General features: G+C 46.5%; 4 protein-coding genes and 1 pseudogene across 8 annotated transcripts; 2 read left to right on the top strand and 3 right to left on the bottom strand.

Moving 5' to 3' along the window:
• The first annotated feature begins 2,254 nt into the window (after window positions 1-2,254).
• LOC121153935 lies at window positions 2,255-4,764 on the top strand (annotated as a pseudogene).
• A 45,954-nt stretch (window positions 4,765-50,718) lies between these two features.
• NRGN (neurogranin) lies at window positions 50,719-57,680 on the top strand. The gene is made up of 4 exons (XM_040977165.1): window positions 50,719-50,874; window positions 56,027-56,253; window positions 56,475-56,492; window positions 56,874-57,680. Exons 1-2 carry the CDS (start codon window positions 50,860-50,862, stop codon window positions 56,246-56,248), a joined length of 237 nt encoding a protein of 78 aa, XP_040833099.1. The 5' UTR covers window positions 50,719-50,859; the 3' UTR covers window positions 56,249-56,253; window positions 56,475-56,492; window positions 56,874-57,680.
• A 269-nt stretch (window positions 57,681-57,949) lies between these two features.
• On the bottom strand, window positions 57,950-62,072 carry VSIG2 (V-set and immunoglobulin domain containing 2). The gene is made up of 7 exons (XM_040977164.1): window positions 62,012-62,072; window positions 61,435-61,592; window positions 60,744-60,951; window positions 59,903-60,061; window positions 58,888-59,007; window positions 58,642-58,786; window positions 57,950-58,082 (listed from the first exon to the last, which is right to left on the bottom strand). Exons 1-7 carry the CDS (start codon window positions 62,070-62,072, stop codon window positions 57,950-57,952), a joined length of 984 nt encoding a protein of 327 aa, XP_040833098.1.
• Window positions 62,073-63,033: 961 nt separating this feature from the next.
• On the bottom strand, window positions 63,034-72,769 carry ESAM (endothelial cell adhesion molecule). Its single transcript, XM_040977162.1, has 7 exons — window positions 72,561-72,769; window positions 69,325-69,512; window positions 68,071-68,272; window positions 67,717-67,872; window positions 64,488-64,610; window positions 64,055-64,181; window positions 63,034-63,862 (listed from the first exon to the last, which is right to left on the bottom strand). The coding sequence occupies exons 1-7, from the start codon at window positions 72,646-72,648 to the stop codon at window positions 63,547-63,549; spliced, it is 1,200 nt and encodes a 399-aa protein (XP_040833096.1). The 5' UTR covers window positions 72,649-72,769; the 3' UTR covers window positions 63,034-63,546.
• A 3,615-nt stretch (window positions 72,770-76,384) lies between these two features.
• On the bottom strand, window positions 76,385-112,844 carry MSANTD2 (Myb/SANT DNA binding domain containing 2). 5 transcript variants are annotated; one of them, XM_040976771.1, is made up of 4 exons: window positions 112,312-112,844; window positions 82,780-83,035; window positions 80,658-80,718; window positions 76,385-77,943 (listed from the first exon to the last, which is right to left on the bottom strand). In XM_040976771.1, exons 1-4 carry the CDS (start codon window positions 112,816-112,818, stop codon window positions 77,091-77,093), a joined length of 1,677 nt encoding a protein of 558 aa, XP_040832705.1. In that variant the 5' UTR covers window positions 112,819-112,844; the 3' UTR covers window positions 76,385-77,090. The 5 variants fall into 5 exon arrangements, 3 of the variants coding, with proteins under 3 accessions (XP_040832705.1, XP_040832706.1, XP_040832707.1); XM_040976772.1 differs by having other exon boundaries at window positions 82,780-82,879; XR_005883451.1 differs by lacking the exons at window positions 76,385-77,943; window positions 80,658-80,718; window positions 82,780-83,035; window positions 112,312-112,844 and adding exons at window positions 86,848-87,072; window positions 94,695-94,875; window positions 96,688-97,566; window positions 98,103-99,167.
• Window positions 112,845-115,582: the final 2,738 nt, after the last annotated feature.

Here is a 115,582-nt window from a genome sequence, read left to right as displayed (position 1 = left end):
CTCCTATTACCTCTTACCTCACCTGACTTGCTCTCCGGGCCCAAGCTACTCTGTCCTCAAAGCTCCTCATCAGACACTCCAGCATCCTCCCTCCTCTCAAGGGAAGTGTGCATCCTGTTTTCTCTCTGGAATGCTTTTCTCCAGACATTGCTTCATTCCTTCAATAAACAAAAGTTAATGCACACTTCCCAGAAGCCCTCCTAGCCAAAACGCACCACCTCCAGGCACCACCTTTTCCCTTGCTTTCCTCCAGTTTTCTCCTAGCTTTCTGAACATCAGAATCTTGTTGACCCTTGCTTCCCTTGAGATTTTCTATGTTGTCCATTGTACAGTGTCTTTCTTGTGTGGAGGAAAGAGTGAATCACTCCTAAAATCTTATACAAAAGTGAGAGGCATCTGAGAACACACATCCTTTTGTCAAAGTTACTTCTATTAGTGAGTAAAAACCACAGTACACTCACCGCATGGCTCTTTGGTACACTGCGCTGATTAAACTCTGTCAAAATCAAAGCTGTCAAAAAGTAAAGGAAATAGCATATGAGGCATTAACAAGACAGATGAATGTAGATTTTGGGGGCAATCGGCTATATAAATTACACTGCCATTGATACTCCTTGGAGTGTGGCATGCAAATAGCCAAATGAAAGAGCTTCAGAGTCTAGGACAAAGCAGAAAATCATGTGAATGAGAGAATTTGAAATTTTTTATGTATATATATATATATATATGCATCATTTTGCTCTGTGGGAAGCTGAAATGTGAGAATTTGTCAAAATGAATTTCTCTCCTGAATACTGTACCTTTTGTCACGACTATCCATCAGTCGTTTTTAAAGAACACAGAATCGGAGCCCGGCGCGATAGTGTAGTGCTTAAAGTCCTAGGCTTGAATGTGCTGGGATCCCATATGGGCGCCGGTTCTAGTCCTGGTGGCCCTGCTTCCCATCCAGCTCCCTACTTGTAGCCTGGGAAAGCAGTTGAGGATGGCCCAATGCTTTGGGACCCTGCACCCGTGTGGGAGCTCCAGAAGAGCTCCTGGTTCCTGGCTCCAGATCAGCAAGTATTGGCAAGTACTTGAGGAGTGAATCATCAGACGGAAGATATTCCTTTCTATCTCTCCTCCTCTCTGTATATCTGACTTTCCAATAAAAATAAATAAATCTTTTTTAAAAAATAAAGAACATATTATCAGGAGAATCTGGAGGAAGCTGCTCTCCATTCCACTGCAGCGTGGAGCTCAACCAAGCCGTCTTTGTGAATCCAAGATGAACTCAGGATATAAGGTCTTTGATTCTCAGGAATTAAACCTAGCTTTTCTCCCCAAACTCATGGAGATGTTTAAACTCCAAAGTTGATGATTGATGGATGTAGGGTGGAGACTTGATTTGATTATGGCATCTGAGAGGTGGGAAGTCTTCAGATCACGGCGAACTCAACCTCAGAAGGCAGTTGTCATGAGTGTTGGTTATATAAGCTGCGTGTGCCTCCAGTCTCTCCCTCCCTATCACTGTGTGATGCTTTCTCTGCATCCTGCCACTCCCAGCTTCCAGCTGATGCCAGAAGAAAGGAGCCACTCGACCTTGAACTGTGAACTTTTGAGCTGTAAGTCAAAGTCAACTTTGTCTTCCCAAGACCTCTCTCTCAGGTGTTGCAGTTTCCAGTCATGAAAGCTAACACAAAGAATTGTCGTCATGCTTCCTCTAAACGTGCCATCCTCCTGCTACTGTCCTCCAGCAAATCACAGTCATTTCTCAAAATTAACACAACCTTTTCTCTCTGTACCTCCAAACAACTTGAGGTTTCTAACCTTTCAAGATGTCTTGGCAGATTCCACACTTTGACGTTTCCACTATGGAATTATTCCATCTTTTTAAAAAAAAAAAAAAACTGGGTCATGCCTGCCCCAGTCCTGGTTTTCATGTTCCCCAATCAGAGTGATAACTCAAGAGGCAGGTACCCACTATTTCCCTCCTGAGCCCACTCCCAGATCTTGCACTTTCCAGGTGGTTCTGCAGCTTAACTTGACAGAATTAGCCCCCAGTGCCAGCATCTGCCAGCTGATGCTGCGGCAAAGTCAAACCAACCCACACCCACTCTGATTTATGCTTGTACAAGTAGGAGCCGCCAACCCAGCCTAGACCAGACTGGGTAGAGCTACAACACCTGTGGGCCTCATGTGAGCTAGATCAGGGAAAAGCCAGGCTGGGTTGATGGCTCCTACTATTCCACCTTTTTTTGTTACATGAAATGGGGAGATGGTTATGGGGTATGAAATACAGAAATTAGGCACTACTTTCTCACATGTAGATCTCTTGGGTGGAGAATATTTTTTTAAAGGTGTGTTATAAAACTAGGACTTCTGGGGCCTGGCACAATGACTCAGTGGCTAAGTTCTTGCTTTGTATGTCTTGGGAACCCATATGAGCACTGGTTCAAGTTCTGGCTGCTCTATTTCCCATCCAACTCCCAGCTTGTGGCCAGGGAAAGCAATAAAGGACAACCCAAAGCCTTGGGTCCCTGCATCTGCATGGGGCCCAGTTTAGACAATTTTTGAAGACAATTTATGAACATGCCTAGTTCATGCACCAGGTCACTTTTTAAAGATTCAGTTTATTTATTTGAAGGAGGGAAGAAATGAGGGACTGGGAGAGAGAGAGAGAGAGATCTTCCAACTGTTAGTTCACTCTCCAAATGACTGCAAAGGTTAGAGCTGAGGCAGAATGAAATCAGGAGCCAGAGGTCCAGTGCAATAGCCTAGAGGCTAATGTTCTCACCTTACGTGCACTGGGATTTCATATGGGTGCCACTTTGTATCCTGGTTGCTCCACTTCCCTTCCAGCCCCTTGCTTGTGGCCTGGGAAAGCAGTGGAGGATTGCCCAAAGCCTTGAGACCCTGTACCCACTTAAGAGACCTGGAAGACGCTCCTGGCTCCTGGCTCTGGCCATTGCAGTCACTTGGGGAGTAAGCTATTAGATGGAAGATTGTTCTGTCTCCCCTTCTCTCTGTAAATCTGACTTTCCAAATAAAAATGAATAAGTCAGAGAAAGGAAGAAAAAGAAACCAGGAGCCAGGAGCTTATTCCAGATCTTCCACAAAGGTACAGGGGTCCAAGCATTTCGATCCTCTTCTGCTGCCTTCCCAGGCAAATTAACAGGGAGCTGGATCAGAAGTGGAGCAGTAGGAGATTCCAACTGATATCAGTAAGGGATGCCAGTGCTGCCGGCAGCAGCTTAACCCTCTACACCACAGTGCCAGCCCCTCCAAGTCATCTTTATAAGACCTATGGAAGAACTGAGCATGAATTCAGTGTATAACAATAAGAAAAGAAAGCAGGAAGAAAAGAATCTCCCACGTGCCCTTTCCCCCAGCTACAAGTAGCACAGCCTAGAAACAAACACTTCAATTCCCATTGGGGAAAAAAAGAATGAATTAGGCCAGTCCTTAGAAGTTAAACCCAGTAACAAGCCCACCAAGATAACCACCAGTGGCCAGCAGGGCCTCACCCTCTCTGGTCCAGGCCAGGGTTTCGGATTCTTCTCAGGAGGCTGAAGGACTACCACCACTCACCTCTAGCAGAGAGCTAAGCCAGTCTCCAGCTTCCAACATTATGTGCAGAGCAAGAAACCACTAGACTTTGTATTGGTGCTCAGTGCCAGGCTGGTATAACCAACCTTGGGCAGATCTTCATGAACCTATCCCCAGTCCGGGGCCAGCAGGCAGAACCTTTCTGTACATGCCCAGACCCATGTAAGGAGAGTACCCTGGCACCAGCTAATAGGATTTACGCTGCAGCCATCATCACCTAGGGTTGCTTGGAGCAGCCCCCCACCCCCCGGCTGTGAATTCGCATCTCAGCAGCAGGCAGCTCAAAGCTGCCATGGGGCAGCAGGCGAGGTGCCAGCAGGGCAAAGCTGAGGCTTGAGCTGATTGGGCAGCGGGGGGACAGTGAGCTGGACCTTCGTAGATACAACATCCCTGCCATTGAAAGCCTACATGCGACTTTAGACCAGCCTGATACTATTGAGTGTTCTAACAATGAGGCCAGAAAACGGGTTGGTTTTCCTTTCTTGAAAAGACTGGAAACATGATTAGTTAGTGAACGACAGACTCTGCAGGCTCTGCCCTGACTGAACCCATTCTCATCAACAATAGTCTTGTGGAACTGGTGACCTGGACCCTGTGGCCTCTCTCGGACCTCTGACCTACCTAAGCATCCTAAGAAATCCCCTAACAAATGAGAAACATTACAGAACCGAGGGTCATTTACAGTGTTCCACAGGTCATAGCATTGGATTTCCAGAAAGTGAAGCTAACAGAGCATCAGGGAGTTGAGGAAATGTTCAAGGGCAAATGGGGTACACAGCTAGCAAAGGACAGAGCCAGGAGAAGCCAAGCTTTTCAGAAACGAGCTAGCTTGCCAACTGCCAAAAAGCAAGGTGGGCTATCTCCAGGGGGTGTCAGAGCAGCGAAGAATGCTGCCTTGACCCTGGTTGAAGTGGAACGGCTCAGTGGCTGCTGGAGTCTGGCCAGACACCTGGCAGAGAACACAGACTGGGACCTGCTGATCATGGTGAGGAAGAGGTGCAAGAAGACACGGTCACAAACGGATCCAGGGCAGCGTGGCGAATGGACAACAATGAGCGTCTCTTCTGGACCAGGTCTTGCTCTGCTCTAAGTACCTGGAATAATAACTTTGTTGCGTCAGCTGAGCACAACCTGTCCACACCATTGAAGGGCTTACAACTCTTGCTTATGACTCTATAATGCAAATTTTGAAGTGCAAATGTCAGGTTTCTACAAATCACACAAATAAAGGCCACTCACTATGCTGAAAAAAAAAAAAAAAAAACACTGTGATTTTGGGGCCTAACCCTGTGCCATGCTGGTCTGGGCAGGCTGTGGGCTCTGGCTGTTAACTGGCCTTGTGACTTTGGGGATCCCAGCACCGGATGTTTGGGTTCCTCAGCCCCTGCAGGAAGCTCGGTAGGTTTTTGACCACCCCTATTTTGGACATTTCCCTGGTTCCTTCTGAGGAGCATGCCAACTGCAGATTGGGACGAACCTGGACTGAGCGTGTCACTCAGACAGTGCCTTGAAGCATGGTTGTGGTGAACTCTGACTTGCTGCCTGGTGAAGTGCCTACAGGCCAGGTAAAAATAAGCAGTTCTGGAAGGACAGAGACAAATGCAGCTGGATTGTGAAGACTCTGGACAACTAATCCTCCATTGCGCAGGTGCTGTCATGCGCCAACAAACATCAAGAACCATGGGGGTCAGGGCAGGGGTGGTGACAGCGAGCTGAAACATCAACTGGGGTATCCACACCTCTCTTCAGGGTCCCTGGGATTCTCACCTCCGCTTCCACCCCAGCTTCCTGCTAATGTACACCTTGAGGGATAAGAGGTGATGGCTCAGGCACCTGGGTCCCTGCAGCTCACATGAACTCCTGGTTCCAGCCTAGCCCAACCTCAGCTGCTGCAGGCATTTGGGGTACCGAATCAGCAAACAGAAGACATTTCTCTTTTCCATCTTAGTTTTAAACCCAGAAAAATCAAAAAAAAAAAGAAAAGAAATTTTAGTAAGGTATCATGTGTTGTTTTTAAAAAGCAACTCTATGCTGCTTCTAAGGAAACACACAGAATGACAGGGAAAGAACAGATTGATATGGAACCCAAAAGAAGGTAGGAAACTGCCAAACTAGTATCAAATAAATAAAATTTAAGCCAAAGCTACAAAAAAAAAAAAAACACAAAAACAAACAAAAAAACCCACCAGGGGACAAGCAAGGTGATTGTATATCGATAAAGGACTCAATCCAGCAAAACGAAGTTACACCCAATATCAGGGCACCCAAATACATTAAATCAATATTAACAGACACAAGGAAGAGACATTCCAATACAGTGACGGTAGGGAATTTCAACAGTCAGCTTTCAGAAAAGAACCTACCACCCGCACAGAACCCAGCAACAAAAGAACAGAGAGTCAACTGCACCTTCAAGCAACTGGATTGGAAACAGCTATTGCATATCCCATCCAATAGCTACAAATGCACATTCGTTTTTCTCAATAGAGTGTGGAACAATCTCCAGGGTAAACCACATGATAAGTCATAAAATAAGTCTCAATATATTGTTAAAAACAAAAAAAAAATAAGATTTACTTATATTTATTTTTATTGGAAAGTCAGATATACACAGGAGGAGAGACAGAGAGGAAGATTTTCCATCCACTGGTTCACTCCCCAAGTGGCTGCAATGACCCAAGATGGGCCAATCCGAAGCCAGGAGCTTCTTCCAGGTCTCCCATGCAGGTGCAGAGTCTCAAGGCTTTGGGCTGTCTTCAAATGCTTTCCCAGGTCACAAGCAAGGAAGTAGAACAGCCAGGACATGCACCAGTACCCATGGGATCCTGGCCCATGCAAGGTGAGGTACTTTAGCCACTAGGCTACCATGCCAGGCCCTTAAAAACAAAAATCTTACTGAGTACCTTCTCTGACCACAATGCAATAAAACTGGAAACCAATAATAAAAACCTGTGGAGAACTACATAACTAAGTGGACATTAAAAACTTCCTCCAGAATAGCCAATGCATCAAAGTGGACACTTTTTTAATTTCTTGAAACAAATGAAAATAGAAACACAACAATACCTATGAGATGCAGCAAAAATTGAACAAATAGGAAAGTTTATGTCAATCAATGCTTGACTTCAAAAAAGTAGAAGTATCTTAAATTAATAACCTATTGCTCTATCTTTTTTTTAAAGATTTATTTTTATTATTATTTTTTTTATTGGAAAGGCGAATATACAGAGAGGAGAGACAGAGAGGAAGATCTTCTGTCTGATGATTCACTCCCCAAGTGAGCACAACGACCGATGCTATGCCGATCCGAAGCCAGGAGCTCTTCCGGGTCTCCTACGCAGGTGCAGGGTCCCAAAGCTTTGGGCCGTCCTCGACTGCTTTCCCAGGCCACAGGCAGGGAGCTGGATGGGAAGCGGGGCTGCCGGGATAGAACCGGTGCCCATATGGGACCCCGGGCGTGCAAGTCAAGGACCTTAACCACTTGTGCCACCGCGCTGGGCCCTATTGCTCTATCTGAAGAACAAGAACAAATAAAGCCCAAACTTACTAGAAGGAATGAAATAAAACTCAGAGAAGAAATAAATCAAGCTGGAATCAAGAAAAATTCAAAAAGTTCATGTATCAAAGATATCAATGAAAGAAAGAGCTGGCTATTTGAAAAGATGAACAAATGAACACTTGGCTAGATTAAATAACAAAAAGAGGATCTAAAGAGATAAAATCAGAGACATCACAGAAATACAAAAATTATTAATTATGAAGATTAGGTGACAACACATTTGATAACCTGGAAGAAATGGACAAATTCCTGAACACATGCATCCCATGCAGACTGAACCGTGAAGATGTGGACTAACCAAGTAGACCAAGTGAGTGACAAGCTTGAATCAGTATTAGTCTCCCATCCAAGGGAAGTCCAGAATCAGCTGGCTTCAATACTGAGTCCTACTGAATTGTTAAAGAAGAAGTTATACTTGTTAGAATAGATAGGCAGAGAACAAAAAGGAAAGCCTGATGAGCATAAACTCATAAACACTTCACTAGGGAGGACACGAAGATTAAGTACTCCTCAGCAAGGTGTTGAGAATTCCGCTGCATACCCCTCCTAAACTGTCACACACCTCAATTGCTGAAACGTCATCTAAGTAGTCACAGAATGTGGTTAAGACCTTGCTTACTCGATACTACGTCAGTTCCACAAAATTGTGTATTGTTGCTGATGTTATGTTTGGGCTTGTAACTGACCGGGATTTTACTTTGTTTGCTCTAACTTTGGACCAGAGAGGGTCTCCCCAAGAAGCTGTTGAACCTATCCGGACGATGAGATGCTGGACTCTATGCTAGGTATAGGCTCACAGGGAAGGAATCTCAACTGAACTTGAACTGTGGATACGCAACAAGGTGGAGGAATCCACCATGGGGGGAGGATTGGGGAGGCGAGGGGGAATTCCAGTATCTAAAAAGCTGTATCACATAATGCAACGTAATAAATTGGAAAAAAAATGAAATAAAATAAAATGAAATAAAAGAAGTTGGGGCCCGGTGCAATGGCGCAATGGTTAAGGTCCTCGCCTTGCACGCCCGGGATCCCATATGGGCGCCAGTTCTAATCCCGGCAGCCCCACTTCCCTTCCAGCTCCCTGCCTGTGGCCTGGGAAAGCAGTCGAGGACGGCCCAAAGCCTTGGGACCCTGCACCCATGTGGGAAATCCAGAAGAGGTTCCTGGCTTCGGATTGGCATAGCATCGGCCATTGTGCTCACTTGGGGAGTGAATCATCAGACGGAAGATCTTCCTCTCTGTCTCTCCTCTCTGTATATTCGCCTTTCCAATAAAAATAAAATAAATCTTTTTAAAAAAAGAAGTTATACCAATTCTTCTTAAATTACTCCTTCTGTAAAGTCAATATCATCCTGCTACCAAAACAATTTTTAAAAAGTCTGAAGACCAATATTCTCAGTAAACGTAGATGTACAAACCTTGAACAAAATATTTGCACCCCAAATCCAGTGGCACAATCCAAGGCTTATTTATCTTGATCAAATGGGCTCTCTCCTATAAATGTAAGGATGGCTCAACAGAAGCAAAGTAATAAATATGATACATAATATCAACAGGCAGTAGGATAAAAATCACAATCAGCTCAATGGAAAAGATATTTAAGGGTAATGGGGTGGCTCAACAGACTAATCTTGCACCTGCAGACACCAGCATCCCAAATGGATGCCAGCTCGTGTCCCAGCTGCTTGTTTCCAATCCAGCTCCTGCTTGTGGTCTGGGAAATCAATGGAAGATGATCTAAAGTCTCGGGACCCTGCACCTATGCAGGAGACCCCGAAGAATTTCCTGGCTTATGGCTTCAGAACGGGTTAGCTCTGGGTGTTGCAGCTACTTGGGGAGTGAATCAGTAGATGGAAAATCTTTCTCTCTGTCTCTCCACTCTGTAAATCTGACTTTCCATTAAGAACAATAAAATATTTTTTAATTGATGTGCAAAAAATCAGTAGTATTACTATACATAAAAAGCAAATTGACCAAAAAAAAAGACAATAAAATTATCCCATTTCCAATATACACCCCCCAAAAAACATTAAGTACAATCTTTTAAACAGTTTGTGATTTTTTTTTATAAAAAGAAAAAAAAAAAGAATATTTTGGCCTCCGCCTTTTGTGCCAGAGCACCCAGGTGGCAGGCTTGAGGGGGCATGGAGAATGGCACCCACCAGGGTATGTGGGAACCTGGGGGCTCACATCCAGGCAAGCAGAGCAGGCCTGGGGATTTTCCATGTGCTTGATCCTGGGTGGGATGGGATGAGGGGAGGGGAGAGCCCTGAGTTAGCATGCCGGCCTGTTGTGCTCGTGGACCAGGCTTGGGAACTTTGAATGGGCCTGGACCTTGGTTGGGCAGAGGGGTAAGGTCCCAGGCCAGCACACGTGCCAGGGTCTTGGGAGCCTAGTGGGCAAGCAGAGCTCCAGGACAGCACACCACACCACTAGAAAACTGGGCTTCAGAAGGCTGGGCTGGGGAACCCATGCGCTCCCGGGTGCAAGGACTGTGGATAGGATGACCAGGAAAAGGGGCAGGGGGATGTGTGGGAGGGAGGGCAGCTGAAGGAGTATGTTGCTGGTGAGGAATGACTTCTCTTTTTTTGTTTGTTTTCATAATACACACTAAAATTTTTTTATTTAATTTTTATTTTTGGTGATTACATGGTTGATAGGGTGGGAAGGATCAAGGGTTAGGGAAAAGTGAGTGAAATCATTGTTTTCAAATATTCCATTTCTTCTTGTCTCTCAAGGAAGGTGAGAGACAAAGGAGGAAGCCATACCCAGCCTTGCAAATGTGCTGGTACCCAGGAATGGGGAACTACCACCCGATGTCAACCCAGGGTCCCAGTGTGTGCATGTTTTGAGGGTTCTGAGCAAGTGGTTTGAATAGTTCTGAAATGCTGGCAATTTCATCAAGCCAAGGGTAAGACAACCTTCCCAATGTCCATTGGCTGACATGGTTGACCTCAAGTCTCCATTCACCAAGATTTTTGCTGTCATCACTTGCTGGGATATTTGTCCAGTTTGCTCTGTTCTCCCTCCTCTGCCAAATGGTACCAAATGGACTGACATAGTCTCCATGTGCATCAGGGTGTGCATCCATTGCTCTGCCATTTTCATTTGTGGGCAGGCCAAGAAACCCAGAGCAGACAACCTGAGCCCCGCCAAATCCCCCATTCCCAGGGCTCATAAACTTAGCACCCACCATGCAGACGGGTTCAAGGACATGGGCCAGGTGACCTGAGCCCCATGAAGCACAAGAGCCAAGGCTGGGAACAGCCCAGATCAGGCTAGATTATGCTTCACACAATATACATGTAGGTCAGGTCTGGGGCCAAGCCAAGCTGGCCAGTTCATATCACTCACTGACAGGTCTGAGAACCAGGACAGGGCCCAGGACAGAGTGGTCAGCCTGTAATACCAACTAGTTCACCTTAAGGCTTAGACTAATGGCTGGCTGGCCTGGGCTAAGCTGCAGCACCCACCACCATGAGCTGGAACTGGGGGCAGGCTGCTGGGTCACTGCTCCCGTTCGTGAGCGTGAGAACTGGGACTGTTGCCCGCATGTGAACTGGGTTGGGGAAAACCCAGGCTGGTCTAAGTGACCATATCCACTAGTTCATGCCTGAGCGAGAGTAAGTGCAGGCTGGTTGGGCTTTGATCAGCTGGTAAGCACTAATGGGGGCAATACCTGTCAAGCTAGAATGAAGAATCTCCTGAAGAGTATGAGATTCAGGATTGGGAGTGAGCCCAGTAGGGAAACTGTGGGCATCTGTCTGATGGGCTGCAACTCCCACTGGTGAGCATGAGAACCAGGGCTGGGGGAGGGACTGGCTAGAAAGGCAGTGGCACCTGCTGGCACGAGTGTAGGAGCTGGATAGTGGGATTGGTTGAATTGAACTAAGCTTTAATGCCCACTGACGTGTACAAGAGCTGAACAAGATGTGGGACAGACTGGACCAGTATGCTACACATACTGGCAAGCACAGATAACAGGGCTGGGAGTGGACCTAGTGGGGGTTATTAGCTGTCACTCCAAAGAGGCTACAGTTTCCAGTGGCGTATGTGAGAGCTGAGTGCATAGTGGGCTGGATTGGGTTGGACTACAGCATCCATTGGTTTGTGTAAGAGATGGGGCTGGAGACAGCACTAACCCAGCAATTGTACCTATCAGCGTGTGTATAGGCTGGTGTGGATGAAAGACTGAGAGGGACCTCGTATTGATAAGCAAACACCAGAGTCAGGTCATCTCTGATGAGGTTTCTTTGGGAAAATGCCCAACTGAACTGCTGGACTCGAAACTCCAACCATGGGGAAAATCACAGGATCTGTGATTTGACCATGGAGTCCCTGTGTCAAAACTGAGTCACCTCAGCATCTTAGATGAAGCAGTGGACAGCAAGCCCAGATGTACATCGAGAATATGACAGTCCACTGGAACCTGAAGAGGACATCGGGTACCAGAGCAGATGGAGGGCAGAACAACTTAGCTTGGCCAACTAACCCAGCCAAGCATTGACAGCAAATATCTGGGCAAATGGAGACTCAACAGTGAACTGTGTCAGCCATTGGACCTTGGAAGGATTTCCTCATCCTTGGATTGGTGCAATCCATACCATTTCAGAACTATCAAAACCACTTCAGCAGAACCCTCGGAGCATGCTCCATATCAAGCACCCTGGGATGACAGCAGGTGGTAATTCCCCATCCCCGTGTACTGGGGCAGTTGGGAGGCTGGGTGCAGCTTCTCCCCTTATCTCCCTACTTCCCCAGACATAGGAAGAAGAAAAAGAAAATCTGGAAACAATGGTCCAACCTCCTTTACCTTTATCCTCAACCCTTCCAGCCCTAATCAACTATGTAAACATTATCAAAAATAAGTTAAATTTTAAACATAAAAATAAAAATATATTTTATGAAGAGAGAAGGCCTTCTATCTGCTGGTTTGCTCCCCAAATGGCCGTAATGGCCAGAGCTAGCCGATCTGAAGCAGGGAGCCAGGAGAGTCTTCCAGGTCTCCTATGAAGCGCACGATCCAAAGGACCTGCCCATTCTCTGACATTTTCCTATGTCACCAGGAGGAAGCTGAATCACAAGTGGAACAGCCAGGATATAAGCCAGTGCCCATATGGGATGCTGATGCTACTGGGCAGAGGATTAGACTACTGTGTCCTAACCCTGTTAAGAACAAATTTAACCAAAGAAATGAATTATCTGTACAATAAAAACTACAGAACACAGACGAAAGAAATTGAATATAAAGAAATGGAAAACCATTCCATATTTATGTATTCAGAGATCATTAAAACATCTATACTGCCCAGACCAATTTACAGAGTCACTATCATCCCTATCAAGATTCCAATGATATTTTCCACAACACTGCAAAAATGCTACTAAAATTAATGTGGGATCACAAAAGACTGCAAATAGCTGAAGCAATATTGAACAACAACAACAAAACTAGGAAGTGTTACACTATTTGACATTGACATATATTACAAACATACAGTAATCAAAACAGAATGGTATTAGCCTGAAAACAAATATGTAGATCAATGGAACAGAATAAAGATGCTAGAAGCTTTCATGATGGTGCAGTAGAGTAAGCCATCACTTGGGATGCCACATCTCAATTCAGAGTGCTTGGTTAGACTCTTGACTACCCTATGCTTCCAATATAGCTTCCGACTAAAACACTTGAAGACATGTGAAGTTATACATCCGAAAGAGGTTAACAACCAGAGTATATAAGGAACTAAAAAATCGGTTTAATTTAAAAATGAGCAGTAACTTTATGTAGACATTTCTCAAGCGAAGACATAAAAACAGCTAACAGGTACCTGACAAACACTCAACACCACTAATCCTCATGGAACTGCAATCAAACTCTCAATGATATATTCCCCTACTCCAGTAATATGTGCTATAATAAAAAAAAATTTTTTAAAGAGGGCCCAGCACGGTGGCCTAGCGGCCAAAGTCCTCACCTTGAATGCACCAGGATCCCACATGGATGCCAGTTCTAATCTCAGCAGGCCCTCTCCCCATCCAGCTCCCTGCTTGTGGCCAGGGAAAGTGGTCGAGGACAGCACAAGGCCTTGGGACTCTGCACCTGCATGGGAGTCCCGGAAGAGCTCCTGGCTCCTGGCTTTGGATCAACTCAGCTCCAGACATTGTGGTCACTTGGGGAATGAATCATTGGACAGAAGATTTTCCTCTCTGCCTCTCCTCTCTCTCTCTTTCTCTCTCTCTCTCTCTCTCTCTCTCTCTCTATATATATATATATATATATATGACTTTGCAATAAAAAATAAATAAATAAATCTTTAAAAAATTTTCAAAAGAACAACAAGTGTTTGGGGTCGGCACTGTGGCTCAACAAGCCAATCCTCTATCTTCAAGTGCTGGCAACCCATAGGGACACCAGTTCATGTCTTGGCTGCTCCTCTTGCCATCCAACTCCCTGCTTGCAGCCTAGAAAAACAATGGCCCAAAGCCTTGGGACCCAGCACTGGTGTGGGAGACTTGGAAGAAACTCCTGGCTCCTGGCTTCGGATCAGCACAGCTCCAGCCATTGCAGCCACTTGGAGAGTGAACCAGTACATGGACGATCTTTACCTCTCTGTCTCTCTTTCTCTCTGTAAATCTGCCTTTCCAATAAAACAAATAATTTTTTTTAAAAGTGCTGATGAGGCTATGAAGAAATGGGAACCACACACTGCTAATGAGAATGTAAATTAGCAAAATCATTGTAGGAATATGGAGGCTCCTCAAAAAAGGAGAAATACAACTACCATATGATGCAGCAATCCCCCTACTGGGTATATATCCAAAGGAAATGAAATCACTCTGTCAAAAAGACAGAGTGATTTATTGCAGCAATATTCAGAAAATCCAAGAAATGGAAACAACAGAAGTATCCACACACTGATAAGCAGATAAAAAAAATATGGTACAATTACATAATGGAGCACTATTTGGTTTCCAGCACATATGTTTACACTCCATTGCAGTCTATTAAATGTTCAGTAACATAGACCTAAAACATGCACATACCCTAATTGAAAATACTCCATTACTGTGGTGCAGTTGATTCAGTCCCTGTGGAACATCCACGTTCCATGCTGGAGTACTTCCATTTCAATCCGAATTTCTGATAATGTACATCCTGAATGGCAGCAAATGATGACTCAAATACTTGGATCCCTGCTACCCCTCTAGGGGAGCAGCACGGAGCTCCTGGCTCCTGTTTTCAACTTTGCTCACCCCCGCTGCTGTGGACATTGGAGAAGTAGAACAACAGATTCAAGATTCTCTCTCTCCCTCTCCTTCCTTATGTCTCTTTCCCTCTCTCTTTCTCTACCAGTAATTAGACAAACATTAAAATATTTATTGCCGTGGCCCAGTGCGGTGGCCTAGCAGCTAAAGTCTTCACCTTGAACACTCCAGGATCCCATATGGGTACCAGCTCTAATCCCAGCAGTTCCACTTCCCATCCAGCTCCCTGCCTGTGGCCTGGGAAAGCACTGGAGAAAGGCTCAAAGCCTTGGGACCCTGCACCCATGTGGGAGACCCGAAGAAGATCTGGGTTCCTGGCTTTGGATCGGCACAGCACCAGCTGTTGCAATCACTTTGGGAGTGAATCATCGGACAGAAGAGCTTCCTCTCTGTCTCTCCTCCCCTCTGTGTATCTGATTTTGTGATAAAAATAAATAAATCTTTAAAAAATATACTTATTGTTAAAAAACGTGAACTACCACCTGAGCTATGAGAAAAGTGGTGCTAATAGACTTACTCAACATAGATTCCCCAAAAACCTTCAATCTGTAAAAGGCACAATATCTACCAAACTCAACAAAACAGGTGCAATAGTGATATGCCTGTATAGACGTGATTTGCTGATAACAGGGACAAATCCCTCGGATTTCTACTTGCATGAGTTCATTCATCCCCTCCATTTTTAATAATTGTCAGCAATATATATCAAAGAGGTGTAACCCAAGGATTCAGGCAAAAGAATGAGAAACGTCGATATGAAGAGAAATGTAGATATGAAGAACAAGGACAAGTGAGGAAAGGACACGAGACAATGGCTAATACAGCATAGAGAAAAGCAGCTACTGCCCACCCTCAGGTCTCCCTAACCCGCCAGAAGTCACTAGAATTAACACCCTAGAAGAGGAAAGACACAGAAATCAGAGTCTCCTCCTCAATGGAACCTAGACATTCACCGCGGAGACAGGACACGTTCACCAAGACTGTGCAGAAAAAATCAGAAAGGGGTTTTAAAAATACACCACCAAATGCACAAACCATGAAAGAAACATCTGATAAATATGATCGCATTAAAATTTAAAAATTCATATATCAAAAAGCACCATAAGCAAAGTGAAAAGCACTCTGCAGAACGAGAGGAGATATTTGCAATTCAAACAGCATAAAAATTAACAAAGGATTATTATCTGGAGTATAAACTCCTACTCAGTATAAAAACTTTACATGGAATGGCAAACACGAAAATCATAACAATGATTATTATAAGAGAGGAACAAAGAACAGGGTTAGAGAAGAAAACATAATGGATTTTAAGCTTTGTGTATAATATTTCTTTAAGCAAAATTATTAAATATGACAATGTTGAGATTTAATGAAGATGGGGGTTTCAAACATGCTCCACCAAAAAAAAAAAAAAGCTTCTTAAAAATCAGAAAAAAAAAACCCGAGAACATTTAACAAAACACATGAGCAAAAAAAAAAACCTCAAATATGAACTAGATATTTGGCTTCCCTCATAAGGGAAACATAAACCACGGTGAGATACAATGTATAAGACCTGGACTGGCTGAAGTAAGCACTCTGGTTATAAGAAGCGAATGGTACAGGACAGCAGGCACATCCTTAATGCTGCTCCAGAGAAGGAAGAAACACGTTTACAAACTAGTAAACTTGGTGAGCACATGCAATGAGGTTTAAGAGGGTCATTCCATCATATTCCCATCTTCCCAATCCAAATTGTAAAGCAACTCAGGAGGCAAACAAGGACCCCAAGGTAGATTTGCTTAGGGGTAGGTGTATGGCTGGACTGTAAAGACGCTGATGAAGCTGCTCAAGTCCCTTACTGAGTCCCAATGCTGTTTCTCATTCTAGCTTCCTGCTAATGCACACCTGGGAGTCAGCAGTGATTCCTCAAGTAGTGGGGTGCCTGCCACACACGTCGGATTGAGTTCCCTACTCCGAGCTTTGGCCCCACCCCAACCATGGCTCCTGCCTGCATTTGAAAAGTAAATTCGATTAGAATACTTTTTCTTTCGATGATTGTTTTCTCTCTGTTTTTTTTTTTTTTTTTTTTTTTTGCTCTCTCTCTCTCCCAACTCCCTTTCAAATTACGGGGGGAAAAAATTAAAAATAAAAAAGTTTAGAAAAAAAATAATACCAGATAAGAGAATGGCTAAACTTGAGCAGTCATTAATAGAGCCCAGAAAGGACAGTTGAGTACCGCACGATGGCTAAATCCTCACCTTACAGGCACCAGGATCCCATTTGGGTGCTGCTTCGTGTCCCACCTGCTCCACTTCCCATCCAGCTACCTGCCTGTGGCCAGGGAAAACAGTAGAGGATGTCCCAAAGTCTTGGGACCCTGTAACCGCGTGGAAAATTCTGAAGAAGCTCCTCACTTCTTCTAATTAGCTCAGTTCTGGCCAATTGCAGCCATTTGGGGAATGAACAGACAAAAGATCTTGCTGTCTGTTCTTCCCTCTGTAAATCTTCCTTTCCAATAAAAATCATTTTTTAAATAAAGTTTAAGACAAAAGAAAAAGATTCCCTTCCCCATATGGATACAAATGCTACAATGTAATCTGTGTCTTCTCATTAGGAGAACATGAGAATGACTTTGGAAGAGGGTGTAAGCAGAGTCAGTTCTGTTGATGTATAGAAATTCAGATGTGCCTCATGGGCTACGGGACTCCCGGGCAGCCCAGATGAAAGACGCCCAGAGATGCTTACATTGCTTACTGGATCTTCATTTCAAGCCAGCTTTGCCCTGCTGCAGCTGAGCTCGGCAAATCACAGCTCTCCTTTCCCAGCCCCGCCTCTTCTAGGCTCCAGCAACAGGAGCCCTTGCGTGAGATGTCCAAGTCTGGAAGAGGAGGGTGCTCCGTGCTCTCTGCTTCCTACACCTGTTTGTGTCACGCAGCAGTGCTGTCTCTTCCTTACCCCAGAACATCCGAAGCCCAAGGCAGTGGAATCCAGCTTTCTCGCACACACAGTCAGCCTCATCACACTCCCTCGGGGCACCATCCCAGTGCCACTAGATTCCCTGCCTAGAAGATGAGGTTTAGGCTCCTGAAGTCCTTTCTCTAAATTCCTAATTCAGGCACCCAGCATGGTGGCGTAGCCATTTAAGCCTCCACCTAGAGATCGAGCTGCTCCACTTTCTACCTACCTCCCTGCTAATGAACCTAGGAAAGCACTAGAACATGGCCGGAATGCTTGGGCCCCTGCATCAGCATGGCAGACCTGGAAGAAGCACCTGGCTGCCAGCAGCAGACCAACCTGGCTGCTTCCTATAGTGTCTATCACCATAATAGCTGAGTTTTCTCTTTAATTCTTCCAGTCTCCATGTAAACAATTCTTTATACCCGATTAACAATTCCTAATATAAAAGTCTATCAATTAACATAAGTATGGTGGCTTCTGAGTTCTGATGAGACTGTGACTGCCTCCAGCGGGAATCAAAGTGCCCAGAGTTTTAATGAGAAAGGTGAATTGGAAACTTCTGGATTAGGATGCAAGCCGGTGGATCCAAGTAGGAGCCTGAACACGCATATCTAAGTCAACTGAAACAGCAGCTGATTCCCAGCCTTCCCCAGTGTGGAGCTACAATCTGGCTCTTTGCTTTAGTTCTTTTCAGCAAATATGGCTTCCCGTTTCCCAAACATGCTGCTATCTTACATCCTCGTGCTCTAATCATGTTAGCTAAAAGGAAAAAAAAAAAATTCACACAGGAACTAGGAGGAAAAAAGAAGAGGATGCATTTTAAATCTTTTTTAATTTTTATGCATTTTTAAGTGGGTAAAAGTTGTTTGAGAAACAGTGACAGATTTAAATTCCTCTGCTCTCCTTTGCACTCTGCCTGCAAGAATCCTGATGTGTAGCCAGAGGAAGGGAGCAGTGTCGGCGGATACAAAGTGCCAGGTCCCTGCTGAGGACGGAAACACTAGGCCTAAGGAGGAGGGCTAGGCAACCATGTGCTGCATCACCAGCACAGAAGAGTTGGGGAATTCTTTAAACAGCTAAACATGGAATACGGCAGTTCCACTTCTGGGTATGTCTTGCAAGAACTGGAAGCATATTTACACAAACTTGTTTATGATGATTTTAAAGATTTGTTTATGTATTTATTGCTTGGTTATTGATGTGAAAGGACAAGTGACACAGAGAGGGGAAAGAGAGAGACAGATCCTTCATCCGCTGCTTCACTCCCCAAATGACTGTTGCCATCAGGGCTGGGTCAGGCTGAAGTTAGGAGCCAGGAATTCCATCAGATCTCTCATATGGCTAGCAGGAACCCAAGCATGTGGAGCATCCCTGGCTGCTTTCCCAGGTACATTAGCAGAGAGCTGTTACCAGAAACAGAGAAGCCATGTCCATTCTTTTTGTTGTTGTTGTTGTTGTTGTTATTGTTAAATTTTTACTTTGAATTTTATGGTACAATTTCATATAGACTGGGATTCCCGCCCTCAAACTCCCACCCTCCAACAGATTTTCCCCGTGTTGCTACAATAATATAGACCTTCATAAGGAGTTAATTTATCAGTCTGTTATTTAAGTGTGCCCCAACATTGCTGGTACAATGTCAGACAGCCCAGCATCCCATTGTCTACATTTCCAGCAGTTTCACTGGGAGTCCATCTTTGATTTGGAAGCAGGGATGCATAGTGCATTGGATTCCCACATCTGGATATGGGGATCTCTATTACTCCATCACTGTATGTTCCCATAAATGAGAAGCCATGAAATAAGGTCAACAACTGGCACGAATTAGAACAACAGCCACAACAACAACAAAATTACAGTACCATGGAAAAAATGCACCACTGAGTAACCAACGCATGGGTGACAAAAAGAAAACACAAAAGTCTCTTGGGTAAAATGATGCCACTGTGTAACCATGAGCCAGCGATGGATTCAACAAGAGAAAAGAAAGTATTTGGAAGAAATGAAACTGAAATCAAAAAATCAAAACACATAGAAAGCATTCAAATCTGCTCTTTAATATGGGGTGCCAGCAGCGTTGACTCACTGCACCACAACACCAGCCCCCTATACATGGCTGTTTACAATACCCTTAATCATATTAGCCCAAAAGTGAAAACAGCCCAAATGCTCCTCCATGGATGACTAGATCAATAAAATATGGACCACCCATGTGCTGGAATATTAGCCAAATATAAAAAGCAATGAAAGGATCCGGTTTAATGGCTCAGTTAAATTTTTACCTGCATGTGCCAGGATCTCATATGGGTGCCAGTCCTAATCCCAGCAACCCCACTTCCCATCCAGCTCTCTGCTTGTGGCCTGGGAAGGCAGTAAGGACAGCCCAAAGCCTTGGGAACCCGCACCTGCCTGGGAGATCAGAGGAAGCTCCAGGCTCCTAGCTTTAAAATAGTCCAGCTCTGGCTATTGCGGTCACTTGGAGAGTGAGCCAGTGAATTGAAGATCTTTCTGTCTCTCCTTCTCTCTGTAAATCTGCCTTTCCAATAAAAATAAATAATTTTTTTTTAAAAAAGGAATGAAATGCTCCTACATGCTAGAACATGAATAAACCTTATAGACATTGAGGTAAGCTGATGATAAAGCATCACATATTGTATGATTCCCCTTTCATAAAGGGCCCAGAATCCATAAATCCATATAGGCAGAAGGGGGAGTTTGTGATTTACAGGGCAGTTGCAGGTGGGAAGAAGCTGGGCCTGCTGGTAGTTTCAGAGTGTGTTGGGGATGAAGCAACTGTTTCACCATGATGGAACTTCATAGTAACAGTTGTTGTACAACATAACAAACACACTAAAATTCATCAATGCATGCACTTCAAAATGGTAAATTTTATACTACGTGAAAAATATTTTTTATTTATTTTAGTATTTGAAATTTATCATACAATTCTGCATAGTCTTGGATTCCCCTCCCCCCATTTTCGGCCCCCCAATTGATTTTTTTCCCATAATGTCACACTCTTCATAAGGAGTTATAATTCCATCAGTCCAACGATACTGGCACAGACACTGTCAGACAGTCCATCATCCCATTGTCTAGTATGTCCAACTCTTCTATTGGGAGTCCATCTTTTGTTTGGAAGCAGAGTTGCATGTTGCATTGTGTCTTCTGAAACATATCTCAATTTAAACTGATGAAGGACTGAAGGGAAAAGTTGAGGAAGTACGTCAGAAATAAGAGAGGAGAAAAAATAGAAATTCAGAGAAGAGAAAATAAGGCAATAGAAGAGCATAAATTATCAAAGAGAAAATAAAGAAATAGAAGAGCATAAATTATCAATGGAAAAAATAGGATACATTTCCAGATTTGAAGGACATAGGTTTCCAGATTAAAAGAGTCCTCTGAGTGTCTAGAATAAACAGTTCGCTGCAAGATACACAGTAAGAAAAAAAAATGCCCGGATTTCACAACAAAGAGATTTGCCTTCAAGGGATAAAAGCAGTTCTCATACAAAGGGTCACAGCTCTGAAGAACTTCAAACCTCTCAATGGCTTTACGGAAATTCCTTCAGACTTCAGAGGGGAATTATTTCAAACCCAAACACCACATTTCACCAATGTATCATACAGGTATGAGAGTAAAACTAAGATTTTTTTTTTTCAGACACACAAAGTGTACTATGTTCTGGTTTCTCCTTGAGACCTACTCAGTAAAATATGCATATATATATATATATATTTCATATATTTGTTTGCAAGACAGAGTTATAGAGAGTATAAATACAGAAAGATAAAGGGAGAGAGCTCTTCGTCCGCTGGTTCACAGTGCAAATGGGCACCAACAGCTGGAGCTGGGCCACGAGCTTTTTCTAGGATTCATGGATGCAGGAGTCTGAATACTTGGGCCATCCTCCACTGCTTTCCTAAGCACGTTCACAGAGAGCTGGATCAGAAGCAGAGCAGCTCGAATTCAAAGCAGCACCCATATAGGATGCTAATACCACAAGCTACAGCCTTGCCCATTATGTCACAGCAGCCATTTGAGGAGGGAACCAGCAAATGTAAGCTCTTTCTCTCTCCCTCTCCTTTTCTGTAACTCTGCCTTTCAAAAAAGTCAAACAAATCTTTAAAAGAAAACATGCTCAAAACACTTGTATGTTCAAAATGATCTAACACAAACCTATTTTACAATATAATAACATCTTGACTATTTCATGTAATTTATTGAATACCTGTATACAAAGGTAACTGTGAAATGATTGTTTCCTCTCACAATTGCAAAGCCAACTGGGAGACACACTTTCCAGTATGCGAAGAAATATCACACTACCTACTGCCAGCCTTGGAAAAGATCAAAATTTAAATTACAAAATATAGGTTGTAATGAATGAGTATAACAGTTATATCACTGTAGTATTAAAACATTGCCAAGCCAAGACAGCCATTACAGATTTGAGGCTATCTGTATGCAGTGCCTCTTGAGCCCTAACCTTGAAAACTGGCAAGCTCTCACTTCCGCCCGTCATACAATTGGCCAACAAAGGTCATACAGCAAAGTCTGCTAACGTAAGGAAGGCAAGTACACTCAGTCATCATGAGGGCAGAAGTGGGTATGGATACATTCAAGGTGAAGAACTGAAGTCAGTTATTTCCTCTGCCACCCCTGCCTGCATCTTCATAAATACCAACTTTAGTCAATACGTCTCAATTACCACCCGACAGACTCCAGAGAGCTGCAGGTATGAGTACCAGGAAGTGCCCAAGAAAATAGACCCCCATAATGGGATTCTAATATTTTAATGTTTTTGTGTTTAGCACACACACAATTAACTTCTTTGCTGGGAAAAAAATGGGACACAGTAATTGTGACGTTCAGTGGCTTAACAGTGACTGAACTTATCATTGGTGTGGTAAGAAATGGATTTAGGAGATGAGCAATAGAAATAAAGTGACTGCAGTACTTAGTCACCATGGCGACAGTAGTGTGATTATAAAGATTGTGGAGTCAGCTGACTGCCTCTGCTGGCTCTAAAGTGAGTAAACAGGGGGGGAAACATATTAAAAGCCTTGAATAATGAACTCAGCATATGCTGGAAAATTAGAAAGTATCCATGGTTGCTTCTGTAGCCACCGGGCTGATATGGATGAGAACTGTGTCTGCAACATTATTGCAGTGGTTGCAGAGCCACAAACCCAAGCAAATCCTCAAACCCTCTGTCTCTTTCAAATGAGATACAGGCACTGATGGGAGACAAGTGGGAACCCAAGATACCAAATGCATGTGATTGTGATGCATGAGGCTGAGAAGACGAGCATCTAGCAGTCTCATTTGTTTTCTTTCTTTTTTCTTTTCTTTTTTTAAAGATATTTATTTCTTTAAAAGACAGAGAGGCAACAATTGTCCATCCACTGGCTTGTTCCATAATGCCTGAAATAGCTGGAACTGGGGAGACCAGACAGGAGCCTTGAGCCACTGTCACCTGATGTCTTGATTGTCTTGATATGCCACAGACTGTCATGTCACTGGTAACAGGATAGGAAATTTGATGGCTTGCTTCATCAGTGATGTTCCTAAGGAACCATGAACTTGCTTCTACTCAAGCTTTTCCAATCCCAGTATAATAAACTATTTGATTTTCCTAAACTAAGTCTTTGCCACCAACGCCATCACTGGCTAAGATGCTCTGGAGAGTAACATAAAAATGAGAAAACAGAAAGTGACAAGAATGTGTGCAAGCTTTCTGCACAATTGTAGTACCTACAGCCAATCTAATCTATGAAAGGATGTTTTAAAATTATTATTATTTGAAAGGCATATTTCAGAGAGAGAGATCCTCCATCCTTTGTTTCACTCCCAAAATGCCCTCTCTCCTAGGAACAGGCTGTTGTCCTAAAGGGGGCTCCTGTCTGGGATTCTGGAATTCTTTCATCACAGTCCGCCAGCAGCCCTCAGAGGCCAGAGGGAAGGAAAGAGCAGAAGAGGATGTTCTGTTAAGTTTTATCTTGTGCCTGGCTTTGGCAAGGCTGGAAATAAGCAGCAGCAGGCACCCATTTCATTGACAGCTGTGACAAGAGCTGATTGGACTAAGTGTATCCCTGCAAATTCCTTTGTTGAAACTTCAGTCCTCAATGTGATGGTGCTGGAGGGAGGATCTTAGGGAGATATCGAGAGCATGAGATGGGAGACCTCATGTGAGATTAGTATCCTTATAAGAAAAGATGGAATCTCTCTCTCTCTCTCTCTCTCTCTCTCTCTCTCTCTCTCTCTCTCTCTCTCTCTTGCTTTCTGCACTTACTCTCTCTTGGATATAATGAAAGGATTGTCTGCAAACCATGAAGAGGGATCTCTGCCACACACTGGCTCTGCCAGCACCTTGATCTTGGACTTGCCAGCCTCGAAAACCATGGGAAACCAATATTAGTTATTTAAGTCACCCTGTCTACGATATATTTGCAATAGCAGCCAGGACTAAGACAGAAGCCAGGGGAGTCTTAGCAAAACAGCCAGCAAAGCACGGATGTACTTTGTCAGACCCCTGGTAAAAACAATCTGGAGACTCAGGCACACGGCCCATCCGTTACAAGGCTTCTGCTATTGCCCCAAAGCTGAGAAAGGGGAGCTGCATGAGAAGTGAGCATCTGTGTGTCACTCAAGGTCCCGTGATGACTGAGGAGCCGTGTGACGAGCGCAGTAAACGTCTGGCAAAGTTAGCAGCCTTCAGAATGAGCGTGGAGAAAAGAGGTGGCACCAAGAGACAGCCTGAGCCTGGCTTCTGCCCCTAGTCCCCCAGCTCCGGGAGCTGGCCTGGGGAGAGGAGCCTGAGAGTGAGGACGAACGGGGGCAGCAGTGGCTGAAGCAGCTGTCAGCGTTCAGGCTGCAACGGGAAGAGGGTGGCAGGGGCGCCCACGCGTGTGTGCGGTGCCCTTTGTGTAGGGAGCTGTGCTGGAACGGAGATGATGCAAGGGGGAGTTGGAGGCAGCCTCAAGGCTTGTGGCTTCCTAACCACACAGTTGTCACTGGAGGTGGCGGCGGTGGTGTTGTTGTTGTTGTGGTTCAGCGCCCGCCTCTCCCCACCTCCCCACCCCACTCCCGCGGTGCTCACTTGGCTCTGGTAGGGCTGTGCTTCCCCCACAGCACTGCTGCCAGCCCCTTCCTCCTTCCATCCATCCTTCCCAGCACCCAGGCTGCCTGCTTCATCTCCCCTCCCTGCTCCGGGTCCCAGGGAGGGGGCAGGCGACATGCTAAGGTACTAATTGTATTAATGGAAATGGCAAACACACAGCCTTTCCATCTGGCAGCACAAAAGCAGAGGCTGTTGGGGATGCAATTACCCACTATAGGAGAGAGTAAAATATTTGTCAGATATAGCAATAAAATTAATATCCCCAATTACTAGAATCTCACTAATGAGATGAATACAAATTGCCTTTCCTAATCGCAAGAGGAAGAACCTGTCATATAAAATCCCAAGTGCCTTTTGACACTAAGCCCGGGAGCCTTATCACTTGCAGAAATCTCAGAGTAGCGAGGCTAGACATGCAATTCCTGTTGTCAATGACAGGCACTCTGACATTACAAACAGGAGTTGTGTGTGCGTGGGTACATCTCTCTGTAGCCTGTACCCCACCCTCCAGGACTCCAGAAAGCCCTGGATGACCCCAGGCCCACATGGAACTATGACCCAGGACCCCTGCACCCGGGCCCACTCTCACTTTGCCCAGTCTGTCTGCACAGCCTTCCAAGTGTCCCGCAGAACATGGTAATAGCCTGCTCACAGCCAGATATTTCTGCAGTTTCCAACATGATTTTTCCTGCGTGAGATTTGTATATAGAAAAAGCCGGAGTTGCTTTTGGCTGAGCATATGCTTCGTATTTATTGGAATAAGTTTTCCAGTTCCTTAGCATTCTGTTCACTGATATTCCGTATGCTAAAAATATCTCTGCCTCCCCCCACCCCGATACTCAGTAGTAGGCAACCACAGTTTTCCTGTAGAATTTTTTTGGGAGTAGAAACCAGAACATGCTCCAAACTGCTTGCGGGAGGGTTTTATACCTTCACAAGGATGACCTGATTTCCCACCCAGGGAACGAAATACAATTTCTTTACTCTCCATTAGTTTCATGAAAATTGATTTTCTTTAGAAAGGAAAAACCTAAGGTCAAACACTTTCGCAAGGGAAACCTGATTCCTCTTGCAGATCTATAAAGTGTTCAGTACAAGAAGCTAAAAGCAGAAGATCTGGGGGCAGGTATTTAGCATAGTGATGAAGACACCTGCATCCCATATCTGGATTGGTTCCAGTCCTGACTGCAGCTTCCTGTATTGTGGGTACCAGAGACCGTGGTAGTGGCCTACGTAATTAGAATTCTGCCCTCCGTGGGGGAGAACTGAATTGAGTTAACAGCTCCCAGCTTTGGCTGGGTCCTGAATCAGCAGGTGGGAGCTCTGTCTTGTCTGTACATCTCTGCCTCTTAAATAAATTAATGAATAATTAGGATCTACACACTTGTTGAGTCTAGGGCTCGAGGAGATTCATAAATGAGGTCTACACGTGCATTCTTTTCTTTGGGGGGTGGGGTGAGGAGCAGAAGAGGAACTGCAATCCCCTTGGAACTTCTATTGAATGCAAAGTTTTCATGCTTCTGTGATTCCGGTCTGATGCTAAGGCCTTTGTCCCCGCTGCATCCCCCCCCCAAAGATACAGGTGGCTGGTATCTCACAATGGGTTGCTGATTTTTATGCCAGAATGGTGACTAAGCCAACACCAGCCACATTTGGGAATCAGAATTTGGAGTTAAAATGACAAGATGAATCCTCAAACTCATAGCCGTGTGTGTGTGTGTGTGTGTGTGTGAGAGAGAGAGAGAGAGAGAGAGAAACTGACAGAGACAGAAAGATTTAGGGGAACAAACTTCTTGCAGACTTCAGTTGACTACACCCTTCAACCATGCTGCTGAAATGGTGGGGTAGAGGTTAAGTTGCCAAGGCCAAGGCTGACTGTTTACTCTGCTGGACCCAACAGCCTCTGGGAGATCTGGAAAGACAGCGCTCCAGTGCTCCCTCTCAACTCTGCTACTCCCTCCCCTAACTCCCCCCACCAAAAAAAAAAAAAAAGCCACACATTTCTAGGAATTCCTGCAAGCTGTGACTCAGCCCAGCTTGAAAGCTGTCCAGGGGCTAGGCTAAGGGCCACAGCACATTGTTGAACATCGGGAACCCATCTTGAGCTCCTTGAGCTCCTGACCTCAGAGAGATTGTACATACAAGCAAATTAAATTCAAAGCTCATTATGTTTCACATATTCTTCTGTAAGCTGCTTTAGCTGTCATTTTCAATGCCTGTTCTCATATAAACAACACTTAACAAGTGTTTATTATGTGCTTACTACAAAAGATGCTAGGGATGCAGCTGTGAAAAATAGACTCAAAGGTTCCATCCATAAATTAACCCATAACCGCCCCTTTAAAATAATAAATCAGACTAAATTGTGTATGCATGGAAGAACTGCCTTCTGGACTCCATTTTGGAATACCTGAAAAATAGCATTCCCTGCCTTGGCAATAGCAGTTGAAACTCCCACCTGGTCCCTGAGCAACTGCAACCACAAGTTAGAAATGTGGAAACCAATATTTGTTGAGTGCCTGCCGAATGTCTGGCTGTGCCTGAATCTTACATACTTCTGTGCAATAGACACACTTGCTCTTATTTTACAGATAAGGAATCCAATCATCAGAAACACATTTAGTTGCCCAAGATCACAGTTATCAAACTAGAATTTGAGCCCTGGCTGCAAATATAAAGCCTCTGTTTTTTCTTGTGTTCAACAACTAACTGAATTATCTAGCACCTTGGCATGAAAGATGGGGCTGCACAGGAAGGTGAGGACTGATGGTACTATCGTAGCACTCAGACCACAGCATGCCACAAGGCACTGGAAAGTGAAGTGTGCAAGCAGGTGGCTGGACCATCTGTAGCCTAATGGTTCGGAAACCAAGCTGCTCCCGCTGCTCCAATTTCCCTACATGGTTTGTTGCTGCCATCCACCCTGCTGGCCACACTGGGCTCCTTAGGAGTGACCACGACTCAAGTCACCAGCACTCAGCTGGAACTAAGAACCCTTTTCTCCCACGGTGCTTTCTAGGGGAGATGCTGTAGGAGTGTTGAAGGAGCAAGCCAAAATGTGAGCAATTCAGAGCTGCTTATGTAATAGGAAACCACACCATCTAGGGCACACGGACTTCTCAGAGTCCAGGATTCCAGGGCTTTCTTCCCCGTTCAGCCACACTTGGGTCTATCTTCTTGCACCAATCGCCACTTTCCCCAGTTCCTTGTATATAAACCTGACTCAATGATGTTTTTCCGTTTTCTGCAGCGAGACACCCCCTCAAGGACTAGTATCCGCCAGAGGCTGTATGGCCCCCTAAGTCATATCCTGCTCTTTTCTGCCCTGGTCAGGGCTTCTTCCCCTTTCAGATGCTCCCACTGGAGTTGGCCCACATTTATCTCAGATGTCTTCAGTCTTCTTTGGCACATAGATTTCGTTTCTTACAGTGATCCAGTGAGCTTGTGGTGCACGGCTCCTTATTGTCTCTTTACCAGCAGAGACAGGACATCTGTAGCTCTACTTAAATGCCTCATCTTGGAATCCTAGCTGCCAGTTCTACCTCTGCTAATAGTTAGGTCTGATTCCCAGGGAAGCCACTCACCTCTATAGACCTCAAATCCTTCCCTAGAAATCAAGAGAGATCAGACTGGATGTTGCCAAGAGTCTTTGCCATCACCTGATGTTGATGCCCTTACCTAGGACTCCAAAACACTTTACCTCTCCTTTCATTTCATGGCCATGGGAATGACAAGGTTCCAGGGGTTGATTGAAATGTACACATAGAAACATGCCCACATATCCAAGCCCTTCCCAGTCATGCCCCTGGTTAAACTGTGGCATCAATTCTCTGAGATACACCATCACAGCCACTGGGCACATCCCAACTTTGCCCTCTCCCACCTCCTCCATCTACCCCTGCATCTCTCCCCTGTATGCAGTCCTTAACCCCATTGCAGCACACTGTGCAGAGATACGTTCAGCACAAAAGGTAGCAGTCCTTCCTGGAAATTGAGAGGCAGACTGCAGGAAAAGACTTATTCTTCACCCCAACCACCTGCATCTCAGCCTCAGGACAGTTTTTGCTCTGCTCCACACGCCCTGTGTGGGTTGGTTCCTGTTGCTAGGAGAACCTGACCATTTGCAATTCCTGCTGTTTTTATTTTAGATTAGCAGCCACACTGCTGCAGAAACACAGGGTATTTTAAGAAAGACAGAAAAGGGAAAGGGGGAGGGGAAAACCTAGTGTGGGTCCTCCCTCCCAAAGGCCTCTAAAACCCTCAGTCGAGATGGCAGCCAGCCGCCCATTCCCACCCAGGTCTCCTACCTCCTCTTCCCCAAACTGCAGCAGCATCCCATCCTGACACCTGCACAAGCACCCTGAAGACAGACAGGAACAAAACTGTTTAGTTTTCTTCCAGGAAAAGGAGACAAAGGTCAAACCTTGAAATCAACCCAACACACATAGTACAGGTTAACGAAAAACATAACTAATAGACACACTTCTAGGTTCCCATGTAGCTTGAGCACTCTAAAACATCTGATCTCCAAAGCTGGCTTCCACTTTCTTCTTTTCCCTTCCCAGGTACTTCCTCAAAGCCCAAGGGGCATGACCTTTGCTTCCAAGGCCTGCCCAACACAGTTAGTGAAACTTCTCAAGATGCTCTGTAATTCTGCCATTTTTTCTCTCCCATGTTCTGAAAAATTTCTGCAGCTTATCACCATTGCTTTGTTTCAGGTCAAAAACCTAGTCTAAAGTCTCCCCCACTAGACTGTGTACAATAAGCCAGTGGCTAAGTCATTTTTAAAATATGTATTTTATTCATGTAAAAGACAGAATTAGAGAGGGATATTTTCCACCTATTGTTTACTTTCTTTTTTTTTTTTTTAAAGATGTATTTCTTTTTATTGGAAAGGCAGACTTATGGAGAGAAGGAAATACAAAGATCTTCTATCCGCTGGTTCACTCCCAAAGCAGACGCAATGGCTCAAGCTGAGCCAATATAAAGTCAAGAGCCAGAAGCTTCTTCCAGGTTTCCCATGCGGGTGCAGTTCCCAAGACTTTGGGCCGTCCTTGACTGCTTTCCTAGGTCACAAGCAGGGAGCTACATGGGAAGTGGAGCAGTTAGGACATGAATCCCTATGGGATCCTGGCACATGCAAAGCAAGGACTTGGGCCACTAGGCTACTGTGCCAGGTCACTGGTTTACTTTCTAAATGGCAACAATGGCCAGGGCTGGGCCAGGCAGGAACTAGGAGCCAGGAGCTTCTTGTTCTCCTACATGAGAACAGAGACCCAAGTACTTGGGCCATCTTCTACTGTTTTTCTAGGGAACTAGCCAGGAGCTAGATCAGAAGTGGAATAGCCAGGATACAAACTAGTACCCAAATGGAATGCCAGTCTTACAGGTGATAGTTTATGTGATAGGTGATGCTATGCCATGACACTGGCCCTATTAAGTAATTTTTAATGTTAATTTCCTTATTACTTCTAAGCCATTTTGCTCACAGTAAGTACTCATTAATATTTTTAAAATGTGTGCATGCCCATCACAAACTTTTTTTAAAAGATTTATTTATTTTTATTGAAAAGTCAGATATATAGAGCAAGGAGGAGAGATAGAGAGGAAAATCTTCTGTCCAATGATTCACTCCACAAGTGACCGCAATGGCCAGAGCTGAGCCTGTCTGAAGCCAGGAGCCAGGAGCTTTTTCCAGGTCTCCCACGAGTGCAGGGTCCCAGGGCTTTGGGCCTTCCTCGACTGCTTTCCCAGGCCACAAGCAGGGAGCTGGATGGGAAATGGGGTTGTCAGGATTAAAACTGGCACCCATATGGAATCCCAGCATGTTCAAGGAAAGGACTTTAGCCGCTATACTGCGCTGAGCCCCATAACAAGCTTTTTTAAGCTCTTCTGTGAGCTGTACACCTGGATCAGAGCTGTGGAACGGCAAGTTGAGTTGCTGATTATGATACTAGCATCCCATACCGGAGTCCTGGTTGTTCTACGTCCCACTCAGCTCCTTGCTAATGTACCTGACAAGGCAGCAAAAGATGGTCCAAGTGCTTAGGCCCCTGCCACCAACATGGGAGAGCCCTATGGAGTTCCAGCCTCTTGGCTTCAACCTGGCTCCTCTCCCAGCCCTTGTGGCCATTTGGGGACTGAATCAGCAGAAGGAAGATCTCCTTTTCTCTGTCTTTCCCTCTCTGTCATTCTGCCTTTCAAGTTCATAAAATAAACCTTTCTTCTTAAAAGAAAAATATCTGTGTGCCATCACAAAATCTTTCCTACCATTTAAAAGCTCTTAACCCAAAGCAGGAAGATAGACTATTCCACACAAGCTGATGGTGCTGTAAAGAAGACGCACACAGAGGCTCGCAGGACGGCAAGAAGGCTTGGGGTGGACTAGGCAGGCAAGGAGGCAGAGAGGTGGGACCAAAGAAACCAACAATGCTTTCCTGCACCTGACTCTTGAGAGAGTGAAGAATCCAGCACTATTGACCCTCCCTGTTGGATGAACCAGTCTGGACCAAGGTATTATTAAATTGAACAAATGTGGCTGTTGTGATGGTCCAATTGCCTAATCCTCTACCTATAACTGCCAGCATCCCATATGGGTGCCAGTTCCTGTCCCAGCTACTACACTTCCCATCCAGCTCCCTGCTTACGGTCTGGGAAAGCAATAGAGGATGGCCCGAAGCCTTGGGCTCTGCACCTGCTTAGGAGTCCCAGAAAAAGCTGCTGGCTCCTGGCTTCAGATTTGCTCAGCTCTGGCTGTTGCAGGTATTTGGGGAATGAACCAGTGGATGGAAGATCTTTCTCTCTGTCTCTCCTTCTCTCTGTAAACCTGTCTTTAAAATAAAATAAACACTCTCTGTATTTGTAATGAATGGAATGCCACACTGCTCAGTTAGTTCACAGCCACAACCCAGACCCTTGCTCATTGGCATCTTTTCTTAAGGAAAATGCTTTCTTCTCTTTGCCACCTGTTCCAGGTTAAGGGAAGCCACATGCTTCCAGAAAGATTGCAGTCTTCAGACACTGAGAAAGCTGTTCCAAGGTGCTCAAGGCAAGGACCCTGCAAAGCCGCACCCCTCCTCTGATATTTCTATTAAATGACCCATACAACCTCTCCTGCCCGCATTCCCATCAAAGACTAACCCTGCCATCATCTGTACTCAGGTGGCCTTCTGAAGACCAATGGTGAGTTCAGGAGCCAAACCGAAGCAGGCCTTTCCACACAAGGCTGTTCCTCCTTGTCAATTTCACCTGAACAGTGGCCATGGAAACCGTCTCAATGTCAGCCTTTCCTCCCGTATCAGAAGGTGTCAGTCTTTTGTGAGACAGAAACTGCATCAGACTTTCGTATCCAAGAATCTTGTCAACAGAAACACTGGTTTCACAGGTGGCTGCAACACAGCCAGGCAAAAGGCCACACTTCCCAGCCTCTCCTGCAGGTGCGTATGGACAGTCAGATGGAAGTATATTTCTGGGACACTTGTTAGTAGAGCAACAGAAAACGGGAATGGAACTTTCTTGCCATCCCATCTCTTCCTGTTTTCTGCCTGGAATATAAATGTTCTGCTAAGACTAGCAGCCATCTGGACCATGAGGTGACCTCAAAGATGGGCACCACTTGCTGAAGATGATGCTATAGATTGCATGGGCCCTAAAGGAAATCCACAAGATTCATTCTCTCCCTCTCTCTCTCTCTCTGAAACTGGTTATACACACACACACACACACACACACACACACACACAAATTTGCAAACCATTTCCAGGGTTCAGAGTCCTGAACCCAATGCTCTTAAGGACCTGGTCTTAGAGGAATGGGGAAACCCAGCTTCGTCCCAACTATCTACCTATTGTCAGTTCAGAAGAGCCTCATACTGTGCTGTGACCACATCCTCCATAAGCTCACAGACTCTGCTGTTCCTTCTAGAACGCCAGCACCAGTACTTCCCTGGCTTCATTCCTCTTAGCAGGCCTGAGGCGGAGCCACCTTCATCACCACCCACCTCTCTCTGCCTCTTCTCTCCTTCCTCCTCCCCAGCTTTTCTCCCAGGGTTGCCAATCCCCTCCCCCCTCCCCCAAAGTCACTTTCTATCGGGAAGGAAATTAGCATTTGTGTTGGGACAGAAAGTGACACTGCTCAGCTCTCACTGTCATTCTGCTCTTAATTAATATTTAACCTCAGAGAGATTGTGCAGCAGACGGAAGTGGCTGATGGGAGAACAAAGCCCTGGCTGGCTCTCCTTGTCAACACTACCTCCTCCACTTCCAGTGCTTTTCCCTACACCTAAGGGCCCTGAAGGAGCCAGAGGCCCCCAGAGGCAAGGAGGAGTGGCAAGAGAAACCATCCCCAGGGATTAAAGGGCCTTTGAGTCTGTGTTAGGGGGTGGTTCCCTCCAACCTCTGATCTAGACAGAGAGCCCTTCTGCAAGAAAAGGAAAGGAGCTAACCCCAAGAACTGGATCTGCAGTGCCCAGAGCGAGGCCCAGGCCAGGCCTGCTGCAAAGGATGAAGAGAGGTAGGCAAGGGGGAAAGAAAAGCAATGCAAATGTGCCCCTCAACAGATGATATTTAATGCACTATTTTTAGTTACCTTCAATCCCTCGGGGTTGTCAGGGCGGTTGCAGCCCCACTCCCCCGGGGGAGAGGAAATGACAGGCATTATTACCCAGCCCAGGAACACTGGTGCAGTGCGTGGTGGGTGGGGGAGATACCGCCTTGCCAGTTCCGAAATTTGGGAACTTTATTTCCAACAGGGAAATCGAGGACACCAAGCAAGAGGCAGCCCCGGGACCTCTTCCCCCTGTTCCCAGGCAATGAGCCTCCGCAGCCCTACATCCATGGCCACTGGGTCCAGACCAGGAGTGTGGGAGTCTCCTCCACCCCAAGTTGTCTCCAGAAGTAGGTTATACAACCTCCTTCCCTGCCAAGTTCTCACTGCTCTCTAATCTTAGCCCTGTCTTCGGTCTGAGCCGTCTCTCCACATGCAGAGGCAAAAACGGACAGCTGGCCCTTATCCTCCCCCCCAACCCCACACCCGCCAGAGCCCTTCTTTGTCTTGAAGAAAATGATTCCACTTCCTCTCAGCCTTCTCCTCTCCCACCTGAGTCATTCCAGTTCCTTTAACCTTTCCACACATGTCATGCTTTTTTTAGCTCCTCTGCTTGTCGTTCTTCTAACCCTGCTCCGAACATATCCCCCAGTTCCTCCTGGGAACCTGGACTTTCTTGAGGGAGCGGCTGAGCTTGTTAGGCACTAAGCAGGAAAGGATTTCATACGTCTGGGTTATTGGTCTCTGTGTAAGACCTCTGCACCCAGCTAAGCATGAGGCTTGGACAAAGTGACACTTTGGTTTTCCCTATAGCAACAAGCATCCTTTTTTTTTTTTTTTTTTTTAGGGGAAAGTACTTGTAATGTACGATGTGAACTATATACAATAGCATTGAAGTGGCAGTTATTATTATGGTGCACACCAGAGAAGGCGTGTTTTCTTAACTTAGCCACACAAACTATAGCACACTATTATATTCATTCATTCAATAAATATTTATTGAACTCCTACCACATGTCAGAAACTATACTAGATGCTAGGATATTTTAAAAAAAAAACCAAACCCTGCTTCTGCAGGCATTCACAGCCTAGTGAAGAAGAGGAAAACGGTGACTAGGCAATGTGACATCTGCTAGGAAGGCACACCCCAAGTGAGAGGGCTTGTGGGGAGGCAGGGGACTACTGCAGCTCTGCACGCTGACTATCCTGCCTTCCGGATTGGATGTGGATATCCCGGGGCTTGCCCACTCTTCCCCAAGTCTATCATGGGTTAAGTTCAGGGTAGCCCACAGGCTTATCCCATGTGGGCATGACAGCATGGTACGGAAGGAAACAGACAAGAAATCAAAAGGGAGAAGAATCCTAATAAGAGCTAGCATTCTTGAATCTGACTCTCATTAAAAAAAAAAAAAAAAAACTCTTCAAAAAAATGGGGGGGTGGGTGGAGCAGTACAGTGGCCTAACAGCCTAGCAGCCCAAGTCCTCGCCTTGAACACCCTGGGATCTCCTATGGGCGTCAGTTCTAATCCCGGCAGCCCCACTTCCCATCCAGCTCCCTGCTTGTGGCCTGGGAAAGCAGTGGAGGACGGCCTAAAGTCTTGGGACCCTGCACCCGCGTGGCAGACCTGAAAAAAGCTCCTGGCACCTGGCTTAGGATAGGTTCAGCTCTGGCTGTTGCAGTCACTTGTGGAGTGAATCACTGGAAGATCTTCCTCTTTGTCTCTATTGACTTTCCAATAAAAATAAATAAATCTCTTAAAAAAAAAAGATATACTATATGCTCATAATAAATATTTGACACAGGAAAATGCTTTGAAGCCTGCCATGTTTTTGGAGTTTTGGAATCTTTGCTTTAAATGAGGGTTAATTCAGAAGTCCATATGTATGTATCCACATAATTTTACAATAATAATAATAATATACAACAAAATTAAGGAAATTTGCAGTGTTTGTGTTTGTTGATAAGCTATTCTCCTGCGGTAGTTCAAAGTGATGCCCAGTGGTAAGTGTTTGGGACAGCAGTTAAGACCGATATCAGAGTACCCGAGTGTGGGTTTCAGTCGCTGTGTTCTGATCCAGCTCCCTGCTAATGCACACCTTGGAAGGCAGCAGATGATGACGCAAGCATTTAAGCTCCTACCACCCACAGTGACAACTTGCACTGAGTCCCAGGCTTCGACTGGCCTCAGCTTTCTCTGTTGATGACACTGGGGAATAACCTCTGATTACATCTCTCTCCCTCTCTCTGGCTCTGTCTCTAACTTTGTTCCTCAGTCTTTCAAATTAAATCGGGAGAAAGAAGAAAGGAAAGATGGATAGAAGAAAGGAAAGAAGGGAGGAGGGAAGGAGGGAAGGAGGGAGGGAGGGAGGGAAAAAGGAAGTTTTTAATAAGGTAATGCCCATTTTTTTTACATTAACCAAAGAACTGACAAACAAACAAACAAACAAAAAAACTGGTGGAGTGTCTTCCTTCTCAGAGTATCTGAATATCAGAATATCTGAATAACTGTATTGGTATCAAGTACTGTCTGAACAATGATGGAGAACAAAGTTTTTCTTGAAGGAACGCCACAGGTCGTGCAAACTAGGAACTCAGGGTTGAGATTGACAATACATGAAGGGTCTACCATGTAGTGCTTGTCAAAAATCCGTGGAGATTAGATTAGCCATTTGACTAGAGATAGAATGTCCGAACTCATCCATGCCTCCTCCACCTCTGGGCTCTCATCTCTGTCTCAAAGAAATTTTCTTAATTGACAATAATTCCAATTATAGCAACTCCATACTCCGAACATGGGACAAGTGGGAGAGACTAATATGATAGAAATGGAGAGAGACCGGGGAACAAAGGCTTTCAGTCTGACTGCAGGAACTATAATTGGTCACTTAGAATCCTACAATGATTCCCTCAATTAAGCAAAGCCAATCTAGGACAACCAATTAGGGAGTCAGGCTGAACAAGCCCATGTAAACTCATGTCTGAATTACTGGCTGTCCCAACTTAGGATTTTCAGAGTCTGTTATGAAAGAATCCCTGACACTACTTGCGCAGAAGTCCACACCCCATCAAAACTATTGCTACACTGATCTGATGCACCTAGACTTGTACATAAAGATATATTAGGGATTCATTGTGTGAGTCTAATGGAAATGCTGACTGCTGGTGGCTTATGCAGTTGGGATGCTTTTCCTCATTATTTGAGCATGTTGGTGTTTTGGCTCATGATCACAAATGGGGAGTCATGTATCCAAGGCAAAGAAGAGAAAATGGTGGTTCCAACTGCATCGTCCCCCTCTCACGTGGAAAGCAACAGCAGAAAGCTACATGTATCTCTTTGGCCATATCTTTTGTTTTATGATCTTCCCCAGCTGGGAAAAAAGATGCGAAAAGATGCAGAAACAGATACAAACTATAACCCATTGTTCTGGCTGGAGTGACAACTGTGCAAACAGAGTTACAGTGTGTTAACAAGCCAGAAGGGAGAATGCATGACTATTATGACTATTGACTAGGTGGGGCACATTGTGTCCACCATGTGCTTTTAGGAAGGTATAGAATATATATATATATATATATATTCCACAGATTGTCTCAACTTTGGAACACTCCTGTTTCCCTGACATGTATGTGACTTGTATTTCCCAAATCAGTGTAGCTCTACTATCTTGGTGCCAGTGGAACTGGGAGTGCTGTCTCTTCTTTCATGATCAAGCAATCAAGTTTTATACTGTTACATTAAAAAAAAACTGTATTTATCTGACAGTCAGAATCCAGAGAGAGATTTCATCGATGATTCATTCCTCAGAGAGCCATACCAGCCAGAGGTGAGCCAGGCTAAGGTCAGGAGCCAGGAATTTCATTCAGGACTCTCACACTGGACAAGAGCCCAAGCATTCACGCCATCTCTTGCTGCTTTTTCAAAGTCATTAGTAGGAGCTGAATTAAAAATGGAGCAGCTGGGACAACTACCGACACCCTCACTGGTTTTTGACGTTTCAGGTGTCAGCTTTACCCACAATGCCATAAAGCCATATATTCTTTCTCTTTTGGGGAATATCAACTACATACATTGGCTGCATTAGATATAGATGAATATTGAACCTTGTAAAATATTTTGTTGAAATATCTAAAGGCCACAGGGGCAACAGGAAGTATTGCTTTACCTGGTATGACTTCTCTCTAAGCAGCAGGAACATTTCCACTAACAGCCAAATCCAAAAACAGCTCATGTTCCAGCTCTCCCCACCCTCTCTCCACTCCAACACACAATCCATGAAAGCAAAGCAAAAATAACACAAATATATCAACCCAAATAACTGTTAGTACATACCTCATTAAACTTAAATGCTTTGCCCAAGTACAAACAAAAACCTGTAGTTAATAATCTTTTACTTTTCAGTGCTTCACTCTAGCCAAAAAAATAAATAACAACAATAAAGAAAAAAAAAGAACTCATTTACCAAGGTGAGACCCAGAATTTATCAGGATAAAATTAGTTTCATTTTTGCCAAGGGAAAGGCATTGCTTGCCCAAATGACCAAATTCCTGGGTCATGATCCAACCCCAGGGGTGTGTAAAGTGGTTTTCACATTGAATAATGCACTGAAGGAAACTGTCTCCTATTACTGGTCCACAGTGTAGACCCTACCGTGGTTGGGTTCTAGAATCTGTTCACCTACATCCTGGTCATATTGTATGATGGTTCGCTGGCATAATTCTGTCAACACGCCCTTCCTTCCAAAGTCTGAGGGTTGTTTCCCTTGAACCAATGCTTTCTATGAGGAGCTCACGTGAAAACTCAAAGACAGTTGTTGGTAACACCTTCTTCAACTTAATGGCTGATCTGAACAGTTTAAAGAAAATGATAGGAGCACCCAGCAGTAGGCAACTGCTTAGGTTGCCTTACACCTAGACAAGTGTTACACTGCTGGGAGAAAAGCAGTCAATAGTTGGTGGGAATTCTGGGCCTGGTTAGTGCCAAATTTGTGCTAACTATACCAGTGTGTCAGCATTGTTGCTTATTCTTATTATAAAAAAATAAAAATAAGTGAAGTAGGTGGGGAACTCCAGACTAGAACACTCCCATCACCCACTCCCGGCCTTCAGACTGGTGAGGGAGGGTGCAGATGGCCCAGGAAAGGGCTCTGGAGATGTATTGGTGTGGAAGCAGCTGAGGGCATGTTTGACAGGGAAGAAATGATTTCTGGGGTCTTGGCATGGACAAAGGCACTGCACTCGCAGGGAGCTGAGACAGAGTGGTTTAGAGGGGGTAATCGGGAGGGCATGTCTGGGTCAGGCCAAAGCACCTGCCGACATGGAAGACCTGAGCGGGCCTAAACAACATCACCCACTGCTCCCTGGCACTCACAAAAGCTGGAGCTGTGGGACATGCCCGGCTGGGCTAGGCCACAGTAACTATTTATGAGTGTCAGAGCAGGGGGAGGGCCACTTTAGGCTGGGCCACAGCACCCGTCAGACATGAGAGAACCAGATCTGGGGACAGATTCTGTAGGGGACTTGTTGGCTCACCTCTGTGGATCTGCAGCACCCATCAGTTTGCACAGAGTTGGGATGGGCCAGTGATGGGCCAAGCCAGGCTGGACCACAGAATTTACCAGACAGGAACACACCTGACACTCACCAGGGCTAGAGATAGGGCTGAGAGAAGGCTGGACTAGGCCAGGCTGCAGCACCTGCCACTGCATGCAAGGGCTTAGACTGAGAGCAGACCATACCAAACAGGGCCACTGCCCCTGCTGGCACATGTGAGATCTGAGACTGGGCGTGGGCTTGATGGGGGAACTTGGGGAACTCTCCTACTAGTCTGCAGCTCCCTTTGGGGAGCATAAGTGCCAAGGAGCTGAGGGTGGACACAGCCAAGGAAGGCTGCTGCACTCATCAGCATTTGTGTAGGCTGGGTCTGGGGGCCGGCCAAGCTGAGCCAGGCTGCAGCATCTGCTGGCACTCATGAGAACCAGAACAGGGTGTAGGCCATGCCCAGTTGGGCTGGGATGCAATACTTTCCAGCAAGAACTGAGATTTACAGATGGGCTATGCCAGGTTTAGTCAAAGCATTCGTCAGCATGTGCAAGACCCGGGGCTGGGAACGGGCCTGGCAGAGGAATTTGGAAGATTCCCCTGCTAGGCTGCAGCTCCCACTGGTGAGTGCAAGAGCCAGGGCTGTGGACAGACCAGGCTGGACAAGGCTACAACACCCATCAGCATATGTGTGGGTTCGGTCATGAGACAAATCAATTTGTGCTGGGCTCCAGCTTCTACTCTCATTTATAACAGCCAGAATGGGTATGGGACAAGCTGGGCTAGGCCATGTCACCTGCTGGGTCACACAACAGCCTGGTCTAGAAGTGAGCCAGGCTGAGATATTTTGTAACACCCATTGGTGAGAGCCAGAATGGATTCAAATCAGTCAAACTAGGTCACAGTATCCACCAGAGAGTGCCAGAACTGAGGTTTAGCCATGTCAGATTGGCAGCAGCATCCAATGGCACATGCAGGATCTAAGGCTGGGAGTAGGCCTGGTAGGGGAACTTGGGGAACTGCCCTATCAGGCACAGCTCCTGCTGGTGAGCATGAGATCTGGGGCTTAGAGAAGGCTAAATCAGGCTGGCCCACAGTACCTGTTGGCACATAGGTGAGCTGTGTCTGGGGGCAGGCTTGGCAGGGTCAGTCTACAGCACACACTAGCAAAAATGAGAGCCAGGACAGGGTACAGGCCAGGCTGGTTTGGCTGCAACACTTGTCAGTTCACATGAGAACTGGTGGTAGGCTGGGCTGGGCTGGGCTAGGCTACTGCACCACCAGAAAGAGCTAGGACTGAGGGCAGGCCAGGCTAAGCTAGGCTGTAGCGTCTGCTGGCAAATGATAAGACTAGATGCGAGCCATCTCTGACTGGGTCATAGCACCTCTGGCACTCACAGGATCCAGGACTTAGAGCAAACCTGTAGAAGAACTCTAGGGACTCCCTTGCTAGGCTGCTGCTTCCACTGGTGAGCAATAGAGCTAGGACCAGGGATGGAACCGTCTGGGGCTGAACTAGGCTGGACTAGGTTGCTGCACCTACCGGTGTATATGAAAGCCACAATGGATGTGGGCCAGCCAAACTAGGCAGCAGCATCAGCTAGTAAGTGCCAGGACAGGGTGAGTCATGTCAGGTTGGACCGCAGCACCCCCTGGCAGGTGCGAACATGGTTAACATAGTAACTGTGAGCACTCCCCTGCTTATCTGTACCTATAGCTGGAAGCACAAGACTAGGCCTATGGGACAGGCCAGACTGGACAAGGTGGTAGCACCTGTTGGCATACATGAGGGATGGATCTAGTGTGGGTTGGGCTGAGCTAAGCCACCGCACCCGTGTGTGTGTATGAGAGCCAAATGAGATGTGGGCTTGGGTTGGTTAGGTCACAACAGAGACAAAAACCAGGACAAAGGGAGTTATGGAGGTTATTGGGAGTCACCTTGATTAGGCTAAGGCACCTGCTGGTGTGCATGAGCACCAGCTCTGTCGCAAGGAGGCTGGGTTGGGCCACAGTACCTGTTAGTTCATGTGTGATGTGGAGCTGAAGCAGAACTGACCAAGTTGCATCCATTGGTATGTGCATTGGCTGCTGAAGGTAAAGACCAAACTTGACCCCACACTGCTTGACACACACAAGAGTCAAATCTGAGGTCACCATAGGCAGGGTTTCTTGGTGGAGTCCCCAACTAGACCACTGGACTCAGACTCTGACCACAGGGAAAATCTTAGGATATGTGAGGAGCCAACCTTGTAGTGCATATATATTGGGACTGGACCTCCTCAGTTGCTGATTCCTGTCTGTGCAGTGGACAGCATGTCCAGATGCACACAGCAGACATGATGGCCAACTCATCTAGGCCAGCAGGTGATGTCAACTGCCTTGTCAGAGAATGGAAAGCAGAACAGGTTGAACAATTCTCCTGGCCAAACTTTGCACCTGTTCTTGGGCCTGTGGGTGCACTAATGTAAACATTGTCAACCAACAGACCTTGGAAAGATTTTCTCAACACTGGATCCATGACCAACAACTTCTCAGACATATCAAAACCACTCAAGTAACCCCTCGGAATATTCTTCCCCACATTGAGATCTCTAGTGCATCATCAAATGACCATGCCTCATCCCTAGGTGCTGATATGGTTTGACAGTAAGGAGCAGCCCTCTCCTCTTCCTTCCCTGTGGACACAGGAGAAAAAACAAGACTAAAACATGTGTGCCACCCGCCTTTCTCCATAGCTGACCCTCCCCACTCTAATAAGAGGCCCACATAGGCATGAATCCCTTTCAGGTTAAAAATAAAATTAAAAACATAAAAATAAATAACACTTGGGGAAAAAAAGGAAATGATAGGGGCAAACACTTAACTGAACAAATGGGATGCTGGCTTCCTTGATTGGCATGAGTGGGTTCAGCATCTGACTCTTGCTCCTTACTCCAGCTTCCTGTCAATGTATTATTCCCAGGGAGGCAGCAGTGATGTTCAAGTGGTTAGGTTCCTGTCACCTGTAGGGAAGTCCTGGATTGAGTTCCTGTCATCAGCTTTGGCCCAATAGTTCACTAAGTAAAAGAAGACACAGAGACAAAACACACACATTTAGGAAGTGAGCCAGTGACTGGGAATGCCCGCTATCTCTCTGCCCCTCAAATGAAAAAACAAATAAATAGTAACATACAAAGAAAATGACAGGTGTTTGATCCTTGGTTCCTTACGACTGGGAATGACACCCTGGTCTTCCACCTAGCAGGCTGCTGGCTATGTATGGCAGGCAGAAGTGATTAGCATGTGGACTTTATTCAGAAGGGTTGCAATCAACGATGACAGTTCAACCAGCAAAAGAAATGCCCCTCATTTTAAAATAAAAATTAAAACCTGGTAAAAAAAAAAAAAGGATCTCGGTGTCCAAAATGGTAGTCTAGCCGTTAAAGTCCTCCTCACCTTCTACGTGCGAGGATGCCATGTGGGCACTGGTTCTAATCTCACCAGTCCCGCTTTCAATACAGCTCCCTGTTTGTGGCCTGGAAAAGCAGTCAAGATTGGCCCAAAGCCGTGGGATCCTGCACACACATGGGAGACCCAGAGGAAGAGGCTCCTGGCTCCTGGCTCTGAATCGGCTCGGCTTTGGCCATTGTGGCCTCATCGGGAGAGAATCAAGGGACAGGAGAATCTTCCTCTCTGTATATCTGCCTTTCCAATAAACATAAAATAAGTTTTTGACCCTTTGTGCCCTAAGCAACTATGTAAACATTATCAAAATAAAATAATAAATAATAAATTAAAAGTAAATAAATTTTAAAAAAGGACCTCCAAGTGGGGCAGGACACAAAAGAACACAAGATTTGAGAACTAGTTTTCTTCTGCAATACCATTCTAGGAATTGATGCCATAAAAATGTCCTACCTTGGGCTTTCTGGCCCCAAACAAAGTATGTAAGTGTCCCTAGAATGTCTCCTTGCACAACCAATACAAAATGGAAATACTTAAGCAAGCTGAACAAAGGGAATCATAAGGTGAAAATAGAGTCAACGAGGAAAGTTGGTCCAGCGTGGCTCTTCCCCAGCTTCACAGGCCTGCTCTGTCTGCCATCCTGTCTCCACAAAAGGGTCACCTCTGTGTGAAAGTCCAAGGAGTAAGTCTGTGATCAGCTCCTCAGAATGGAAGCCCTGGCACTGAATCTCAGAGACGTGAACAGGTGCTTCCCTAATGAGGATCACCTTCTAAGTTCTTGTGGAAGCCATACCGGGACCGCTAATAGAAGCTATACCTGAGCTGCTATCAGCATCACAACTCCTATAAATGGGTCATGCCTGGCCATACAGTGCATTCTCATCTTTCCTCTCTGCCTCCTCTCAACATGCATTCGTTCATTCTCTCCCTTCCTCATTCAATCATTCAGAATGTTTGTATTCAGTATCCAGTATGTCCCAGACATTCTGCATAGCTAAGGCTACAGCAGTAAAGAAAACAGTTCCAGGGGCTGACATTACGGTACACTGGATTAAGCCACCACTTGCATGGCTGGTATTCCAGATTGGAGAATTTGTTCAAGCCCTGCTTATCCTATTTATGATACAGGATGCTGCTAACATACCTGAAAAAGCAGCAGAACATGACTCAGGTACTCGGGCCCCTGCCAGCAGGATGGAAGACCTGGACGGAGTTCCTGGCTCTTTGTTCTTGGTTCTGGACTAGCTCAAAGCCACTCATTGTGGCTATTTAGAGAGTGAGCAAGCAGATGGAAGACTTCTTTCTCTCTATCTCCCCCTCTCTCTTTGTAACTCTGACTTTCAAATAAGAATAAATATTTTTAAAAGGAAAAAAACAGTTCAAATCCCTTTCCTCATTTTAAAGATTTATTTGTTTTTATTTGAAAAGCAGATTTTAAAGAGAGAGAGGGTCTTCCATCCACCAGTATACTCCCCAAATGGTCACAGTGGCCAGAGCTCAGTTGATCTAAAGCTGGGAGCCAATAGCTTCTTCCCAGTATCCTATGCAGGTGCAGAGGTCCAAGGACTTGGGTCATCACGTGCTGCTTTCCCAAACCATTTGCAAAAAGCTGGGTTGGAAGTGGAGCTACCAGGACACAAACCGGTACCCATATAGGATGCCAGCATAACAGGGTGAAAAATTAGCCTGCTATGCTGCTATAACAACCTTCTCCGATCTTTCTTTATGCTATTTTTACATTTTTATAAGAAAATGTATATACTTAAGGTACATAACTTGATAAATATATGCATTATGAAATGATTATCACAATAAGATTAAAATATTCACAGAATTATCATTTTGGGGATGTGTGTGTGTTTTGAACATGCTAAAGATTACTCTCCTAGCAGATGTCACCATGTTGTACCTTGAATTTCCATAATCTAACCAGTTCCCCTACCGAACCTACAGCCTAAAGAGCATATGCCTTAAAAGGAAGTAGATAGAAAGTTTCACAGACATGTATCTAAACATTCACGAATTAAATGATAATAATTGAATCACAAGGTTTAAAGATTAATTTTGGCTAGGACTTGAAATTATTGAATGTTGTTGATAAGTACAGTGGAGTGCATTACATACTACTCTTTGTTTCCGCAGATGTTTGTTTTTCTAAAATAGAAAATAAATCTTTTATTTTAAAAATTTATTTATTATTTTTACTACAAAGTCAGATATACAGAGAGGAGGAGGAGAAACAGAGAGGAAGATCTTCCGTCCGATGATTCTCTTCCCAAGTGAGCGCAATGGCCGATGCTATGCCGATCCGAAGCCAGGAGCCAGGAGCTTCTTCCACGTATCCCACACTGGTGCAGGGTCCCAAAACCTTGGGCTGTCATCAACTGCTTTCCCAGGCCACAAGCAGGGAGCTGGATGGAAAGTGGAGCTGCCAGGATTAGAACCAGCACCCATATGGGATTCCGGTGCATTCAAGGCGAGGACTTTTAGCCACTAGACCACGCTGCCAGGCCCCAGAAAATAAATCTTAAGTGAAAGTATCAACATAGGGCAATAAACACATAATATTAAATGAATGACATAGCCATAGTCAGTGGTCCCAGATCAGAAAGCATCAGCTTGGAGAAACGTGAGCTTCTGGGATACTGAGCACATGCTCACTGGATGATTTTAAGAGAGTTTCCGTCCTCTGGGTAAGCCTCCCACTTCTGTGGGAGTTTCATACAGGTCACCAGGCCCACACTGCTGGCTGAACCAGGAATTTCTGTTATCCGGCTGTCCAGCTGAACCAGGAAAGAAAGAGAAGTTCTTAAGGGGATTACAAATAAGAATTATACCACTTAGGAGGCTTTTTCTAAAAATCAGTTAAAACAGGAATTTTTCTGAACCCGACTGAAGTGGTTACTATTGGATCTATTCTAGGGTATGCCCTTCAAATGTTATTAGAATGATATTTGCCTAGTTATTAAAACAGTTATATTAGTTAAATGTTTCAGAAAGGATGTGTAGGCCTAGCAGGTGCACACTCCCAGCCATCAGAAGATTTTACTGAAAAGGAGAAGAGGGAGAGCAGGCTGAGGAAGGGAGTGAGCAGTATAGTACAAGCAGATCCTTGGGACAATATAGTAACAAGGAACAAAAACATCCAGGACTTAAAATAAGATCCAGAAAAAAATGGGGCGGGGATCCAGAAAGCAGACACTCTGTACATGAGCACGAGCAGGGACCAGTGTGTGTTGGAGCTGTAGGAATAGCAAGCCTGCCCAGTCGGAATGAGCACCATTCAGCGTGTGCTTCAAGGACATGTGCAGCTACAGGATGTCACCACAGAGCCAGTCAAAGCTTTTGACACACATTCTTGTGTGTGAGGAAGGAGTCAGGATAGCTATCTTGTGTCCCTTCTGGACTGTGATGATACAAAATCTGACACGTTGTGTAAACACGTTGTGTAAGTTGCAACATTTGCACCTTCCTCAAGCATCCTTCTGTCCACCCCATTTCGTTCTGGACTCCATCATTCACTTGAGTTCTATTCTTTGAAGTAGCCATCCTCATCCACGACACCTTTCTTGACTGTCCAAATTCCCATTAATTTTCACCACATCTCACATCCCATAATATTTGCAATCTCCATAACTCATTTGGCAACTTTCATGCTTTATTTCACACACACATATAAACATTTTTGCATCATACTGTGCAGTATAGGAAAAGAAGATTTTATCTGATTCCAACTGCTAGGAGCATATAGATGAAAACACAAAATTCAAAGTCAGAACCCTTGTATCTTAGACCTAGCTCTGCATTTCATTAGAGGTCTAACAAGTCAGTGAGCATCTAATCTTGCTGGGCCTAAGGTTACTCCTGAATTAAAAATACTGACGCCAAGGTAGCATTGTTACACAGTGGGTGAAATTGACACCTGTGATTTGGCAGGTGACTGGTTGGAGCCTCATCTGCTTCACTTCAATCCAGCTACCTATTAATATTCCTTGGAAGGCAGTAGAAGAGGGACAAGTACTTGGGCCCCTGTAACCTGATGGGAGACCTGGATGGAATTCCTGGCTTAGACCTGGATTTTGTGACTATTTGGGGCATGAACCAATAGAGAGTACTCTCTCTCTCTCTCTCTCTCTCTCTCTCTCTCTCTCTCTCTCTCTTACACACACACACACACATCCACTTTAACTCTCTAAGTGACTCTACCTAACAAATAAGCAAACGAATTTAAAAAATCAAACAGAAAATAAAGCAATGCCTCTATACATAGTCCTCAAAGGCATGACATGAAATAACAAATGCTGCAAGCTCTTTGTGAAGCGCTATTCAGAGTTAGCCTCATACTCCCTTGACAGTGTTGCTTCTTTGCCCTGCATTATCGGGCAGCCATGCCTCCTACCCACAAGGGATTGATTCCAGAACCCTCTACAGACACAACAATCTGCTGATGCTCATGTCCTTTATATTAAATGGCACTATATTTGTATAGTAAGTTATACATATATCCTATGCACATCAAACCATTCCTAGATGTTTAATACAATGTAAATCCTATGTAAATAGCTGAGGTTCTAGGTTGTTTAGGGAATAAAGGGAGAAGAGTGTGGCCATGTTCAGTACAAACAATATTTTTGATGTTTTGTTTATTTTTAAGGAATTTATTTTATTTTGATGATGCTTGCATAAATGAGAAAGGTGCATGTCCACATGAACCACCAATCAGAGTGGGAAGGGCCAAGGAACAGAGGAAAGTGGATGAAACAATTGCTTCCATTTTTTTTCTTCCTGTATCTGGGGGAAGGAAGGAGAGAAGGGGAGAGTGCTGCTTCCAGCAGCCTGACCCCATCAGCAGCCCTGGATGAGACATGGCTACCCAACATCATTCCAGGGTCTCTGATGTGGAGCATCTTCTAAGGATACTACTTAAGTGGTTTCCATAATTCTGAGCTACTACTGATTTCATTGCTCCAAGGTTGAGGAAGTCCTTCCAAAGTTCATTGGCTGACATAGTCTACCTTAGAGTCTCCACTTGCCCAGAAACTTTCTGCCAAAGCTTGGCTGGGAGAGTTGTCCAATTTTTTCTGCCCTCCACCCTATGCCACAGTACTAATACAGACAACATTTTCCCCAAATATTTCCAGCCTGCCATTGGCTGAATCCATGGGCAGTCCATCAGTTTATGAAATGAAGCCTTCTGTGCTGTGTTCCTAGCAGCACCCTGCGCGGTGTAGAGGCTCGAGGATTTGCTCTTGACAACGCTGCCATTGATAACACCACCTGCTGATGCTAACTGGGAAGGACTATGGATGAAGATGACATATTGCTCACCAAAGGCCCCACCAACCTGATTTTCAAATTTGGATATAACCCAGCCCTGGAGCCCCCTGCTTTCTCCCTTTTTCCTGCTGACATGTTGGGTGAGGGTGGAAAAAGGCCTCCAGTCTGGCAGAGGCCCCTTTAAAAATGTACTCAAGCTCCTCCTCTGCCAACCAGATTGCTAAAAATACTACTACAGCAAAAGCTGAAATATTTGCAGAGACAACTGAATTTCCTGCTACCCCTACTCCCTTCCACTCTGATGGGTAAGCTCCTGACCTAAGAAGCCCCCAGATCAGCTGTGATAAACGCACAGGCCTCCTACTTGTTCACATCTCCCTCCTTTTAGGAGTCCCTCTGTGGACTTGAGCAGAGATGTCACATTCACAAAGTGCCCTCTCTGAGGAGGGGAGGCCACACGCATTGGTGAGCAGATTGTCATTTGTGTTAGCTTTCCTCTCTGGTACTAGGACCAGACTTTTCCCAACCTGCCTCATCTGCCCCAAGTAAGATCCATATAGAAACACAGCAGCTTCCCACAAACCCACCCTTTATGCTCTCTTTTGTGTAACTATCCCTTGTCCGCCTACCTTGGCCTTTCTTCCTGACCCATCTACCACTACCCTTCCTGCTGGCTGCAGCCATCTGCATTGGCAAGCTCCAGCAGCCTGTTTTAACCCCAGTTCTCTGGAGCTCAGCTCCTGGACAGGCTTTCAGCCCTTATCTTTGAATGGCAAGCATGGAGGAGAGTTTAAACTGAACATCAAGAAAAACTCCTACAGAGGCCAAGTCCAGCCGGCTAACAGGTAAAACTACAGAAGTCGACCTGTGGCATCCAGACCCCAGGCCAGCCGGGCCACCATGGGAACATCACCTTGCACCACTCTGCAGAGCCAGATCCCGGCATCCCATATTACACCTGTTACCTTTCTAAATACTCTCAGGAAACAATCATAGGCTGAAGGAGTCACAGCAGCCATCCTACCAGCAAACTCCCCTGCCCAGTGCAAGGCAAGGACCTCTCCCTGGGGTGAGTGCGTGCAGTGGGACTGCGGTGGCGGCAGCCTATTCCAGGTGTGTGTGTCTCTGCATGTGGTCAGTGTGTGTCATGTCTGCCACCCACGCCGTGTGTGTCACCTATAGGGGGCCCTCTGAGCGACTGCTCCTGCCTCTGGCATCTGAGCTGGTGTCTGTCTGCTCATTCCAGCCTCTGCCTTAGTCTCCTTCCTCACCTCAGAGCCTGCCCATCCCCCAGGGCAAGCGCTGCTGTGGCCAGTTCTGCGCGTAGGCGTCTCAAGTGGGCTGTGGCTGAAAGCGTTGTTTTGCGGGTGGTACTGACAGTAGCAGTCTCTGCTTCTTCCTGGGCAGGCCAGGGCTCACAGATAACCCTCACCCCCACATCAAGGCGTTGTTCAGGATGAGGGAAAGGCTGTGCCACCTGTGTGGGATTTTGGGGAGGCAGGTTATAAAGATACCACATCCCCCCACCATAGGCTCTGACCAGCAGGAAGAAGGGCCCAGAGGCAGAGCAGGCTGCAAAGGGATGTTGCCTAGCAACTTGAGAGACTTGACTGAAAACTCACCAAATCCTGAATTCCTCCGCTCTAATTCAGGAAGGGAAAAAGCAGCGAGTCCAGGCCTGAATCCACTCTACTGCCCAACACCGCCCTTTCTCTCCCCTCTGCATTCTGGACATGACGTCCTGGGGTGGCAGAGTTCACAAGGAAAGGCCTCCCAGGTTGGCCCACCCTTAAGGCAATGGCCTGGTCCCCAGGACATCCTGCATTTGGTGGTGGGGTGGGGGTAGGGGGAGAATGGAGGATGTGCCAGAGACAGATTGGTGAACAGATTTTCTGTGGCAAGGGTAGGTGGGTCGCAAGCATGCTGGGAGAGACACCACTACACCCCAAGCCCTGGAATCCCAGCAGTATCCAACTCAGCTCAGGGCCCCAAGCTGGCCAACATTTTCCCCATCCTGATGGACACTGGCATTTCCCCAGAAGCCATCTTGCACTGGCAAGGAAAGCTGCTGGGCCACTGGGGGAAGGGGGAGTGGCATGCAACAGCTGAGCCACGCTTACGGTTGGCTGTGTATTCACTGCAGTTCTGGGTTACCGTCCTGGGTCCTAGTTAGGGCCAAGAGAGCATTTTCCCCTGCTTTGCTCAGCCCTCCTTCCCTACTTCTGGCCTCTGGCACCTTGGGCCAGAAGGACCTTCATTCTAGTGTTGTGAGACAGTGGACGCCCAAGGCCAGCTCTGGCCCTCTAACAAGCTGGAGTAAACGGGCAGCCACAACGCGGCCTACTGCCCCTCCTGGCTACCCCTTCCTTATCTCCCTTTCCCAGCTTCTCCAACAGCCCGCAGCTTTCCTCATCCGGGGCCAAGGGGCCATTTACTACTGACAATGCCCTAAACTACTAGGACTCTGAGTAATTTTTCTTTTCCCAAGAGCAGAAGGAGTGGGAGGGGCAGTTTGGGTCTTACTCTGAAGCAGTAGATCGTGGAGATAAGCAGTCTCTTAACAAAGGGGTGAGGCGTGGAGGTTGTTCCCTCAGATCTGTAGGAATGAATTCTATATAAACAAAATTGTGTTGTGCACAGATGATTTTATTCAGAGCAGGTCACAGAAATAAACAGAAGATGGATAAATAAATTACATATTCAGGGAGTGAGAGATGATAGATAAATAGCCAGACACATGGGTAAGTGCACAGATACGTAGACGGATAGGTAGACAGGTGATGTATAGATGGATATATGGACAGACAGATAATGCACAGATGGACAGATGCATGGAGAGATGGGCAGGGTAACTGACCCCCAGACACGCCCATGACACCGGCTGTCTGAACGGCTCTTTTGGCAGATCTGCAGTGTCTGTGTATGGGAAGAAAGGTACTGCTAGTGAGCCTGGAGAATATCGCATATGGACACGTAGGGTTTGCGAGCTTGTGTGTCGAAGTGCGTCCAGCACGGCGCTGAGCACCCACAGTTCCACCATTCTTTGACGGAAGGGGTGGGAAGTTGGAGGAAGCCATGTTTGGGACCCCATCAAGGTTATGGAAGTGCGAGCAGGAGTTGCGTACAGGAGCTGCTGCGCCTAAATGTGAGTGTGCCCGGAATGTCGGGGGCCTCCTTCTGCCTACTCCTGCATGCATCTGCCTGGCGGTCTGCCGCTAAGCAGGCAAGGGGACCGGGCTGGGGAGGATGGGGAGTGTAGGAGGAATGGATGGAAGTGTGTGGGTGGAGGGTTGGAGCAGGAGCCGAGTGCGGCGCAGGGAGCCGAGGAAGGGAGTGGTCCTCCCTCCGTTTCTCCCCGCCTACCCTGCCCAGGGCGTCTCCTGATTGGCCAGCCGGCCGCGGGGCTCAGGTTACATTCGCGAGCTGAGCGGAGCGCGGGAGACAGGACCCGACCCGGAGAGCCGCAGGTTCCGCGCGGGTCGGCGGGCGCCCGACTGCCCAGAGCCCCCACCCGGCACCACACAGACTCCCCCACCCCCGCCCTGCGCCCCAGCCAAGGACCCCCCCCCAAACACCGGCATGGACTGCTGCACTGTAAGTGAGAGGGTCTGGGGGCAAGGAGGGCTAGGGAGGGATGGCAGTGGGTGGGGAAGATCTAGGAGCAAAAGGGCACCTGATGGGACGTGGGTGGTGGGCGGTGGAAAGCGTTCGCCTGACTTGGGAGCCCTAGAGAAGGTGCTCCGCGACTCGGCGGGGGCGTCCGGGCATGGGTCCGCCAGGCGTTCCAGGTGCGACCGTGAGCTAAGCTGGGCTCTGATGCAGAGGAGCTGCAGTTGGACCAGGGGAAGAGGGGCCCCTACCTCCACACTCCCAGTGAAACCCTGGAAACTGCCGCTTTGGCAAGGGTTAGCGACTCCTTTGCCCCGGCCCCCAATCTCTCCCCTGTCGGTAGACAGACAGGTTGATCCTCACGACCTTCCGTCGAGCCCCCAAGCACCCCCAAGCTCCACGCAGACTGCGATCTTGGGTTCTTGTTGGCTGGTTTTGTAGTGTTGGTAAGCAGCCCAGCCTCTGGTCTGTTTGGTTCTGGGGGAGGGGTTGGCCCGGCCCCCAACGCCTTCTCTGGCTTTGGAGGGGGCTGGGTGAAGTGACCGCGAGAGAGCCCTATAGGCGAGGGAAAGAAATGTTGGCGATTCGTCAGCGCCCACAAGGCAAATGCCAGGAGAAGGTGGCCCGGCTCCGTCTAGAACACCATTTGTTTTTTCCGTGACTTTGTTGGTAGCCTTCAAGTCTTTATAGACTGCTTCTAAGTCCTTGCATTCTCATCCACTCAGCCCAACTAATGATTCAAGAAGTCCCTGACCTTGCAGTTTCCCTTTCGCTCCATCCCATTAACTAAGAAAGAAAGAAAGAAAGAAAGAAAGAAAGAAAGAAAGAAAGAAAGAAAGAAAGAAAGAAAGAAAGAAAGAAAGAAAGAAAGAAAGGAAAGAAGAGAAAAGAAAGAAAAGAAACCTGAGGTTTGGAAGGAAAGGAGAGCCCTGCAAGAGGCGAAATGCCCTCCTGGTACCTGGATGCCAAGACCCAAGACTGAGGGGCAGGTGGTGGTGGTGATTTTAACTGATAAGCATCAGTAATAGTTGCCACTTGGTAAATGCCGACCGTGTACCTGGCATTTTATATTTAAGCATTGCAACAACCCCATGAGGTAAGTATTATTTCACAGATGTGCAAACAAGCTCTAGCACAACTAAGTGATTTTCTAAGTGTGAAGCAGGACTCCAAGCCCAGCCCTGGTTTGGATAGCTGTATTGCAAATCTCTGCTGCTTTCCTCCTATTATAAAAGGCCTGAACTCATTCAGAATGGAGAGACTAAAGGGAAGTATGAAAAAGAGCCTTTGGCTGTGCTCCTGCCTCCAGGAGCACACCAGGATATTGTAGCCCCTTCTCGGCTTTGCCCTCTGCTTGTTGGTCTCAGTAAGCAAATGTTGGGTTTGTGAAGGGACAGATGGGCCCTTGGTGATAATGTCTGAGTTGCACTGGGGAGGAGCCCTCACCCCCAGCCATGTTGTATAAAGCAAAGAACCTGAAAGCCTGGTGGGCTCTGAGGTAGGCAGCTGGTGGGAGGGGCATCTGAGGACCGAAGAGCCGAGAAGGAATCAAATGACAGGGGAAGCAGGCAGCAGTGCTGTGGAAAGAGATGAGGACATCAAGAAGCCAGGCAAGAGCTGCACCCGCTGTCCTCTGGTAGCTGCTGGAGTCATCTCACCTGTAGCCCTGGACAGCCCAGGTGGGGGCCTGTGACATCCAGGCAGCCACACTGAGGGAGTGACAGACATGGAGTCTGCTAAAAACAGTAGAGCTGCCCACCCAGAAGGTATGGAAGAGGCAGACACACAAATATCCAGCTGGTCCAAGTCGCCAGGGTAACTCCTCCAGGGCAGCTGTGCACGGAGCCCAAGCACCAGCACTGTGACATAGCACTGTGAGCCAGCTGTGCAAGAGTCCATGAAGAGGGAAAAGGGGGTGGCAAAGGTGGGGGTGCCCAGGATGGACAGTTCTCCATTCTGGGGAGGGAGGGAGGGACCGGCCTCCCAGCTGGGAGTAGAGCTGGGGATGTATCTTTCTATCATTCATTCTGGTGAAGTCTTTAATGACCCACTCCACCTGGAGTCTGGGGAGATCCAAGTTCTGCCCTTATTTCCTCTATCTTCTTGCAAAGGAGGCTCAGATAAAAAACAGATTTGCTTTGTTTTTAAGAGACAAAGCTATTGAGTCAAATGTTCCAGTTGCTGATTTACATAGCCATACGTGTATATGTCTTTTCTGCATTTGATTAACATGCAAAAGCAAAGAAACTTTTGTTTCTGGCTCCTGTTCCTTTCTTTTGCTTTGAGTAGTCGAACTGATCCAGTTGAATTAATAGGAATTGCCTGCCCCAAGGCAGTGCCAAAGGCCACTGAATGCTATCTCCCCATCTGTGAGCTGTGCTATGCTGTGCAGCTCCGAGGCTGTTTCCTGCCCTGTAGAATAGGGACTAGATGAGGTGATATGTACAAAGTGCTCAGCCTGGGGCCTGACACATCACAAGCACAGGCAGGGACAGCCGTCAGGCTATTGGGATTTGAGAAATGAACAAGACTGTTTACCTAGGTCACATTTTGTTTGTGGCTGAAGACAATGAGATGATCAGAGACGAAGCACTGAGTCCTGGCGGATTAGCACGCTGTCCACCGCCATTGCTCTCTGAAGAGCCCGCAGTTCCTACAGAGCTCAGGACTACACCAAAAGTCTTGGCTTTGAAAGCTATCAGCCCAGGCATCATTACCAATGAGCCCCATTCTTCAGTTTTCCCTATGGACAGGCTGCCTCTAGCAGCTCCATCTTGAAAATTCAACTGGAGGGGAGAGGGATGGATTCCGTGGGTAAGCAGTTTGTTGGGGGTGGCTTCGCCTGCTGTTACAGGTTTTGAGCCTGGATCCAGCTGGGGTGGGTGGCAACAGCAGGTCTGGTCTTAACATGGTTGGGGGAAGATAGCCCTTCCTCCGCCCAACCGCCCCACCTCTTCACAGCTGCCAAGGCCAAAGAGAAGAGAGGGTGGGAGTGGGAATGGTTTTCTTATGGTTGTTTTTGAGAAGCAGCTCGTTTTGTTCCTTGAGATTATTCCAAGAAAGGCTTAAGCTCTGAAAATGAAAAGAACCCAAAGAACTTGTTTCTGATTTTAGTTGAGGAATGAGATGTCAGGGAGAACTTTAGACCTGGAAAAGATGAAAAGAGTGCGTTGGCCACAACCACACCTGCTCCTTGCGTGTTTCCATAGACAGTGGGCATCTGGAGCACCTAGGAAATGAGCATTGCCTTGGGAAACTTGACTAGGGGCATCCTCTATAAAACAAAGCTAGGGTTTCTAGAATTAACCCTAGGGCAAACCTGGACCATGATCACAGAAGCCTCACATTTAGGAGAACTGAAGACAGTGGAGGGGAAAGAGCGGGACTGAATCACCATGACCGTGTGAGACCTTGATCATCTCACATCCTTGAAGAAAAAGACAGAGAAAGCAATGATGTCCTCAAACAAAAGATAAAAGTGACTTTCCAGGAGCCAGAGGGCCAAGGCAAAGGAGAAGCGCCCTTTTGACCAGGGCCTAATGGAGTCCAGAACCTCGCTGCGATTCCTCCAGTTCCCTACAGAGAACTACTTTGGGGCAGTGAGGGTGAATCACTGAACACATTGAACTGAACCATGGGAAGGTGTCGCTGTTCCTTTTTGCCTAGAAAAACAACTATTTCACATCAACTTACTATTTATTTTAAAACAGCCCTTATGATAACTAGTATTAACTGAGCAACTACACTGTGCCAGAAGCTTTACGCATACCATTCTTCCCAACAAGCCATAAATGTTGACACCATCATCCTGATTCTTCTAATGAAGGGGCTTAGATGGGAAAAGATGATGTCACTGTAAGAGAAAACATCATCGTCTTCTGGACTGCATTTATTCATTCTGCAAGGTAGGGCTGCAGGTACTAGCTAGGTTCTGCAATACAAAGGTCTGACTTCCTCATCCCCCAGAGACTGCAGATTGCTCATGACTAGTGTGAAAATCCAAAATGCTCTGGAGTCCAAAACTTTGGAAGAGCTGAGGTAACACCCCCAAGTGGAAAATTCCATATCTGACCTCATGTGACAGGTTGCAGTCAAAATGCAGGCACACCACACAGGAATTTATTCACCAAAAATCCATCCCAAAGGAGAAAAAAAGCCCTCTCTGGCTTAGGTTTTCAGAGCTTGGAATAGTTTCATTTACATAGGAGTTATTTAAAAAGCATGGGGGGGGGGATGTGAAATTGAAAATACTGCTGGTCCCAAACATTTCAGATAAGCAATGCCCAGCCCCTATCTCACAGCCTCACTTATTATTGTGAAGGCAATGAAATGCCATGTAAAACACTGCCTGAAACAGGGTGAGTGCTTAAAAGATAGCTCCGGTGCTAATCCCTTCTCCCTCCCCATATCCCCAGGCTAGGAAAGGCTGTTTCTGATCTTGTTCTGCTGATCTCGTGGGGGGGTGCGGGGGGGGGCTGTTTTTGTTTGGCTTTTGAAGTGAAGCCTTTTCTCTGTCACTTCTTCCAGACCATCTCCTCTTGCCTGTGTTTGAGTTCCCTGGGGATCAGTGGGCACCCAGTGTCTGTGGCACCCAGTGTCTGGGCAGCTGGCCCTTAGATGGGGAGAGGCCACTGACTCACTGCAGTAGCAGCAGGGTCCTGGCTCTCGCTGCAGCTGTGAGCCACTCCTGGACCAGGGACCAGAGAATCCAGGTGCCCTTGGGGGCTGGAGACTCCCTCTGAGAGCTGGGCGACTGCTCTAGGCTATTCTGTGATGCCTGCTGCTGTCTTCCTTGCACCTCCAAAACCCACTATGCTAACTTGGGCACTGGTGGTAATGCCCTGGACTCACGAAGGGCTTCCTGACTTTCTCATGGGCTTCACTACCTGGGCTTTCCTGAGCTGGCCACTCAAGTACTCACACTTGGTGGAGGAGTTTCCTCTTTCCCTATCCAGGAGGTGTCTGTCTGTCTGTCTGTCTCTCTCTCTCTCAGTGCACTGCCTTACCCCAGCCCTCTTCACACCCTTACTGTGCCTGCTTTTGCCCTCATCTCTCCCACCCTCTAGTCCCACTCTGCCCCCGCAGGTCTTGCTCAGTCACCCCTCAAGAACCTCCTCCGCCTCCTCTTCCCCTTCAGGAGAGCGCCTGTTCCAAACCAGACGACGACATCCTAGACATCCCGCTGGACGACCCCGGTGCCAACGCGGCCGCTGCCAAAATCCAGGCGAGTTTCCGAGGACACATGGCGAGGAAGAAGATAAAGAGCGGAGAGCGTGGCCGGAAGGGCCCTGGCACGGGAGGCCCAGGTGGAGCCGGGGGCGCCAGGGGAGGCACGGGCGGCGGCTCCAGTGGAGACTAGGCCAGGTGAGGCGGACAGGACGCGCGGACCGGGGACCTCTTTTTCCAGAGCTCCTCGGCAGGAGCAGGGGGAGCACAAGGACAGGCTGGGGACGAGGGGAGGAAGCTGGGGTGGAAGGCTGGAAATCGGGAGGAGGGGGTGGGAGGAGGATGTCGGTGCTGCCTTTCCGAGAGCTCACCTGTGTCTCCCTTCTCGTCCTCCCTTCTGGCCCTGGGATGGACCGAAGAACTGAGCATTTTCGAAGGTAATAAATAGGACCCGTAGCGGCGGGGTGGGAGCCCTGAGAGGGAGGGAGCCCTACCCCACCCTTCCCCGCCTTGCCCCTCCTCGCTAAAGAAATGCACCTGCACCTGGGTTTTCTAATGGAGAGGCCCGAGGCTGCGACGCGATACGCCTGAATCAGCCCAGAGATGCTTTCACACACGCTCACCCTCTCCATTTGACTGCGCAAGCTCGGCCGGGGGCTAGGAACACGGCCTAGGCGCGCACGCACCTGCCCCGGGGCTCATTTCGGCTGCGTGCTGGGTGACCGCAGGGTTCTGGGTGACCGCAGAAGTGGCATTCCTCGCCCCAGGAGGGGGAGAGGAAGTTCCAGAAGGGTGCCTCACACCTTCTCTGTTCTCAGTTCCCAACGAGACGATGCCGCGTCCCCTTCGCCGTGACGAGACTTCCCTGCCGCCTTGGTGATCCCCTCCTCCCACTCACCCGCCGGCTTCAGGAGCCCCTTTGCGTCCCAGAGACTCTTTCCCAGGCCGGCTCCGTCGCAGAGTCGCCAAGTCTGCGCCATTTTAGTTCACCTGTCCAATGTGGTCCTCTCCTCCCTACTCAAGTCTCAAACCCTGCGCTTCCCAAATTTCCTTGTTTTAGTGCTTCTCGCCCACCTCTCTCCCGCATCCAGCATGCAGCTCTGCCTCCGCGGCTTAGGGGTGCTTTCTGCGCGCGCACCGCGGAGGGTGCCCTAAGCGTTGCCCAAATACACTCACTTTCAAAAAAGGAAAAAAAAAAAAAAAGAACTGAAAAAAGAAAAGGTCCTTTCTTTCTGTGCGCAGTGAAGGGGGCGCCCTGTGTTTTTCTGCGGTTACTGCCCTCACCCCACCCCAAAAGTTGAGAAGTGGGCCCAGGAGGGAGAGGAAGAGGGTTCTTCTGATGGTTTCGGTTGCCCCGCGCAGTGACCCCGCACCAGCCTGTAAAGTCCCCTTCCCGTTCCCCAGCGCGCCCAGCGGAGAGCAGTCTCCCCAGCTTTCTTGCTTTTTATGCAAAGGCTGGCCGTGGGGGAGGCTCAGGAGCAGGAGTTTTCTGTGGCCCTGGCCCTGCCGGCCCCGCCCCTGCCAGACCTCTGGGGCTATGGCCGGAAGGTTTTTTAATCTCCCAGTGTGCATGTGACCATGCTGGGTTGGAATGTGAACAATAAAAAGGAATGTCCAACTGCTCACAGGATGCCAAAGGGGAGGGAGTTGGGGTGCACAAAAGCCACCGGAGTCTCATGTTGACTATATCTTGAGAGGCCGCTGTGTTGAAAACCCTGTTTAGAACCTCTCCAGCTTCCTGCCTGCAGGGTCCTCGAGCCCCTTCCTTCTTTCACTGATGATACTCTCTGGGCCCCCAGGAAGAAGTTGTCATTCCCACCTACAGAAGGAGACAATATGGTACCCAGACAGTTTATTGGTAATTCCCTCACTGCCCTCAGAGACTGGAGAGAAGTCAGACCGACATAGGGAGCCTGGACTTGGTGGTTGTCACAGTGCTGGCCGATGGCGACCTCTCCAGCAGCCCTGGACTCGCATCCGCCCTCAGAGAGGTTTGCTCCGAAATCCCAGGGGCCACGGCATCCTCCCTAAGGGTTGTGGGCAAATTCTTAGTGAGGCTGGGGCCGTCCTCGGGCTTAAGGGTTACTGTACAGAGACAGGTGCCACCGCCCTCTTCCCTGCCCCTCACCCCTACACACACAGAGTCCAGGAAGGCTCTGAAGCAGATCTGACTATGTGCCAGCCTCCTGGTGCTATCTGGGTGGCTCATCCGCAGACCATGTTTCGAGAAACACTTCTCTGATCCTTGTTTGGAACCTTGAGGCTATCAGCTGTAGTGGCTGGCACAGGCAACTTTCACTTCTCTTTCCTGGTTGCCCTGACACAGTTGCTAAGCTCAGGAAAACCCAGTGCTCACATTCATCTTCCGCCACTCCTTCCAAATGGTATGCATGAAAATGCCCATAAAATCACAAACCTCAGTCTTGCGTTTAGCATGAAGAGGACAGGCAAGTCCTCACGACTAAGCCATCCCTCCCCTGTTCGTGACTCCACCCTTCATGCTATAAGTCTTGCTCACTCATGTCACTCAGAGTCTGAGGGCTAGAAGCACCCACTTGTAACCAGAGCCCTTGCCTCTCTGCTCACCGGAGGTCATTGCCCCCATAGGTCTCCTTGGGCTTCCTCTTCCTGTCTTTGTGGAACCTGAGCAGGCAGAATACAGCCACTGACAGCAGCAGAATCCCCAGGAGCACCCCAACCAGAGTCCCGGCCACTCGACCTTTGGAGGGGTCTGTAAGGAGACACAGGACTCTTAGAGCAGCAAATCCTCCTTGGCGTGTAGCCTTCCTCCACCCGGCCTGCCTCCTGGCCTCTGCCCCACATAGTCCTTACTGGTCACATCAAGGGTCAGCTCGCAGGATGCACTGCCCATCTGGTTGGTGGCTACACAGCGATAGGTGCCCGAGGAGGTCATGGAGAGATTGGTGAGGATGAGCTGGCCAGACACCTCATCTGGAGGGAAGAAAAAGTGTTACAGCACTCATTCGACGCCTAGTGAGTGCCTCTAGGCGGCAAGGGACTGACTACCCTCTGTTTCTTGGTGGGGCAACTGGCTCAGAAAAAGGAAATCATTTATCTGAGGGAAATTCCAAAGCACCGCCAACAGCTGCCTTTTCAGGAAGGGGGGACAGCTTTTACAAACGAAGTGTCCAGAAACTGAAGATGGAGTTGAGGCAGGGCGGGGTGCTTACTGGCTCTTGTCTGGCTTACTGGCTCCCAATTAGGGAGGCAATGCTTGATGTCTAACACTGCATCCTGTGTGGTGGGTCTAAGCTGATCCAAATTCTTACCTTTGGAAGACAGCACAGGCCAGGGGGTGATGGGAAGGGATAGATGAAAGGCTTTGCTAGGGCCTGGGCTACAGGGAGAAAAGGGGAGAGAGGAGAGAGGAATTCACAAGAAGCAGCTGGAAAGCCAAGGCTCTTATTTGTAGGTGCTTCCTTTTAAAGAAACTGGCTAAGTGATTTCAGGCAGCCTTGTTCCTCTAGCTCAGTTTCCTCTCTAGGAAGTTCATAAGTGATTCATGAATGACCCTTCAGAAATCTAAAAGAAATCTGCTCCCCGCCACCACCAAGACAAGCAGGAAAAATCAGAATATCCCTGCTCATCATTCACTTGTCGGATGGTAGGAGAATGTTTAGCTTAAGAATGGGTACCCAGCCACAAATGACATAGGAAGACAGAACAGGAAGGGAGCAGAACAGGAAGCCAAGGAGAGGGCAGAGAAAGGTGCAGCCGCTTATCTCCCAGCCCTTGTCATAGGGCTGGTGATGTGGGGGTGGGGTTTGGAGATTAGATTGGCTCCAAGCTTGAAGAGTTCCCTCTTCCTGATGCTTCAAGCCCTTACCTTGAACCATGCTGCCAGGAGCAGGCGTCGGAGAAGATCCCAGGTGCACCCAGTTGTACACGGGCTTGGGAGCGCCCTCTGCAGAGCTGCACCCTAGTGCAGCAGAGCCTCCCACAACGATTTGCCCACTCTGGCTGCATACAGGCCTACTGGGGGGCACTGTAAAAGTCACAGTTTGTTAGCAGGTTTTGAACCCCGCCCCTGGCAAGTGCTGGATTTCCTGCTCCCATACCTCTTCCAAGCAGTGGCTCACTGTGGTTCAGACCCCACCGAATCCTCTGGCAGTGATCTCCACTATTGGACATGTTGACCATTAGAATGCTCTTCCTCATGCTGAGCCAAACTCTGTGCTCATTCAGTAAGCACCCATTGGTTCCGGTTCTGGTTGCTGCCCTCTGGGCCCATGGAAGGAGAATGAACCCCTCCTCCACACCACAGCCCTCCAGAAATTTGAATGGCACACTCATCCTGCACCTGCCTCCTGGTGGCTCCCCTCCCACAGGCCCCAGGGCAGGACAGGAAGGCAGCTCAGGACACAGGGTTGGTGCTCAGCGACAGGGCCCTGTTCCTTTAATGGCCACTCCCCTGTCACTGACCTTGGGAGGTTTCCAGGCCACTGGAGCTAGTGGGGACGTGACTCAGATCCACATACATGGGAAGACCTTTCTCTCAGATTCTTTGTTACTGGGCCCTGAGGCATGAGGCAGCCTGCTGCTGGAGGAAGACCCTCTGGACTAGAAGATGTGCGTGGGATCCCACACACACCCACCCAGTGCAGTTGTGTGCCTGGGGGTGATTGAGGAGGTATGTGGGTACTTGGTGGGCCCATGGTCAGCCTTACCCAACACAGTAAGGTTGATGAGCCCCAAACCGTTGGTGTAAAAGTCCGGTGGGTTGTTCACTTGGCAGAGGTAGGTTCCCGTGTCCGAGGAGCGGACATCGGCCAGCTTCAGGGTGGCCACCCCTCCCGTGGGGGGGTTCTGGAGCAGGCTGGCTCGCTCGGCCTTTGAGCCAGTGGGATACAGCTGGCCGCTAGTGTAGTAGAGGATCTGGGGAGAGACAGGCAAGTGTGTCCCCTCTCTCCTGCCAGGGGTCAACTCTGCAGTCCTCCCTCGTGAGGGTGAGGGCACGATGCCCCTCATTAACACCAGCCAGAACAGGGACATGTGAGGTGTCCATACAGCATCCAAGTCTCCCAGTGACAAATGAACTGGATTTGCTGCCTTCAGCCAAGCATGGCTGCCACTCTCCAACTCCGTCACTCTGATTGGGGGAAGCTAGCGCAGATCTTCCTGGTAGGGGCATTGTGTTCCCCTGCTGCAAACGCCTTAATATCCATGGGTTTAGTTACAGAAACCGGATGCACCAATAGGGGAGCTGGATAGAGAGCCAGGGCTGATAGGGCCACCCTGAGGACACCTGGGAGCAACCCACTTTACTTTCCAGCCAAGCATACTGAACCCCTGCCACTCGGAGCCCTCACAGCTCCTCCACCCTCAGCCCTCCACCCCGAGTAGCTGCTCTCTGCTTACCGGCCGGGAGGAAGAGATGGGCTTCCCTGGCTGCACGAAACTCCACTCCAGGGCGAAGTTGTCTCCCACTGACGTGCTGTAGCTGCAGGTGAGCTCGGCAGTGTGGCCCACCGGCGTGCTGAGAGGCTCCGTGGGCACCTTCACCTCCACCGCCAGCCCTGAGGCTGCGGAGGGCGTAGGGAGACCGAACCACAGCTCCAGTCAGGCGGGGGCTGGGGACTCCATGCCCCTCCTTTCAACCCAACCCCTCCTTCTACATGCTTCTAGGGGAGGAAGGTCAGGCCCATTGCCCAGCAGGTTTTTGTGGGTAAAAGGGCCTGGACTGTGCCGCGTATGAGGGCATGTTTGGCTGGAAGGCAGAACGTGAAATCCTGCGGTTGTGGATAAACCATGGCCCCGGCATGTAGTCGCCTGCAGGCCCACTGGCCTCTATCCCCTGTCCACCCAGCCCTCCAGGTCCCCTCCGCAGCTGTGCGGAACTGAGCAGCCCATGAGGAGGTGGGTTGATGGGTCAGCAGGCCGCTGGCTCCCGCCGGCCCTGGCTCCCGCCCCTGAGTCTGGCCCAGCCCCTCCTCACCACTCAGCCATGCGAAGCCGATCAGGGCCCCACAGAGGAAAGGCCCTGGGAGACAGGCCATGCCACACGTCCTCCTGCCACCTGTGGCTCCGTCTGGGTGCCTGGGTCTGGGGAAGGGAGTGCCCTGCACTGGCTAGGAGCGAGCTATCTCAGAGCAAACAAGGGGAGAGGCCGGCACCCTCACCCTCTGGTAGGGGAAACGCTCCTCCCTCCCGCAGGCCCAACTCTGGAGTCGCTCTTCCGTGCTTCCTGCTCCTTTCCCCTGCCCCCTGAAACTGCCAGGGAAAGGGCTAGGCTTGAGGGTGGGCACCTTCCAGGAACAGCTGTGGGACAAAAGTGTGACTGGAGGAGGAGGAAGAGGCCATCTGGCACCCTGAGAGCTGGTACCTTGCAGTGCCACCACATAAGCCTGAGCCCCAGGCGGCATAGCCCTCTGGCCCTTTCTTTCTCACCCCTTGCTAGGGTAGAGGAGTCCTGGGACACTTCAACCGTTTCCTTGTGTCCAAAGCCCATTCCTTCTCCAACTTAAGGGCTAAGAAACTGAGACCTAGCAAGGACCCCACTGTTAGGAAAGGACATGGTGACATTGGGACAGAAACCATACCCCATCCTCTACCCACGTCTCCCTTCATACTTTTAGTAAGTGGAGGTGCCCAGGGCCCGCATGGACAAGTTGTGTCTGTTAATGATTGTACAAAAGGGGTGTATGAATCAGGCTCCTACCCCTGTCCCTGATAGGAAACACTGAAAAGTCAGTGCACACCCCAGCCCTGAGCACCCAGGTCCAGCAGCCAGTGCACCTATTTCATGCTTCCCTGCTCACGGTAAGATGGGCTCTCAGCAGCTTTGGGGTCTCTGTGCCTTGCCCTCTCCCACTGACAGACAGCTGGGGAAGAACCAGCCCTGGGACTGTGTGCAGCGGCCCTCCCGGGTGGCTAGCACAGGGAGCGGCTCACTCTGTATCATCCTGAGGCTCAGTTCTGGGAAGTCCTGGGTTAAAAACACAAATCCATTCTTATTCCATGCGAACACAATGTATCTTTATTGAAATTTGCAGAATTAAAACAAAAACATACATTTCAAGTTAGTTTAAAAAATAGTTTCCCTAGCCCTTGCCCCCAACATAACCCAACCAAGCCAGCAGGATAGGTTATATGAATACAGGGAGTGGGAGCAAAGGATGGTGTTAGATAGGGATGGGGCACAGGTTGGGGGCCTGGGGGACTCCTGGACCAGCAGTCCCCTCCAGGACCCTGGCTAGGTTGCTCATCTGGGCAGCATTCAGCTGGCTTCATGGGGAGGGGTAGGGAGGGGTGAAAGAGGGTGAAGATGCCCCCCCAGATCACAGCTCCACTTCCTCTTCTGTGGCCTCCTAGACTTGGGTCTTATGGAAACCTGGCTTCCTTACAGTCAAGAGAGGTAGGGGTCAAGGACCCAAGGTCTGGAGTGTGGCTGCCCTTCCAAGACTCAGGCCTGTATGCACGGGTTGAACCCTGTAGGGCAGGGGAGACACCAACCAGCCAGTGGCTGGGCCATCACACCAGAGACCAAGCCTGACTCTGAGCAGGCACCATTACAGGCACAGCACCCATGCGGCTCAGGGTTGAGGAAGAAACCCCGCCAGGGCCAGTAGAGACAGGCTGAGAGGGCACCTCCTCTGTCCTGGGCAGTCTGGGTGAGGACAGGGCTTGGCTGGAGAGACTGGGCGTGGGGGTCATAGCACCAGCCCTGGAAGGGCTGTGAGGTGACCGGAGAGCTCGCGCCGAGGTGACAGACGAAAGGGTCTCATTCTTGGAGATGGTGTCTGAACCCTTGGGCCAGGTCAGGGTCCGTGGGGCAACAGCATCCTCCCTAGTCATCCAAGAAATGGGTAGTAAAAGCTCAAAGGCAAGAGGGGTGGGAGGAGGGGGTATACCCTGCACCACACCCCTGCAATCCCCCTTCTGCATCCTCCTCTCCCTTGAAATATGCCCACCCTTCCCCTGGATGAGAGCCTCCTGGGTCCAGGAGAACCCCTCTGCAGCAGAGACCGGGGACACTTACTTGATATCATTGGCTGGCTCCTCCAGTACCTTGCCCCGGCGTTGGTACAAGAGGAACAGCCCAGCCAACAGCACCAGTCCTAACAGCGTGCCTACCACAGCTCCAGCAACCACAGCAGCCCCAGAATCTGCAAGAGCCTTCGTGTCAGCAGACACCCAGCCATTGCCCATCCCTCCATCCCCTCCCGCAACGCCCCTCACTACCCGGTAATCCCATTACCATCACACATGTTCTCTTCCCACTAGGAAGAAGGGTAGCTGTGAAGCAGACAATGGCCACTGACTGACTTAAGTGTTTGTACAGATATTTGACCAGGCAAGCCCCTTGTCATCACACCGAGCAGGCCCCAGCAGACAGGCCTCTACTACCCCTTGTGCAACCCCAGCCCAGCAGGGCCCACTCTTCCCCGAGACCACACTTACCCCTCACTGACCTGTGCTCACTTCCAGCGTCACATTGCACTGGGCACTACCCACCATGTTGTGGGCTGTGCAGATGTAGACTCCAGACATGGCCAGGGAAAGGTTGCTGAGCTTCAGGGATCCACGGTTGGCATCTGTGGACACAATTTTAGCCTAAGTCCAGGGATCCTCTTTCTTGGAGGAGAAATCAAATCCTGCCCTTCCTCTGGAATGACTTCTTGGCCTCTCTAGGAGTCATGGTTGAAGGAGACAGTGGCCCGTGTGCTGGGCTCAGCTCCCAGCTGCAGACTGGCGGCTCAGTACCTCATGTGCTTGCACATCTCAGCCAAGGCTGTGGTCTGCAGTAAGGCTAGACAAGGATGTGCAGCATTTTGGAGAAGCAGTGAAATGAGAAAGAAAGAACACAAGACTAAGAAGTAGACAAGCGTAGATCATGGGACTTTAGCCAAGTTGCTTTTCACCCCTGGGTCTCCATTTCGTCGTCTACGAAAGAATGTCATATGGTAGGACTGACCTGATGGTGTTGAGAAGCTTCTACGGTCAGTCATTAATGTCTACTGGCTACTTGCTCTATACCAAAGCCAGCCCCATGCATGAACTTCGCAAAGTTTCACAGCAAACTTATAAAGTAACTACTTTTTTTTTTATTACTATTAATTGCATTTCACTTTGTGACACAGTTTCATAGGCTCTGGGATTCCCCCAACCCCTCCCCGGTACCCTCCCCCCATGGTAGATTCCTCCACCTTGTTGCAGTATTACAGTTCAAATCCAGTCAAGATTCTTTCATTGCAAGCATATACCAAGCATAGAGTCCAGCATCTTATTGTCCAGATAAATTCAATGGTTTCCTGGGGAGACTATCTCTGGTCTGAAGGCAGTGCTGGCAGAATATCATTCCAACCAATTAAAAGCCCCAACATAACATCAACAACAATTCACAACATTATGGAGTTAATTGACATGGTATTGAGTAACCAATATGTTAGAAAAGTTCTTAACCACATCCTGTGACTACTTCATTGACATTTCAATTTTAGTTTATATACAACTGGCTTTTATATACCTTAAAATGGCTTTAGGATACTATTCGGCTGTCTCATGTCTATTTTCATTTTAGTATTTAGCAGGTAATAGTGTTGAAGCATAAGTTTTGCTGAACTTGGCAGATTTTAGGATAGTCTAAACTGGTTAATAACTTTAACAAGGCATATGCCAACAGCTGAGGTGCACAACAGTTTTAGGAGGGGTGTGCAGAGAAATTCTCAATGCTTTAGTGTGGAGTAACTTATCTTTGTGTCCTATCTGGTAAGGTATATGTGAGTCCCCGCTGACCGTTGCCTGTCTGGTTCTAAGCTTTCCTTGTTGTTCTCTATCTGCCTACTCTAATTTTTTTTTGGGGGGGGGGGGCGGTGCTCCAGAGCGACTCTGATGGTCATTGCAGGAGAGGGTGGGGATTCAAAGTTGGAACTAAGTAAGGACCAGAGAAAGTTCCCCTCCTGAGTTCCAAAGAAAGTTTACTGTTCTTCTGTTTCTGAGGTCCACTCAGGACTCCCAGTTACTGTTCCACTGACATTAGATCCTGTGAGGAAGGATCTGGGCTTATTCCATCCCGTGTGGGAGATTCAATAGGGAGTGGATGACCTCAGAGTTCTTGGCCTACAAGGGCAGTCCAATTCCCCGTGGTCTCCTTGGCCATTGGGATATAGCCCTTGGTGCCCATACTGATAGTCCTTGGTGAGGATCCAGGAGTCTCCAGGATTGAAATACAAGCCTCCTCCTGTTCACCTGCTCTACTCTGGGGTCCCCCGCCTGCTCTGTGCATTTGACCTCCTGTTAAGAGGTTGTCAGGATCACTCTTGATTCCCCCTGTAGGTCTTTATGGTTTTGCTAATGTCTAGTGCTGATTTGAGTCTGTTATCTGTAAGAAGTAGCTACTGTTTTAAAAAAGGAAAAGGAGGGGTTGATACAGTGGCTTAACAGACTAATCCTTCGCCTGCAGCACCAGCATCCCATATGGGCACTGATTCTAGTCCTGGCTGCTCCACTTCTGATCCAGCTCCTCGCTTTATGGACTGGGAAGGCAGCAGAGGCTGGCACAAGTCCTTGGGACCATGCACCCAAGTGGAAGACCTAGAAGAAGCACCTGGCTGCTGGCTTTCGGATCAGTTCAGCTCTGGCCATTATGGTCATTTGGGGAATGAAGTAATGGATGAAAGATCTCTCTCTTTCTACAAATCTGCCTTTCAAATAAAAGTAAAAAAATCTTTTTTAAAGAAGGGAGCATGGGCATTTGGCTAGGGGGTTGGCACTCTTTCTGATACACCCACATGCCATGTCGGAGGGCAGAGTCCAGGTCATGGCTCTGCCCCCATTCCAGCTGCCTGCTAAGACACATCCAGGGAGGCAGCAGGTCCGAGCACCCCACAGGGCAGGTCTGAACTGAGTGCTCAGCTCAAGGGCAGTTGCCAGGTAGATGGGATCTCTCTCCTCTCTCAAATAAACATAAATTAGGAAAAAAGAGAAAGAAAGGAAAGGAAGGAAGGAAGGAAGGAAGGAAGGAAGGAAGGAAGAAAGGAAGGAAGAAAGGAAGGAAGGAAGGAAGGAAGAAAAGGGAAGGGAAGGGAAGGGAAGGGAAGGGAAGGGAAGAGAAGGCTTTTACTATACAAATAGTCAAGTGGAAAGAGAAAGGAATAAAATGAAAATCCACACACCTACCTCCCCAGATCAAGCAGATGCTACCATCTTCCCATGTTTATTTCATTTCTCTTTTTTCTGATATTTTAACGTAATACTTTAGCATGGACATCTGAAAATGTGGAAATTATCCCACATAGCTACAATACCATTGGCATGCCTTAGAAATTAATCCTTAACCTCTCCTAATATTTCACAGTTAAAATGTTCCAACTCTGCCTCGAATATGTCTATAGTGCTGATGTGCTCAAGTCAGAGCTAATGAGACACCCATTTTGCAGATGAGAGAACAGAGGCTTGAAGCCACATAGCCAGTGAAGGGCTGAGCTGGAGCTTCCGGTAGGCAGTCTAGCCACTTGTGTGACAGGACATGCACAGGAAAGCAACTGACGTGGTGCCTGTTTCTGAGAGGTCCCGGCTCCGCCTCTCCCCTTTCCTGCTGTATTTCTCAGCATTGCCTCTCTTTCCATCCCTGTCCTTCTGGTACCTCTCGCTGCCTCCCTCCCTGGCCACAGTCTCAGTTGCTTCCAGAAGGTCTCTTACCTGAAACAGGTGGAAAGAAAACCTTGGAGGACGGTGGTGGACCCTTCCACTGGTACTGGGCTGCCGGCTTGCTCCTTGGGGACTGGCACATCAGGGTCACGTTGGCCCCCAGCCGGGGCACACCCAGGAGGCGGCAGGATGGAGTTTCTGGAGGAACTTGGGAAGGGCAGACAGGCTAAAACTCACACTTGGGTCCCACAGATGCTGTCCCCCCTCACACACCCTCTTCTGACACCACTCCCCACCCCCGACCCCTCCCACCACCCCACCGCCAGCTCTGCCACTCTCCCTTCTGGGAGAAAGCTGCCCGGCCTGGGGCAGAGTCAGCTGGGGAATTGCGGCCTCCTCACTCACCCAGCACATTGAGCTCTATGGTTTTACTGCTGTGGCCCTTGTTTACGCCCCGACTGTCCTGCACATTCACAGAGCAGCGGTAGGAGCCAGAGTCCTGCTCTTGAAGGCGGTCCAGCCGCAGGGACACATTCCGGAAGGGCATGTTGTAGACCAGGGATGCTCCAGGTTGGTTGGTCAGGACCCCATTGATGAAGGCCAACACCTTAGGGAGATGACACCTGCTGTTATACCACACACAGTGCTCTGAGAGCAGGCCGTGCCTCTCCCCCAGAACGGCAGCCTTCGCCTGCTCCTGACCTGCAACCTGTCCTTCCAACAGTCTCTCAGCCTCTCTCGCCCTGCTCCTGTTTGCCTCTGCACCAGTCCGTCATCGCCCACTTGGGTGGCACAATAAAGGTAGTATGGGGGACACGGAGGGATAATGTCAACAGTGGCTTTGGAGGACGACAACTTAGATGCAGTGGAGATCCAGGTTTTGTGAAGCGTGAAAGTAATACAGTTGGAGGAGGGGCTCATTTTCCAGAAAAGGAAGATTTAAAAATGCCTTCGTAGGGGTGAGCAGCACTGGATCTAGACTTTAAGACATCCACCTCATGTATCAGAGTAGTTGCCATCAACTTAAAGCTCTGCAGATGCACACCTGGGGAGGCAGGGGTGACGGCTCAAGTCATTGGGCTCCTGCCTCCCCCTTGTGGGACACCTGGATTGAATTTCTGGTTCCCAACTTTGGCTGTTTGTGTACATTTAGGAAGTGGGAGCTCTGTCTCTCTTCTCCTTGTCACTCTTGATGGCAAATTCATAACTTTTAAAAACAAAAACATTTTAGAAACAAGATCAAAGATCTCAGTGAACACATTTTTTTTTCCAGGACCTTTTGGGAAGTCCATGTAAGTAAGGGGCTTTGAACATTTTGTTCTTGGCTTGTGGGTGAACCTGCCTCCCCTTGGTAAGTCTGGTGCCATTAAGGAACATGGTGGGAAATGTGTCTTTCACGGTGGCATATCTGGGCGCAAGGGCAGATGGTAGTCACTGGGGGCAAGGAGTGTCCAAAGCCCAGGAAGTGGGAAGAGAAACACATTCCTCCTTCAGAAGATGTTTACTTGTTCTAAACCTCCGTTACTCACATTCCCTCCCCGCCCCCACCCGGCTCGCACCACCTGGCCACCTGTTTCACCATCCTGGCAGGCACTTCCCAACACCTCCTCCGCGGGCCTGGCACAGCCCGCAGCAGGCTGAGATGCGTTCGCTTCTCACCTGTTTCAGGTCCTCTCCTCTCTTTTCCAGGAACCACATCACGATAGGCTCCTCTCCCGGCTGGGTCGAGGACATTCCACCTTGCAGAGTGTACCACGCGGGGAGCACCACGCTTTCTCCCTCCACAGCTTGCACTTTGGTGAAGCTGGCTGGTACGTGCAGTTCCAGCTGGGCCCGCGAGGGGATCGCTGGAGACAAAAAAAAAAAAAAACAACAACAAGGAGGTTTGGGCTTGAGCAGGACCCTGCTCCTGGAGGCGCGACCCAGGGGACCTGGCCAGCTGCCAAGGGGCCAATGACCCAGCATCCTGCTTTCAGAAGTTCAGGGCTTATTTTCCCTATCCAAGGCCGTGGCTTTGTAGTGGAAATGGGAGACATTTTCATGCATTTATTCGTATCCAGAGCCACAGATGGCTGCGCCTTCCAAAAGAGCCAGAGCTATTGGCATCTCCAAGTTGCATCCCTTGTACTCCCAATTTACCAGGGCGAGAGCTAAAGGAGGGCACCGAGGCAGGAAGGGGCCACGAGGTTACCTGGCTCCCAAGTCTCCAACCCCATAGGCGATGACGGGGGAGGAACAAGTTGGAAGGTTCTGGGGTTACCGATTAACCTCATCTTAGCTCCTTTTTGAACTGCACGGAGCAAGACTTACAAAGCCCCAGTCAGTTAGGCAGCCCTCAAGCCCCTGTCCTGGCGCACAGTCTTCCCCAAGCAAGTAATCAGCTCAGCTCGCTTTGTGGTGACAGAACTATAGGTGGGCCTTTCCAAGCAAACATTCGGGAGGTGGTCTGGGGCTCCGAGGGGTCTACAGTTGGGTGTTCCAGGGCGTTCAAAGATTTGCCCTTGGGGAAGGCAGTGAAGCGGCTGAGCGCTAAGCCCTAGGGGGGAATGATTTGGGCTGGCCTCAGGCCGGGCCGGCCAGGGCACTGTACCCCACTCTGGTGCTGTTCCTGCACCTCCGCGTTAGCGGTGCGCAGTACCGCCGGTGCGTGCGCAGGCAGAGGCCGGAGACCGCGCTAGCCCAGGTCTCCACCTCGAAGGGGCGGCCCAAAGAGGGTAGGCCGCGCCACCCCCGCCGCTTTCCGGCTTCGCATCTTCACAGCACCCCCACTCCGGTTCCTTGGCCTTCGCGGCAGTCCCCTTCCCGTTTCCTGGCGGATCCCTGAGGGCTGAGCAGGAAACTTGTGCCCGGTGATAAGGCCGAAGACAATGGGGGTGAAGGGGGGCGGGGTGCAGCTAGGCTAGAGGTTTTGCCTGCAAAAACAACACCCAACTCAAGGAGTTCGAAGGCCCATGGGACTATGCCCCTGTTGTGAGGCCCAGCAAACCTGGACCTCAGGGCGGTGCCTTCTCTTCCAGAGGCCTGGCTAGTGCGGCAGAAACGGTTCCTGCCCGGAAACTGCAGGAGTCCCAGAGTGGGCTCTAGCTTCCCTCGCCTTGAGCGCTCCCACCCTGGTTTAGGGGCCTGCATTTGTACCTGCGCTTCGAAAAAAGAAAAAAAAAAAAGGCAGTGGGGGCTGAAATATGACAGCCACACACTCTAGGGTCTGTGCAAGTGCTGTGCGTCCCAGCAACCCCCGCCCTCGTAGCTGGAGCCAGGAGCGGGAGAGGGTCCGAGCCTGCCAGCCCTGGATCCTGGGAACGATGTGCGCTCTAGAGCGAAGTCTCCGGATGGTTCTGCTCTGCTCGCTCCCGGAGCAGAAAGAGGACCACGGTTGGGTCGGAGTGAAGGACGCGAGCAGTCCAGGGGCGGGAGAACTCCCGGCTAGAGTCAGCTTTAAGCTGGTGCCTGCTGCTCCCCTAGGGCTACTATTTTTAGTCTCCCTCTTTCTCTGAGAAACTCCCCCCGCGGGCTTCTCACGCCCCAGGGGCAAGCAGAGCAGGAGGCTTGGAGGAGCGCTGCACCGGGTCGGGGTGGCCCGAAGGCTGCTCAGCGCAGGGTGCCTTCCTGGGTCCGTTTAACCCTCAACTGGCTGGGCAGGCAGGAACCACCGTGAGGGCCTTCAGGATGACAAACTGAAGCTCCAAGCAGAGGGAGAAAGGGAAAGGGCTGTCCAAGAAGAGCAGGTGATGCCTTGGAGGCACAGGCAGCAAACTCCCCCGCTTCGGGAGGCCTGGGTCAGGAAGAGGGATGGGGGAGTTGGTAGACTGGGAGTAGGAAGCAGCTGAGGTTGAGTTTGGAAGTTGAGGGGCAGGCAGGAGGCCGTGCTGACTTTGGGGTGGCTTTAGGGCTGCGCTGGAGACCCACTCTGAGGACCCTAACATTTCATGTCCCCAACACCCCCGGGGTGCAGACCAGGCTAACAAGGCATGGACAGAAGCTGTTTCCCACGTCAGTGCCCGTCACTGTGGCAGAATTTTGCTCTGCATTGTTCTAGGCCTTCCCTGCCCAGGCACTGTCCATAGAGAAATGAGTACAGAATGAGTACCCACCTTCCACGCTCATTCAGGATCCCAGAAAGCCCAGGGAAAGCTCTCTCCCAGGCGGGGCTCAGGTGTTGCTGTGGCCTTGATCCCCAGGGTCAGGTCACCCTCTAACTGCAGAGGCAGAGACTCCAGGGGGCTTCAAGCATTCTCTTAGCAGGAGCTCTAAGCACTTCCTGACTCCCTAACCCTGTCCCCCTTGCCTCCGGGAACAAATAGAGACGGCGAACCTGGGGCAGGGTGTGACAATGCTCCCAGCTTCTGAACCATTTCCTGTGTCCACACGGTCGTGGCCTGGGGGCACCTCCTGAGGAAAAGGGAGGATCTGGCCTAGGGGGGTTGACGTGTTGTGCCTGCGTCAGGCCCAAGACGGAGGACCAAGCCATTGCTCCAGGGAAGTCTCTCCGCCAACTTAGGAGGGGCTGTGGAGGAGGGCACTGGAGCTAAGTCCTTAAGCTCTTTAGGCAGGGACTCATCTAGAGACCTAGCTCATCTGGCTCTGTTGATTGGGATGGAAGGGGGTGGGATGTGATAAACCAATCCAGGGAATCCGGATCTTCTCCTGGCAATGGCAGCACCCCGACTACACACACACACACATCCCAACTGGGTGCTGTTTCAGCACCAGACAATGATACCCTGGAGTGGGGCATTAGGGTTAGAAGGGAGTCGGGCTTAGAAGTGGAGTGATGGCATGAGCGAAAATAGGAAGGGCAGAAGTGCGGGATGACCCAGTTCCTCATCAGTATCCTTGTCTCAGGACTCACCCAATTCCATCCAAAGAGTCCCCTCCTGGTCCCAGGTTTCACTCACCAAGGACACCCAGTCCCAGGAACAAAAGCCGCAGCAGGTTGGCATCCGGAGAGCCCAGTGGAGAACTCATGGCCTGCCCTGGCCTCATCCGAATCAGGGGCGTCAGCTCCCGGACACACGTCCTACAGGTGTGGAGGATGCGTAACTGGCGGACACGCACCAGAGCCGGGCTCTTGGCACGGGCGGATGCAGCCCAAGCCTGCGCGCGTGTCTGTGCCGGTGGGGTGGGGTGGGGACCGACGGCGACAGCGGGGCGGGGCATTCGAGGGGGCGGAGAGGTCGCCGTCCTCCCGGGCGGGCGGAGGGAGGCAGTGACCCGCCGCGGGGGGAAGGGTCACCCCCAGTGCCGGGAATGCGGGACTCCAGGCCTCCACAGGGCCGCCTGGGGCGCAGTCGGGGACAGCTAGTTGGGCTGCCCCGCGAGGGGGCTCAGATCTAAAGTTCCGCGCCACGACCGCCCTTTCCGCCGGTGTGGGGTGGAGAGGGTGATCAGGAAGGGCGGGAGGCTGGGACTTTCCGAAGTCCGAGAGCCACCGCACCCCTCACACTACAAAAGACCCCCTAGCTCCGGTGGGAGAAGCAGATTCAAATAACCCGTGTGGGGGTCGCCGCGGCCTCAACCGAACTAGAGCGGCCTTCCTCAAAGAGGGGAGGACAGTCTGTGGTTCCAAAGGCCACTGGGACGGAGTATGTGGTTTTTCCAACGGCAGGTGCGGGCTGCGCCAGAGCGCGCCAGACGCCAGGGACTCGGTGTATGGACGCTGCTCTGGGCAGACTTAGGGGATGAGCGAGAGCCTCACAAAGTTGCTGCAGACTCCCTAAAACCCTGGCTTGGAGTCTGCCCCAGTATTGTGTCCTGAGCAGGGATATGTGTGCAGTATAGTCCCTGGAGTGAGCGGGAGACAGGTGACAGGAGACCCATTTCCAGCCCCTTCTCACCCCAGAATTGGCAAGGGATGAAGTGGCTGCGGGGTGCCAGACCTGACAAATTTTCGTTTCTTCTTTATCCCCGAGAGTTTCGCTGTCTCCCATCCCTACAGTGCGCGGCTCAGGCCCCGCGTTGATCCTTTAATTCTCGGGACCAGATCTTGTTCGGTGGGAATTTAATTTGGCAGCCCCTCCTCTCACCCCCGCTATTCGGCCAAAAGGCACCTGTGCGCCCTCTGCCGGCCGCGGCTCTCTCGCAGAAAGCCACACACCTGTTCTTGTTTCTCTCAGAGCTCCCGCAGGGAGATGATTCCAAACTGCGGGCAGGCGCACAGTTCAGCCACTGGAGGGCAGAAGACAGAAGACGGAATTCTTGGAGCTATTGGCTCTGGGAGGTGAAGCTTCCTGGGAAGAAAACTAGCTAAGCCTACTGGATTCCATGCACTCCTACATGGTTCAGCTGTGCCAACACCAAGTGTGATCCTTGCGCCCACACTAGACAAGGTTTCTACATACAATGCTCCGCAAATAAGCTCGGCGTTCCTTCCTAGTTTGACCTCCCCTTCAAATACCTCCCATGCAGTGTGTTTGAGAAATGCCTGTGCAAACACTAGACACTGCATACCACCCTTGGAATCCAATACTTGCCAGTGTCACACCTTTAGGCAGAGGCCTAGCAGCTTCCAGTGGTCAAGACGGGGGAGATGGGAGGCGTTATAGACTTGACTTTCTCATATTCTATCACACTCAAAATGTCCTTGGCTTCAGTGTACATTGGCAGACAACCTCTTGTAATCATTCCTCCGATTCCAGACAACGCTTAAATCATCCCCAGTAAGTAACCCTATCCCCCAAAAGGCACTACTGGCTGAAACCCAGGAACACCAAAGCATCTAACCCCACAGGCTGTGCGCATCCTCCTTAAAGGCTACACAAGGGATGGCTTCTACAGCCACTCCCTGCAGATCACTTCTTCAGAATTCAGACTGCAGGCTAACTTGCCACATGGGCAGTAAAGGAGCAGTGAGTGGCAGCCCCACCCAAGAATCGTCCTTCCTGCCCATTCCGACGACTGACTTCCGTCTTTGGACACTGAGGCAGTCAAGTGGTTCTATGCTCAGCATAGCGTCTACATCACTTTTCTGAAAGTTTTCACTGGGACATATTGTTGCTCATTGGTCTCCTGGTCTGAAATGACAATGTGGGCATAGATGATCTGTGTGTGACTCAGGAGCTACTTACGCATACAAGTTATACCAAGAACTAAGTTCATAGCTTCATGTTAGACACAGCAGTCATTACCATTTCTTCCAGTTGCACCTCTCCTTACATCTCCGAAGTGTTTCCTAACACTGGTTCTTACATTTGAATATCGTCTTCATTTTCTACGAGTTAGTTTATAAGGCTTCATTATATGCCTAAAATCTGTTTGCTGCTTATAGCAATACTGTTATCTGACATCTTTCTTCTTTTCTAGATTGTTCCAGCTGATACATTCACTATCAACATGTGACTTTGCCTCCACTACCCAAAGCTCTGCACTGTCCTCTTGGCTCCCCTCCTTGCCTTCTCGTCCCAAGCTGAAGCACAGAAGCACACCCTGGGGCCAGTCTTGGCTGTCTTCCTGTTGCTCATAGTGGTCTAGCAATGCCCTTCCTAAGTTAACATTAGGGAGGCCTGAAATAGCCTCAAGCAACTGTTTCCAAAATGTCCTGCACCAGCCAAGGAACTAACAGCAGGACAAAACACAAAGTGTGGGCTTGGAGTGCATGAAGCATTGTTAGTAGTTTCGGGATCAGTTGGTGGCAGTTTCGGTAAGGATGCTTTTCCCTTCAGCATTTAGTACTGGTACTGTGCAACTGCTACACGATGGCCAATGTACCTCAGCCTTTGGGACTATAATTCCTCATTCTCCAGAAAAGCAGACTCCTGAGTATTCCACAGTGCTCCTGGATAGGCTGCACCCAAGGAGGCCGGCTGCTGCACTCATTCGCAGGAAATCTCATCTCCCCCAGAGCTGGTGTCCATGTGATAGTTCATGTCACAAAACTGCCAACTCGTAAATGCAGACTCAGATCAAGTGAACAAAAGCCAACTCACCGACTATAAACTCTCTGATTATCAGAAAAATAACTACCCAAGATGTATCCAAATGAGAAAATTACTGGTTTGAGAGCATATTTTTGGCTGCAGGAAAGAAAAAAAAAAACTAAAAAAAATCAATATGTAACATTCACTTCAATAGTACAGAAAAGCAGGAAGAATTAAAGCTCTTACCTGAACTTCCAGCACATTTAAAGTAGAGTACGTGAGAAATCATTAACGAAAAATAACCAATCTGTCAAGTTCCCGTCAGGCCAAAGTGATCCTTGACTGTTCTAGTATACCAATAAGCTATTTTTAGCCCAAAGTACCAACCTTTTAAGTGGAGTGGTGGTGAACCCAGTAGGAATCCTCCCAAGATCTAACCATGAGATAGTCCCCTTTCTAATGGACACAAACCTCCCAATTTCCTCTCTACAGATCACTTTTAAAGCCTTATTTTTTCCTTTAATAGAAGGTGTTCCCATAGGCTCTTCACTTTCCTCTTTTGGAAGACAGCAAGATGACACACTCTTTGAGACATCAGCCCGGCTTACTGAGTGTCAAGAAGGAAGCAAAGTCTCTTACAAATCTGTGTACTTCGGGCAAGAAGGAATATCCTAGTCAATGTTCAAGGGGAGAAAACTCAGAAAATGAGATGTCCAACGACCTTTGGTAGTCTGACACTGGTGAACCGTACAGGGTGAAAGAAGGTGTTTTGTGTGCACTCATTCTTAGCAGTGAGGCCAGAGCACAACCTCTACTGTTGGCATGGCCATACTCAGACTACGAAAAGCTCAACTAGCATGACAAGAGGCCAAGAATTACTTTAATTTTGTTTTTTTTTTTTTAAAAAAAACATTTAAATGCAACACAACCATAAAATTGGTACATCACAGAAACAAAGGTCATTGCAGGCAATACTGATTGGAAATAGCAAAACACTTGGCTGGTGCAAAAAATGAAACTCTAAATTATATACAATCATAGCTAAGGGTGGTATTGAAAAACAGTCTTCCTTACTGTGATTCAAGACTTAACTTTCCATTATCTATTGCTTATTTATTCAAGGTTGTAAATAACACTTATATAGAGACAGAGATGTGTAAAAATGAAACATTGTGAAAAAAATACAATTTTCCCATTTCGTATGAAACTCAAAAGTGTAAGTTTTGTCCAATATGGAATGTACCTACATTTGTTTATATTAGGGCTCTAAAATCCATGTAAAAATCTTTTTTATTAAAAAAAAAAGAGAGAGAGAACAGCTGACCCACCATGCAAGTTTGCTGTATCTCTTGCTTGCTCAAAAAGTGAGCATTTCAGGTGAGGTCTGGGTTTTTTTTTCTGCCCAGAGTTTGTTATGACCGACTCCTTAGAAGTTGTACTGGCCCAGTTATGGAAACAGTTTCCATGAAGAGTCTGCTGGCAGCATCTGGATGAGGGCTGGTCTAGGGTAATGGTAGGTGAGTAGACAGGAGGGAGGTAAGAGCCCGAATCCTTATGAAGGATGGATGACACTCAGTTGTTAAACTTTAAGGGATATCCAATGGCTTTTTCCAGGCACTCAACTAGAGAGCCGGCAGAAAGAAAATCCCTCTCTACTTCTACAAATTTGATATAGATAGATTTAGGGGAAACTCCAGGATCTACAATACAGTTCTGGGACAAAAACCCATTGATACCAACCCAATCTTTGCTGAAGGTTTTGGTATTTGCTTGGAAATGTAAAAATAAACACTGCTGCAGAGTCCTGACCTCAGCAATCCCGAGGTAGCAATAGGTGATGCGGGTGGGTTCTATTTCCACCTGTAACGAGGCTTGTGTGGAAAGCGTTTCCAGGTCAACTCGGCCCTCTTTTCCTGGGTCCAGAGAACGCCGCTCCACGTGAGGCGAGAGGGGCCTCTCAATACATTCTTCATAGCCAATGGCATAAAGGCCAGGGCTTTTAGGGATGCCCCCTGGCAATAAATACTGAACAACGTTCCCACCAGTTGGTTTGGAGTGGGCAATGGGTATCCAGTCAATTTCCATGTGTAGCTCCAGGCACCTGGCTTCACTAATAGTGATCTCTAAAAATTTGTAGTAAACATTTTTCCAGTTCATTTTCTGCACTCGGGTCATAATAATCCGTCCCTCAGGCTTCTCAGAGTTGAAATATTCCCGAAGTCGCTTGCCCAGGGGCACCTGGGAGCTGATCTCAGCATAATGATAACGGATCTCCTCTTTCCAGCGTGTGTTATAACCAATTCCAAAAATGGCAAGTTTATTGGAAAGATGGAGCCTCGAAAAGTCTGTCCAGCTCTGAAACAGTTCCCATTTCAACTGTACTGATTCCAAAATCTGTACAATGTTCTGCATAATGTCTCTTTTCCTAGAAAGAGAAACAAGAGTCAAATTCTTCAGGTGTTGAGAACAGCACTGTTCAGAAAATCACGGAAATGCCTGAAGTCTTTCATTACAACTCAGAGCACAGCTGACGGACGGGAGCCCCAACCACCCAGGGGTGAGAGATGAAGTGATCAGAAAAGCATTTCCTGTCACTTAAAATAATTAACAGCTTTCTGAAAATTCAGTAATTTTGGCTCATACATATATACTTCATGAAGTCTACAACTGATTATTGGCTAATGACTTGACACAGAAACAAAATGAATTGAAATTAACTACACAGATTCAAGATCTGAGAAAGTGTCGAAAAATCAGTTGATAGGGTGACTTTTCCTTGCGGATCAAGGATTCTGCGTTGTACTAGCTAGTTCTCTACTGAGAGAAAATGGCCCAAGGCCACCGTCAGAACTCTAAGCCATTAACACTAGGCAGATATTTCAAAAAAAGAAAAGAAAAAGAAAAAGGAAAAATAACAAGCAGTTCTAAAGAAACTGTCACACTGGAAAACAAGGACCATTTTCAGATTCTTTTTTTTTTTTTTAAAGATTTATTTATTTTTATTGGAAAGGAGGACATACGGAGAGGAAAGATAGAGAGAAGGATATTCCATTCAATGGTTCACTCCCCAAGCATCCGCAATGGCCAGAGCTGAGCCAATCCAAAGCCAGGAGCCTCCTGTGGGTCTCCCACACAGGTGCAGGGTCCCAAAGCTTTGGGCCGTCCTCAACTGCTGTCCCAGGCCACAAGCAGAGAGCTGGATGGGAAGAAGGGCCACCGGGATCAGAACCGGTGCCCATATTGGATCCCAGGGCGTTCAAGGTGAGGACCTTAACCGTTGTGCTATCACGCCGGGCCCCATCTTCAGATTCCTGTCCTCTAAGATGAAACCTGGAGAACAGGCAGCACGGCCTAGAGGTTTTCACAGATATTGTCTGCTTCCTGCACTGCTCATCTCAGTCTAAATCTGGGTTTAAGACTCAGCGTGGAGGGGTAGTACTCCTCCCACAACAGAGTACCTGGGTTTCATCCCAGCTCTGGTTCCTGACTCCATATTCCGGCTAATGCTTGGGAGGCAATGGTGATGGCTCAAATAACTGGGTCTCCGCCACTAGACGTGAGTAGCATCTGGCTTCCAGCCATGACCTGCCCCAGCCGCAGCTACTGTGGTCATGACCCCAGCAGAATTGAGATTTCTCCCTCCCCCACCCACCACTGTCTTGATCTCTCTCAAACAGATTACTATTTAAAGTTACAGTGAGAACTAGATTTAAATGTAAAATTTAAAGCACAATGAGAACTAGATCCAATTATTGAAACATCCCTAAGAACTATATCTATTTCCTCTGATGTAATATTTAAAGATTTATTTGAAAGGCAGTTACGGAGGGAAAGAGACTTCCATCCACTGTTTCACTCCCCAAATGGCTGGAATGGCAGGGAGTGGGCCAGGCACAACCCAAGAAGCAAGCACTTAGGCCACTGGATCTGAAGTGGAACTGCGGAGCATCTGGAACTCAATCTGATGCAGTACAGGATGCAGGTGGCTTACCACACTGCACTGGACCACTACCTCAATGTCCTGGTTTTCAAATTTCAACCACGAGAAAAAGTTCAAGTGGCTTAAGGTCAGTGACTACAATTCTGGCAAATCTGAACCAGTTCCTGCATGGTCACATTAACAGGGCCACTGCAGTAGCTAGAGGAGAATCAGGTCTTTCAATGAAAGCACCTGTGGCTTTTTTCCCCAGAGATCTGAAAGAAATGGATTGGTAATAACTGGTGTTAAAAACAGAATTCAATTTCCTTTCCTTTGGCACACTGACGTCATTCTGATGTCATAATCTTAAAAGATAATAACTTTCCAACAAAAGTTGTCCGGAAGTCTACTGATCTGGATCATAAACTCCAGAACAGGGTAATGACTACAATTTTTAACTCCTCATTCCTGAACTCTTACCAAAAGATATTATGAGAGGGAAACGAGAACACACAAGGGTAGTGGCGATGGTGATTTCTTGAATGGAAATAACTGGGAGTCTTCCTTGTATATTTTGTTACCTATCACAGGCCTCTCAGCCTTTTTCCCATCATCTCTAAAATACCAACCACATGTGTGGCCTGACGCATACAGCTACGAGGGGGTAACCAGGCATTCCCTACTTGCCTAGTGGATTTAGCCAGCTCAATTAAAGCCATTCAAAAGGAACCCCTAACACAACTTTGAGAGCTATGATGTCGTTAGAGGTGGAAATGACGCAGAGTCTCAGGGGACCCTGTCCTGGACCTGCTTAGTCATTCCTCCAGCGTGTGCAAACAGGTCACCTCAGAGCTTGCATTCCGATTCTCATAATGTGGCACCAAAAGGAAGGCAAGTGTGCCTTGGGCCGTTCTATCATCTCACCTAAACCCAGGTAAGCTCAAATTCCTGGGAATCACCCTTGAGCCTTATTTAATGCACCAGATATCCACATCCACACACAAGCTAACACCACCAACACACCTGTTTTGTGTAACATGTTTATTTGCTTGCTATATACAAAATTCCAGATAACCTATGGAGAAGGCAAGTCAATGAGAGGTGCTTCCTTGGTGCTATGGCTAGGACTTCCACAGCACATCTAGTTACTTTCTGATCCTGTCCCTATGCATTAAGCTCAGCCAGATACCTCTTAGCAGAAATGCGAAGCAGCTACTTACTGTGCTTCTTCAGAAGATTCTTGTTTTATTTTTAATGTTCTCTTTGTAACAGGTATTTCATCTGAAAAGCAAAGATATGAAACAAATTATGTTTTTCACATTGTGGCAGACACTTACACACAGATAAAAAGCTATATTAACTGATCATTCCATGTTTTCAACGCCAGGCCTCCATTCTGGTGTCCAACACTACCCAATGACAGATTCATAAATTTCATTCGGTCTTACATAATGAGATGCATACATTTGTATGCAAGATCAGAAACCAGCTCTACAAGTATAAAATTCTTCAAGGTCACCAGCGGATTTCTGGCTAGGAGCTTAAAGTTTAATTTCACTGCAAACATGATTTTAAAAGGACAAGAATGGAAATAATTCTGTTCAATTTGGATTTTCAGTGTAGGTTTTACAGAGCAATTATTCCCTCAATATCAGGATCAACATATTCTGCATGTTATTTTTTCCCCCAAAGGTTTGTGTAATTTAACTCTATGGTAAAACCACTGTTTTAGGATGCCAGAGTAATTCAGACCTTATCACTATTCTGAGATTAAGATGTGATCATTTGGCACCTATATTTTTTATTCTTCTATGTTAAAGTTCCTCTCCTACATACTGTTATTTTCTTAGCCTCTTTTTTCCTCTCTCCTAATAGTTTAAATAAAGATTTTTTTTTATCTGAGAGGCAGATTTAGAGGACAGACAGAGAGATATCTTCTATCAGAATCTTCCATCTTGTTCATTCTTCAGATGGCCACAATTAGGCCAGAGCTGAGCTGATCCTAAGCCAGGAACTTCTCCCAGGTCTTCCATGTGGGTGCAAGTGACCAAGGGCTTGAACCATCCTCCATTGCTTTCCTGTGCCATAGGCAGGGAGAGCTGGGTTGAAGTAGAGCAGCCAAAACTTGAACTGTGGCCCATATGAGATGCCAACATTGAAGGTGGAGGATTAGTGTGAAAAGCCACTGCACCAGCCCCATGATTTTTAACATTTAATCCTTGACCAGTGTTGTGGCATAGCCGGTAAAGCCACTGCCTGTGACATAAGCAGCCTATGTGAACACAGGATCATGTTCCAATTGCTTCACTTCCAACCCAGTTCTGTGTTAATGGCCTGGATAAAGCATCAGGAAGATGGTCCAAGTACCTGGACCTCTGCCATCCATGTGGGAAACCCAAATGAAGCTAATGGCCATTGTAGATACTTGGAAAGTAAGCCAGTGCATGGAAGCCCACTAAATCCACTGTCTGTCTCTCCCATTCTCTCTGAAATTCTTTCAAATAAATAGTTTTTAAAAATTAGTCCTTTTCTTTTTGAATTAGCATTTCTTTATCATGAGGAATTTTGTTTCTTATGCTATGTAAACACATGGTACTGTCCATACTACTGAGACGCTGCCTGAGTACCGCGCTGGGGAGTAAGAACATTTACTTAGAAGTAATAGTTCATTACACCAGTTGCTGTTGGTGTATAATGGTGCAGCATAAACTTGATTAGTACTTTCAAATTATGAAAATCAAAATGGGAGCGCTTAATGCACAGAAGCTCTTAATTAGGCAGCACAAATGTAGATGTGAGGGGTAGGACTTTCAATTCCCACTTCAAATGCCTGTGACTGTGTATAAGTCACTTCAGCCTGCTGGGATGGGTTCTCTTGGAAAGTCTGAAGAACTGTGATCACTGGCACAATCCAAATAACAGCTGTCTTAAGGATAAATGGGGAATTCCTCTCACTTTCTATTCAGGCTGAATTCTAGGAGGGAACCTTTTCCAAACAACAAACCTTTGAGAAGAAAAACTATTTGGGTTGAAGGAAGGTAGATATTGCTAAGCGTCAGAGCTCTTGGCAGTTATCAGGGAACTGTAAGGTGCAGGGTGTCTAGAACAGCACAGCAATCTCCTATGTGTCTTTAGCAATCTTGCTGGCACCCAAATCACCTAAGGACCAACAGCAAGCACTAGTTGGAAGTCTAAGACATCACATTCTGTTCCCAGAAGACTGCTGGATGCCCTGTGCAGGGAGCATGCAGAGTACCAGAAGACATTCAAGTCTCGGTTTAGACAGAAAGGTGTAACACACACACTCACACTCACACAGCCTGTAAACATTGGTTTTCTTACCCAATTCCTGATCTGTTGGATAGCCATGGAGATCCTGACTGTGGTTTCCCCAGTCCTCCTGTGAATAGTCCTCCATAGTGCTGCCATCTGACTCCAGCTCCTGGTACAAGCCACTACTGTTAATAAGTACAGGCTGGCAGGGCTGAGCATCCCATCCTCCCTGACCAAACACCTGTTCCAACTGTTCAAATGTGTAACTGCTCTTTCTTTTCCCAACACCATGTTCTTTCACCCGACTGTAACACCTGCGAAGGGTCTAAGACACAAAGTCTTTTGTTATTCCTTTAAAGCTGTACTTCCTCTTCCAGATACGGACCACAGATATTAATTACTATTAGACAGACACAGACAAACAAACACAGACACATTGTTACAGGAATGCTACATTTCAAATTCATTATTATATTAGAAAAAATACTAATTTAGCATTTACTCAAACATGTTATAATTCAAACAATTATTTTGCAATTAATTATCCATTAAACAACAAAAAACATAACAACATTATTGCATATACCCCATACACATATTTTAAATACCCCCACCCCCATTTAAAAAGAATAAGGGGCGGGGGGAAAAACAAGAAATACCAGCCAGCCAATAGGATGCACACCTGCCACAGAAGAGAGAGCTGCTATTGTGCCCAGAATTTGGAAAAAGTGAGGGAAGGGAGGACAGAAAGAAGAGTTTCCCAAAGCAAAGGCTACTTTCTTTACTCTTAAGGAGAGATACAGGGTAGAAACTACTGCCTACACAGATTAGCTAGTAAACCAAATCCCTTATGTAACCTAGGTTCCTTCCTAACTTCCTCTGTAAGGAAGCCGCTGAAATGTAATTCAGAAGTCAAGTCAACAATGCCACAGATTCCCAGTCTCAAACATCAATCACCAAGAAACACTACACTAACATCTACCTTTGAGAATTAGACAAGTTCATTCATCTATTCTGCTAAATCACATTGCCAGCTAAACCAACCAGCCAAGGAGGCCAATCCTCTTATGTGGGGGAGGATGAGGTGGAGGGATTTTTTTTTTTTTTTACTTCTTTTTATGCCACTTGGTATACAGCAAATGAATATTATGCAAGTTCACAAAGACTTGAAATACTGCCTTGTACAATTCTTCAATTGTTTTCAAGGCTTATATTTCTAATGCGTATTTCAGCTTATTAGAACAGTTTCCTAAGATTAATGGTGCATATTGCACTGGCATGCATTTCAAAAGGTAAGTTGAAGACTTAGTCCCAGCTTCAAAATTTGTTTGGTTACATGCACTCTCTATCCCATCCATCTCTGCCTCCCTGTGTTCCTTCTAACTTCTCTCTACTTTCCTGGGTTTCATGACAACTAAGACCCCCTCCCCTGGGGATTCCCAAATACTTTCTTACTCAACGAGCAAAATCAGCTCACCTGAGACTTAGTTTACGGGCATTACCCACAACACAAATTTCTAAGTGTAAGATTACTTTCTATAAGCCACATAAGCCACTAAACTTCCCATTCTCACCAAACTAATCTTCATAGAGCTTCTAGGAAAATTTAGGACCCTGAAGCCAGAGGTTGCAAGCTGCAAGACACTCCACCAAACACACGAAAAACCTGTCTCATGAGACCAGAAATCCAGATGAGCAAAAGGAATAAAAGCATGATACATAAGATGATCCTGTTCAGACATGACCAGAGCAATGACTAAGGGTCACCTATCAGCCTGCCTCCTGCACAAGCACCTGTCTCATTCTCTTCTTGGAGAGCTTTTCTAGTGCCTTAGAGAATTAAGTTCCTAAAAACATACTCAATTTTCATTTACAAGTGTTTATTCTTCTCTTTGCAACCACATGAGACAAACTTTCTAGAACAAAACCAGAAACATAAACCCTGGAAATGGGTGTCATGGACAATCCTTCCCCTGGAAGGAGACAAGTGCCTGCAGCAGATCCCATTCGACTTCCTACACACTCTCTCTTTCCCAGCACTTTCTGCCCTTTATGCCGGGATTGGAATTTGAAATCTCAAACATCCCCTGCCAATTTATTTTTATCTCACAATGCCTAGTTTCTGCCTCCAAGAAAACCCCAACCACTCTTCTCAACTCCTCCAAGGACCGTAAATGGAGACTCCCAATCATGTCCCTTTCACCCTTCCAAGGCCATAAATGGAGATGGAAACCTTGCCACTGCTCACTGCTTACTGGCTGCCTAGAGAAAAACATCCACAATACAGAAGAGCCCAGGCAGCTCTGTCACTGAGGGTAATTTCAGAAGCCAAGGATAATGTTCCTTTGAAGAAAGTTACCATACTTATCAAGAAGTGACACAGACATAAGCAAAGCCACCAAATTCTGGCAATACATGTGGTAGAAAATCACAGAAAAAAAAAAAAACTTTGAAACTCTCTGAAATCACCAACTTGAGCTTAAAAATTCACTTGGTTGATATAATTATGTATAATAAAATTAGCAGTGTCTAATGGCTATGGAATGAAAGAACAGGTGCTCTACTGACACCTGTTACTCGTAGTGCACTTTGCAAACACACTTTATGGTGTAGTATGCTGATATATAAAATATCTATCAGGTGCCTGAAGGAAAGATGCTTGGTATCTTCTAAATCCCTATGTCAGGAATTTGATATACTGAATTAATGTTAAAAAGATTTTAACTGATTTTAACTCTTAAAAGATATAAAAATTATAAGAAGGAACTTCTGAGTTGGGAAAAGACGACACATCCTAGGAGAAGTCATTTAAATGGGACACATCAATTAAGACAGGAAAAAAGCAAGAACTTACACAGCAGTTCTACTGTTTACTATGAGAAATGCTAGGGTCTACTTAAACTTGAGGGAGTTTAGAAATGCATAAAAAGGACATACAGAGACCTTCCGACTCTTTGCACCATAATAAACCAGAAAAGGCCAAACATTTCATAGTCTAAATGACTAATCAAAGCAAGTAATTAAAAATTTGTATGTCTGTGTCGTCTCAAAGCAACCAAATTTAAAACCTACGCTGAGATTACAGTAATTCAGAACCTACAAAAAACAAAATCTCAGCTTCCATTTCAGATAACTACCAATCCAGCACGAACCTCAATTTGGCTTTCTGAGAGAACATGTACTATTCAACACAAAAACTGCTCCTCCTTCTCCTTCCTTTACCTCATTGACTTGGCAAGTTGACAGTAACTTAAGCTCCAAGAGATTTCTGAAATCTAAGAAGTGGGAGGTGGCAAGAACTGGCTGAAATTACTAAAGACTATACTAGTCACAATTAAAATAACAAATTTGGGGGTAGGTGTGATAGCTCAACTGGCTAATCCTCCACCTGCACAAATGCCAGCATCCTTTATGGACATCAGTTCATTTCCCAACTGCTCCACTTCCCATCCAGCTCCCTGCTTGTAGTCTGGAAAACAGTGGAGGATGCCCAAAATCTTGGGACTCCACACCCATGTGGGAGACCTGGAAGAAGCTCCTGGCTTCGGATCGGTTCAGCTCTGGCTGTTGCAACCACTTGGGGAGTGAACCAGCAGATGGGAAGATCTTTGTAAATCTGTCTTTCCAATAAAAATAAACAAATCTTATTAAAAACATTTCCCCAGTAAACTGAAACTGTTTTTGGCTCCACCCTGGAGGCAGAACTGTAATAATAACATCGTATCTCAGATGAAGCCATAGGGACAGATGTCAGGAGTCAAGAAAATCTGGAAAAAACTAATAGCTTGATCAGGTGGTCAACCCAGAGGCTCATGGGTATTTGATTCAGAGAGGAAATGCCAGCTGAATGCTTACTAAATCCACCATGTCAAGTGGTCAGCAACTACAAAAGGAAAAAAACAGAAACTAAAACAGAGAAAAGACTTGAAAGATGTCCCATTACCAAAGCAGGGAAAAACATAAGATGGCTGACAACTGACAATTTATAGGACAGACTGAAAGTTTTGCCCAAAGTTTAAGATTAGAGTAAAAGGAAATGAGAGTTAAAAGAAGACATTCATTGTGGATGAATGTATGGAGGGGGTCTGTGGGGGCAAAGGGCAGGTAAACAAAAGCAGGAGTTTTAGATTGGCAGGATTGGGGGATTTAACGGCAGCAATGCAGAGAAAGACCCAGGGTTACAGTACACGTAACATTAAATACAGTGCACAATGCAGCTATCTTGCCAAAGTAAGTAAATCCAGTATTGGGTTGTATAAGCAGAGGAATCACATGTAAGCTATCGAGGTGGCTCTTCCTCTCTATTCAGCACCGGTGAGGCCACAGCTGGAGCACAGCATTCAGTTCTGGGCATCGAACCAGCTACAAGAGAGGGAAATTGTAGAGTTCAGAAAAGGGCAAATAAAATAATGAAAGGCTTGGAAAATAAGATCTATAAGCAGGGCCAATGGTTTCACCAAAGCCCTTCCTGACATCATATAAACTACTTTGGTGGTAAAGTTAAGATTTCTTCTCTTTTCCAATCCCTCCTTTGACTTTCCAGAAATGGGAAGAAGTGAATTCTTCCTTGGTTCAGCAAAACAGGGAGCAAACTAAATCGCAGAGGCACATACCAACCAATTGCACTAATGGTTCAATAATTTTCAGAAATTTTCCCATTTAATACAATCATAAAATAATCACCATGACAAAATTGCTGTTCTAACAGAACTGACCGTAAGTGGAACAGAGCATATAATGAGAAGGAACAGAAATAAGGAATAACAGCTCCACCCATGTGTCGTTTAGGAAACACTGGTTTGATCAGTCTTAGATGTCAGATGAAAACCAGTCCATCTGCAGGGAGGATAGCTTAGTTATAACAGCAGGAAACAATGTTACAAGAAAAAACAGGCAGGGAAATAGGTTTTCAACTGTAGATGTCAAACTGGCCATACTAGAAATGAGCTACATACCTTAGCCCAACCCTGTCAACTAATTCGATGAACACGCGATTTCCTTTGACACAAGTTGTTAAATAACGAATGCACTTATCCACAAACAAAGCCTTTCTCAGAAAAGCATTAGAAACAATACTTCAGGCTAAAGCAGGTGTGTATTTTAAAGCAAAGTGTGAAATAGATCTTTTCTTTCTTCTTTAAAGTTACTTTCACTGTAATAACTATAACTAGCTGCTGTTATCACATGAGGAAACAAAACTAACTTTAATGTTATATAAGGATGTTTAAGACAAGATTTTCCTTTATTAACTATATTTTGTTGCTGTGAGCATAAAATAAGAAACAGACAGCAGACATAAGTGAGTGAACACATTCTGTGTACACTAAGGGGATGTTAAGAACATGGTAGCAACTCATGTTTTGGCATAGAGCTATAATTAGTGATCAGGAAGTGATTTAAGGCAAAAATCTATCTGGGTCCAACAGAACTTTTACTACCTATCGCCACCTTGAATTTTCTGACATTAGTATCTCATAAACTGACCAGCCAGTCACCTAAATTCTTTAAAACCCACCAAACAGAACCAGTATTTACTGCAGAGGGTCAAACACTGCTTGGGAAACCTGCTTCTCCTATGGAGGGTCTGCTTTACAGTTCCAGCTCTTCTTCCAGTTCCAGCTTCCTGCTAATGTGTTTCCAGGGAGGCAGGAGGTGATGGCTCCAGCACCTGGGTTGCTGCCAACCAGGTGGGAGACCCACACAATTTCTGGCTTCCGCCTCTGACCTGTCCCAATCTGGCTGTTACAAACATCTAGGGAATCCACCAGCAGCTGGAAGACAGTCTGCCTTTCAAAATATGTTTTAAATACTTGAACAAACTTACACTGTTTTTTCTCAAGTGTTTCATTTTCACTGTTCCTCTCCAGAACAGAAATTCTTAAAGGGTCAAAATCCCCTTCCCAAGAAAGTGCACACTTACAGACACTGAATTCCAAGTGGTATGTGGACCCACCGAAGAGCCCACCCAAGCAGCACTTGAGTTAATGAGTCTGTCACATACTATTTCACTTTTTTTTTTTTGACAGATAAATGTAACATTGAGTTGGCTCTCCACAGCTACAGCAGGTTCTGCATCCCCAGATTTAACCACCTACAGATTTGGGGGACACAGAGTGTCTTTACTGACCATATACAGACATTTTGGTGATTAGTCTTCTAAACAATACATGATAACAACTACTTGCATAGCATTTACACTGTCTTAAGTATTACAGGTAATCTAGAAAAGATTTACAGCATACTGGAGTGCACAGACTGTATGCAAATACTGTACCACTTCACGGAAGGGACGGGAGCACCTGTGGGTTTTGGTTATTATGTGGGGTTCTGGGACCAATACCATGAGGATACCTAAAAGACACTTATGACTAGAAACTCTAAAGTAAGGTACACTTGTGTTTTAGGCTTATCAAGAATTCTAAAGACAGAGACAACCAGCTTAATACAACTAACCACTCTGCTCAGTGTCCTGTTCACTCAGAATGTAAATTAATCAACCCTGTTTCTTGAAATAAACAATTTCACTCAGGAAAGGCAAATAAAGATACTACTTACTCTTCACAAAAATGTAGCATTTTTTTCTACCTGCTGAACAAGGTGGAAACTCTTCTGAAACAGTACTTAACACAATACTAACAGATTCATTAGTTATGCTGATTGTCTATCCCACCTGAATCACAAAATACTTGGTTGCTCGTTGTCTGCCTGACCTACCAACACAGTACTTACCCTTGGTAAGTAACCAAGGGTCACAATTTAAAACTGGGAAATCCATATATTCAAAAAGAAGTAAAATTCTTTATGACATCTCTAGCTCACAGTCTGCTGTCATTCCAACACCATTCATATTTTGGTCAGCAGTGTCTCATTTACAAAGATAGATCCTCACTCTGATCAACTATGTAAACACCATAAAAAAAAAGACAAAAAAAGATCCTCAATCGTCCTCAATTCCTTTGAATTCCCTGCTGCAGTTGACACTCCTTATCACCAATCAAATACACTATCCCTGCCAAATCGCACTTAATAAAATTTCCACAGATTCATAGTGGGTGAGTAGAGCTGCCCAAGGCTCCACAGCCTGCAACTTCTAACACATTCTGCAAGTTTTAAATGGGTAAGAGCCTTAAAGATTATACAGCTCAACTTCTAAATGAGAAAGCACAGCCCAAAGTCAACTAAGTAGTCCTTCAGAGGCTTGGCGTGTGAAAATTATCCAATATCTAATAAAACTTTGATGCTTCCTAAGAAGATAACTTCATTAGATTTTAAGTTCCATAAGGTTAGGATTTTGTTCAGTGTCTTCATTCCCCTGCTTTCATAACACTGCCTAATCAAGTAGATTATTCAATAAATATTTAACAAATAATGACTTTGCTAATTTTAAAGCATTAAACCACTATCAGGGAGATTTAGTATTTCTTAGTTAAGAAAACCAGGGAATTCATTGTTTAACAACAATAGACTGCATTTATAAAAATCAGTAACTCCAACTTAGCTAAGGCTCCTAAAACCTTTGAAAAAAGTAGGAACAAGGGAGATTATAAAACACAGAACAGCTATCATTAGCTAGGCAAACTAATTTCTTTGTAATAAAGGAGGGCTAACTGCAGTGAACAAAGCTATTGTAAAAAAATATCAATCTAGATAGCTCTCTTTGGGAGCAGAGCTCAGCAAACCTGTTTAAATCTTAATCTTTATGCCTGACAAATGAGGCAAATAAAGTATTCAAGAACACACAGCAGTTCTGTCAAAGGCAGAGACTACTTGGGTTTAAGAGGGTCAGCCAGAAGAATGATCACCACAAGGCCAGGACTGCAGACTGTACAGTACAGACTAGGGTGGATTCTATCCGCCTGCTCTTCACTCTCCACCTGGCCATTCCGTGCTTTAACTGCTCAGTTCTGTTGTCAAGAAGAAAGCTTGCACCGAATTCACAATTTGGGAAATTCTGATGCCCAATGAGTAGCAAATCCTAAAATTTCTACTCTTTTCATGCTAGCAGCCGAAGGTCTTAGCCATTCAGATCACAAAGGAAAAAAGACAATTTCTCCAGCACGGCTATCAGAAACATTTTTCATTGCTCAAGGAACTAACTAACCTCCTATGGTCAGAAAGTCTTAATCGTATACAATACATATCTCAGATGGACATTCAACATTCTATAAAAAAGCCACACACTATCATGCAAGTTTGTGAATCAGGACTTCTTCAGGAAATAATAACCCTTCAAGACATGAAATCCTCAAGTCTATCTCCAGTTAGAACAAAGTCAAAACAGAGGTGCCGGTGCTGTGGCATAGTGACTGCCACCTGTGACACCAGCATCCCTCAAGGGCTCCAGCCGAGTCCCTGCTGCTGCACTTCAGATCCAATCCCTGCTAATGCTCCTGGGAAAGCAGCAAAAGCTAGCCCAAGTATGTGGACTCCTACCCCTATGTTGGAGGCCTGAACAAAGCTCTTAACTCCTAGCTTTGGCCAGACCCAACCGTGGAAGGTCTCTCTCTATAACCCTGCCTTTCAAATAAATACACTACTTTTTTAAAAATTAGGGTAAATTGGGCCCAGCACAGTAGCCTAATGCCTAAAGTCCTTGCCTTGCATGTGCCGGGATTCCATATGCCGCCGGTTCTAATCCCAGTAGTCCCACTGCCCATCCAGCTCCCTGCTTGTGGCCTGGGAAAGCAGTGGAGAATGGTCCAAAGGCTTGGGACCCTGCACCCATGTGTGAGACCTGAAGAAACTCATGGCTCCTGGCTTCGGATAAGTTCAGCTCCAGCCACTGTGGCCTGAGGAGTGAATCAGCAGATGGATGATCTTTCTGTCTCTCCTCCTCCTCTCTGTATATCTGACTTTCCAAATTTAAAAAAAAAAAAAAAAAGTGGATCCTTAGAGAAAAATTAGGGTAATCTGAACTAATCAGCTGATATAAGCAGGGACAGGTAGCTCCAGTTATAAAAGAGAGGCAAATGACACCACCTATCTGGAATGTCCTCCCTTGAAAAGGGAAAAAAGTTGGTAGAGAACTGACTTACCTTGGAAGTCATTTTCAATGGATCCCCCATATCACTTCTGAAGCCACTATGTCAGTACAAATACCATGTTGTATTTCTTCTTCAGTATTTCACACTCTTGCAAATCTCAAATTGGTATTCAGATACCATCAAAGGAGTGGGTGTCTGGCAGGGCTAAGACAATGCTTGGGATAACTAAATGCCACACTGGGGTGAGAGTTCAAATCCTAGTGCAATTCCAATTCCAGCTTTCTGCGAAGGAGTATCCTGGGAAACAACAGGTGCTGGCTCAAGTAGTCAGGTCCCTGACACACATGTATGTGGGAGACCTTGCTTTTGTTCTGAGCTCCTGGTTCTAACCTGGCCCTTTCCTTGGCTATTGCAGGAATTTGGAAAGTGGGATATTCTGTCTCCCTGTCTTTAAATAATGCAAACGTTGAAAAAAAAAAAAGCAGTTTTTTTTTTTAAAAAAAGATTTATTTATTTTTACTGCAAAGTCAGATATACAGAGAGGAGGAGAGACAGAGAGGAAGATCTTCTGTCTGATGATTCACTCCCCAAGTGACCACAATGGCTAGTGCTGAGCCAATCCAAAGCCAGAGCCAGGAACTTAAAAAGCAGGTATTCTTAATGTAAACTTTTTACTAATATGTGATATCTAAAAAGCACATTCAACACAATTTCCTAAGATATTTCTGACATAGTAGGAGAGAACCATTGATCCTGCCGTGTAAAACATGCTCATTATGGACTGTCTTCAACCCTCAACTCTACCTGTACACACAAGAAAACCTCTGCCACTCCCCAAATCATCCCTAGATCGAAGCTGAAAATAAAGCTGTCAAGATCAGGTTTTCCCCCAATTTCCTACTGAGTGGGCTGGTTTATAATTATAAGTTGACTATTTAATTTTCTATTATTTTCTTGCTAAAAACTACCACTGAACTAAAAGTGACCACATAATCTATAATGCACTCTCTTCCCATCGGTTAATTTTATGTATTTGATGGTCTATACATACATAAATAAAAGAACCTGACTTCTAGATAAAAATTACCAAAAAGGCTACTAGAATCCTCTATCAGGACACTTAGTATAAACATTGAATCAAGTCAGCCAATCGTAAAATAAATAAATAAATAAATAAATACCAACATCGATGCCATCTCTCAAGTACACTGTGTGAACTACGTCATAAATGTATGAAAACACATTTTCATATCCTGACCCCATTTAAAAAAAATTTTTGTAACAACTCAGGAAGTTGTTACAAAGACATTCAGATGATCGTAACAATATTTTTATGGCTCATTTAATCTAGTTTGTATACTTGATCTTTAGCTTTACGAGTATTGCTAAGAGAAATGCCCACATGAGAAAACTATCTTCTACAAAAATTAAGCCTTTCCGTTATGTAGCCTGGTGCACTATGGAAGGTAAACTGTAACTACCAGTTCCTGAGGCGTGGGCTAAAGTAGCATTCCTATCTTTTAAAAGAAGGTTAGGCCAGCACCATGGCAAAGCCAGTTGTGCCTCCACCTGCAGCACGGGCAGCCCAGATGCAGTTCTCCATTTTCAATGGCCTGGGAAAGCAGCAGAAGATGGCCCAAGTGCTTCGGCTCCTACATCCACATGGGAGACCTGGAAGAAGCTACTGGTTCCTGGCTTCAGACAAGCTGAGCTCTGGCAGTTGCAGCCATTTGAGGTGAGAATTAGAGGATGAGAGCTCTCTGCCCCACTCGAGGGGGCCAGATGTGTGTCTATATATCTCCCTCTCTCTGTAACTCTGCCTTTAATTAAAAATAAATGTATCTTTAAAGAAAGAAAAAGAATGCTAAGAGCATGGCCCAAGACACACTCAGGAGACAGACCACCTGAAAACGACACTTAAGAAAAAAAGACTGCAAAGCAGGACAAGCCACAGAAAGACACTAAAAACACAGTTGCAACAGAGCTTTCTGCTATACCTAAAGCCAACACAGAACCCAGATGACCTAAACTGAGGCCAGGTAATTTTGTGTTTCAACAATGACCAGTCTGAATTTAGGCTGCCACCAGAGGAAGCCTCATTGGAACAGACTATTAGACCAGACTGGGGAAAGGAGCTTATTCAAGGCTCTACTGCAATGCCTTTAAATTGATCTAACATCTCCAAGCAAGGATCCAGCAGCCCACCTGTGTGTGGCACAGCACATTATGCCAGCTCAAGTCCTGGATACTCCGCTTTGGATTCATCTCCCTTCCTTGTGTGGGAGACAGAGGATTTTGGCCCATGTACTTGTTCTTCCTGCTGCTCATATGAGAGACCCAGATGGAGTTTCTGCTTCCTGGCCCCATGGCTCAGTCCCAGTTATTATGGTCATCTGAGAAGTGAACCAGCAGATGAAAGATCTCTCACTCTGCCTTTCAGAAAATCAGTAACCAAAACCTAGGACCCAGTATGATTCTCTTCAAGAAACACTGAAAATCACAGGAAGTCACTCTAATTTACCTTTTCACCAATACTGAAATTCATAGCTCCTTTTTATCTTTAGCTTAAATAATCATATTTAGCATGATCATTGTTTTTTCTCTGTATTTCCCAACTTGTTGTTTTCTGATTTTTTTGGTTTTCTCAATGTGCAAACACATTTGGCACTTCTATTACACGATGCAAAATAGTTTGTCTCTCTCACTTCCATCGCCTGTCTTTGAAGACAATTGTACTCAAATCATTTGTACCTTAGGTAAACAACCACAGGAGTAAGCATCATTCTGTGGACTTTCTTGGTAAACCTCCTTCTTACCCATCTTTACTGCCACAAAGCGTGAAGGATCTTCAAAGAGTTCGTGGAAAATATGTTCTATGAAAAACCTATGCATGGATTTCATTTTTTTCACTAAAACTTTTAAACCATTTTCCACACATGGTCTAATTTACCCTATTAATTCTACTTAATAAATATTCCTCCTGCTGTAAGTCAAACTTACTTCCATTAAGAGGAGTTGGTAGTCCAAAAGATACCATCATTTATACAGACTTGAATGAACGACCAAATGAGTCTTCTACAATAACAGCATGGCTTTTGTTTCAATACTTGTTTTAATATCTTCCTTAAAACTTCCAAGTCACCATTTCTCCTTGCGCTTATGATCTTAGAAAATGAATTCTCTGCAAGAATTTAAAAAGTTTGTGTTTCATTTCTACAAGAAATATGATCACAACGATGCCCATCCAGATGTTACATGATTTGTGTATTGCATTATTCCTGTTCACAATCACTTCGTTGCCTGCAACACTACTTTCATTCTCAAAAGTTAATAAAGGCTGGAAGTGTGTGGCATAGCAGCTAAGAAGCCTGTATCCCCAGCTGGAGTGCCAGGTTTGAGGCCTGGCTTGACATACTCCTGATCTAGTGACATGCTCCTGATCTACTGTCTTACTAATATGCATCCTGGGAAGCAACAAGTGATAGCTCAAATGCCTGGTTCTCTGCTACCTGCAGGGAACAAGTTCCTGGCTCCTTGCTTCAGCCAGACCTGGTCCTGGCTGTTGCCAATAGCTAGGGAAGGCACCAGCAGATGGGAGATCTGTGTTTGCCCCTGAAATAAGTAAAATACATAAAAAGCTAGAAAAGTTAATAAAGGTGGACTGATAATTCATAAGGTAGCAGTAGTAGAAACAACTGGTTCATGTCTCAGCTGCTCCACTTTCCATTCCTGGATGTGGCCTGCTTGTGGCCTAGAAAAGCAGTGGAAAATGTCCCAGAGCCTTGTGACTCTACACCCACAAGAGAGTCCTGAAAGAAGCTCCTGGCTTCTGACTTCAAATTGCTCAGTTCTGCCCACTGCAGCCACTTGGGGAATGAACCAACAGATGGAAGATCTTTTTCTATATCTCTCCTCTCTGTAAGTCTGCCTAATATAAATTAAAAAAAAAAAAAAAAGAAAGAAAGCACGGGTTCTAGAATTCAACAGTTTAGTATCTGTATCTTACTTTCTCCATCTGTACAGTGGAATAGCACTAAAATGAGAAAACAACAGAACACTCAAAATTGTCTATCTAACTGCTTGAACTCAAATTTTATTCAGAGAGAAAATCAGTAAAATCAGTAAAAGTAAAATCAGTAAAAGTAAAAGTAAAATCAGTAAAAGTAAAGTGTAGGTCACAAGGGACATGGAAGGAAAAATACATTCAAAAGAACCCCACTGTAGCAAAAGGTACCAGTCATGTTAAGGAAAGCAGTTAACTTTCACCTAAATTACATCATCAGAATACTAAAGGAATGCTAAATTACTTCTTCTTTTATTAGTAGTTAGATCTTAAATTTGCCTTAAATTGTTTTTGATAATTTGTGGCTCTATATCCAGGTATTTATGCCTGGATGTAGGTTTGCACACTTACTAGCACTGTTCTAAAATATCTGGTTCTAACACAACTTCTGCAATTCTTGATCAGTTTCTCTTTCATAGACAAAAGTTAGTACTTCTTGGTATGAATGCGGACTAATACCAACAAACCAAGCAGAAACAAAGGGTCTTAGCAACCCAACCAAAGTTATTAGCCTACACATTAGGAAACCCGTTAACAAGAAGAGGAGGCAGGTAAAATCCAGCGTGAACAGACGTAAAGAGTAAAAATGACCTATGTATTCTCCCTGGGACTTTGACAGAACAAAGAGCATATGTGTCTTGTCCTTTCTTGGTAAATGAAAATGCACTAAAATTGAAATCAGAATTATAAGTACCACTTCTTGAAAACCAACAAGACATTTCACAGATATGTGCTGATGTTATAAAAGGTAGCTTTTCCCTTGATTTTTCCTTAATTGCATAATGTAGTTATTAGTTATACAAAGAGAGTCATTACTTTATACAGTTCTAGAATTGGCACAGCTCTGATCTCTAAAAGCCAAATAATTAATCATATTTCCTAATTTATAGAGGATAGAAGGGACATTACCTGATTTTTTCATGACCATACCTTTAGGACACTGCATGGTGCCTGACTAGTCACTGAATGAATAATTACCGTGTACCACTTCGCAGCTCCATGGTGCAAATCTCAACGATACTTGGATATATAATACAAAGAATAATATAAAATCATGTAAATCATTCTCAATATAGGCAAATAATTTTCTATTTCTTACATAAAATGAGAGTTTGAAATTCTAAGACCAAGAAGGCTTTATCAAAGTATATCATATATCAGGATTTTCTTTCCTCCCCAGTGTTAACTGTTTTAAATTAGTCATATTTTAATTTTTTTTTTACCATAATATAATATCTTCAAAGCAGGGACTTTTGGTAAGTCTCATTCACTAATACATTCCCAACACTTAATTCAATGTCTAGCTTGCAGAAAAGGGCTCAAGAAATTTTGGCTGAATGAATGAAAAAATAAAGTACAGTTTTTTAAGATTGTGTATAAACAGTTGAAATATCAAACGTAAGACTGAGGTACTTCAGACCTGTGATGCTCTTCCTTCTAAATTACAAATCAGCTCTTTCCATTTGGAGAAAAATATTTGCAACTTAAAACAACAGTTAAGAGCAGCATTTGATGGACATGAACTTTTATTCTGGCTTTACTCATATCAATTACAAACATAACTGATTTATTTGGATAAATGTAGTAATCTGCCAATGACAGAAAAACAGAATTGTAAGCTTCAAAAATTTAGGCTATTACACAAAGTAGTCTTACAAAGACTGAGAAAACGTAACTAGAAACTATCTAACAGCTTCCAAACTACTGCAGCAAACATACTTACTATTTGATAACTCCAAATGTATAATTTATGAATACAGCCAAGCACACACACGTAAAAATAAAATGATGGTCACTTTCCTAAAATGCCTTAAAATAGACACAGGTTTGTATTTTACTAACGGGTAACAACACATTTTATTAGGTGAAAACAACATTGACTTGGTTTTATGCAAAAAAAAAAAAAAGTATTTGGCTCAAGGACTCTCTACAAATAGAATTATACACATTTAAATATTCAGACATATTTCAATTATTCAGAATAATGGGGCAGGAATAGGAGGAAACTTAGCACAGAGCATAAGTTTGTAGTAATTTATAACATACCTAAGATGTACACTTAAGGACTGAATGAATTTTCTGTAAAACGAACTTTCAGTAAATAACAGGCAGAACACAGTGCATGAAACTCACAACCGTAATAAAGGACAAAGCACCTAACCAGTGCCATAATCGTAATGGTCAACTGTTAAAAATCTAAAGCTTTTTATGGTAATGATTCTGTCGTTTTTGAAACTCAAAAAATTCCCTCCTCTCATTTTATCTTAGTTTAAGCAGTCAGGAGAAACTGCATTTCCACCTTACTCTCAGAGTACCCTTATGACCATTAGTATTTGCAATCTTACATCTGAAGTTCAGTTCCGACTCTGGTAATGATAAAGCTGGTGGTGGGAGGAAGGCTAATCCCCCGAGGGGTGCAGATCAGAATCCAGGGGCGTGAAGTGTTGATTCTAAAGGAAACACATGCAGAGAAGACTGTCCTAATACAGCATTTTAGTTGGATAAAGCTGGGTTCTTAAAAATCAAGTCCAAAAACTGAAACAATAAAGTACTGTGATGGTTCCGATGACTATATTGAGAATCATGTTTAAACTGAAAGACAAGTAGTCAGTTGTGCCCTAAAAAAATCCTAACAAATCCTGTTTAATTGATGTCTAAATCCTTCATTCATTCTGATTTTGATATGCCTGAAATCTATGCTCCTCTCTTTCATCTTCCTTGGCACTTGTTTCCAGACTTGGTTCTCTCCTTCTTTATATTGCAACTAGTAACTCTTTCTAAAATTTAACACTAACCACGTTACTATTCGAGACTTAAAATCCTTTGAATGGGGCCAGCGTTCATGCCTGGCAGTTTAAGCCACTGCCTTTGATGCCAGCATCACATCTGGGAGTCAGTTCAAGTGCCAGTGTTCCACTTCCAATCTAACTCCCTGCTAAAGCAGATGGCCCACGAATCTCAGCCCTTGCACTCATATCAGAAACAAGGAAGACCCTCCTAGCTTCAGCCTGGACCAGCCCTGGCTATTGCAGCCATCTGGGGAGCGAGCAGTGAGAGGAACATATTCTCTCTCTCTCTCTACCGCTACCTTTCAAATTAAAAAAATCTAATAAAACATTATTGAACAGTGATAGGGATTCCAGTTTCTGTGTATTGTCTGACCATGCCCTCAGCTCCCACCAATCAAGAGAAACAAAAACACACGATGTTATGGATGTTATCATGTTATTTCGAGCCCGGAGGAAGAAAGTGATAGGAGAAACACACACAATGTCACCTTCAGATGTTGCTATGATCAGTTACTTCTCCTCAGCCCCTGACTGGTTCTTATCCCAGCCCGACAGACTGTTACTCTACTCCTCCAGTGAATCTGGATTTGCTTGTCTGTGATGTTGGTATCAGAGAGAACCACTTACAGAAGAGCCAGCACTTCAAGTTTCTTTAGCAACTCCTTTCTTGGAGTTTCCCTCCCGACTGCTATGGCAGGAGTCTTCTTCCTTGCAATTAGTTTTGCTAGATTGGAAATATGTGGAAATCCTTCTAGGCCTGAAATAAGAATCAAGATGTCCACATCATCCCACAATAACAGGATAGAGCCCATTCATATCCCCTGACCATATCCCAATGTTTCCAATCTCATTTTTAAGGATTTACATATTTTATTTGAAAGGCAGAATTTAAGACAGAGGTAGAGAGGGAGATGTTCCATCCACTGGTTCACTCCCAGAATGATCAAAGCCAAGAAAATGAACTTCATCTAAGTCTCCCTCCTGAGTGGCAGTGGCCCAAGCACTTGACCTACCTTCTGTTGTTGTCCCAGGAACATTAGCAGCAAGCTGGGTCTGAAGTGGAGCAGCCAGGATTCAAACTAGCATCCATACCAGCATTGCAGGCAATGACTTAACTTCACTGAATCACAATGACAGCCTTCACTCTCATTTCTTAGTACTTGTCCATCTTCACAGGTTTTTTTTTAACGTTTTATTATGTTTTTGTTGGAGAAGCAAATTTACAGAGAGAAGACACAGAGAGAAAGATCTTCAGTCTGCTGGTTCACTCCCCAAGTGGCTGCAATAGCCACAACTGAGCCAATCCAAAGCCAGGGAATAGGAGCTTCTTCAGGGTCTCCCACACAGGTGCAGGAGCCCAAGGTTTTGGGCCATCCTCTACTGCTCTCCCAGACCACAAACAAGGAGGTGGAAGACAAGTGGAGCAGCCAGGACATGAATCAGTGTCTATAAGGGATCCTAGTGCATACAAGACAAGGATTTCAGCCACTGAGCCATCACACTGGGACCAATCTCTCCTAATGTTTAAGTCCTAGGCTCCAGCCATCCGGGACATGAGCTGCTGCAAACTGATGGGAGTTTCTGGGGTTTTGATATCTTAAGTTTAAAAGAGCACAATGTATCTTCCAGTCCTCTTTTATCTAACTATACTTCTCAGAGCATTAGTGGGATGAGAAGTCGATTTTACTCACGTATAATCACCTTCCCAAACACTTAAGTGGGAAATGAAGAGACAGTGCAGAGAACAGGAACTGTTCTGGTGAAAGGAACGCGGGGGCAGTGAGAGTGTGGCTGTGGAGACAGAGACCGTGGAGAGCTGGCACAGGTTAGAAGGCTGTCAGGAGCATGTGAAAACCCAGTCTCGGGAGGGAACTCCAGCCTTCCAGGGCACTGTGGACTGTGTAATCATAATGGGAAGCTTCATGCACCCACCAGGTGCTGACCTTCACCAATGGAGTCTTGTTGGGCAAATCTGGAGCGCCCCAAATCTATTCCAAGCACTCCATAATGTGTCCCTGTCAGTGAAGAGCCTCCAGGAGGATTTTGGCTCCTACTGCTGTCCTATGAATATGCAAGACAGCCAAAGCACACCAGGGGCCACAGCAACAAAACTCCAAAACTCAACATGCTGGGTGAATGAGAATCACACACTTTCCTACCCCACCATATCCCACAGGGGGATCAGGCAGGTTACTTTCAAACACCTGAATATAAGAGGTTTGAAAGGTAAATGGGTGACAGAAAGGTATCTGCAGAGTAGGGAGGGTGTGTGGGCAGGGGAAGGAACTGTGGATCCCATCAGTGTGGGTTGCAATTAGCCCGTCCCCTAGTCTCTCCAGTGTCTTCACCCTGCCACCTCCAAGTTGCTGGGCCCCTAAAGAGTAAATCTGGTAGTCAAATACCAGTGGGAGCAACCACCCCAACCTTCCAGGTTTTCTTGGCAGCAGTTTGGGTAAGGATCTTCTGGGAACAGCTGACTACAGCCAGGGAGAGGGAAAGGTGAGAGGTGCCAGAAGGGTAGGGTACTGAAAAAAACACGGGAAGAGCAGGAGGATGGAAAACCAGGATGTATCAGGTGTGTTCATGTGCATATACTGCTGAATGAGAGGCTCTAGGGTTACAGTGTGCTCAAACAGAACATACGAGAAGGCATTGCATGGAGTTAAATGGAGTGTATTTCTGTGGATTAAATAACTCAATACTTACAAAGAACTTAAAAACAGCACATGGCACACAGTAAAAGCTACTGTTAACTCTACTTGTAATTTCTTTATGAAGTTTGTTTCCGCTATACATATATCATTTCATGAGTACTAGGCCCCAAAGTCAAATATGCCTCCTTGCAGATTGCATTAAAAAAAAAAGCCACATTTCTTTGTTTTCCTTTCCAGTATACAAACCAAGGAAAGAAAAACATTATGGGTGTTTGTATAACTTAAATCCAACCCCATAAATCAAAACTTAAAAGTTATCTAGCACCAGGATGTCCCTGCACAATCTCATTCAAAAACTATCATTTCTACCAAGTAAAACGTGGCTTTTTATGTCATCACCAACCCACCACCCGTAGATCCTAAATCACACCTTCACCACAAGCAAAGCATGATGGTAAACCGTTATTCAATGTGAAGGCATGACTTTTCAACAAAGAATCACTTTAAAAATTTCTAACAATTTCACTGCTTCCAGTTTGGGATCCTGGACAAGCACATTTTACAATGTTTGCACTGTTCCAGGTTATATTATCTCTGAGCTCATCTACTCTGTTCCCTTCTACCCAGTAAAGTTCCATGTCACCCTTAGGGTTCACTGCCTGAAGCTAGGATGAGCTCCATGAGCAAAACATTAGCACGACACATACAAAATCAAGCTTACAACACTGCACTGCTACAGTTCCAGGCTCTACTATAGCAGGCACTCAAATATGTGTTGGCAAATAATTTTTAAAAATTAAGCCCCATTTCAGATATCTTACTATTTAAGAAATTCTGTATGAATCTGTCAGCTGAGGAGGTAGGCAAAATATCTAAATCTACACCCATAAACATACCACCAGATGTCAGGACTTAAGCCAGGCTAAGTTCCACACCCTTCCCTGTCAGCCCTCCTGTTTCCCTCTGGATACTGGAATTCAAAAATCCTAGTCTATCTCTAACAGCAAAGAAAAGTCAAAGAGATGATAGAATTTTAAAGCAACAGACTTTATGTGGAATAGCCATACACCTTGTTCAAAGAACAGATCAAGGTACTTTAAAGCCTTAGTGACTCCTATCCTCTCCAATCGTGTGTGTGTGTGTGTGTGTGTGTGTGTGTGTTTAGGTGTGAAACTTTGCTCCTTGATTTATGTTAATGATACTCTCTTAAACTGTAATTGGGATGTTTCCAAGTCACCAACATTTTCAAGATCCATTTCATAAAACCCAAAGGTAAGAATTTTGCATGGATTTTTTTTCAGATAAAGATCACATGATTCAATATAAGATAGTCAATCTTCATTGCATATATAAAAATCCTAGGCCTAATATTTTCTACATCCTATTAACTTCCTATAACCTTTCAAACATATGAAAAAAAAAAAACAGCTTAAACTTTACATTTGAGAGGGTAAATTTGGACAGATTATTCCAAAGTTGTTTTGATCACACAATCGCCATTAGACATGTGTAATTATTTAAATCTACATCAATTAAAACTCTATGGGGGGCAGGTATTTGACAAGATGCTCACATCATATCACATTACATCAGCGTGCCCAGCTTCCTGCTAACACACACTCTGGGAGGCAGCAGGTGTGGCTCAAGTCCTTGGGTCTCTGCCACTCACACAGGAGAGCCTGCCTGGATTCCCAGATACTGAGCTTAACTGGCTCAGCCCCAGCTGTTTCTGGTATTTGAGGTGTGAACCAGTAGATAGAAGATCTCTTTTTCTCTTTACCAAATAAATAATAGGTAATTTTAAAATAAAATTTAAGTTTTACCATTACTCTAAATACATTTCATATGTGCAAGTCATCCATGACTAGCTGTTACCATACTGAACAATGTACATAACTCACTTCCCTAACTATAGAAATTTCTATTGGCTAGCACTGTCCTAAAGAAACAAGAATTTGCACAATTTGGTTATAAAGTATCTGTTCATTCCTTGCATTAAAATGACAGAATCAGAGAATATTATTTCCTTACTTTTGTCAACCTTGCTTCAAACAGGGTGAAGTGATGAGCAAGAAGGAGGAACTTGGAGCTCCCCCTACAGGTTTGAGCATGTGGTCCCAAGAATTCTTCAAAGACTAGTTCAAGTCTGTGAACTTCTTATTCTATACTTATGATCCAATATGGTAGCCACATAGCCACAAATGACTATTTATCATTTACATTTAAATTACGTGGACTTTTAAAACTAGCCACAATTCAAAGGTTGAAGAGTTATATGTAACTAGTGGAAATTAAATTGAATGGAGAACATTCAATGTACAGAACATTTCCATTGTTATTAAAAAAAACTTTTATTGAAGAGTATTAGTTGCAATAAATTCTTTTATAAATTCTTTTTTCTTTTTACACATCCTCTTAATGAAATTTCCTGGATGCATATCTCTACTCTTTGTTCATTTCTCAAAAGGCCAGGAAATAAACTCAGAATCTTATTCATCCATTCAACATGTGCATTTTAGAATTCTTTCTCTGGTCTGCAGTGGACACTGATGCAGTTGGTTAAGCCATGGCTCGGAACACTCATATTCCATTTCACTGTGTGTGTCCTGAGCTTCAGTCACTTCTCTTTCAATCCTGCTTCCTGCTAATGAGTACAATGGGATGCAGAAGGCTCAAACACACCCCTTTAAGTCTGGCCCAGTCCTGGCTACTGTGTGAATTTGGAGAGTGAACCCATGGACAGAGATTTATTCTCTCTCTCTCATTCTTTTTTGCTTTCTGCCTCTCAAATAAATAAAAAATAAACAAATAAATATCAAATGCCAGCTACAGACAACTGCCTACATTGCCCTGTACCTAAGTAAATGCTACACCGCTGGGAGAAAAGCAGTCATAACACGGGAATTCTGGGCCTGGCTAATGCCAAATTTGTGTTATCTATATCAGCATGCCAGCTCAGTTGCTTATTCTAAGTGAGGATGGCAGGAAATGCCAGGCTGGGACACAACAGCCCGGCCCCAGGTGAGGGGGCTGCCTGTAAACTGCCCAGGGAAGAGGCCTACTGGAGTGGAAGCAGCAGGAAGTATGTTTGACAGGGAAAGAACAGTTTCTGGGGTCTTCCACAGGTGAAGCCTCTGCAAACTGCAGGTGGGCAAGGAGATAAGATGGAATGATTTAGGGGGGTAAACTGGAAAGCAGGTCTGGGTCAGGCCAAGGAACCCGCCCATGGGGGAAACCTGGGCTGGATTAGTTAGCATTACCCTCCACCCACTGCTGCTCACAAAAGTTGGGGTTGTAGGGCAGGACTGCCTGGGCTAAGCCACAATACATGTCAGAGCAGAGGATAGGTCACGTCAGGCTGGGCCACAGCATCCACCAAAACATGAGAGAACCAGATCTTGGGGCAGATTCTGTAGGGGACTTGTGAGATTCCTTCTATAAGACTGCAGCACCCACTGGTTTGTGCAGAGAACTGGGGGTGGTCATGGACCAAGCCAGGCTGGACTACAGAACTCATCTAACAGGAACCCACCTGACACTTGTAGGGGCTGGGAGAAGATCCGGTGGGAAAGGACATGCTGTAGGATCCATCAGTGCATGCAGGGGTCAGGACTGAGGGCAGACAGTGCCAAACAGGGCCATTGCCCCCACTGGCATGCATGAGATCTAGGGCTGGGAGCAGGTCCATCATGGGAACTTGGGGAACTCCCCTACTAGTCCTCAGCTCCCTTTGGGGAGCAAAAGAGCTGGGGCTGGAGGGGCTGGCATGCCAGGCCAGTCCTTAGCACCTACTGGTATGCACAAGAGCCAGGAAAGGCTGTGTATCACTCCTGGCTGGGCTAGCTGGCCAGCCAGTAATTGCCAAGACTGTAGGTAGGCCAGGGAAGGCTGAGTTGATTCACCCACCAGCATGTGCAAGACCTGGGCCTGGAAATGAGCCTGTTAGGGCAACTCTGTGCATGGTAGGATTTTCTGTTGGGATATGGCTCCCACTGGTGAGTATGAGAGCCAGGGTTGTGGGCGGACCAGGCTGGGCAAGGCCGCAACATCCATCGCATGTATGTGGGGTGGATTTGGGAGTGGACCAGTACCCACTACTGCTTGTAAAAGCCAGAACAGGTGTGGACAGGCCAGGGTAGGTCGTGACACCTGATGAGTCACATGAGTGCCGGGTTTGGGGGTGGGCCAGGCTATGAGGCTATATGAAGCCAGAATGAGTGCAGGCCACCTGGGCTAGGCTGCAGTGCCCACCAATGAGTACTAGGACTGGGAGCCAGCCACATCAGTCTGACAGCAGTACCCAACAGCACATGTAGGATACAGGATAGGGTTGACAGTGGGCCTGGTAGGGGAACTTGGTGAACTCCTCTGCTAACCACAGCTCCTGCTGGTGAGCACAAGAGATAGAGCTAAAAGTAAGCTAGACCAGGCTGGGCTACAGTATCTGTTGACACATGTTTGAGCTGGGTCTGGGGACATGCCTGGCAGGGTCAATCCACAAAATACACTGGCATAAATGAGAGCCAAGACACGATGCAGGCCCGGCTGGGTTGGACTGCAACACTCACCAGTTCACTTGAGGGGTGGGGTGGTCTGGGCTAGCCTCTGTACTTGCCAGCAAGAGCTGGCAATGGGGGCGAGCTGGGCAAAGCCAGGCTATAGCATCTGCTGACAAATGCTAAAGCTTGGGGGAGCCATCTGTTGGCACGTGCAAGACCCAGGGCTTAGAGCAGATCTGGTAGGGCAACTCTGGGGACTCCACTGGGCTGCTGCTTCCACCAGTGAGCGTTAGAGCTGGGATCAGGGGTGGGACAGTCTGGGAGTAGGCCAGGTTGGGCTGCTGCACCTGCTGGCACATGCACGAGAACCATAACAAGTGCAGTCCAGCTGATCTAGGCTACAGCACCAGCTGGCAGTGCTAAGACTGTATTTGAGTCATATTAGACTGAATTGCATTACCACCTGGCAAGAAAGAGCCAGGATCCAGGGCTGGGAACACACTTGGCAGGGGCATTGTGGGCACTCCTTGCTAGGCTATACCTATTGCTGGTGAGCACAAGAAGCAGGGCCGGGGGTAGGCCAGGCGGAACAAGGTGGCGGCACCTGTCAGCATACATGAGGGCCAGGTCTGGGGGCAGGTTTGGCTGAGTTAAGCCACAGACCCGTGGGTGAGTATGAGAGAAGAGGGGATGTGAGCTAGGCTGGGCTAGTCTTCAGCAGAGGCTGGCACACACAAATCCAGACTGGAAAAGGGCATGATAGAGATAATCGGAGGTTGCCCTGACTAGGTCACAGTATCCACTGGTATGCATGATGACCACATCTGTGGCAGGTTGGCTGTGCCAGCCCACAAAACTTGTCAGTCCATATGAGACACGGGGCTGAAGTAGAACTGACCAAGCTACACCCACCATTATGCGCACTGGGTGGTACGGGGGACACACTGAACCTGACCCTGCACTGGCTGTCCCACTAAGAGTCTAGTCTGAAGTCACCCCTGGCGAATTTCTTAGAGGACCCCAAACTAGACCACTGGACTCAGACCCATGGTCACAGGGAAAATCACAGGATCTATAGGCCAACCTTGGACAGCATATATTGGGAGTGATCCTCCTCAGCTGCTGATGCCTATGCAGTAGACAGCACATTCAGATGCACATGATGGGGGGACACGATGGCCAGTTCATCTAGGCTAGCAGGTGATGTCAACTGCCTCATCAGAGAATGGAAGGTTGAACAATTCTCCTGGCCAAATTTCACAGATGTTCCTGGGCCTGTGGATGCATTAAGGTGGACACTGTCAAGCAATAAACCTTGGAAAGATTTTTTCAACCCTGAAGCCACGAAACCAAAAACTTCTCAGACATTATCAAAACCATTCAAGTAGCACTCTTAGAACTTTTCCCCTCATCGGGGTATCTAATGTGTCATCATCAGATGATTGTCCTCCATCCCCAGGTGCTGATGTGGCTTGACAGTAAGGAGCAGCGCTCTCCTCTCCTGCCCCTGCAGACACAGGAGAAGAAAAAAAAAAACTAAACTAAAACATGTGTGCCACTCACACCTTCCTCCATACCTGACCCTCTCTACCCTGATCAGAGGCCCACATGGGTAGGCATCCCTCTCCAGTAGGTAAACAGCATTAAAAATCCAAATAAACCAAATAAACACTAAAAAGGTAAGTCATGTATTCTCTTAAAATGGTCTATTCTTTAAAGACATACACCAAGTTTCTGATGTAGTCACAGACAAGGAAACTGGACAAGTTTCCAGGTGTTAACGTGATGACAACTGTACCTGAATATATATTTTTTTTAATGGTATGAAATCAGGACAAGCATTGTAATGCAGGTTAAAGCCAATTCTAGAGATGCCCACTTCCCATATCAGAGCACCAATTCAAATCCTGACAACTACTCCTGTGCCTCAAATCCAGCTTCCTGCTTACATGGCCAAGAGGCAGCAAATGCTGTCCCAGGTGCTTAGTTCTTGCTACCCAAGTGGAAGGTTCAAAACCAAATTCCTGGCTTCTAGCAACAACCCGGCCCAGATGTGGCTGCTTTAAGCATTTATAGAATGACCCCAAAAAAGGAAGATCTCTCCATCCCTGGTCAATGTACTTTCTAAATAAATAAGTCTCTTCTAAAAGAAAGATATGGAGGAGCCGGCACTGTGGTGAGCAAGTAAAGCTGCCACCTCCAATGCTGGCATCCCATATGGGCACTGGTTTGAAATTTGGCTGTGCCACTTCTATTCTGGTTTCTTGTTAATGTTCCTGGAAAGGCATCAGAGTTTCCCAAGTTCTCGGGTCCCTATACTTACATGGGAGACTCCACGAGAGTGCCAAGCTCCTGGCTTTGGCCTGGCCCCAGTCCCAACCATTGCAGCCATTTGGGGAATGAACTAGCAAACGGAAAATCTATCTCTGCCTATTCCTCTTAGTAACTCTGCTATTCAAATAAACAGATAAGTCTTTTTAAATAAATAAACAAATCTTTAAAATAACAAAACATTTGATGGAATACATCAGTCCAAAAAAGGAGCATAAGTGGTGAATCACATTTCTTGGCAGAAGGAAAGCCTTGCCTGCAAATACCAGAAGTCCTCAAGTTCTGACAGCCAAAAAGACCAACTATTACTACATTATGATTTGTATGCTAAAGAAAAATTTTATTTCCAAGATAATGACAATTACTAGTGAATAGATCTAAGCAATTCTTAGCAAATTAATTATTTTATGTACCAGGCAGAAGACTCCTAGAAGTTTAATCTGTCTGATAAGCAATCAATATCAATCCAGCAAAAGCATGTGTTTTAGGTCACATGCAGTCACTCTGCATTTCATCTTGAGACAGAGTTAGAAGTGCATATCTGCTTCAAAGATATAAAGCCAACTCTCAAGAGGCAATTTTTGGAGAACATCCAAAAATGTGGGACTTGAGAATGAGTTCTGCAGTGCATTAGACTTACTGACTGAAGTGTGAACACAGCATCTGGCTCACAAGGAATGCTTTCATGAGTTCCAAGTCTAAGATCGTTCAACTACTACAATACAGATGCTGATGGAATCACAGCCCCTTCTTTGATATCATCACACTTAAGAGTCTCCTTTTGTCATAGTACACTTAATCAAGTATTGTCTTAACATAGAATTTGATGCATGTGTGTATAAAGCTTCAGTTGGAAACTCTTGAACTATGGAATTCTCTATCAGTTTTGTTTATTTGTCCTAACACGTAGGGGACAGTACTGTACATAGTATGCACTGCAGTATTTGGTCAGGGGATAAAAGGTTTTCAAAAGGCTCATAAAAAATGTGCATGACTTATCTAATTACAATTTTCCATCAGCTTTTTAAAGTAACTATATTAAGAACAGGCAAAAATCAAGCAATGACAAGACCAAAAATATCACCTAGATTTACATATCTGATTCCCAAAATTAGTCTGGAATTTGTCAGCAAGTTTTCTTCTGGCAAACAAACAAGCAACAAAACTTCAGAACAAACGATAATCTCTGTAGTAAGGCAGTTCAAACACATCCATTTGATCCAAGTGATAGAACAAATTCCAATCATAAGACAGACAAAAAAATGAAACACTTTGTGGCAATACCCAATGTTTAAACCTCATTAAATTAAAATCTTAAGTGCTTAGAAATACAACGCATGTAGAGAACATCAAGAAGACTTTTATATCAAAATCCATGAGCTATTAATTCACTTCCAGTATTTACAATTCAATACATTTATTGTATAGACATGACTGAGGCAAAGTCTAGGTAAAAAGGTAAAGGACGTGCTGTAAAGTTAATTGGGGGCATGGTCAAGGAAAGGGCTGGCCGAAGCCTCTACTTTCTGATGCCTTCATATGATGAGATGAAGGTTGCAACATCAACATGCTGAAACTATCTAATTAAAGGAACATTTGTATGGGAAAACTGGTCATTCTAAACGTCTTTCTTTCAAACTTAGTCAAGGATATTTACTGGGCTTTACTTATTGACCTTTAATACACAGTTTCAATATATTAGAGCATAAATTAGATTGACTTACTGATACTCCTTTCCCGTGAGCCTCTGAATTCGCATTTACATGAGCTGTGAGCATTAATTGGTATTAGAGGTTCTTCATTTTCTGCACTGTATTAAACTGCTCCATTGCTATATATTGCTACCTACAGTGAAAAAATTTTGCCACTCTTAGCAACACAATAAAGTGAAAGAACTTTCTGCATTACTTGTTCTAAATGGGCATTTCTAAAAACTGGGATCTAAGAATCTGCTTTTGAGTTTGAGACTGTCTTGAGATCAAGGCTGTAGATTTATTTTTCTAAGCATAATCAGGTGATTTGGGCATTCACCTGATAACTGTGGAAGACTATGATTTCAGCAACCACATTTGTTTCTGTGTTTAGGATGACATCCATATTCAGTGTTCTGAATGGAGAGGGCTTAATTTTTGAAGTGGTATTTTTCCAACAAGATTTCAAAGTCAACTTTTTTGAGTTACAATTTCAATAAAACTAGATTTTTAAACTTTCTAAAATTCCCTTTCTAGACTTCATTTGGCAAGTCTAAAAAATACATATCAGTATCCACTACAAACTAATATGGCAGTGAATGAGAGAGATCAGACCAGACCCTAACTTTAAAGAACTTGTGACTCTGGTAGGAAGGACCAACACTGTCAACAAAGGAGCCGGGGTTCTTTCTTCTTTGACTAGCATCCCTAAGCGTAGAGCACTTTAAAACCAAAACAGTTATCTGCCATCCTTAACTGCAGCTGGATCAGAACCCATTATCAACTGCATACTCTGAAAATACTTCAAGAGCTTGAAGTCAACTTGGTCTTACCTGTCTGGGGACAGGTAAACATCCTCTTTTTTTTTTTTAGAAGCTCAATCTCCTTTCCTTGTTTTAGGTTTCCTCCTCACATGTGGAAAATGAAGCAATCCAACTACACATTCCCTGGTCATTTGAGAAAAATTTGATGGAAAAATTTTATTTGGTAAGTTTTGACAGCAAAACACTCCTCCCCTCTGGGAAACTTCCACCACATCATCAACCAAGCTGTAACTTACAAATGTCTAGGGTGCACTTCTCAACTCAAGGGAAGTTCACAGATAGAAGCTAACCAGTACAGTTCAAAAACTCAACCTCAACAACTTTGAGGAGGGGCAACTAATCAGGATCAGAGCACAGCAGTTTTTCCTATTCACTCCAACTTCAAAAGGCATTCCAGTGTAAAAAGAGAGGGGGGAGAGAGAGAAAGCATAAGAAGCCCCAGAGGGATCTGTATTTGAACAATTCTATTTTACTGTTATAATGAGCCACGGTTCCTTGAATGGCAGTTAGTTAATTCTGAACCAAAGTTTCTAAGCAACAAAGTCACCAAATGAGCACTGCTGAAGCAAGGACCTCACCAACTTCCCTGCCACTTCCCTGCTCCAGTGGGATGATGCTTACTTAGGATGGCTCTCAGTGTGATGAGTACTGTCCTTAGTGGCTGACTATCCCTGTAGGAATGTCCAGAAAAACTGCCAGCCTTACTAGAAAAGCACCCAGACACATGACTAAGTAGAGGTCAATGAAAACTGGGAGAATCCTACTCGGATCTTTCAGCAGACACTGTCTGAGGGAACAACTTTAGCTAAAATACATATGCGCCCAGAATACAAATATGAATGCCGAGATGGAAGTCGGCAGAAACAACACAATGATAAGGCAGCTGGTGGAAGCTCCTCTTAGCACAAACCACGCCTCTGTGTTTTAACACGCACGTAACACAAGAACGGCCAGATGCACACTGAGGGTCTTACTGTCGCCACATCCGGCACGGTGACTAAAAGCAGGGAGCAACTGTCATCTAAGGAGAAAGTGCTTCATCACAAGCAGCAGAGCCCCAAGCCAACCTAACTCCACAGGTAACGACAACCACGATTCCAGACCAACTTTCCCAATGCCCACCGACTCCATGCTAAGAACACCACAGCCTGGCTACTAGCAAGCCTTTGCAATTCTCCAAAGCATCTCGAGTTGTCCTCTCCACATGGACCACAGGCAAGTGAGAAACCAGGTCCCTGACACAAAGGCCAGCCGTCCCCAAATGCTCTTTCTAGAGCCGGCTTTGCCTCCATCACTTCTTGAGAACTCCAGCGGGTGCACCACGGCCCCCTCCCCTTCGGCCCTTCCTCATTCCTGCCTTGGCCAGAAAGCCTCTGCCTGCGAGCCCCTGGGATTGGAACAAAGCAAGGGGCTGCGGCGCAGGGGTCCTGGAGGGGGCGCGAGGTGCCCGCAGCACAGGGACAGCCGCGCGACGCGCAATGACAAACTACCAACTTCAGAGCGCAGGAATATCCTCAATTGGCAAGAAAGAGGGGCGGCGGCAGACACGCCCAACTTCAAACTCAGGAAACCTACGGGCTGGCGGCCATCTGGAAAAAAATAAAATTAAAAAAAAAAAAAAAGCCCCTTTGCCAGGGAGAGAAGAAAAAGGCGGAGGAGACGCGCGTCGCCCCCCGGGCCCGGAGCCCGGCCCCCGCCCCCGAGGCCCGCTGCCCCGCCTTCTCTCTGCCTGTGGTTCGCGGCCCCAGGCCGGGGCGGCCGGTTACCTTGATGCGCTCCCGGCACTGGGACGGGGTCCGTTCGTAGCCCAGCTCGGCCAGGGCCCGGGACACGCGCTCGTACATGGCTGGCCCCGGGGCCTTGCTGCCGAACACCGTGCCGGCTCCCTCCAGCTGCTGGTACCGCGCCTCCACCAGCCGCTCGTTGCCCCACACAGCGATGAGCGCGTTCGTCTCGGCCGGCGTCCAGGACATGCCCCGGCAGGCGGCGGCGGCTGCCGCGGCCCCGCCACCGCCGCCACCAGGGGAGAAGGAGACCGAGGACGAGGCGGCGCTGCGGCCCCCCAGCCCCAGCCCGAGACCCCCGGACGCCGCTGCCCCCGAGCCCGCCGCACTGCCTGGCCCGAGCGGGGAGGCACCCCGAGGCGTGGAAGGATCGGACAGCGATGGGTTTCCGTCGCTCAAGCCACCAGGAGAAGCCGGCGAGAGCACCTCCATCTTCGGGATTTTTAGCGGCGAGTTGGCGGGCAGCTCCGAGCCACAGGGCGCAGCCATCTTCCAAGCGGCCGCCGCTGCACCGCCCGGAAGTGACGCGCCCGCGCATCCGGCCGCCGCGGTCTCCGGGGCTGCTGTGGGGCCTGGCTCTCCTGCTGGCTCGCTGCCGCCGGCCTCTGCTGCCGTGGACGAGGGCGCCGGGCGGAGGCCGTCGGCCGCCACGGGCTTGGCTCCGCGAGGCCTCCCGCGTCGCCCGGGCCTTTCGCGGGGCGAGGGGCGCGCGCGAGGGGCGCCGAAGCCCCGAGCTGAGGAGACGGGTGGGGGCATGAGGGCGCCGGAGTGAGGGACGGATTGGAGCCTCCCCACTTCCTCTCCAATCTCAGTCCCCGGGAGGCGGAGGGAGGCCGGCCAGGGGGCCCCGAGTGAAGGAGGAATTGACCATTCCGCGGGCTCGCGCGCGCGCCGGCCGCCCCCGGCCCTGCCCGTCTGCCCTGGCGGAGGCGAAGGCGGACCCCCGGAGCGGGGCACCCTCGGAGGCGCCCGGTGGAAGGGAGCGCACAGGCTTCGCTCTACGCTGTGCCCGTTATTGGAGCAACTCTTTGCCTCCAGTTAGGATCGGCTGCTTTTCCAGTTAGTCCGGGACGTGTCATTTTACTCCATGTGGAGTAGGAACGGATGAGCCTAGCGGGAAAGTGCCTTTGCAACACCTTTCTCCATCTTCTCCCGATTCGCAAGTCACATAATTTTCTTGTTTGTTTTTTTTTCTCTTACTCACATATATCAGGAGATGAAGGAGATGACAGCTATTGTGGCCCCTGGTGATAAAGTGTGTGTACTAGTCACTTCTGAACGTCCCTTCAAGGGCTGGAACTTAATGTGCAGTTAGTAGCACACAAGGTCCAGTACATTCAAGATACTGCCGTATTCTTCAAAGCTGGAAATCCTAATTGTGTATCCTGGATCCTTAAGGAAAACCCCAGCGGATTTTTTTTTTCAACTTGACTTGTAACTGAAGAGGCTGACCAATAGATATTAATAAATCACGAATTTTTTAAGATAGCAAATATCTGTTAGGTTTAAGAAAAGAAACCAACATGAGCCATATTGTTAACTCTGGGAGTCACGGGAGTCTGATGCTGTCACTGCTTGGCCAAAGGATTAAGCAACAGGAGTGAAACAAAGGAGATTAATTGGCTTTGTGAAAATTGCCTGTTGAAAATACCACCTTAGTTCCTAAATTAACAACCGTGGGCTGAAGCCTAGGCAGGTTCCTTGTGTTCTAAGAGAAGGGTGTGGTCTGACATGTTGGTCAAGAGTGCTGATCATAGAGTCAAAATGCCCTGCCTCCAATTCTGCCTTGTCCATCTTGGTCAAGTTGCACCCCCCCCCCCCCAATAAGAGAAAGACCTTGCACACTGTTAAGAAAAGTAAATGAGTCAGGTTAGGTGAAATCCTAGGGTGTTTATAGACTCAAACACCTGTCAAACCAAAATTCACACTGCTTCACCCAGAAGTCAATTTTACATTAACATTCATAAAGCAGAGGGCTGTGCCTTGATGATATGCTAGTTGAGTAACTAAAGACCTTGACAGTCCCTGCTTTGTCCATCCTCAGGGTCCCACAATCCTGGAAAAAAAAAAATCCTCCTTTCTGTTGCCTAATTCTGGATAATTCTAAGGTTAAGTTTGACTCTTAGAGGAAACCTTCCTAGAAAAAGTGAACTGAGAAGGGTCTCTTTCCACAAACTTCTATTTCTAGTCGTTCTTTATTACCTCCCTTCCCATTTCCATATCCATTGAGTTTACCTTATGAGAAAAAAAAAATTGTAGCAGTACAATAATTTCCAGTAATATCCTAACATTCAAACTAAACTAATATGTATTCTGAAGTACACAGAAACTGTAGATGACAAGGATCATGAGTTTGGCATGCTGGGTACCATGATTGATCTTAGATTTTAGGGGGTATGTTAAGTGCATGTTCAAAAACATAGTTCAGGGACAACCTTGTGGCACAGGGGGGTAAGCTACCACCTGCAACAGTCCTCAGCTGTTAGAGCCTTCTGGGAAGTGAACCAGCAGAAGGAAGATCTCTGTCCCCACTCCAACTCTTTTAGATAGATAGATCTTTTGGGGCGGGGGAAGCATGTTATTAATTTATGTGAGAGTTACACAGAGAGATACCTTCTGCTGGTTCACGTCTCAGATGGCCAGGACACAACCGTAGTCCATATGGCACCTACTACATCACAATGAAAAAAAGACCTGCTTCAGTCAGAATTTAGGGATCTCTACTGTGTTTGAAGGAATGTGTTGCACTTTTAACAGTAGATCTGAATGAAAATGGTAAGCAGATAAAAATCCGTTTTAGAAAGTGTAGGAAATGTCTCAAGCTCAGGTACCAAGAATACAAAACAACACACATTCATCCCATGAAACCTGTGGACCATCAACTACTTCCCCTTATGTCTCATCTTTCCCTCGTTCATTTTCCCCATACATTGTGACATGGTTCATTTTCTGGGCCTTTCCACAAAGCCCTCCCTGTAGCAAACAACTGGGTACTTGATGTTAATGCTTCCTACCCAAGGAGTTCAGTTACTTGCTCTATCACTGTATACTGGTCTGTGTGCTTGCTGTCTTTTTCTCCTCTCACACTGCACACTGACTTTAGTTACCCCTGCCTGTAAAGCAAGTCTTCAGTTGGTATCTGGAAACCCTGGTCCAAGCCACCGTCTTGCACTCGCTTCATAACCAGACACTGGGCTTACACGTTTACCTGCCTAGGCGGAAGCAACTGTAATTTTTTTCAAGCTTTTCTCCT

The sequence above is a fragment of the Ochotona curzoniae genome, unplaced genomic scaffold (assembly GCF_017591425.1).
Source record: "Ochotona curzoniae isolate NIBS_2020 unplaced genomic scaffold, NIBS_Ocur_1.0 contig_2723, whole genome shotgun sequence".
Lineage (NCBI taxonomy): Eukaryota > Metazoa > Chordata > Mammalia > Lagomorpha > Ochotonidae > Ochotona > Ochotona curzoniae.
This window is presented reverse-complemented; position numbering and strand designations above follow the sequence as displayed.

What these genes read in the sequence shown, in the direction of transcription:
- MSANTD2 (XM_040976771.1), bottom strand. Translation starts at nt 112,818, where the DNA reads ATGGCTGCGCCCTGTGGCTCGGAGCTGCCCGCCAACTCGCCGCTAAAA. An exon ending in TCCAACAGATCAGGAATTGG is followed by an intron (nt 80,719 to 82,779) that starts GTAAGAAAACCA and finishes TTTGCTTTTCAG; the next exon opens with ATGAAATACCTGTTACAAAG. An exon ending in GAATCTTCTGAAGAAGCACA is followed by an intron (nt 77,944 to 80,657) that starts GTAAGTAGCTGC and finishes TTCTCTTTCTAG; the next exon opens with GAAAAGAGACATTATGCAGA.
- ESAM (XM_040977162.1), bottom strand. Translation starts at nt 72,648, where the DNA reads ATGAGGCCAGGGCAGGCCATGAGTTCTCCACTGGGCTCTCCGGATGCC. An exon ending in CCTGGGACTGGGTGTCCTTG is followed by an intron (nt 69,513 to 72,560) that starts GTGAGTGAAACC and finishes TTTTGTCTCCAG; the next exon opens with CGATCCCCTCGCGGGCCCAG. An exon ending in GAGCCAGCCAATGATATCAA is followed by an intron (nt 63,863 to 64,054) that starts GTAAGTGTCCCC and finishes TTGGATGACTAG; the next exon opens with GGAGGATGCTGTTGCCCCAC.
- VSIG2 (XM_040977164.1), bottom strand. Translation starts at nt 62,072, where the DNA reads ATGGCCTGTCTCCCAGGGCCTTTCCTCTGTGGGGCCCTGATCGGCTTC. An exon ending in CGGCTTCGCATGGCTGAGTG is followed by an intron (nt 61,593 to 62,011) that starts GTGAGGAGGGGC and finishes CCGCAGCCTCAG; the next exon opens with GGCTGGCGGTGGAGGTGAAG. An exon ending in TATGGGGGCAATGACCTCCG is followed by an intron (nt 58,083 to 58,641) that starts GTGAGCAGAGAG and finishes CACAACCCTTAG; the next exon opens with GGAGGATGCCGTGGCCCCTG.